The 123,843-nt window shown below is 30.6% G+C and overlaps 11 protein-coding genes and 2 long non-coding RNA genes across 24 annotated transcripts in view; 8 read left to right on the top strand and 5 right to left on the bottom strand.

Moving 5' to 3' along the window:
- LOC121203674 (pentatricopeptide repeat-containing protein At3g48810) overlaps positions 1-2,121 on the top strand; it is a 3,081-nt gene extending 960 nt beyond the window's left edge. Inside the window, exon 1 of the mRNA XM_041074110.1 lies at positions 1-2,121. This exon is cut by the window's left edge and continues 960 nt beyond it. Within this exon, the coding sequence (XP_040930044.1) occupies positions 1-1,650 (1,650 nt within the window). The 3' untranslated portion in view covers positions 1,651-2,121.
- Positions 2,122-5,112: 2,991 nt separating this feature from the next.
- LOC121203678 (F-box protein At5g49610) lies at positions 5,113-6,442 on the bottom strand. Its single transcript, XM_041074113.1, has one exon. The coding sequence runs from the start codon at positions 6,323-6,325 to the stop codon at positions 5,255-5,257; it is 1,071 nt and encodes a 356-aa protein (XP_040930047.1). The 5' UTR covers positions 6,326-6,442; the 3' UTR covers positions 5,113-5,254.
- A 2,209-nt stretch (positions 6,443-8,651) lies between these two features.
- On the bottom strand, positions 8,652-11,483 carry LOC121203682 (protein AGENET DOMAIN (AGD)-CONTAINING P1). The gene is made up of 4 exons (XM_041074119.1): positions 10,889-11,483; positions 9,708-10,190; positions 9,126-9,608; positions 8,652-8,986 (listed from the first exon to the last, which is right to left on the bottom strand). Exons 1-4 carry the CDS (start codon positions 11,321-11,323, stop codon positions 8,975-8,977), a joined length of 1,413 nt encoding a protein of 470 aa, XP_040930053.1. The 5' UTR covers positions 11,324-11,483; the 3' UTR covers positions 8,652-8,974.
- A 7,225-nt stretch (positions 11,484-18,708) lies between these two features.
- LOC107936106 (uncharacterized) lies at positions 18,709-19,484 on the top strand. Its single transcript, XR_001694323.2, has 2 exons — positions 18,709-18,928; positions 19,160-19,484. It is a non-coding gene; the product is annotated as an uncharacterized lncRNA (long non-coding RNA).
- Positions 19,485-38,754: 19,270 nt separating this feature from the next.
- On the top strand, positions 38,755-43,922 carry LOC121203686 (gibberellin 2-beta-dioxygenase 2). Its single transcript, XM_041074124.1, has 3 exons — positions 38,755-39,246; positions 41,909-42,251; positions 43,392-43,922. The coding sequence occupies exons 1-3, from the start codon at positions 38,867-38,869 to the stop codon at positions 43,629-43,631; spliced, it is 963 nt and encodes a 320-aa protein (XP_040930058.1). The 5' UTR covers positions 38,755-38,866; the 3' UTR covers positions 43,632-43,922.
- Positions 43,923-50,564: 6,642 nt separating this feature from the next.
- LOC121203689 (YTH domain-containing protein ECT3) lies at positions 50,565-54,604 on the bottom strand. 3 transcript variants are annotated; one of them, XM_041074131.1, is made up of 7 exons: positions 54,443-54,604; positions 53,425-53,575; positions 53,268-53,341; positions 52,714-53,166; positions 52,070-52,615; positions 51,735-51,947; positions 50,565-51,653 (listed from the first exon to the last, which is right to left on the bottom strand). In XM_041074131.1, exons 2-7 carry the CDS (start codon positions 53,510-53,512, stop codon positions 51,063-51,065), a joined length of 1,965 nt encoding a protein of 654 aa, XP_040930065.1. In that variant the 5' UTR covers positions 53,513-53,575; positions 54,443-54,604; the 3' UTR covers positions 50,565-51,062. The 3 variants fall into 3 exon arrangements, with proteins under 3 accessions (XP_040930065.1, XP_040930063.1, XP_040930067.1); XM_041074129.1 differs by having other exon boundaries at positions 54,476-54,583; XM_041074133.1 differs by lacking the exon at positions 54,443-54,604 and having other exon boundaries at positions 53,264-53,341; positions 53,425-53,581.
- Positions 54,605-56,592: 1,988 nt separating this feature from the next.
- On the bottom strand, positions 56,593-60,721 carry LOC121203697 (probable receptor-like protein kinase At5g18500). Of its 3 annotated transcripts, none has more exons than XM_041074140.1 (9): positions 60,399-60,721; positions 59,540-59,833; positions 58,788-59,445; positions 58,600-58,704; positions 58,340-58,462; positions 58,082-58,252; positions 57,818-57,947; positions 57,506-57,718; positions 56,593-57,333 (listed from the first exon to the last, which is right to left on the bottom strand). In XM_041074140.1, the coding sequence occupies exons 2-9, from the start codon at positions 59,553-59,555 to the stop codon at positions 57,268-57,270; spliced, it is 1,482 nt and encodes a 493-aa protein (XP_040930074.1). In that variant the 5' UTR covers positions 59,556-59,833; positions 60,399-60,721; the 3' UTR covers positions 56,593-57,267. The 3 variants fall into 3 exon arrangements, with proteins under 3 accessions (XP_040930074.1, XP_040930073.1, XP_040930071.1); XM_041074139.1 differs by having other exon boundaries at positions 58,788-59,451; XM_041074137.1 differs by having other exon boundaries at positions 58,788-59,451; positions 59,540-60,062.
- Positions 60,722-68,861: 8,140 nt separating this feature from the next.
- LOC121203703 (probable sugar phosphate/phosphate translocator At3g17430) lies at positions 68,862-74,069 on the top strand. 3 transcript variants are annotated; one of them, XR_005898716.1, is made up of 12 exons: positions 68,869-69,015; positions 69,277-69,353; positions 69,462-69,584; positions 69,813-69,920; positions 70,274-70,305; positions 70,405-70,455; positions 71,311-71,372; positions 71,462-71,723; positions 71,855-72,120; positions 72,216-72,310; positions 72,906-73,179; positions 73,873-74,069. XR_005898716.1 is itself a non-coding variant. In XM_041074149.1 (11 exons), the coding sequence occupies exons 3-11, from the start codon at positions 69,501-69,503 to the stop codon at positions 73,080-73,082; spliced, it is 1,137 nt and encodes a 378-aa protein (XP_040930083.1). In that variant the 5' UTR covers positions 68,862-69,015; positions 69,277-69,353; positions 69,462-69,500; the 3' UTR covers positions 73,083-73,394. The 3 variants fall into 3 exon arrangements, 2 of the variants coding, with proteins under 2 accessions (XP_040930083.1, XP_040930079.1); XM_041074149.1 differs by lacking the exon at positions 73,873-74,069 and having other exon boundaries at positions 68,862-69,015; positions 72,906-73,394; XM_041074145.1 differs by lacking the exon at positions 73,873-74,069 and having other exon boundaries at positions 68,875-69,180; positions 72,906-73,394.
- Positions 74,070-76,048: 1,979 nt separating this feature from the next.
- On the top strand, positions 76,049-80,059 carry LOC121203709 (pyruvate dehydrogenase (acetyl-transferring) kinase, mitochondrial). The gene is made up of 6 exons (XM_041074151.1): positions 76,049-76,626; positions 77,256-77,514; positions 77,671-77,851; positions 78,056-78,203; positions 78,382-78,595; positions 79,841-80,059. Exons 1-6 carry the CDS (start codon positions 76,378-76,380, stop codon positions 79,897-79,899), a joined length of 1,110 nt encoding a protein of 369 aa, XP_040930085.1. The 5' UTR covers positions 76,049-76,377; the 3' UTR covers positions 79,900-80,059.
- A 19,040-nt stretch (positions 80,060-99,099) lies between these two features.
- LOC107944279 (sodium/hydrogen exchanger 6) lies at positions 99,100-105,581 on the top strand. 3 transcript variants are annotated; one of them, XM_041074154.1, is made up of 23 exons: positions 99,101-99,295; positions 99,386-99,561; positions 99,655-99,706; positions 99,842-99,901; positions 99,995-100,019; positions 100,109-100,194; positions 100,300-100,411; positions 101,383-101,445; positions 101,548-101,567; positions 101,647-101,744; positions 102,087-102,115; positions 102,210-102,241; positions 102,340-102,387; positions 102,483-102,543; positions 102,623-102,720; positions 102,814-102,889; positions 102,999-103,018; positions 103,115-103,212; positions 103,288-103,397; positions 104,266-104,349; positions 104,683-104,780; positions 105,117-105,196; positions 105,267-105,581. In XM_041074154.1, exons 2-23 carry the CDS (start codon positions 99,393-99,395, stop codon positions 105,323-105,325), a joined length of 1,578 nt encoding a protein of 525 aa, XP_040930088.1. In that variant the 5' UTR covers positions 99,101-99,295; positions 99,386-99,392; the 3' UTR covers positions 105,326-105,581. The 3 variants fall into 3 exon arrangements, with proteins under 3 accessions (XP_040930091.1, XP_040930088.1, XP_040930094.1); XM_041074157.1 differs by having other exon boundaries at positions 99,100-99,561; XM_041074160.1 differs by lacking the exons at positions 100,109-100,194; positions 100,300-100,411 and having other exon boundaries at positions 99,102-99,295.
- Positions 105,582-107,809: 2,228 nt separating this feature from the next.
- LOC121203719 (uncharacterized) lies at positions 107,810-108,510 on the bottom strand. The gene is made up of 2 exons (XR_005898717.1): positions 108,206-108,510; positions 107,810-108,074 (listed from the first exon to the last, which is right to left on the bottom strand). It is a non-coding gene; the product is annotated as an uncharacterized lncRNA (long non-coding RNA).
- Positions 108,511-110,156: 1,646 nt separating this feature from the next.
- Positions 110,157-112,559, top strand: LOC121203720 (pentatricopeptide repeat-containing protein At3g24000, mitochondrial). Its single transcript, XM_041074165.1, has one exon. The coding sequence runs from the start codon at positions 110,488-110,490 to the stop codon at positions 112,462-112,464; it is 1,977 nt and encodes a 658-aa protein (XP_040930099.1). The 5' UTR covers positions 110,157-110,487; the 3' UTR covers positions 112,465-112,559.
- Positions 112,560-113,480: 921 nt separating this feature from the next.
- LOC121203721 (kinesin-like protein KIN-14Q) lies at positions 113,481-119,765 on the top strand. 4 transcript variants are annotated; one of them, XM_041074168.1, is made up of 18 exons: positions 113,481-113,736; positions 113,831-113,908; positions 114,023-114,091; positions 114,484-115,082; positions 115,171-115,339; positions 115,978-116,045; positions 116,134-116,344; positions 116,438-116,514; positions 116,587-116,686; positions 116,779-116,877; positions 116,964-117,140; positions 117,236-117,521; positions 117,607-117,768; positions 117,871-118,086; positions 118,185-118,222; positions 118,313-118,476; positions 118,556-118,681; positions 118,770-119,765. In XM_041074168.1, exons 1-18 carry the CDS (start codon positions 113,652-113,654, stop codon positions 119,565-119,567), a joined length of 3,522 nt encoding a protein of 1,173 aa, XP_040930102.1. In that variant the 5' UTR covers positions 113,481-113,651; the 3' UTR covers positions 119,568-119,765. The 4 variants fall into 4 exon arrangements, with proteins under 4 accessions (XP_040930102.1, XP_040930103.1, XP_040930105.1 ...); XM_041074169.1 differs by having other exon boundaries at positions 118,562-118,681; XM_041074171.1 differs by having other exon boundaries at positions 118,571-118,681.
- Positions 119,766-123,843: the final 4,078 nt, after the last annotated feature.

Below are 123,843 nucleotides of genomic sequence, written 5' to 3' on the forward strand. Positions count from 1 at the left end.
TTTGTGACTGTTATTGATTGTTATCATCAAAAGGGTTTAGGTGAACAAGCTTTGAAAATGTTTTATAGGGTTAAGGAATTCGGTTGTGAGCCGACTGTTAGGATTTATAATCGTGTTTTGGATGCATTGCTTAGTGAAAACCGGTTGTCGATGATCGGTCCGGTGTACGGTAATATGAAGAGAGACGGGTTGGTGCCAGATTTGCATACTTATAATATCCTTTTGAAAGCTTTGTGTATGAATGATAAGATAGATAGTGCTTGTATGTTGTTGGATGAAATGGCAAGCGTAGGGTATTCCCCGGATGCTATGAGCTATGCAACTATAGTTTCTTCGATGTGTAAACTCGGTAAAGTCGAAGAAGCTAGGGAGCTCGTGATGAGGTTTAGGTCGTATGTTAGTGTTTATAATGCATTGATTAGCGGGTATTGTGCGGAATATAAGCTTAAGGAAGCATTTGGTGTGTTGGAAGATATGTTGGTGGAAGGATTAGAACCCGATGTTAGATCGTATTCGATGATTATCAGTTCCCTTTCGAGTACGGGAAATATCGAGTTGTCGCTCGCGGTTTTTGCCAAGATGTTTGTGAGAGGGTGCAGCCCCAATATCTACACTTTTTCGTCTTTGATAAAGGGGTGTTTCATGGAAGGAAGGGTTCATGAAGCTTTTGACTTGTGGAACCGGATGGTTCGAGAGGGAATCGAAACGAATTTAGTTTTCTTTAACACGGTAATACACGGTCTCTGCTCAAACGGGAAGGTCAGCAAGGCTTTATCTGTTTCCTATCAGATGGAGGAAAGTGGCTGGTCTCCGAATGTAGTCTCGTATAGCTCTCTTATCAATGGATTTGCAAAGGTTGGTGATTTGATCGGTGCATCCGAAACATGGAATAGAATGATGTCTAACGGTTGTCACCCCAATGTCGTGGCATATACCAGCATGGTCGATGTTCTTTGCCGGCATAACATGTTCGACCGAGCTCATTTTCTTATCGAGAAGATGGTGTTGGAAAACTGTGCTCCGAACACGGTTACTTTCAATGCATTTATCAAAGGTTTATGTAGTAACGGCCAAGTTGATTGGGCAATAAAAGCACTAGAGGAAATGAGGCATTATGGTTGTGCACCTAACATCGTAACTTATAATGAGCTCTTAGATGGCCTCTTCAAAGCAAATAGACTAGAAGATGTGTTCGGGCTTATAAGGGAGATTGAAGAAAAAGGGTTCGAGTGGAATTTAGTCACTTACAACACCATTCTGTCCGGATTTTGTCATGCCGGTAAACTAGAGGAAGCTCTGCAACTTCTCGGGAAAATGCTGGCTCGAGGTATAAAACCCGATGCAATCACATATAACATAATAATCTTTACCTATTGTAGGCAGGGTAAGGTGAAGACCGCGGTCCGACTTTTGGATTGTGTTCGTGCTTCGGGCGATTGGCAACCCGACGTAGTCTCGTATACCAGTCTTATATGGGGTCTTTGTAATTGGGTTGGTATAGAAGAAGCCATCAGTTATCTTAATATGATGATAAACGAAGGGATATGTCCCAATGTTGCGACATGGCATGTTTTCGTCCAGTGTTTGTTTAACAGCTTAGGTCATTTGGGACCGATTCGAGTCTTGGATGATATTCTAGGTAACGGATGAGAACACGTTCAGCTGGGATTCTTTTCAGGCCAAGGTGGTAACAATGCAAAGGATACTCGTGCCAAGTGACTGAATGTACCTGTTGTCTACCATTGTGGGCATGTATGTTCATTGTGAACCACTAGAATTGTTCGTCCACCCGCTTCTGAATTATTTTGTCATGTCCCCAAGACAGAGTCCGTGCACTCGAACCGGCTCTGGCTCCGGCTTGTGAAAACCTTGTGAGAATCCAAAGCTTGCGAGTTTTTTCTCACCGGCTACAAGTGACACTACACCCGAAACTTTCCGGTTTCGTTTTCCTCCTCAACGTGGCTTTGCTTCTTTTTATTGCACTGCCTGGTTAGAGAAAAAATTGAGAACTGATCCGAACTGAACCATAGTGACTGAATGATTTTTGAAATATAAGTAAAAAATCTTGGTTATTTGTTGAATTTTATTTTTTTATTAATTTATAATTGATTTTATTTTTTTATGATGTAGGAATAAATGTTTTATATTTAAATTAGTGAATTTTTTTTTATATTTAAAATTCTATATAATTTTTTTTTCAAATATAGATAAATGTTATTGATTAATTTTTATTTATTTGAAAATTATTCCATGTTCGTTTATATAATCCTTTTAATATAAACTAGAAATTTAAGTGTATGCATGTGGAAGCAATAGATTTAAAACATAGATACGTATTTAAGAGTAATACATAATAATTAATGAAACCTATAGTTTTGAAACTAATCAATCATAATAACACATAAAATATATACGATATTAAAACAAAAAATTAGATTAAATTATGAGTATAACGGAATTTAAATATATATCAGATAAACAATATTAAATGCACTACAATTATTTATCATGGTTTTATCATCTATTACGAGTTGACTTGTGACACTAATTCAATAAAGAACATTATTAATATATATAATTGATGGAAATAATAAATTGTGTATATTAAAATAAAAAACGTATAAAATATAACAAAATAAAGCTTTGGTTGAGTGATAAGGTTGAGTGATAAATTTAATGTTTTATTAATCCAATTGGCACAAGTTTAAATCTCAACATATAAATACTTGGTTTTCTTTTTAATTACAGAAGAATATTTTCATAATTTTCTAACCGGGTTGGTACCCGGTTAACCCGTGACACCTACGCAGTCAGGGGTTTTATTAATAGTAAGTATAAATATACAATTGATGGAGATAATAAATTGTATATATTAAAAAATATATAAAATACATTAAAATGAAACTTTAGTTGAGTTGTAAATTTAAGGTTTTAATAATTTAATTGGTGCGGGTTCAAATCCCATCATTCATATATATTAATTGGTTTTTGTTAAAATAAAAAGACTAAAATAACCTCGAATAATATAACTTTATAATTTCGAAAAGGTATTTCCGTAATTTCTTGATATCCGATTATTTTGAGTTTAAATTATATTTTAACGGGTTCAAAAAATTTCTAGCTTTAGATTTCTTCAACCTACACTAGTTTGATTTATTATTATTCAAATCTTCCATGTAATCATCATCTTCAAGTATATTTTTAATGTTTTTTTTCCCAAATTTTATATTGTCCAAGTTTTTGACTTTGAGAATTAGCTACTTGTATTTTTTTTCAAAAAAAAAAATAATTTTATGCATTTATCGAGTCAGTTCAACTTTTTAGGTCGTATCGTAATACATAGTCTATAATAATGAATACTTTTATGTATTTATTGAGTCAATTAGTTTGAAATGATATATATAGATCGATTCATAAAGTATTTTATTTAGGGGTGCATGATTTGTTAAAATTAAATTAATTGATTAATTCAGTTAAAAATTAAAATCAAATTGGAATTACTTGAATTATATAAAATATTTTTTTCTATTGTTGAAAGTTATTATTTGAATAAGCTGGTTGAACTTCAACGCCATCTAATTCAAGCTGTTAGAGTAGACCCAACTTCAGAGAAGACCATAATTGTATTATAAATTTTCAAATGTTTTTTAAGAGGTTTAAAAAGCAATTTTACCATTTAGGAGGAGACAAGTCCCCTAATTTATACCTCATGGTTATGTAAAGGCTTAATACAACCTTTGATGCCTGAACTTGACACTTTTTCTTAATTTAGTATGTTAACTTTTTTTTGTTCCAATTTAATACTCAAACTTGACAATTTTTTCTAATTTGGTACCTAAACTTGACCTTTTTTCCTTAAGTTGGTACTTAAACTTTTTGGGGGTTCAATTTGGTACCTGAACTTGACTCTTTTCCCTAATTTGTACCTAATCTTTTTTTTCGATTTGGTACTTGTCAAATGTTTTGCAAATTACTCCAATATACTAACAATGTAATTTTTTTATGAAGTAGCAAAAATAATCAATGTATGACTCACATATGACAAATGATATGATTTTTTTTTGTAATTTATATGTTCAATTATTTTTAGTTTCGTTTATTTAATTAATTATTTTATTAATTTAAAATAATGAATTTCTTTTAATTTGGGTTTTAAAAAATATTTTTTTATTTAATATTAATTTCGTTAAGCATAGCTCAATACATATTCTTTAAACATGAATTTCCTCTAATACTAATAATATTTTTTTTTCATAACAAAAAAAAACACAGTTAGTGTTTTGCATAATTTGTATAACATTTATTAGGTACCAAATTAAACCTAAAAAAAAGCTTAGGTACCAAATTAGGAAGTTCAAGTATCAAATTGGGTCCAAAAAAAAGTTCAGTGCCAAATTAAGAAAAAATGTGAAGTATAAATACCTAATTGGGCCAAAAAAAAAGATACCAAATTAAAAAAAAATGTTAAGTTCAAGAACCAAACGTTGTATTAGCCTTATGCAAAAACTTACTAGGCATCATTTCATTTTTCAAGTTTTATGGATTGAAAAAACAACGTTTAGTAGGAGAGTTTTTTCCGACCCGATTTGACTTTAGTTTTAGTTAGAGCTGAAGCAATTATGATACAAAAATGCCTATAAATGATAAGACACACCAATGTCTAGTGAGACTCCTAACATTTAGTTCGAGAAAAATTTTCAACTTAGTCTCTAAATTTTTTTAGTTCATATTGGTCTCGAAACTGAATTTTTTCCAAATTGATCTCTGAAATTGAATTCCGTTAAGGTATGAAGTGGTTCTCTAATATTTTACTATATCATCACCTAAAAATTAAAGTATATATGTAAAATCTAAAAACAAAAAACAAAAATTATAAACAAAATTCAAGTGATAACAGGTACAGACTAATTGGTAAAAGGTGTCAAGTTTCGAAACTAATGTAGACTAAAAAAGTTCAAAGACCAAAATGAAAAATGTTATCAAGTTCAAGGACTAAATGTTATTTTATCCGAAAATAATAATATCTCTAGAATAGAATGTGAATGTTCATCTGTCCTGGCTTGAACCAAGATGATATGATTTCAATGAATACCACAATCAGGCAAAATGGACTAACATGAATAACTTGAGAGACCATAGATTTAGACCAAAAAGAATACAAATTTGATACAATAAAGCAAAGAATTAAAAGATTCACGATGTTTTCAAAATGGGTTTATTTACTTACAACTACCTTATCATCATATGTTGGCCTTCACGCACAAGGGAAAATCGAGGTTCGAAATGTGTGTGCCGAGAACCACAACGGAAGGGTAGCGTTGTTCTGCACCGAGTACATCTCTTTCCACGCCCGGCTCGTCCGATGATAGACCAAAACCTGCTTGTGCGTCGCCAAGAAGATGCATTCGCCGGTTTGAGCTATAGGGAAAATACCATGTACTAGTCCCTTAATGCACCCAAGACTCACCCTATCCGCCATATGCCAAAGCTCCCTCTCATAGTCTTTCATTACCCAAATCTTCATCCGTGTATCCGAAATCTCGATCAAAGACAAACATCCGTCGGATTCCAACAAGTAAACTCGGTTCCCCATCCCGTATCTAGTTTCATCCGGCACCGAAACTTTTCTCCAAACCTCGAAATTGAGATCAAGCACGAGTATGTACGAACCGCTACCAGTTAACCAATGAAGCGCGCTATTGACGTACACAACTTGGTTCCTATTCATATGTGTGAAGTTTTCTTCTTGGAAAGAAACAAATTTTCTCCACTTATTCGAATCCGAATCAAAAATCAAACACGCGAATGTCTTGTCCGGTCTATGACTTGACCCCGCACATTGATACCCCGCTAACACAACATCAAACTTACCCCGCGACGGATCACAGGCCAAACCGACAAGCGTGGCCTCACTGTCGGGGTAAAATCGGGTTAAATTCTGGTCCTTAATCTTAGGCAACACCTTAAACTCCCTAGTCATTGGATTACAAACATAATAAACACCCTTAACAGCAATGCTGGAACAACACAACAATCCATTACATGAAGCTCTAATGTTGACCTTGTCTCGTAAGAAATCCAATGAAAATTCGGACGCACCCCTCGAATTATCGACACAGATTAAGCTCGAAGTCGGCTTGGTCGAATCGTGGACCTCAACAAGGACCATAGGATTCTTATCAGACACCTGGTTGTAAAGTTTAATGAAATATTTGTCTGAGGGCAATCCATACCAAAGTTTACAAACAGTTTTGGTTTTAAAAAGGGGCTTTATAGGTAATCTAGCAAGGACTTCTATAATAACTTCATCAGGGAAAAAACTCATATCTTAAAAATTTTATAATTTAATCCAAGAAACCAAAAAAGAAGAAGAAAAAAGAAGATCTTTAAAATTTGCTTACCAGATGAATAAAAACTGCCATTTCAGAGATAAAGAGAAAGCTTTTATGGATTGAATGGAGGATTTGGTGAAGAGGAAACTAGCAGTTATAAGCAGGCCGTTCTACGATGGCACCTTTTTCTTTGGTTAAAATATGATGTTAGTCCCTGCACTTTGACAAAATTTGAGATTTAAAAAAGGGAAAATATAAATTTTGGTATCTGAACTTGGATTCAGGGTTTTTTTTTGTCCAGTTAGGTATTTAAACTTTTGAATAGTTCAATAACTTAAGAGAAAATTTTCGAATAGTTCAGTAATCATGTTGTAACTTTTTAAAGCTGAATGACTAAAATGTAAACTTACTAATAGTTTAGTAAAAACGAGTGTAGTTTACCCTTTTATTTTTCATTTTATTTTTGGTTAAAATATGTTGTTAGTCCCTATAGTTTGAAAAAATTCAAGATTTAGTGCCTGTACTTAAAAAGTTCCTCCTACTTTATTGAATTAAAAATCTCAATACAATCATTAAAATCATAAGTATTTTCTACAAAAAGTTGTTAATTTAGAATTTTGATTAGATTGTCCTCATATGATTGGTTAGAAAATAAACATGATAAGTTGACAAATTTCGACAAAAACTACCAAAAACGATAATGATTGAATTAGGATTTTTAAATTAAAAAATAAGAATATTGAATTTTTTACACTTTAAAGTATAAGAATTAAATCTTAAATTCTATACAAATAGAGGGACTAAAAGCAAATTTTAGCCTCTTCTTCTTTCAATTCTACGAAGTACAAAGGCATGCTATAGAATAAAAAGTCAATTAAACAAATTCAAGCCCGCGAATTAGACGATCGAATATGTGCCAATTAAAACACATGCAACATGCAGCATTTGAGCTTAATTTTATATATATATAATATTTTTCAACAATCTTGTTATATATTTCGATCATATTTACTATTTTTGATATAATATTTAGAATTAATTATAGTCCCTCCTTGACTCATAAATAGGAGAATAATGCGTTTTAACGCACTCAAACCCACATCCTCCTACATTAACAACAATATTCCTACCAATCGAGCTAAGACTCGATCGATTATAATATAATATTTTTTAACTTTGCGAACAGATTCAAATACCACACATAATTTTTTATTTTAATATGTGGTATTTTAACTTGTGAAAGAGGACTTTCAAAAAGAAATTGTCAATTTAAGTTAATTGAATCTCATCGTATGTTATTACTTTGAATTTTAATTCAGTAAATCAATTTTAAATTTGTCTTATTTCGATTTTAAGTTTATTTAATTTTTTTTAATTCACTAATAGAATTAAAAAGTAAAAAGTAAATTGTTAAGATCATGATCAATGTTTTCGAGATCAAATCAGTGATCAAACTTGTTAAGTCAATGTTTTAGTCCGAACAATCTAATTTTAATTAAATAAACTATTAAAAAAAAACTTAAAATTATTATAATATTAAAAAGAATATAAAATCCAATTCAATAGTTGACTCAATTAAAATTTTTAATCTAATTTAACCTATTCATGTGAATTCACAAATCAATTGATTTTGGATGACCTTTGTTAAGATAAGAATCCAAAATATAATAATCAGATAAACTTGAAAAGTCTGATGAGGCATTTCTAGATTCTAGTGTTTGAATTACAAATATATTAGTTTAGTCAAAGAAAAGGAAACGGTAGAATTTGTCATACACTTTTTTATGTGAAAAAATAGTATATAAAATATAGATGATTTTCTTTTTTCAGGATTTTTAACGATTTGATGATGTAATCAGTGTTTTTGAGATAAAATTAGATTGATCGATTCAATTGATTGAGATTAAAAATCGACTAGTATACTGGTCCAGATAAAAGAATTAAATCGATTAAAATGAAAACGGCTTGAAACTAAGAAAATTTGAAAACTGGGACAAAAATTAATAGTTAAACAAGTCAAATCGATTTAATATTTTTTATTTAATTATTGTTAGTCCAAAACTTGAACTAATTAAACTAATTGAATTAAGAACCAACGGTCTAACTAGTTCAATTATTAGAACCTTGTATGTAAGACTCTTTTATACCACATCATCAAAGTGATGACATGGCACAACCTTAGAGCATCACATCATCAAATTTATATATTTTTTAAGGGACCAAAATGAATTTAACTGTCAAGTTCAAGAGCTACAAATTATATTATCCCTCTTAACATATGCTTATGCCTATGATAAAAAACTTGAGGTCCCTTAAAAAAGATCATAAATTGGATCTTGTGTATAAAAAAAAACCATCAGAAGAATTCAACTCGACTCAACTCTAAATTTAATCGACTGAATGTTCTTATGACCTAAAATCTCATAAATCATGGTTACCATAGAAAGAGCTAAATCAAAGCCTTAGATTATAAACATATTTACATATACGTAGAGATATATATGCGTTCATCGCTATTTATATAAACAAGATTGAGTTATAACACCAGTGTGCAAACCGATGACAGCATACCAAAAGCATCGATACGGAGGTTCGGATGCAGCAGATGACTGATCCGCAACGGTTGCGAGTCTCTCAGTAGTTCAGATAGTATCCTGAAAAGGAAGAAAGTAAACAAGCATTAGTTTGTATTTGATTGTAAAGGGGCTGTATACCACGAGACATGAATACCGGTTTTGATGATTATGGCAGGCATTACAGACATGTTTTTTCGTAAATTCGAGATTTTCTTACCTTTGAAGGAACGATCCATTTTCCATTAATCCATTCTAGATGAAGCCTCAGATCATTGTGTTCGAATTCCATTACCTCGTTTGTGGTCTGAAAGTAGACTGCATATTTCCAGGTAGTAAGAACTTTAATGACTTGACCGATCCACCATCCGTCGTTATACCAAGCATCGACGTTTTCGAACAGTTTATAATGACGGGTGCATCGAGCATGTTGGGGACGGGGTCTTATATGTGAAGCATATGCTTCTTCCCTAAGATATGCACCCAGATCTTCGGTTTTCAAAGTCAGATATTCCACCAAATACTTATCATTGCCTAATGAGTCCACGATGATGGCGGAGTACCATGAGCCTTCGTAACCAGGTTCATCGCTTTTGACCTCTACCCTCATACCCTTCGGAAATTTCACCCAAAACCTTTTCTCATCGACATCCATCTTATGTAGTAACCTGTTAGAGTTCATTACGAGATGTCTTGAGTTTTCCTGCATGTCATAGCGCAACATATTCAATGCTTAATGGAAGAACAAAGCATAAAACATTGTGATCAATGGTTTATGCAACGGAAACACATCGAAAAATACCTCAGAAGCAATGATCCATTTTCCATTCTTCCAGTCCTGATGAATCCTCAACTTCGAGTGATCAAATTCTAATTCCTCATCCGGTAAGCTGAAATAGACGGCATACTTCGATCCATCGAGCACCCTGGAAATCACACCAATCCACCACCCGTCGTTATACCATGCGTCAACTACTTCACGTAGACAAAAACTTGCAACCGGCAAAAGTTCAGGAGGACACGGTCTGATATGTTGAGCTTTTGCTTCTGCCCTGAGAGGCACCCCGTCTTCTTTCCTCGAGGTCGAATATTCCACCAAGTACTTGTCGTTGCCACGATATTCGACAATGACAGCATTATACCATGAACCCTTAAAACCTTCTTCATCACTGGTGATTTCCACTTCATCACCCTTTTGAAACTCGGCATCTGCCTGTTTTTTTCGAAACACGATCTTCAGTTTCACATTTCTGGGTTTATCATCATTCTCATTAGATGAATTGGCCTGTGATTCAAGATTTTAAACTCAAGATTTTAAACAACAACATATTTTTGTAATGATCAAAAAAGGACTATGTATCAACAAGGAAAAGCTATCATATTCAATTCAAAATCGAATATATAAGTGCTCGTGTAAGATACATACTTGTACTCACACCTAAATCCGAGTAACATAATCGAACACAAATACACATATTTTGTAATGATAAAAAAAAGGACAATGCATCAACAAGAAAAAAGTTATCATATTCAAATCAACGATGAACACCTATGTTGCTCGGATTCTTCATGTTCGATACGAATTCCTACAAGGAAAACCTTGTGTCAAATGGATACCTGTACTCATATCCGAATCCGAGTAACATAACTAATGGAGTATTTAATTAAAGAAACAAAAAAACCCATCATTAGTCATTGCCCATATTTTGTAATGATCAAAAAAGGACTATGCATCAACAAGCTATGATATTCAATTCAACATCAAACCACACAACCAAATCCGTACTCACACCCGAATCCGAGTAACAGTCGAACACAAATACCCATTAGTTAATTGAATATTTGATTAAATAAAACAACATAAAACCCACCATTAATCATTGTACCAAAAATGAACTCATCAAAGTTAAAAAAGTAAAATTTTCAACATATAACAAATAAAGCACAGTGGAATCAGGTCACAATTTTTTATATAAAAAATACCAGTTCAGCCATTGATGGGACCCAAGACCCATCGTCCCATTCTCTATGAAGCCGCAAATTACACTGATGAATTTCACTTTTTTCTTCTACTTTTCCTTCATTCCCATTAAAACCCACAACGTATTTGGAATCCTTGAGCAAATCCCTAACGACACCTTGATGCCACCCGTTCTCCCAATAGGCTTCGACGTCGTCTCCGATTCTGAAGCGACGGTTGAGCTCCAGCGGAGGCGACGGTCGCACGTGGGTTAAGTCGACGTACCCCCTGACACATTTGGAACCGTCTTCGGCGTGGTACTCGACGAACACCATGTTTTTCCGCATTGCCGAAGGGGGTCGGAGCACGGTGGCTGCGTAATACGCTCCGTTTGGTCGTTTCACTTCAATTTGGTCGCCTTTGCTTAATGGGCCTTGGGATTGTCGTCTTATTTTCATTTTTTTATCAGTGTGTTTGTTTGTTTTTCTTTTTCTTTCGGATTTTCCAGAGAAAATTTTGAGATCAAACGAGTCGAGTGTGATGATGGAACTGATGAATGATCGGCTTAGCCTCGGTGCAGGAAAGAGCAATGGCGGGATGCTGTGTCAGTAACTTTATTCTCATGAATGCTCTTCGAACGGGTTTTATTTACGGAACTAGCCTTTTCCACTTTTAGGTTTAATTCCGGTTTTAGTCCCCTTAGTATACTGAAATTCATACTCAACTTAAATTTGGCAGCATTTTGATTTTGTTTACTTTTATAATGTTATTACCTAATCGAAATTGATAACACTTTTAATTGGTAACAATAAAGTAGAGGTATTCATAGACTGAGTCAGATCTAGCTCGATTTTAAAAAATTTCTTTAGCCTGGGCTTAATCTGACCTAACTTGCTTAATAACTCGAAGTCGAAAAAAAATTAAGATTTAATATATCATTTAGTTCTCGAGTTTGATGCTTTTTTAAATACGGTACATGTATTATTTTCTGGTTCAATTTGGTGTCTGTATTTGACAAAAGTTATATATTTTGGTACCCAAAAGTTAATTGTCAAAATTATAGTTTTAAATTTTTCATGATTTTGTTAATAAAATAAACTTAGTGTTAGTTGAAAATTTGTTTAATTTCGTGTTTAATTTATCAAATTCAATTCAATGAATGTGATCTCATTCGGTTTTTAGGGTTGATTTGATTAAGTTAATTGCTAATGTTATTAGCTAATTATGAATTTCCATCAAATCAACTCTAAAACATTGATTAAAAACTAAAAATTAGCAATGTAATTTCTGGGTACCAATATATAAAACTTTTTATCAAATACAAGTACCAAATTTGACAAAAAATAACACGGACATCAAATTAAAAAAAATAAATGTCAAACTCAATTACCAAATTATGTATTAAACCGAAAATTAATCCCAAACCTATTCTAAAATGGACTAGGTCAACCGCCCACTAGACCGTGATCCATGAACACCTCTATAATTGATTGCATTTCCAATTAGCACTAACTAAAAAAAACCAAAATTTTGTCAAATTGAAAGATAAGGACAAAGGACTAAGGACTAAATTTATCTCTTTACAGACCAATTCAGTCCCTGTACTATTAAAAAGAATTAAATAAGGTCAAATTCTTTAGCATAATTAATATTTTTTTAAGTTTTTATGGTTTTGTAAATGAAATCTTTTGTTTGGAATTGAATTGCAATTAAAAAATTAATTTTTAAGATATTGTTTATACCGTAAATACTAACTCTGTTATAAATTAATTTATTTGATTCTTTTTAATAGTATAAGAATTAAAATAATCCATTTAATAATATAGGAACTAATTTGATTCAGTACTATCAGACCTTTTAAGTAGTTTAACCTCTTTCAAAATGGATAATAGTGATGGGTTTTGAGTTTCTGTCCACTTGTAAAGTGGATAATGGCCCATTAATATGGTGTGCCTCGAATTACAATGAAATTTTTAAGATTTGTATTAAATTAATTTTTTTATTTGAAAATCTTAATTTAATGGTTAATTTTCTGGCTGATTTAAAATTTTGGTTAGGCTGTTTTCATATGACGTCATATATTATTGATACAATTAAGTCGACAAATTTTGCTAGAAACTATCATCAATGATAATGATTGGACTGAGATTTTTAAGTTGAAAAAGTAAGAGGATTAAATTTTTAACTTTTAAAATACAAAGACTAAATCTCAACTTTTATCGAAATATAAGGACTAAGAACATATTTTGACTTTTTTAAAATCCCAATTTCAGTAAGTAAGGGTGATAGGTATCTAGTTGCAGTTTTTGTAAACTATACCAAGGTCACTAAATTATAGTAAGTTTATATTTTTGTCATTCAATTTTAAGAACTTATAAGTCGATCATTGAATTATTTGAATGCTTTAGTTTAAATTGTTGAACTATTCGAACATTATCATTTAAGTCACTGGCCTGTTAACTTTGCACCCGACATGTAATATTGCAGTTAAGTCACTATTTATCATAGGGTAAATTACACATAAGGTTACTCAATTGTTATTAAGTTTACACTTCGATTACTTAATTTTAAAAAGTTAAAAATTGGTTACTGAATTATTTGAAAGTTATACAATGGGATTTTGGGACCTTTTTCACAACTGTCCAGCCTCCTTATTCGACGAAGAAACACATTAAACTAAAGTTTTTCCCTCCTCTTTCAACTTTGTGATTTAGTTTTCCTTGAAATGACTTAAAACTTCATTGATTTAAACCTAAAGCTTTAACAAAAAAGGTTTCTTATCTTCATTCACCATCATTGGATGGCCACCTCACTTCGATATGTTTCTCTTTTAAGTGAGACTTTCTCTTTGACTGTTTGGATTGAGCCTTTATCGTTCGAAACTCTTCAACTAACTCCTGATCAAATCTGATACATTTGACTCCTCTCTCTCTCTCTCTCTCTCTTCTTTTTTTCTTGATTTTTTTATCCCTTTAATTTTATAGGTATTTTTTTGGGCTTGCTGAAATAAGAGACTTTCATCCTATATATATATATATATATATGTGTGTGTGTGTATGTGTTTGCTTTGATTGTGGTTGTGGCAATATTTGATTGTTGATTCGATATAAGGGTGTGTGAATAGCTTGATTGTAGATTTTCTTGAGTTATGGTTTTGGTCGAAAAGGAAATGATGAGTGGGTTAAGTATAAAAGGTTGCTAAGTTGATTGGTTTAGAAGTGAGGCGTGGAATTGACAATGGCTTTGCTAGGGTTTAGAGCTTGAGTCATTGATAGTATTTGGATTATTAGGTTAGGGATAATGGCGCAAAGATTGAGTAACCAAAGGGTAAACTTGTACACACTAATAATTCAATGCCAAACTTGCAACTTTTACTAATAGTTGAGTGGCTTAGGGTGTAGCTTACCCCATGATGAATACTAACTTAATGAGCACATCAAATGTTTGTTATTAAGATAACAAGCCAATGACTTAAACGATAATGTTCAGATAGTTTAGTAACTAATTTGTAATATTTTGAAACTAAGTGACTAAAAGATAAACTTATTAATAGTTGAATGACTTTGGATGTAATTTACCTCTTTTTTGCATAATTAAGTTATTGTATGTTGACATTGCACTTTCAATGAAGGACATAAGTTCAAACCTTAAAAACAGCATTGAGAAATAACCATAAATCTTAAACATGAGTACTATAAAATGAACATAAATATTTAAGTGAGTTTTGTATCATTCACATCTCCCAAATTTATAATAATAATTAAAAAAAATTGTGAATTACAATTAAATATTTAAAAAAATGATAGGAAATTTTTACATGGAAACTGGAAGTAGGACCACCAATAGTAATCACTATTCTGCAAGAATCTTTGCAGAATTCTGTTACTCTCTTTTTTCCTCTCAAATGTGCCTCTCTAATACCCACACCACCTCCAAATTGGACTCACATGCACAAAGGAATGGAACTCAAAATTGAAATAAACACTTTAGGGACAAAATTTAATCAAATATTAAATATTAATATTAAATACAAAAAGAAAATTAAAAATTATTAAATTCTTTTCAAGTTATTTTAAATTAAAATTGAGTAGAAAATTTCAATAAAAAATTAGATTTTAGAGATAAAATTTAATCAAATAAATGTAAAGTGGTGAACTTTAATATTGAGTTAAAAGAATAGTAGTAAATTTACCTTTGATTTATAATCACAATGATAAATATTGATTAAAATGAAAAATAGTTTCAACTTCACTTAAAATAATAGATATGGTGATAAATAACATTTGTGGGGTTTTCGTCCAAATTTTATTCTAGTTTAAGTCCTACGATATATGGACCTATTTCAAATTTATTCTAGTCTAAGTTCAAATATTTTGTGATTACTAGTCTTTTCATTTGCGTGTTATAGGAATTTGATAGTGGTCAATATATTGATTGTAATTGTAATTCTATTTGTGCATTATATTGATTGATTCTTATTGTAGTAGGAATTTGAGGATTTTCATTTAGATTTAATTTTTTTCAAGATGAAAATGCTGATGTGGCATTAAACTATTGAAAAAGTGATACAAATGATGTGATGTCACAATTTCGTACAATCATTTCCCCAGAACCAAAACATTATGAACTCTATGAATGCACTAGAATTAAATTGATGAACCTTATAAATGTACTCAATAATAAGCAATTACATGAGCCATATGCTTAGCAGTTGCCACCCCAGTTGAACCTCTGCATCAATAACCTCATGGAATCATGTTATCGACCATGGTTCCAACAACTGCAAGATAGCACTACAGCAAGGTAATTTGTAGCTTGTTGTTGTAACGAAGTTGATTGTGGTTACTCCACGGTGTCACTATTACGTTTTATCATAAAAGTTGAGCCTTGACTAGATCAAGTCACCAAGAAAGGATCAAAGTCAGCACGAATACCTTGATACAACATACCAATTACGCTTGATCCGGTACCGACTACATCATATATTACACTTGATCCGGTATCGATCCTACCTTTATTTCCAACGGTGTGGATTTTAGGCCATCTAGGACATTATTGGTTTCCTGATTTGGTTAAAGTAGCCTTGTTGGTAAAGTCACTCTCCAATGAAAATTTATATGTGAGAAGTGGGGGATGACTCCAAGCATTTTAAGCGATAATATTCTTTGTCCGAACACACGGTTCCTTGATTCAACAATTCAGGGTCTCATGTTTCACATCAACTTCCCTAATATGATAAAGGCAATAGCCCCCCATTTGATGCTGGCTATTGCCAACAGCTTCATGCAAGTTCATTGGTATGTACGTTGTACCTACAATTTCAATGATTGATTCTCTTTATCTTGTTTTCCTTTTAATCACGTTTCGATTTTCGTGGTGAAAAAAAATTCAGATATCTTAATCTTACAATTAGATCTTGGGCTTTGATCGGCTCAATTTGAATCGGGTTAATTCTAATTTTTGAAAATTTTTTATTATTTCGAGTCAGATCGTTTTAAATTTGAATCCTTAAATTTAAAATTTGAATCGGCAAAGGTTACGTGAATTTTAATCCTTAAATTTGAAATTTGTGAAAAATTAATGATGAGATATTATGAGATTGTAACCTTCAAGTGATGATATGACATTATCTCAAAATATCACATTTTCAAATATTAATAAAATCCAAGCTCAGGAATTAAAATGGACTTAGTTACCAAGTGTAGGTATTAAAGTGGACTAAAAAAAGGTATATATATACCAATGTGAACTTAATTATCAAATTTAAGGACCAAAAATTATATTAACCCTATACTTGTTACAAAATATTTCCTAGGGGACTGTGATGCCAATGCCTCCATTGCTCGCATGCCCTCCACCCTCGAGGTTCTATCTATAAAGTTTTTTTATTGTTTTCCCTAAAAATGCTTTGTAAAATTAAAATATATATATATATATTATTTTTAACTTTAAATAAATTGATCTTGATTCAAACTCATATAAATGTAAAAATAAAAAAAATAAAGAAAATTTTCAACCGTTTTTAAATATAAAAAATACAGGTGTAGGAATTATTTATTTTATTTATCAATTTTTTATTATAGGAAAATAAGTGTTAAATATATATTCAAATTAAAAAAAGGTTAATAGACTAAAAAAGCCTTAAACTATTATACTTTGTTTAAACTAGCCCCTATTCTTTTTTTTTTTGTAATTAAATAAGCTCCTAACCTAAAATTTTTACCCATGAAAGCCATGATTTTACTATTAAAGTGAAATATTTTTAAAAAAATTAAACTAATTTGAATTTTATGAGAATAGTTTATTAGATAAAAATAAAATAATAATTGTTGAAAGTAAAACAGAATAATATTTTAAAATTTCTTGAAAGTGCTTATATAATAGCACACTGAACCACTCTTTTGAAAATTTTGATTACTCTTTTAAATTTTATGTTGATGTTAAAAGTGTATAGAATTTTTATTGCTTCAACAATAAATTAAGATAAAAGCTTGAAATTAAAAATAATTTTACTTTGATATTAAAATCAGTAGTTTTTATGGGTAAAAATCATAGGATAAGGGCTTTTTTTAAACTAAATAATAGTTTAATGACTTGTTTAAATAAAATGTAATAGTTTAAAGACCTTTTTAATATATTTACCTTTGAAAAAAGGTTGAAAGTAAAAATTATATTTAAAAAATTAAATAGGAAATAAAAGTTGTATAGGTAGCTACCTAAGTTGGATTTGTTCATTTACAAATGATATTTTCATATTCATTCATTAGGAGAAATTTATCTTAATAAGTACTTTTATTGTGTTAAAATTATGTATTTAGTCTTCATACTTTAATTTGATATAAATTAAAATGTAAGTCTTTTTTTTAAAGTCTGACTGTAGCTTTGAGCGACAATTCAACAATTCATATGGTAGACTAGTACTCATCAAGTAGAAGAACATATCTTAGCTCTAAGCTGGTATGATTATCAGTGGCGAAGCCAAGAGGGGCAGGCAGGCCTGGGGCCCTTTTGGTTAAATGGGAAAATTTTCTATTTAGCCCTTCCCGAAATATAAATCATTTAAATTAAGTATTTAAGCTCTTGGATAAATAAAATTTTTTATTTTTAGCCCCTCTAAATAATTAATAATATAATTTAAGCATTTTAACAAAAAAATTTTAACCTTGTTCCTTCCAAATTTTTTTATAATATTATCCCACCCCCAAATAAAATTTCTGACTTCTCCCTTATTGATGATTTGTGTTAGATATCGAAGAAGAAAGTTATTTGAATTTTGGTTTGCATATTCATGACATTCAAAGTTGTTTCATGAAGTGACACGGTATCAAGCTGTGACACGGTTTGGCCACACGGCCTCGGCCTTTCCACAATGTCAGGGGACACAGGCGTGTGACTCTTGTTTGCATAATTTTCCTATTTTTCTATTTTGTTTCAATTTGATACCTGATTGATACTGAATTGTTTTTTAAGCTTCCTTATGCTCAATATAAAACCGAAATAGATTGTATTACATGATGTACTTGATTATATTTGATATGATGATGATTAATTGAGATTTTGATAAATAATTTGTATGTAATTGTTTGGTATTTATTCGTAGCATCCTATTACTCAGGTTCAACAACCGGATCGGGTAAGGGGCGTTATATGAAAAAAAAAAGGTAAATTATAAAAGAGGATAGAAAGTTTATCCTTTCAATCGGAGCCAAAGGTGAAAACGGATAAGTCCACACAACAACAATTTTAAAATTAAGTGTCCAATAACTTAAATAAAAAATTTTAAATAATTTAGTGACAATTTTATAATTTTTAAAATTGAGGAATGATGGAGTCAACAGATCTCGGGCTTCCACGTAGTTGGTTCAGTGTGGCTGACTATGCAATATCTCTCCCTATAAAAAGCCTAACCCCATCTCTCAATTCTCCTCTTACAATCAAAATTTTCATTTTACTGTGATTCCAATTCTTCCTGGCCTCTCTGTCTCCATACAAAAACAAAATCATGGAGGAAAACGAAAAGAGAAAGCTTTCAAAGAAGAAACCAACCCACAATCTTCCACAAGGTATGGTAAAACAAAAAGTTTTCCGATCACATCGTTACTATTGCAACAACTTAAATTTTACTCTGTAATATTATCTTCCGATTTAATCAATTCAGGCTCAAGTTCGAGGATTTAAGATTTGGGATTTAAAATTTAAAATTTAAGATTTAGGGTTAGTTTAAATTAAAACCAAATAAATTACACTTTTTATTTTATTTCATCTAATTATTTTATATCTCTTTTTTTTTTCAGGTCATCTAGGGCTGATGCATGGCAAATCTTATATGAAAATGGCTTCTTCCTCATCATAATCTGGTGCTATCCTACCTGAGCTTTCCTTCGTTTCTTTTCTTTTTTCTTTTTACTTATTTAATTATATAAATAAATAAATAATATCTTCTTGACCTTGTAAGACCTTTTGTTGGGCATGTAAAAGGCATTCCAGTATTTGGTGTTATAGTAGTGGTTGGGTATTGTTCTACACCATTGCCACCCATCTCTTCTTCTCCTTCCTTGTCTATCCCTCCTGAGCTGAACTTTTTAACCTTTGTAATAACACTACTGCTGTTCTTTTTCATTTATTAAGAGTAAAAGCTTTCACTTTCTTATTTGGGTTGAGGCTATGAAAGCCACCATAAATTCAATTTTGTTACTCTATGTGCAGAGAGAATATATATATATATACACACACATACATATATGCTTTTGCAAGCACCGGTTTCGTTGTTTTATATGTTGTTGGGGGTGGAAAGTGAGAGAATAATTAAATAATAGGAATAATATTTGATTGTTAGTAAAAAAAATCGCGATAAATATCCTAATTATGATAAAAAATAATTTTATTTAAAAAAATTATAATTATTTTTTTCCCGAGTTAGGATTTATACTGGATTTAGGGTAGGGGAGAAAATCAAAAATATATTATTTTGAAATTATACATTTTTGTTGAAGTTAAAATATAATTTTATTAATATATAAGGATTAAGTCAAAAATTTATGATTATTGAAGGTAAATTATAATTTTATCATGTATTTAATTAAAAATTTATAAACTTTGAAGGCACAAAATTAAAAATTTTCATTTTAAAAAAACTAAGACCTACTAACTTGCATTCGTTTTTTATTTAGGGTTTAGGGTTTAAGGTTTAGGGTTTAGGGTTTATATCAAATATTTTATTGATATTTATTCATAAATCTTTCGATATTTTCTTATAATATTCTCTAAGATTGGTAGTGTGTAAGAGTTTCTTTGCTCCCTCGTGACTGGTATACTGTTAATTAATGAATGTACCCACATACATATAATTATGCATATAGTTAAAATGTGTTTTAAGTCCCTATATTTTTATATATTTAAATTTTAATTTTTTTTGTTGTTATTTTTAAAGTATTTTTTATTTTTTATATTTCAAAATTTAAATCCAATTTTTAATATTAGTGTAACATTTTAAAATAATAATTTGTTGAGGGTGGGTCGGCTTCTTCAAGAGAAATCTTCAAAATGGTGTTCGTTGAGCAGCAACTAAGCCTCCAACAACCGAAAGCATTGTCCTCGTGTCGGGATTTTATCTTTAGCTACCATAGAAAGTTGTGTACAATTCACGAAGAGGGAGCCTCTATTGATGGTACCTAGAAGACTCAAGAAATGTGTGAATAACAATGGAGATACCTGAACATAGGGCGACTCAAACCACTAACCTATATCTGCAACCATGGTACCACGACGACACTTGAAGACTTCTTCTAAAAAATCGATTTACCCTTAACAAAACCCGAATTTTATGAAAAAATTAACAGTATCAATAATTAAACTAATATTTTTAAATCCAAAAAATAAAGTGATTAAATTCCTTAAAATAAAAAGTAAATGGAGTAAATTTTAAATATGAAAAAAAGGGAATAGCCACTTAAAAGCATATTTTAACCATAATATTAAATATATCCACTACTTTTAATTATTGGAGTTGTTCTTTCTGTCTGTCCGTCTGAAAACAAAAACACTTTTGTTTGTATGTTCCAAAGAAAAAGCTGATCGATTACGCCACGAACGGTGGGAATTGTTCAATCAATTTCTTTTTCCTACACTCATCCTTTTTGTCGTTTGATGAATATTATGATGAATGCGGCAACTTTGGATCGATGTTTACTTTCAGTACAGTAGTTTAAATTTTTTATCTTATATTATAATATTTAATTTTATTCTTTTTATTATTTTTACACTAATTACAAGTAAATATATTGTCTATTAGAGGCGAATCTAGAACGGCTGGCAAAGGCCCCGATTCAAACTAAAATGGAAAATTACTATTTAGACCTTTAAATTTTTTAAAAAATTTAAATTTATAAAGATAAAATTGCACTTTGTCCCCCTAAAATTATAAAAATTTGATTTAATCCTTTAAAATTATAAAGATATAAACTATAAAAAAAATAAAATTTCATTTAGCCCCCTAAAATATTGTTCTAGCTTCGCCCCTGCCGTCCATCAAAAGAGGCCTTACAACTCCATCATTCATAAATAAATTACTTTATCTCTGTTCGACTTCAATTAAATTCAATTTTTAGTCAATACGAACGAAATTTTCACAATAATATATTTTTTTTCATTAGATCCGAATTCAAAATCTTATTTAAATAATATTGAGTTTCTTTCATCGGTAATTAATTTCATTAATTTTATAATTTCTTGTTTATATAACTGGATGATGTAAGTGAAAGAAATTGATTATTTGTGGTTTTACTCCTCATACCGTGTTGAAATGTGAGATTTAATCTTTTTAATATGATCTCTCTATTTTTATAGTATTTTATTGGTAATTAATTTCATTAAATTTATAATCTTGATGTAAGTAAAAGAAATAATTATGATTTCAATCCTCATACTATGTTGAAATTTGAAAATTAATCTCTTATGATACGGTCTCTTTACTTTATAGTATTAACAAGTTCGAATTGATAACGCTGTTAATTGTTATTAAAATGATGGCGTATTTTTTTAATTATTGTTCAATTATATAATTAGAATTACATGAAAATCTAATTAATAACTCACCCTGTTATCAATTTTTATATTATATAAACTTAAGAGTTCATGCCATTTCAATCACTATTTTCAAATAACTTTTTTAGGCAGTTTGGCTCCCATAGGCTTCACTTCAATTTTTTATAAAGAAAATAAAATGAAGGGTTAAAACAATAATTAGACCCTAAATCTGGACAAAAGTGAGAATTTCAAGGGCCAAAATAGGAATTAAGCCTATTGTCAAGGGGTAAACATAAACACATGAGATATTTTCTAAAGAAAATAGTCAAGAGACTAACGTAATGGACGGAATGAAAGTACAAAGGGTAAAATGACCAAAAAAATAGTAAAATGACCAAAGTGAGAACTTCACTACAGTACAGAGGTTAAAATAAGTATTAAGCTCAAAATCTAATAAAATCACATTCGACAGAAGATTGTCTTAAAATAGTCATGTAAATAGGATATACTGAATCATGACACACTCATGATTTAGGTGAAAAAAAATATACAAACTGAAATGATACAGTTAAGATAGTGAAGACTACAATGTTTTGGGTTCAAATTTCTTGATTCACGTTATTTGTATGTATTTTACTAGATTTGTCAAAATATAAAAAAAAAGACATAGATACTCTTAAAGGATATTTGTTACTTGATAAATAGAATGGGCCTTTAGTAATTTTACAACTAAGCTGGGACCTAGTTAATGTGTGACACCAACTTAGTCAAACACATTATAATGCTAAAGATGTACTTTTAAAATTTTATCAGAATATGAAAAAAGACATAAATACACTCAAAATAATATTTTTTATATAGTAAAAGGAATGGACTTTTGGTAATTTTACGATTAAGTTAGAACCCAATTAATAAAATACAGATATAGACAAAGGTGTTCTTTTATTTACTTATAAAAAACATAATGACAAATTTAGTCCCTAATATTTATCTATTTTGTTACTTTGTACTTAAATTTTTTTTATCACTTTGGTCTTTAACTTTTAAATTTTAGTCAATTTTCTTTGTTTTGGATTGAAAAGTTGGTTGAATAATTAAAACTTCAATGGCACCGATGTCGTAACCTTCATGCATTTTATGTGTACTTCATTATTGAAATGGATATTTTTTTAATATGAAATTTTTAAAATTTTTCTTTTTTTTTTAATTTTATGAAATATACATAGATTGCCAGGCAAAATGACTCGTCAATTTTGGTAAAATTTTCATGATCTAGCCAACTTTTCCAACTAAAAAAATAACTTATCTAAAATTTGAAGATTAAGAACTAAAATAATAATAATAAATTTATTGGAAGCAACATGAAAAAAAATAATTCTTAAAAGCTAAATTTATTATTATAAAAAACTCTATAATTAAGGCTTTTTATATCTTTAGACAACTAAAGAATTCCCAAAGTCAAATCAATTTCATATCTTTATCATTCTAAGTCGAGTTGAGATCAATTCCGAAATGAAATTTTAAGTTGAAGCTCATTTTCGAACTTGACTCATTTTACTATTTAAAAATTAAAAATATATATTTATATTAATATTTTTTTAATAATTTCTTCTTATAATGGCAAAAGTGTTATGTTGTTGTAAATATAAAAATTTGAGTTTAATCCTAAATAATCTCATTCTCCTTTTTCAATTATAAAAAATATTTATATATATATATATATTTTATAATTAAATTAAATTATTTCTTTAATATTTAAATTAAATATCAAACTGCACCGACTTGAGACATAAAACTTGTTACCTAAATTCGATTTAAATCTTATCAACCTTATTAAATCGGACAGATTGCCCAACCCATAGACAAGAGTAATAATGACGTTAGTTTTTAGAAAATAGAGTAAGGCTAAAGGGGTGGGGAATAGACAGAGAGGTGAGTTTGTTTATACTTTGTAGCTTATAATGATTGTGTCCACAAGTGGGGAATTAGAAATCTGGAACCCTTTATGAACTTGTCTTTGCCTTAGCCATTTACTTCTCTGTGTTTTTTTTTCTGGCAGTGAAATTAGTGGGGAAATTGTTTGTATGTATATAATATTCTCTACTGTCTTAAATTTCATGATTGAATCAGATTTCGAGTATCTTAAAATGCATTATCTTTTTATCTATGAGTTAAGGAGAAATTATGAGTAGTTCTAGATATTGTGTCAAAAAAAATAAATATAATCAAAATCTATAATGAGATTGTTAAAAAAAGATTTTAACATAATTTATTTTTTTATTTATATAATTATTATTAGTACCTCTAATTAATACAATTATTTTTTTTATTATTAAAGTGATTTTGGGAATTTTTTACAATAATCTTAAACATTCAAATGATAAATAAAATGGTACATCAAAAAATTTAGCAACTTTTTTCTTATTGATTTTTGAATTCTTAGTCTAGATTAGTATCGGAATTGAATTTTTTTTAAATTTAATCTCTGAATTTGGATTTTTTTTTTGGAGGTATGAAGAAGTGGTACAATTGTGGTTAAATATCACAATTGTGGCACATCATCACCTAAGTTTTTTAAAATAATATTTTTTTATATTTTTTATTTTTTATATAAAATTTTAAGTGATAAAATGGCATATTTTAAAGTATCACGTCACTACTCCTAAATGAAATTTCGGTTCAGGAATCAAATTGGAAAAAGTTGTTAAATTCCAAAGCTAATGTGGACCTAAAAAAGTTCAGAGATAAAATTGTGAAATTTTATCAAGTTCAGGGACTAAATGTTGTTTTACCCTCTCTTTTTAAAAAAAAAATTAAAATTATATCAACAATTCCAATCAAAATCAATCATTACAGAGGCTAAACTGAATAAAAATAAATCCAAAAAAAACGCTACACATTCACATAAGATGAAACTCAAATTTAACTACACAAGTATCGAAAACCGTAACATTACCATTGAGCAAATGTCTCATTCACCCCTCATCATTTCTTTTATATTTTATTTTCATGCTGTTTTGTGTTAAATATTCCCAACATTGGGTCCCTTTGTTTTTCAATCCTTTTACCATCTTTGTGAAACATAGTAACATGCCTCATTCATTACAAGGTTTTGTTCTTCCCGACAATTTAAATAAGTTAACCTTTTGGTTAAACTATTAAAAGAATCATTCGAAAGTTAATTTTTGTTAAATAAAGTTTTATACTCTTTTTAAAAAATATTCAAAATTCAGAATAAATAAGTAACAAAATAATATTTTTTAATAAACACAATATTCGACTCGTTTTTAATAAAAATTAAGCCTAAAATCCAAAATCAATATAATTTAAACTCGAATTAAAAGTTCAAAATTCGCAATATTCGTAATAATCTCGTCCAAAAATTCTACTCGCGCAGTCTTTGTTAAAATGGTCATAACTTGAGCTCTCGAACTCTAAATCAAGTGATTCAAAATGTGTTTTGATGATAAGAAATAGATCTTCAAACACTATGAAAACATCTCAACCCATAAATGCCTAAATCCAATCCAAAAAGTTGTTGCAAGTCGACTGATTTTTCAAACTTGAAAATTGGCAATTCGCTGAATGGAATTGAATAAATTTCACCCCATCCGTGCATGTATCAAAAACATTAAATTTAAAATTTATTTTGACAAAAAATGTGTATTCATTTAAAATATAGACTAAACTTAAGCTCTAATTGTCAAGGTTCAAATATGAGACTACCCACTATGTTATATATATATATTCTCTTATGTTATATATTACGTAATTTATATTTTATGAAACTTAAATATAAATATTAAAAGAAATATTTACTTACTAAATATTAAATAAAATATATTTTAATATATATATACATATATGTATGGGCTTAAATTAATTTGGATTGATCATTTATCTGAGTAGATAATAATAGTTTTGGGTAAAATTTAAAACTTATATTTCAAGCCATACCAAATTTAAACAACTTTATATCATTGTATAACATAATAGGTTTAATTTATAGCCTCTCAATTACTAAATGAAAACACTTAAACACGTTCGAACACAAGTTTTTTTTCGATATGTTTCAATAGCAACTCCAATAAAATTAAAACTCTACTACTATAAAGTCAATTTATAAAGAAATTAGAATGAATTGTGAAAGTTTCTTTTTCTTTTAAAATTTTTTAATAATTTTATTATAAGTTTCGATCATTTTTTTTACACAAAAATGATTAGAACTACTCATAACCCCTTCTTACGTACTCCTGTATTGACAACAATGTCCGTACTAATAGAACTAAAATTCAATTACCTTTTCTTGCAAGTTAATTTCTCTTGAACAGACAGAAAAAATAAATTATATATTTGGATAGGCCAGGGACATTTTGAATCTGGGCCGCCCAACAATCTAATATTATCAAAGTTTTGATGATGAAATTTTAATTAGTACTTTTTTTTAGATTAAAATAATCGATTAATAATATTATTTATAAAATTTATTTAAAATAATATTATTCAATATTTTAACATAATTAAACCAATTAATTTTGACTTAATTATATTATTTCATCGCTAAGATTTAATTTTTGAACCCATTCTTTGGTTTGAATTCTTCGTTTTTGTCTTTATTTTACGTCTATTTTATAGTGATATGTGTTGCCAAGGACTTCGATATAAAAGTATATTGTTAGCAACGTCTTAATTTTGTAATAAGAGTATTATGTTATAAGCATAAGAGTTTGGGTTCGATTCAAAATAAAATTATTCTCATTTCGGATCGTAAAAAAATAATTATGAAATATGTTTAAGTGATATGTAAATATTGATTCTAGAGTCATTTATAAATTATTAAATAATTTGAAATATTTGTTATGATTTTTTAATTAAATATGTTAAGGCAAAGGTTTTAAGGGTCAATGAAAAATCGTTTTACATTAATTAACATTTCATATTAAAAATATAATTTATTTAACGTATATAATGTCAATTCATAAGGTTTTATATTATTATCAACATCATTCCCGTCAACAATTAAAGTTCGTCTAGTTGATTCATCTAAAGGGTGTTTGATTGGCCGAATCTTATATTACGATTTATAGTCTTACATTTCGAAATGAAATCACAATGTTAGATTTTTAACATTTGGGCTATCCCGCAATCTCATATTCTTAAACAGCGTCAATATGCCATAAGATGGGATGTAATTTCATTATGGGCTTTTTTTTTAAGGTTATCTAAGATTCTTGAAAGAATGCGAAAGTTTCGACAAAATTACCTTTGTCTTCATACTACTTTGTGGTTTGTCGCATTTATTAATGATCTATTATTGATTTTTTTTTAATGTTGATTTAAAATATAACAACATATTTATTTCGATTGATAAACGACTAATTTAGTCCCTATCAAAATAGATAAGGGAATTTATTTTAGTATTGTTGGACAAATTCTAAAAAAAGAAAAACATTAAAGGATTTGGCACAATCAGGTACCTATAAAAATATTATAAAAAGAAACAGAAAAAGAAAATTTGGAAAATTCCATTTAAAAAGTAATTTTGAATCCGCATTTGAAAATCAAAGAAAAAGTTTGAGTTCAATAAGATTGTATTCCAGTGCCTTTGACAATAATTCCATTAATTTTTAATATGAATCGGAAACTTTAAATATGATTTTAATGACAATTAATCAAAAGCATTTTCCATGTAGTTTGGCATGACAAGTTCATTTCATCTCAATTTAATTGCTTATAGAAATGTCCTCTTAATTTTGCATTCAATCAAATTTTGGCAGGACAGTTTGGCATGACAGTCTTCTACAGAAAGTCTATATAAACCTTATCTCATGCAATGCAAAACAATCATCAATAAATCTATATAACTTAAAGGGATCAAATAAATACATAATGGGGGGAGAAATTAGGGGTGTTGATATTCTGTTTGGTGTTGGGGATCCTCGTTAGTCCCTCACATCAAGTTGTTACTATTGGAAAAATAGTAATTTATGGGAACTTTGAGGCATATTCTCAATTAGTAAATATGGAGAGATTAATCATAAAATTATGGTTTCATATTATAAGCCATGAGACCTTTACAATGATATATCATATGCTCAAAATGGTTGAGTGATGAATGAGAAATTGATGTTCAAAGTAAGCTACTTGGAAATATTTGTTGAGAAAAAGAACAGCTTAGATCCCACATTGGTTAAATACTAAGTGTGAAATGTGTATATATATAAGAGCCTTCTTAGAAGATAGTTAAATGACTAAGCTTGGAACCCTATCTTGCACGTAAAGTGGGTGCAAGTTTGAACTCAGGGTTGGGACACATTGTATGACGTGGGTGAAACAAAATTTTGGTAGGTATCCTACGGATATTTTAGCTCAACACTAAATTATTTTTTCCTCAACAGACATACAAAATCTGTTTTAAAAGGACATTTATCATATTTTATTTGATTCTAATTAATTTGATTTAATTTTAATCAAAATGATTTATTAGTTCCTTTAATGGCAAATTTTGTAGAAATTTTCAAAATTCCACTATACTGATATTCTCTCACACCGAATTTATTTTGCTCTCTATATTTTCCAACATCCTGGTGATAGAAAATGGCAACATTTGTTCGTTGATCGCTACAGAGGTGCTACTACTTTGATCATCATGTTGTATCTTGGGAGACATTCGACTAACGTTTCTTCAAGTACTGTAATAGCGGCTAAATCTGTCTTAAGAAAACTGTATTAAATAGGCCTCAACGTTTAGTAAATCTCTATTCTTCTTTTCAATTTCAACTTTTTGTTGCGGTTTTTATTAGTTTACGTATTTGACAATTTAAATAGAATAATTTATATTTTATTTTATAAATAAATATTTGTTTATATATATTTATATATTTGTTTGCTAACGTATTTTATCCAACAATTATAGCACTCATCCCGATTGGGTTAAAGTATACGTTTTGCTTTACTACCTGCGTCGCCAATGGATCCTCCCCTGAAGACTACATTCAACATTTTCTGATGTTGGAAGCATTGGTGGAGACTATCGAGGACACCCACCACACCAGTAACTCAACGTTCTGCACACTTGGATATGCCACCACCGTGTGTTCAAGGCTAAGCAGCCAAGTGAAGCCTGATAGTTTTTCTTTTTTCTTTTTATATTAATATTTGACAATAAGTAAATATGTATATGAACTCAACGATTTATTTTGTTTTTAGCTGCAAGGGAAATTGTAGGCTGTGTTAATACTTGCATAGAGAAATGCGCCATGAAGAATTGATAATCGTCGCCTATGAATAAAATATTAATAAAAGGCCTTGAATTACATTTAGTCTGAATGAAAAAAAAAACATAATTTGGCTGCTGCTGTGTTTTCAATTTAATATTTGCTCAAATAGTATAAAAAAAAGTAATAATACAACTACATCTCTGCCTTTTATATGTTTTTCTTTATACCAGGCCTACTTCTATTTATAATCTATCTCAATTCCAATCCTTAAAATAGAAAAAGAAATGCATTTAATCACGTTCAAATACCCGTCCTTCTAATTTTTCCAATAACAATAGTGCTAATTGAGCTAAGCCTTAATCGACATCTGTTTGTTTTTTTTGTTTTTTTTATAAGTATTTTCAGTCTTCTGTTAAAATTATTAACATGAACTAATCACCATTTAATAAAAGTTGATATAGTCGACAAAAAATTATAATAATGTAACATTTTATTTTAAAAAAATCACTTAATAATAATGTAACAATAAAAATAACATAAAAAATATTTATATATTTTTTTTTTTCTGAAAAGTATTCATGCAAACTCATACCCATAGTGCTAAGACAGAGTCAGTTTATAAATAACATTGAATTCTCTAGGAAAATGAACTTTTTTATATATTTTAAATTTTGATGTTGGGCTAAATAGCGAAGTTGAATTTGCTTAATTTTTTTTTCTTTTATTGAATTAATATGATAAAATCAATGTGTAATAAAAATAAAATTTCCTGAGTTATCAATTTAAGACTAAAACTTTTTGAATTTAAAAAACAAAAAATTCCATAATAAGGGCAGTTTAGTAAAAATTATTTTTAAATAATCTTACGTTTCGTTGACCAAACACATCAATCTTTATATTCTTGACAAATAAACCAAATAAGATAATCTAATATCCTACTCATAATTTTATTATGAAACGTAATCTAAGATTTGATGAATTAATTAAACAATTTGTTAATTAACCAAAATCATTCTCTCTGGGTCTTTTGAGACGTCTGAAAGGTCTCTTTCGCGTATCATTGTCGAGGTGGGTCAATGGTAATAAATAGACATATTAAGTGGGGTTTAAATATTCTTTTTTTTTAATTTGAATGAAAATTAGATAATTCATGTGGCAATAAAATAGTCCATTCCCATGGCGATAAAATAGTCAATTCTTAACTCATAAATAGGATAATAAGGTGTTTTAGCGTACTCAAACTCACGTCTTTCTGCATAGACAACAATGCTCATATCAATTGAGCTCAAAATATTTTAATACTTATATATATATATAATACTAATAAAAGTGCATTACAAAATAAAAATAAAAATATTATTTTGAGTTGGTGTCACAAATCAATTAGAAACCAATCGAGCACGTGAAATGTAAAAAATAAAAATATTATTTTTCAACCACAAAACTTACACAAAATATTATATTAACATAATTGTGAAAAATAATATACCAAGTCTCCATTTAGTAACCAAAAAATAGATGTAATTTTAGTTTTATTTTTTATTTGGAAAATAAAAATGGAAAGCACAAAAGAAAATATTATTGGTTGACAAATTTTTTTAAAATATTTTTTATAAAAATGAAAATAAAAATACTTGAAAATTAAAAAAAAAACTTGTTTTCATTATTTGGAAGATAGCGTTTCTATTATTAATTTCTTGTATTAAATCTCATGTGATGGTTTGATTCTTAAGATGTTCATTATTTCAGATGTGGTTTGAATAATCGTATTTATTGATCGGGCTTTGTCCTGTTCTTATATTTCATAAAAAAATATTTTTTTATTTGCCATATTTTTATTTTTATTTAGTTTCAACATCCACCCATATTAATTTCTAGAGGTTTCATTGAGAAACTGACTTTGAAAATTCATCTCAGCTAACATCAAATGATAATAACAGATAGCAAGTTTTTTTTCAATTATTAGTTTACAATAAATAAAATTCTTATACTATAAATATACAACAACTCTAAAACAATAACTATTTTATGTTATATGACTTTACTTAGCAATATTATTTGTTTAATTTTAGAAACAAAACAATTACATCAATTATTCTTTTCCTAAATTATTACTGTCTTAAAAGGGTTGGTGAGTAGAGCTGTGTGTATGGCGGAACAGGCTCGTCCAAAAAGTTAGAGGGTTTGGGTAAAAATATAAACTCGAAAAAATAGGCTTGGGCAAAAAATAAGGCTTGTTTAGAAAATAGATCGTGTCTCGGGTAAGACCTTTTTAGCCCGAGTCCAAATTTGCAAAAAGAAAAAGATTTGTTGTTTTCTCACTGTTTTGTTGTCATTTTTCTATTATGTTGCTACTATTTTGTTATTATTATTTGGATATTGTATAACTCTTATTTTATTGTTAAATTTGTTACTATTTCAAAGGCATTTACTTGTTAAGTTGAACCAATCTTAGTGTTATTTAAGTATAAAGATTTTTTTTTAAATTTATTTTCAATTTGTTGAGAAACTTTAGTTTAATGTTTTTAGTATTTATACATATTTTTAAAAAGTATTAAAAAATAATATAAAAAAATTTTAAGCTTATTTTTCAAGTTGAGCCTATCAAACGAGTCTAAAATTTTATAAATGTGTGGCCCGACCCACGAACAGATTTATTGGTAAGTGCCTTATTTTCTTTTTCCTTTGTTTATTACAATAATATTTTCGATCTCACATTTGAAAACATATTAAATTTAGGGTGGGTTTAGATGAGCGGTGACGGTAAGATTAGATATTGTAACAATACTGTAGCGTGAGACAAAAAATAAGCTAAACGTATCCCACCATCCATCTAAACTCACCCTTAAACAAGTAGCTCAACTTTTGAACAAGTCTTTAAGTAGTAATTTATAATTTTAAATTATAAAACTCTTCAAAGTAGATGGCTGTATAATGTGTTTATTTTTCTTGATTAAGACTATATGAAAAAATAAAATAATAATAATTGTTTGCTATTTTCAATATGAATGAAAAAGAGAGATTATCTATTTTGTTGACTTCCCTAATTTATTATTAATTAGTGTTATATAATCCCTAACCTATCATTTTCTTTTATCAATATTTCACACAATTCTTTCTATTTGCCATTTGAAATTCTTATTATTTTCATTTATTCAATTCAATCCACTGCAATAATAGTATATATATATATATATATTCTTTATCTAAGGCATTCATTGAAAGGGATTTCCTTTTCCTTCTTTCAATTTTTATGCATTGATTTGAAAAATGATAGGAACTTACCAACTAGATTATTTATAGGTTCAGTGGTCTGTTCAGTTCGACATATTTAATTTAATCTGGGATGAGTCTAGATAAAGATTTTATGACTTTTAGATATGTTTAAATCAACTTTGGTTTAAAATAAATAATTTTAAAATATTGTTTTAAGATATTAATATAAAATTATATTTTTAAAGTTCATAAATTTATTTTTTTTAAATTTTAGACACTAAACCTATTAGATTGAGCTTGAAATTTTTTTAAAAAAATTCAAGCCGTGGTTCGATTTGTCCATGGACAGCTCTATTACCAAAAGAAAACATGCTTATTCATTTTATGCCAAATTGAATAACAAAAATAGAAAGAAAAGAAAGAAATTTTGAATTGTGATGTTCTTAATTTCCTTCACCGGCATTGTCGGTAAAGGTTAAGATTCTGGGTAATTGTGTATTCATATTTGAGACCTACTATGCACAATTATCATATGTGAGTTTTAGTCTAAAAACAACTCAAAATACATTAAAAGGAAAGGTTAACAAGTCGTTCAATATCAAAAGCAATGGAGGCAAAGATATTACTAGGCGGTAAGTAGATCTATCCATGAATCGAGTTCACACGCAAATTTGACCTAACCTACTCTGGTTTGATGGTTTATTTTATCATTCATAAATTATAAAAAATATTAAAAATTTATCTTGTGTATTCAAGGGCGTAGTTAGGGGGGCTAGCAAAGGCCCTGACCCCCTAAAATAGAAAAACTTCCATTTAGGCCCCTTTAAATTTTATAAAAAAAATTAATTATTAAAGGTAAAATTGCACTTTGGCCCTTCCTAAAAATGATAAAAAAATTGATTTAATCCTTTAAAAAATTTAAAATGGTGAAATTGAATTTTTACTATCATAAAAATACACAATTTAATTTCGATCCCCTTGAAAAAAAATTCTGACTTCGCCCCTGTGAATATTACTATTTCTATATTTTATAATTAAATCTAAATAATAAGAAAATCATATATCATGGGTTTTAGGGATAAATTTTAAAATTATATATGAACTTTGATTTGGTCCAATTATACACATGAAACTCTGATTGTGGTTCAAATATATATATATGAAACTTCAATTTCAATTAAATCATACACATTTAAAGAAATAAACACATCAATTTATTTTTATATTATGGATAAATATAATTATTTGTGTATGTAATAAATAAATATAAAATAATGTTATATCGATAATTCTATTAATAATTTATGAGAATTAAATAAAATCAAAATTTCGTGTATAAAATTACATAAAATCAAAATTCATTTAGCTCTAATGGTGGGTTAAACCTAAGTGGTGATGCATTCCAAAATATGTCTCCTCTTTTTGGGCCGTGGTCTATATTTCTTAACAAGGCTCTTCCTTTTTTTTTCAAAACAGTTTCTCTCTTCTTCTTTTTTTCTAATATTTAATTTTTTTTATCGAGTAAGTTTTATATGGGTATTGTTGTCAATACAAGAAAACGTATGTTCGGATACGCTGAAGCGCGTTATCCTCCAATTTATGAGTTAAGGAGGGACTATGAGTAATTCTAAGCATTGTGTCAAAAAAACATACATGATGAGAACTTATAATAAAATTATTTAAAAATATATTATTTTTTAATTGTGATTTTTTAAAAATAAATTATGGGATAAATTAAATGATATAATAAGGTTTGATTCTTATCATTTTCTTCTTCTTTTTTAAGTCATCCACCTAAAAATGAAATAATTATTTCATAATAATAACAATAATGATAATGCAATAATTGAGGAAAAAGTAGTACAAGGTTGAAATTGTGACATTTAAGACTATAAATATAGTATTTATTACAAGGGTACTAATTGTTATGGTGGCATGTTTCTTTCAAGTTTGAATTCTAAGGTTAAAATCATTGTATTTAATAATAAATGCGGATTGTCGGTGGAGTCTTAACTCGATTATTATATATTGTTGTCAATATAGAAGGATGTAGATTCGACTACGCTAAAAAGTATTATCCTCCTATTTATAGGTTGGAGAGGGATTATAGATAGTTCTAGGTATTATTTTATGCATTATTAAAAAAAATCATGAGAGAAATTATAATGGCGTCACGTTTCTTTTCATTTCAGTATCAATAATAAGTAATTATTTAATACACGAAAAATTTTAAATTCAATAAATAAATTGAGGTTATGATAAATGCTTTGATTTATTTATATATTTAATTTTCCATTGAATAATTATCTATTTTTTTAAAGGCAATGGATAAATATGCAATGAAGAAAATATGGAAAATGGGTTGGACCATTGGATTGCTATAAAAGAATATACTTAATTGGGCTTCAAATGGGCCACCACTGCCATGTGGCACTCTAACCATCTCTAAATAATTATAATTATAATTAAACTTTAATATATAATTTAGTATATGAGTTTAACATTTTCTTTAATGTGATATTTGTGTTGTTTTTTAGTTCAATTTAATACATGTATCTGATAAAAGTTATATATTTCGGTACCCAAAGATGATATAATGTTAACATTTTAGTTCTTGATTCAGGTTTAATGGGTGATTTGATGAAATTTAATTGCAAATATTTTTAAGTTTAAAATTTTCATGTTGTTGTTAATAGAATAAAATTAGTTTTAATTGTAAATTTGTTTAATTTTGCATTTAATTCGTCAAATATAGTCTGATTGATGTGATTTAATAGAAGTTAATATTATTAGCTAATTATTATTTTTTATCAAATAAACTCTAAAATCTGAACTAAGCACTAAAAGATTAACACAATTGTCTTCGAGTGCCAACATAAATAACTTTTGTTAGATACAAGTACAAGATTGAGAAAAAAAAATAACACAGATACCATATTGAAAAAAAAATGTCGATCTCAGGTACTATATATGAAAATACATGATAAAGCAAAAAATAGGACCGATTCAAGTTGTAATCTAAAAACAAGATAAAACAAAAGATTAAATGCAAAATGAAGATTAGGGTTAATTAAATTAAAAAAGATTGAGATAAGAGAGAAATGAACAGAAAAGAGACGTAAGATTGTTTATCCTTAAAATAAGTTGTTTCACAAAAGACAACCAGTTAAAAAAACAGAAAACGACCCTTCAAAGCTGATCCTTGACAAATCGAGAGTTGAAGAATTTCCACCAAATATTTCGAAAGAAACAATGTTGAAGTTTTTTTCTTAAAAAACACAAAACAAGAGTTCTCGAAGTAAAAAAAAGAAAAAAGAAAAAAAAAATCCTAGAGCGTTTTCATAAACAAAATGAATTCTCGAAAGCCTTTTGACATTCATTTTTACACCAACACATTGAGTTGAGCTTTCAAATGCTTAGATTTGGATCGAGTTATGAGACCTTATGACAAACTGATCCCATTACGTCCAAGAATAGCTTTTGATTCTCGTATCAATACACTTATACTATCTTATAAAAATGTTACATTTAAAATTTGATTTTTTTTTGTTTAGAATAAGGTGAAATATTTAAAAATTAATAATAAAATGTATAATATAATTTTTTCATAATTTAAAATTATAATTATTAAATGATATATTTATCTTTTGTAACTAAGATTAAAAAATACATCAAACAATTTTTATAACTAAAATTCAACATTTAAATTTTCAATGCTTATTTTTTCAACACTTAATTTTTTTAATTTATTAAATTCCATAAAAATAAATTCAATCTAAAAAAGCTAAAAATAATAAATAAAAAGTGTTAAAAATAACATTGAAATTAAGTCAAAATAAGATAAAAGAGAGGGGTAAAGAAAAGTCAATTGGGGAGAGTTATTTCAGTCAACGTTTTTCTCAATCAGGCATTAGCTACTTGTGCTTCACTTCACACCAAAATCCAAAATAAATTTGAGAAATTATTATTATTTTTTATATTTCATTATGTAATACACATAAGTCTACGTTGTTGGCCCTGGGTCCTTTGCCTCCACATATCTTTTATTTTACTTCTTCTTAATTTTATCTTTTTTAACAAGTGAGTTGCATTTCGAACTTTTTGAGTCGGATCAAACAAGATTCGAATCACAAAACTTTAATACTTTTCTAAGCACTTATGATTATTTTTAACCATAAGAAAAAAAAAACGTAGATATTTATATATTTTAATAAAATTATTCGAATAATTGATGGTAAATTTTTTAATACCACAAACGAGATAAAAAAATAGCCATATGTCATATTTATTTTTTTATTGTTTTTCAAAATATTGTTGTTAAATTAAAAAAAAGACCCTACCACTAATTTATTAAATAATTATATTTTTAATATATATTTTAAGTTTTCACTTACAATGTGCAAATTTTAGTATTAAATAAACTCAGTATAAAAATAAATTTTAGTATTAAATAAACTCAGTATAAAAAAAGCTAGTATTGGTAAATAAAGAATGCTTATAATTAGGGGTGGATCTAAAGGCCCACGCAAGGGCCCAGCCTTTTTAAAATAAATTTTTTAAATTTTAAATTAATAATAGTAAAATTATACTTTGACTTCTTAAAATGATAAAAATTTGATCTAATCCTCTAAAAATTATAAATATATAAGTTATAAAAATAAAAAATTTACATTTTTACTATCATAAAAATATATAATGTAATTTCGTCCTCTAGAAATTTTTTTAACTTCACCCCTACCCCTCTTAAGTCATACTTTTCATCATTGAAAATTTTGTCCACTTAATTTAATAATATTATTTTTCAAAATATAAAATTCACGTCTAAAATATTATTTTTTTATTATAAAAGTTAATATAAAAGATTTTTCAGCCATAATGGACGTGACAAATTATACCAAAATTAAATTAAATAAAGGTTTTTTTAATAAAAGTCAATAGGTGAGATTAATAAAGTCAACAGTTTTATTTTCCTTAAACAGGTTTTTGCTACTTGTACTTCACTCCACCCAAAACCCTTGAATTTCCCTAATCATCTGGAAAATGAACTTTATTTTATTTTATGTATTATTTATTTATTTATTTAATATAAATAAGTCTATGCTGTCCCAATGAATTTGAATAAATCATTGAAGTATATACCAAAAAGATATGATTTAATTTATTATATTTTAAAAAATTATGTATTCGACCTCGTAGCTTTAACTTATTAGTAAAGTTACGGTTTTAGCTTAAATTTTGTTACAGTAAAGTTGAGATCAAGAGAGGCTTGGAAGAGTCACAATCCCCTAAAATGAAATTATTAAAAAGATGAAATACTATTTTAACTCTCATAAAATTATACAGTTTAGTTTCAATTGTTAAAAAGAATATTTGATTTTGTGCCTAACTAAAAAAAAAGGTTGAATTGTGAGATTATGGGATATGAGAGATATTTGGGCGAATGTTCATTCTTTGATGTTGAATTGTGGGGAACTCTTGATGGATTGACCCTCATCCAAGATAGGCAATAGGTTGGAGTGATGATTCAAACTGATAGCTCGAAGGTAGTTAAAACCATTAAGGAATCTTCTTTGACGAGTTTAATCTCTACCCTTATTAGACGTATTCATCATCTTCTGGCAAATACAAGATTTTGGGTCATGAGAGACTCTCCTAAAGACTTTAATAAAATTGTTGACTGCTTGGCCAAAATGACTTTTGGAACAAACCAGGGTCTGAAGATATTTGAGGATATTTCAAGGGAGGTGCTAGTACTTTCTTCTACCGTTTAAACAAGTGACAGTCTTATTCAGAGAATACTTATGTAATTAATTTAAGGTTCAAATTTTATTATTGTCGTCCATTTGTAAGAAAAGAATATAAATTTATTTATTTATCAAATTCAAAATTAATGAAAGCAGAAATTTTTAAAATAAATATTTGTTGCCACTTCATTAAGAAAATAAATAAATTTATTGTTCCATTCACGTATTCTAGATTTTTTATTTAAGTAATAAAATAAAAAATTAATTATCAAAATAATATATGTGTGAAACAAAAAATGAATAGTATTTTTTTTCACCGAATTCAGCTGTAAAGAAGGTTTTTCAGAATTGAACGGATGGTTGAGTAATTTAAGATTACTGATTTATCACTTCAATTAAATAAATTAATAAAAAAAAGCTGTTTCATTTAGGTTGTAGTCCAGTTCTATCGGTTCTCAAATCAATCTCGGTTCGATATTTCAATGGATTCCTAATCTAACCGATCCAGTTACGTCATATGGCGGTTTAGAGTTGATTCATTTCTTGCCATTTTGAGAAATAATTATCTTTATTCGTATTATTTAAATAAAAAAATAACCCATTCTATGAGATTCTATTTAATCTTTTTATAAATATCGTAGACTCCGTCACGCATCTATAAAACACACGCCCTTTTGCACTTCCTCTTCGTCTTACTTCTCTCCGCTTCCATCCTTTCTTGTTGCAGACCCTTCTTTTTTTCCATTATATATATTTCGAAAATTTCCATTTTTTTAATAAAAAATACTTAACAGTCATGGTAGTGGCTCCACCAAACCCGGCTCGATCCGGAAAACCAGAACCGATCGAGTTACCGGTGATAAACCTTTCAGCCGATAGATCAGAGGTGTCAAAGCTCATCGTAAAAGCCTGCGAACAGTACGGGTTCTTCAAGGCGGTCCACCACGGTGTCTCCGACGATGTTATCGCCGCAATGGAAGAAGAAGGTCTTGGCTTTTTTACGAAGCCGGTTTGCGAAAAGCAAAGGGCTGGACCGGCCGGTCCTTTCGGGTATGGCATTAAGAGCATTGGTGTCAATGGTGATAGTGGAGAAGTTGAATATCTTCTTCTTCATACCAACCCTTCTTCCATTTCTCAGTTATCCCACACCATCTCCGATGACCCCAAAAAGTTCAGGTACTTCATATTATTATTATCATCATCAGACATGTTTTTTTTTTTCCTTACATACTTTAATTCTTGCATGTTTAGTGGTTATTTGCCATTTTCGTGAATGGTCGGCCAAATGATGGATCATTAATATGAATCAATCACTTATATTTGAGATATGTTTAAATACTATAATTTAATTAGTTGAAGAATTTATGAATAATTTAAGGTTTTTTTTATAGACGATAAAATTAAATACTGTAACAATATTATAATATATGGTAACAAAAAGAAAACTAAACTTACTGTACCGAAAATAAACGCTCGGTTTTTGCTATATATTATAAAAATATATGATTATAAAGATATTTTTTTTATACATTGTTTATAATTTATGTATTAAGAAGTAATATATTGTTGTTTTTGTATGAGGTTGGGCCTTGGTCTTGTAATCTAGGGTATTTTGCCAGCATGTTTTACTATTTTTTTAAAAAAATTATTTATTAAGTGATTTTTTTTTTAAAAAAAAGAGGAAATCCATGAACGTGAGCTTTTAGATGAGTTGTAATGTATCATTTTGATATCCCACATCGCATTAAACTCTTCAATATTCCCATAGCTTTAAATGGCAATCATTACCATATTTTGGCTCATGTTATGCCCTTTTCAAAACTCCCCTCAAATAAATTACTTCCCTCTTGAAAATGGTAATAAATAAAAAATTGGGACCTGACTGGTTTTGATAGGTTTTTAGGATGTTTTTGGATGGATTAATTACTGTAATTGTGAAGTAAAAAAAATTTATTACACCCCTGTAATCATTCATATAAAGGGATATTTAGAAAAAAATCTATTGTGTGTCGAGATAATTATCGAAATATCTTTATACGCATTAAGTTAAAATATAAAATATTAATATTTATTTTAGTATAATTATCTCTAGAAAACAATTAATAATGTTATTTAAAAATAATAAATAATAAAAATTAAGGCATGTTTATTTGGTATATAGGCTTGTTGTAATATATATTCTGCTGCTATTTTCATGCACTGCAATGCTCGGTTGCTCCTTTTTACTTTTCTTGAATTGTTTTTTTTTTGTGTTTATTGGACTAACTACAAAATTAACCCTTAAATCAAATCAATTTTATCATTTAAGTACCTATAATTTTTTAGTAAAATTTTACTAAAAAATGCATGATTTTCAGTAAAAAAATGGGCCACGGATAATGTTTTTATTGATTGTATCGTGGTTTGGGATAAAATAAGATTAATTAATAGTTTAAGTAGGTATTTAAGTGAAAAAATGATATAATTTAAGGGTCAATATTTTAATTAAACCATCTTGATTTAGCCATGAAAAAACAATTAATTCAGACAATTTTGTTTGATGAATAAAAAGAAATGAAAATCAGGAAAACACGTGAGGTTTTTAATTAAATCCGCTCCAATAACTCAAAGTTCAGAGGGACTAATTGTGGTTTTAGTTCTTCTAAAATGCGAAATTTATTTATTTTTATTTCTTATGTTTTTAGCAATTTAACGATAGTATATATATTTTGAAAGACATTTCGACAATAATAAATAAATATGGACTTATTGAGAAGTCATTCAGTTGAGAATATAGTTTTGTGTAGTTTTAAACTCTCTTACACGGGATGTCTTGTCAGAGAGACACATCCCTGTGTTTGGTTAAGTTGTCAGTTTTAATTCCACGCGCCCATGTAGTCGCGTGAAAACACAATAGCAAAATCTAATAGGGGCTGGCTGGAGGGGGAAAGTACCATTGGAAATCAAAATGACAAGTCAGAGAATCAGATATAAAGGAAGGTCTGATCAAATCAAAGGGTTTTCAATGGAAGCTTTTTATTTTATTTATTTGGCCAATATTTATTTAATTTTTATTAATAAAAAACCCACATAAAAGCAGAGAAAATTACACATAAATAGTAAAACTTTCGTAATAAAGAACTTATTTAAAAAATTAAAAAATTTTAAAAAATTAAGTTCAACCGATTTAACTGCTCAAATTATAAAAATAAAACAACTATAGTAAATTGACCAATCTGATTCAATTGAAATTAAGACAAGATAAAATTATAATTTTTTTAAATTTAATTTCTCTTTTGATGGATGAATGGTAATTATGGTGCTGTAAAACCTCACAATTATAATAATTAATTTCATCGTTACTGTTAATTTTAACTTTATTAGAAATAAATGTACCGCCTGTTTAAAAATATTTTCAAAAAAGATAAGATTTTATATCAAAACATCTTAAAATATTTTTTTTAAAAATTCAAAAATATATTTTCTTTTATTTTAAATAAGAGAGGTCAAAGCCTTGACAGTCTTTTCAGATCCATTCATGGTATTTAAAAGAATATTTTGACCATAATAATAATACTATTTTATTATTTGTTAATTTATGTCAAAATATTTTACCCATTTAATTTTTGTAGAAACAGCTTTTGATCAACATGAAAGATCTGATAAATTGAATTAGTTGCTTTTTTTTTGAATTTTTTATAATTTATTTAATTAAATGATATTTAAAAAATTAAATCAATCGAATTAAGAATTAAGAATCGATATTGTGATAGATCCAAATAATGGTTCAAATTTAAAAATATTGCCTTAAATTGTTTTCTAACAATGTTTTTATTTTTTTGTGTGTGTGTGGTGACAGCTCCGCCGTGAGCGGCTACATAGAAGCCGTTAAGCGATTAGCATGTGAAATCTTGGATCTGATGGCAGAAGGATTAGGGGTCCATGATCCATCACTGTTAAGCAACATGATCAGGGACGTCGAAAGCGACTCCATGTTCAGGCTCAATCACTATCCACCTTCCTCATACCGCGCCACCACCACCACCGAAATAGGGTTCGGGGAACACACCGACCCTCAGATGCTGACCATCCTCAGATCAAACGACGTGGGTGGCCTGCAGATTTGTGTAGCCGGTGGGACCTGGGTCCCCGTCACCCCTGACCCTACTGCCTTTTGCATCAACGTAGGTGATGTTTTACAGGTTGGTCCCTCTTCCCTCTCTTTCATAACAATTTGACCCCTAAAAGAATAATAATAAAGGGTGAATTTTGATTGATGGAAACTGGTACATGCATTGGGGAATCCACTGCAGCTTTGGATTGTAAGACCCCACGTATCAGTTTCTATCCAATTGAACATAAAAAGGGGTTTCTGGTTTGATGGGCTGTATTGCCAGTTATAGTTCCTTGCAGAGCAACTATAGATGGATATTTAATAGTCTCAAAGATATCACGAAGCTGTTTAAAACCGGATCCACGGTCAACTTGCTCAAGTCATCGGTTTATTCATCTAATCGAATTGATTAAACAAATCATTAAAGATAACAAGAAATATTTAAAACTGGTTTAATTATATTTTTAGTTCAATTAAATCAGTTTGTACCGGTTTCGAGCACAGTTGATCAAAAACTTTTCTCTAGATGATATTTTAATTGATTTTCGATCTAACCAAATCTAATCCGATTTAGATAATATTACTAAATGAAACTTTAAAAAGAGTTCGAACATTCCTTTACTATACAAAAAGAAAATAAAGGGATTATAAAAATGGCAATTTTTTTTCGGAGAATCATGTCATCATATTTTAATAGAATATAAGTTTAAGAACTAAATTGAAAAAATATTAAGTTTCGAGATTATTGTGGATAAAAAAAATTCAAGAATGGAGGTGAAAATAATTACCAATCTTTAGAACTAAATTATGATTTCATCCCAGGAATTTATTATTGTAATAATAATTAAATTTAAAAAACTTATTTGTTCTCTTCGAGGTTTTTCTTAGATTTAATATATTCAGAGATATTTAAATTTGGTAATTTAAACTTGGAAATTCGATTAATACTGTTGAAATATATTGACGTGACATTGATAATTAATAATATGGTGACACAATCTTATATTCTAACATGCGACTAAAATAATTTGTTTTTAATTTGTTTATAATTTTTATTTTTTTGCCATATATCACTGTGATATTGATTATCAATGTCAAGTCAGTATATTTTAAGGATAGTAATATGTTAACTTACTATTTTCATATATAATTAGGTTAAAAAAATTTTAAATAAATGTAGCTTCGTATATATTAGCGTGTGTTTTTTTTTTTTGGTTTTTTATTGAAGGCAATGACAAATGGGAGGTTCATGAGCGTAAGGCACAGAGCATTGACCAATGGGTACAAGTATAGAATGTCAATGGCATATTTTGGGGCGCCACCACCCCATGCATGGCTCAGTGTTCCACCAGAACTGGTCACACCCCATAGGCCATTGCTGTATAGGCCATTCACTTGGGCTGAGTACAAGAAAGTTTCTTATTCTCTTCGCCTTGGTGATAGCCGCGTTCAACTTCTTCTCAAATGAAAAATAAAATACGGCTTAGGTTTAAGTCGCACTAATCGTGTTAAAAATTTGTCCTCTTCGTATAATTCATCAACCAATGTTATCTTATGCTGCAATTTTGGCTTTAACCCTTGCAATTGTTTTTTAATTTAGAGGCAGGAAAAAGATGTTGTATTATTCTGTACTTTGTTGTTACTCGTTACGGTTTATGAGGGAGGGGGATATTCAAATAGAAAAAAAGTCTAGGTATAATTATGGTTATAGTCCCTGTACTTTTTCATATATTTAAAATTTAATTGCTTTATTTTTTTATTCTTTTTATCGAATGAATGATTGAATTATTAAATAATTTCTCTTAAATTGGAGTGTGTGATAACTTTAAAATAAAAATGTTATTGTTCTAGTACTTGATGTGACATGAGTTGAAGGTGTAAAAATTTTATGGAAGTTTTTATAAGAGTAAAATTGTATTTTATTCCTTTTACTTGAAAAATAAGAAAATTAATTTTTATACGTTAGATTAAAGAGCAAATTAGTTGTTTGTATTAAAAATTTTATTAGTTTTTTCTGTTAAATGCTAGCGTGGTTAACGAAATAATTAAACAATTACATGTGGTGTATCACGTGTATCTCATGTTGACGTATAATGGCCAATTTTTAATAGTAGAGATTAATGAAAATTTTAACAAAAAAAGATTAATTTGTTATTTGATTTAACGTGTAAAAACTAACTTACCTATTCTTTTTAGTAGAGGGAAAAATTGCATTTTAACTCCCAGTACAAGGATTTCTACAGTACTTTTACCAATTGAAAAGTTAATCAAGCAAATATAAATTTTGAATATAGAGTTGTAAAGTTTTTATTCATTGTAAGTTTTTTTTTAGTATTTAAAAAAAAACATAATGAAAGATCGTAAGTGAATTGAGAATGTGGGTATTTTTTTATTTTAAAATGTCACATAATTCAATTTAACAAAAATTTTATTATCTCAACTTCGACTATAAAGAAGATTAAATTTCTAAAAGTAAAAATAAAAAAAAGGAACAAAGTTGCCATACTTTTAGCTTAGCTAATGGTCCATAGTAGGGGCCAACAAGGAAGAGAAAAAGGCTATGGATATAGAGATGAGACCAGTGGTGAGTGCCTCTTCAGTGACCTTAACATTGGGGAATCAACCCGACACCATATTTTTTCCCCATAGTGATTGGTGAATAGGACAGTTTGAGTGGACCAATGATGGAGGGTATGCCCTGCAATTAACTAAGAATGTTGTTTTATTACATTCTTTTCTTGAGTTTTAAGAAAGGTTTTGTAGTCTCTCACAAGGGATTTGATGTCTTTCACCAGGTCGGTGAAAAAGAACATGGAGGAATCTAAGTATAATGTTAGAGGAACATTTGGAATTACGTTAATCTTTATTCATATGAGGCTGTTACAATGGGATTGGATCAGTTTGTTGGATTGAAAAATAGTCGTTTAGTTGGTTTAATCGTATAAAAAAATTGAAGATTATTGAATAAGTATAAAATCAGTTAAATTAAGTAAAAAATATAGGTCGTGTTTGGTAATTGCTTGATAGTTACAGTTGCTAATTTGATCAACTAATTTTATTAACTGTTTATCTAAAGGTGTTTGGTAAAACTTATTTGATAACTGAAAGTTGATATGGGTAAAATGACAAATAATGACATGTCAAAATTTGTGTAAAACTAGTCCCTATACTTTTATTTTTTTGAATAATTTAATTTTTCCAAGTGAGGCAAACTTGCAGACTGATTTTAAGAAATGAAAAATATAAAAAAAACTACTTTAAAAGAAATAAAGAAGGGAGTAAGACTGGAGGAGAAGCAAAAAAGAATGAAAAATAAAGAAAAAAATAAAGTTAAAAGAATATAAAAAAAATTGCTCAAAACGAAAAAAAAATGAGGACTGATTGTACAAATTAACTTAAAATTTATTTTGAAATGATGGTTTAACCTGCTACGCCAGCTTATCGTTATACCGTTAAGGGTAATTAACAACTCAGTGACTAAAGTGTTACAACTCAATAACGTAAGTGCAAACAAAAGTGACTATTTTGATAGTTTATCCTATCAATTTAGATATTTAATTTTAAATTTATAAATTATAAAATGAATGTTGATATTTCTATTATCATTTACCTTTGCTTTCTTCCCTTATTTTTCTATGAATTTTTATAAAAATTTTAGAATTTTTAATTTTAAATTGATTGAATAAAAAATCAATTGTCTCACCAATTTAATCGTTGATTCAATTATTAAAACATTGATTTTAACTCACTTTATTTTTAGCTTTTCAATGCATCAAAAACGATGTTGATTGGATACTTGAATGAAATTTGGGCAATTTCAAGGGTAAATCTTGTTTAAATTATAATGAAATTAAAAACAGTGATGATAGTAAGAATAGTTACGGTAACATTGATATTAGATACTTTAGTAGTGAAATTAAAATTAATGAATGAATTTTTTTTTAGATTTAAATATATCGGTAGAGATGAAGTTAAAATACAAAATGACTATTAAAGTCGTTGATAATATAATAAATAAAATTATAGGGTGTGAATGACCAAACTGTAGGGGATAACTTGATTTAGCAACGAATAAGTAAAATAATAAATAAATTAAAAAGATCGAATACATATTTTACATGGAAAAATAATTAAAAAGATAAAAAATCACAAGTAAAAATAATTTCAATATAACGGCAAAAACGAAGAGTACAAAATATTTATATACTAAACCTTAAAACCCGAAATAAGAACCGTCCTCCATGAAAATAAAATTATCTAGTAACTTATAAAAACTAATAACTAAATGTATAACTGGTTATTTTTTCTAGAATGGAAAACTAAAAAACAATGTTTAATAGCGAGAAAAAAAACTGAAAAATACTAGGCATACCTCCACACAAACATTGTATTTGATGCTCTCGTGTACTATCATCCTCGCAATACCTCCACACAAACATTGTATTTGATGCTCTCGTGTACATCATCCTCGCTATATGATTTTATATAGCTACATCTCAACGACAATGAAAAAGCTACCAAGCAATCCCGGCATGTTGAAGAGAACTGTCCCTTCATCTAGTCAGCAGGTTTCTTTTGGTTCTGATATAACTAATGCAAGAAACATGAATGAAAATGTAGATCAAATCGCAGTTGAAGCCAACAACGATGCGATCTACTTTAAAGATTGGCTTGCTCACTATAAATCCAAAGCAGGAAGAGTCTAAGCCCTCCGTAGATGCTGATGCTGTTGAGACAGTAACAGTAGGATCTATGGCAGTGAAAGTCAATGGATTTACTGAATCATCTGGCTACTTAACATTTGGTACTATTCCTCATAATCCCAAGACCCTACAGCCCGAAGGAGGTACTGCCGAAAAGGGTAGTAATTGTGGTTAGGCTGATGACTAACTGGGGGCTTCTTTTTTTTCGGCTGGAACATACTGCAACCTGGTAGTTATTCGGAGTCTTGACTGTTGTAAAACTGACTGTATCATCATACTCATTGTTACAGGATGGTTAAACGAAATACTTGGTTCAGGTCAGATTTTTGCTGTTTTTCACCCCACCCCCTCGTTCTTCACTCTTTGACTTACAAGCTGGTTTCCAAGTCCATGGACAAATATACTGACAGACAGACAAGACTACTTTTTTAGTTTTGTTTTGTTTTGTTTTTTTTGTTTTGAGAGGGGTGGGAGGTGCTTTTCCATTTGCTTTGATGGGAAAGCAGTGTAATCTTTGTTGCTTTTGCACTTCAATATTGAACATGAAAGAAAAAAAATCTGTTTGGTTTTTTGCAAGATATTGCATTTCCAGTGTTCCCTGTTGGAATCAAATGTACAATGTCTTTTTTTTTTCTTTTAAAAAAATGAAATCAGAGATCTTAGTTGATTTTGGGAGCCTCCCTTTATTTTCTTGGACGATGATGATTCTTACAGGTGTTATAGTGATTGTGATATTATTTTACGAGGCAAATTTGTTTCTTAATTAGTACTTGTGTTTCAATATATGTTGTGATTGTTTGTTAGTTTCTTTATTTTACTAATATATATATGTATATGTATGTATATATATGCTTCAGTTTCATGCTGTAAGTAGCCTATGTAAGCATGCTTGTAAAGGTAGACACCTTCTATAGCTACTTCAACCTGTGGGATGAGTAGTAAAATGTTTGATGTCTACTAAGCAATGTTTCAAGCTCGGATCTTACTAGTGGAAATGGAGAAAAATAAAAGTTTGAAAATTTCTGTTTTCATTTAGGGATCCAACTTGGTTATCGGATATCAGAAACTATAGGATCTCATGCCATATTCTAGGAAAAAATTCTGAATCTAAAATTTATCAATGATTGTTCTACTAGATCCATATCTCTGTGCATCTGCTTGATAAAATAGATCATCCTTTACTATCACATTGGACAAGCATACCTAGAATCAATATCCTAGAAATTATTGAGAGGCTAATATGGAAACAAGACCTTTAAATGCTGCAATACACAAAATGGTACCTCACTTTGTTTGGACCTTGGATTTGCTTCTCCCACTGTTTCTGCTGATGCTGTCTACAATGCCCCAGACTAGACCAAACAGGCTTGAATGCAAGCAGATGTTAGAGGATGCCTATGAACGCCATCGTACTGCTTCCACGGAAGGTGTTTCTTTCATTATTCGAGTATTTCAAGACTGCCCTTGAAAACTACAATTTTGATTCTGAACTTCGAACCAAGGTTTGATTTTTATTTGAACCCTTGATGTAGTATGTGAATTATGTTGAATTATTGATTGTGCATGTTCTGTAATAGCAATAGGAAAATGGGATATGCTTTTTCAGGTAGAAGGAACAAGTTTTTCTGTACATATGCCATAGAGGCAATTTGTTGAGATTACTGCAAAAGGTCCATTCAAATATGGGAAATATCCAGACAGCTTTATGAATTTTATGTAGAATATAATTAAATTATTTGTTAATTTTTTATGAAAAAAATTATTTTTAATTTTTAAACATTTCACTTTATTTTAAATAAAATAAAATTTTAAATCTAATTTTTTTTATAAGATAATATAATATTTAGTAGAAAATATTCCTGACTAAGTAATAAATAATTTAAAAAAAGGGGTAATCACGTATGTATTATTTCATTGACAGTTTGAATCTAACGTTTTAAGAAAACGTTCATAAAATTTTTCAAGTTGTCCACGTAATAAATGTACATATTTATAGTTTGATCCACTCGATTTCCAAATGTGATAAAAGCAATTGAATGGTAACCAATTTCACAAAGTAAACAATGTCAAAACTACAGCTACTAATGCAAATTAAAATAAAGCTATGAATCTTCTGCTCAATGAAAGTCACCGAGAACCATACCTTCTGGTGGCAAGTCTCATGTAACCGGACCCGATTCACCGTCACCAGTTAGTAACTGCGACATTAGTCACAAAGGCAAGTTAACCACACAACATAGCACATGAACTAACTGCATTTTTTAGTAACTTGAAAACTGTAACTCTGGCCGGAATCTAAGCACGCCTGCACGAGCGATTCTTTGCCTGAATGTCTGAGCCATCTCAAGAGTTCGATTCCAGATCAAATCTCCAGGGATTGGCTCTAGTTTCTTTGTAGATAAGACTTACTCTGCCTCTTTCGCGGCTGTGGCTCAATACCATGACATATATATCATTTGACCTATACAATGAGCGAGTCTCGAGTCACCTTCAGAGTCTCCACCGGGCTGAACAACTGTAGAAATTATCTGAAACATGGTGTTCATATGCAGTTCAGGGATCACAGACAAAGCCCCGAAGACCTTCCACCGACACCACTACTACGCCCTTGTTTTTGCCGACGACCACATGCATAACGGTTAGTCAAAGGCATCGAGTGAATGCATAAAGCATAAACAAAAGATACAACATTTCGATTTTACAACATGGAACATCCACAGCTTCAAGCTGTCTGGATATTTCCCATATTTGAATGGACCTTTTGCAGTAATGTCAACAAATGTGCCTCAATGGCATCTGTACGGAACTTGTTCCTTTTACCTGAAAAAGCATATCCCATCTTCCTATTGCTATTACAGAACATGCACAATCAATAATTCAACATAATTCACATACTACATCAAGGGTTCAAATAAAAAATAAAAATCAAACTTTGTATCGAAGTTCAGAATCGAAATTGTAGTTTTCGAGGGCAGTTTGGAAATACTTGAAGAATGAAAGAAATACCTTCCGTGGAAGCAGTACGATGGCGTTCATAGGCATCCTCGAACAGTGGGAGAAGCAAATCCAAGGTCCAAACAAAGTGAGCTACCATTTTGTGTATTGCAGCATTTAAAGGTCTTGTATCCATTTTAGCCTCTCAATAGTTTCTAGGATATTGATTCTAGGTATGCTTGTCCAATATGATAGTAAAGGATGATCTATTTTATCAAGCAGATGCATAGAGATATATGGATCTAGTAGAACAATCATTGAAAAATTTTGGATTTATAATTTTTTCCTAGAATATGGCATGAGATCCTATAGTTTCCGATATCTGATAACCAAGTTGGATCCCTAAATGAAAACAGAACCAACGTTTACTTTTCTCCATTTCCACCAGTAAGATCCGAACTTGAAACATCGCTTAATAGCCACCAAACATTTTATTACTCATCCAGAAGGTTGAAGCTGCCATATATAAGGTGCCTACCGTTACAAGCATGCTTACATAGGCTACTTGCAGCATGAAACTGAAGCATATATATAAATACATACATACATATAATAGCAAAATAAAGAAAATAACAAACAATCACAACATATATTGAAACACAAATACTAATTAAGAAACAAATTTACCCTGCAAGAATATCACAATCACCATAACCCCTGTAAGAATCATCATCGTCCAAGCAAATAAAAGGAGGCTCCCAGAATCAACTAAGATCTCTGATTTCATTTTTTAAAAAGAAAAGAAAGAGACATTATACATTTGATTCCAACAGGGAACACTGGAAATACAATATCTTGCAAAAAACCAAACAGATTTTTTTTCTTTCACGTTCAATATTGAAGTGCAAAAACAACAAAGATTACACTGTTTTCCCACCAAAGCAAATTGAAAAGCACCTCTTACTCCTCACAAAACAAAAAAAAGAAAAACAAAACAAAACTAAAAAAACAGTCTTGTCTGTCTGTCTGTCAGTATATTTATCCATGGATTTGGAATCCAGCTTGTAAGTCAAAAGAGTGAGGAACGAATGGGTGGGGTGAAAAACAGCAAAAAGCTGACCTGAACCAAGTATTTCGTTTAACCATCCTGTAACAATGAGTATGCTGATACACTCAGTTTTACAACAGTCAAGAATGCACATAACTACCGGGTTGCAGTTATTCCAGCCGAAAAAAAAATAAGCCCCCAGTTAATCATCAGCCTAACCACGATTACTACCCTTTTTAGCAGTACCTCCTTCGGGCTGTAAGGTCTTGGGATTATGAGGAAGAGTACCAAATGTTAGGTAACCAGATGATTCAGTAAATCCATTGACTTTCACTGGCATAGATCCTACTGTTACCGTCTCAACAGCATCAGCATCTACAGAGGGTTTAGACTCGTCCTGCTTTGAATTTATAGTGAGCAAGCCAATCTTTAAAGTAGAAGCATCATTGTTGGCCACAACTGAGATTTGATCTACGTTATCATTCATGTTTCTTGCATTAATTATATCAGAACCAAAAGAAACCTGTTGACTAGAAGAAGGAACAGTTCTCTTCAGCATGTCAAGATCGCTTTGCTTGGTAGCTTTCTCATTGTCATTCAGATGTAGCTCAAACTTTAGCTTAGAGGCAGTATCCAATGTCGATGCTTGGACTGGGCTCTGAAAGCTTCTAATTAGTAGCCTGGCCTTCTCTTCTTGCATGATTGGCTGACGATTTTCATAGTACATAAAGTCATCAAGTAAAGAAGTCTTCATCGTATGATTTTTGAATACCTTCATCATCTCCACACCTTGCTTGAACATTATCTGGAGTTGAGAAGACATTTTATAAGACAAAATAATATGCAGATTTTATCAAGATTATATATAATCCTGGAATAAACATACCTCTTGCGTATCCCTGCTATTAGTCACAGGCTTGTTTTCATTATTCTCTACTATGATGTGTCTAAAGTGGCTATTTGGAACATCTTTAATAATGTGCCACTTGACAGGGAAGCTTCCGCTCCACTTATCTTGCTGCCAAAAATCCATATCCTTTTGGAAGTCAACCGAGCCAATCATCTCCGCAACACCGCAGAATTGTCCACTGGCATTAACCTGTGCATACAAAATACCACATTGCAGTGGTTAATGAATATCAGAAATCACAGACCACTTCCATTTAATAAAAATCTTAGAAGTCTAAAGTCCCTTAATACTGAGACAGGTATAGAACTCACAGAAAAGAAAAGGAAGATTGGACAGCCCCTAGGTTTCCCTGCAGCTATTCTCTGTGCATCTTCAAAAGCACTATCCAGCTTCTTGTTGCCATGGGGTGTGGATGACCAAACATTGTATTTCATGCTCTTGTGTACATCATCCTCGCTATATGATTTTATTACAAAGAACTTCGCATCAACATAGTCAATTGGAAAATCATCCTTGTTATATTGGTCGGTATAGATAACGATGTTCCCTTCGGCATCAGAATTTCCTGCTTTAGTTGTGTAGGCTTTAACCATGAATTGATTTTTCAATCTGTTGGTTCTGGGGCCTCGATTCTGTTCTCCCAATGTATCTGGGTAACCATGCGTATCATTCAAAACCCTTCCAACAGAGATATTTGGTCGAAGCTTATCCAGTGCACCGCGTCCAGGAGCACTTGATCCGTAGTCAGAAAAGGTATTACCAGCAGGAAGATCCATTTTTAATTGATTATGGTGAGATGGAAGTTTCCCACCAGGAATGTTGCCAATTGACTGAATGGACCCAGAAGCAACTCTACCCTACAAAGATGATCACTAGATAAGAAACTTCAAACATGATCAAAATTCAAGAAAGTCTAATTCAATATAAGTTCAAATCAGAAACTATGCAAATGAACCTGTTGAGTGCGTGCTGCAGCTGGACTGGAACTATCAGTAAAATTCCCACGGTTTGCAGAATGTTTACTTTGTCCATCCGATACCCTAGTCAAGGAATCTGTCTGATTTGGAGCAGACTTTGAAGAGTTCCTAGAAAAGGCTGCAGATGCTGAAGCAAGGTTATGTCTAACTCCCCTTCCATCAGGTCTACTAGCGATTGATGCACGAGTATCAAGCAAAAATTCTGTAGAATTGTTTGGAATTCCATCTGGTTGAATGACAACAGGAAAATAAGCGGTTGGTGTTACAGGGTTTGAATAAGGGGGAAAGGTGTAATATTGTTGTGCCCCAACAAATGGGCTATCACCCATCACAGCACTAGATATGTAAGGATTGTATGGGTTGTATGGAGACTGTGCATATCCATAGCTAGGTGTGTAATATACATAAGGCAAAGCTTCAGTTTTGGCACCCTGAAAAAGAGAATAAGGGGCATTAAGTAAATCTTAAAATGATAAATCCTTAAGAAGCAATTTGCTATCAACTATAGAGTTAGAACGATAAGTTTACACACTGTAAATTGGACATCTGCACCATCTGCACTAAAAATGTTCTGGTGTTCGTCCCATTCAACGGGTGATTCAAAACCTGTCCAAATGCAATCGACACTATAAGCCAGAGATTCAAGAAGTATCATCTACGTACAATACGCTTTAAGGCATTTAAATTACCAGTAAAATAGTATCCAATGTTGGCAGCAGTAGGGTAGTACATTGATCCCTGATCAATGACAAACTCAGGGGCTCCTTCCTGGTACATAGCTTCTTCTAGTTAAAAAATTGTAGACTTTTTTACTATGCCGGTTCAGCAGAGAACTTGAATCTGAAATTCAATAAACCAAGTGTCATTGATAATACACATCTACAGGAATAACAAGAATACATAGAGAAGTCCAAGCAAACCACCAAACAAGATTTTTCAACTGCCATAAATACTGAGATAATATACCAGGTTTGTTTCCTAATTCGATGGAAGCATAATACACAAAAAGTAGATTCATTTTACTAGTCAAACAAGAGAAAGAAACAATGCACAACCCTATTGTTTATTGATGAATCTTAAGTGAAGGGCGTGAACATGATATAATAATACAAAGGGGTTTTCTATAAACAAATCACATGGTCAAGAAAGAAGCTTTTCATTTTTGGTGGTCAAACCAACACCACCCTAGAAATCCCTGGGTTAAGAAGAAAACAAAAAAGAAGAGAAAAAGAAAAGAAAACAGTAATGAAAACACAAGGAAAAAGAAAGAAGCAATTTTACACACCCCTAAAGCATATTCCATAAAGCTAATAGATTTAGAACCAGAGAGGGGGAAAAAAGGGAACAAAAGGAAAAGAGGGCAAAATGCGTCAAAAATCAGCAACCTTAGAAATCCCCTCATTAAAATTCTGAAATTAGTTGAAGCAATTTCAAGAAACAAAATCTACAAAACACTCAAAGAATCAAGTTACACGCATCGAAAATAATCAAAAGCAAACTCAAAGAAATACCAAAAACCCAACTTCAAGAACGAAAAAAAATCTCAGATTTTTTTCAAGTCTTCAGACCCTTACAGATACACAAATCAAATCAATATCAACTCAAATGAAAAGACCCCCCAAAAAAACCTATCTTCCAAATCAATCTTTAAACAGAAAATCTCAAGATTTTCAGGCCTTGAAACAGAGCAAGAACATGGAAATTTACCGTAAAAAATCAAAGAATTAAGCCATGGTTGACCTGGAAAGTTGCTCCAGCGAAAATTCCCGCAAATTGGAGAGAGAAAAAGGGGGTTTTCTGCAACATTTTTTTCTTCGAAGAGTGCCCTAACCCTATAATATAAAAATAGGGAAAATTAAAAAATGAGGGAGGGTAATGGTAAAAGGAGATTGTAAAAAAGGGCGGTTTTTTGCCGTGCGGGTTAAAATTGAAAAAAGGATAATATCAAATTTAATCCTTAAAATGTTGTAAATTATTTAATTTAATACCTATGTGTTATAATGCTATTAGTTAATTCATTAATTTAATTAGATTTTTTTGAGCACATATGGTATCATATACTTCCTTAAGAAATTTGGATTAGTACGAATTTAAATTAAAGGTTTATATGTTAAAAAGTCCTTAAGAAATTGCAAAAAATCAATTAAGCCCTTATATTAAATTCTCACAGTACGAATTTAAATTAAAGGTTTATATGTTAAAAAATCCTTAAGAAATTGTAAAAAGATCAATTAAGCCCTTATATTAAATTCTCACCTAATTAAGCCCATATCATTAATAAAAAAATCAATTAACTCCCTTCGTTAACACCCTTCGTTAACGGTTTTCATCATTGACCACGCTAATCATTAAAAAAATTAACAGATATGACAACTTTTGATTTAATCTAATATTTTTCTATAAAAATTATTAAAAATCATACAAATTATAAAAATATTATTAAAATTTATATAACTTATAATAATTAATAATTATAAAAATATAAAAATAATAAAACATATTTAAAATTTTATAGAAACGTACCAAAATTCTTTAAAACCTATAAAAATATTAATAATATTAAAATTGATATAAACTTATAAAAAATTTATAAATATATTTACTGGATTGAATCAATCAGTTGGACCAATCAAAAAGGGTATTAGTTTGAAGAAAATCATTAGATTAGTTGATTTGGAAGCCGCGTGGTTGAATCAATTTTTTTAATATTTTATTGAATTAAATTGGATGGACATAGACCTGATTGATTTGACCATTGGTTTGATCTTAAAAATTTTGGTCAAAATATTTTATATTGACATATGGTAATAGTTGGATAATAAAATTTTATAAATTAATAAAAACAAAATCAAATTTAAGTATTTTTTTGTATAATTAAGCTAGTGGCCAAGTCGATCAAGCCACTAGTTTGCCAGTTCGATTGGTTAGTTAGTTTAATTAAATAAAACATTATAAAAAACCAGTTCAACTGCCCAGCTCCTGGGTCAATTAATCTAATGGCTTTCTCTAAACTGGTACCTTTGTCAATTCCGGTCTAACCGATCAGACCGATTGATTCGGTCATATTCAAGTTTTTATGAATTTTTTTTATAATTTTTATAAGTTTATATAATTTTAATGTTTTTATTATTTTTTAATAATTTAATGATTTTTTATTAATTCTATAATTTGTTTATAATTTATTAGATTTTTAATAATATTTATAAGTTTATATTAATTGATTTTTTTCCCATTTCCTTAAGGTTTTTTTGACATATTAATCTAAATTAAATAGCTTTGATATATTATTTTACAAAATTAACTATAAATACTCGTGGATATTAAAATAAATTTTATATTTTTACTATTTTATTTTTTAAAATTTAAAATAAGTTATTTGTGCAGTTGAGATCGAGTTTGATTTTAGAAAATCTTTTTAGATCGAATAGTAGTTCAATGTGATCCACTTTTAGATCGAGTAATAGTTGGCCCAAAAATCGGTATGGATTAGTTAAATTAGGCTAAAAAACTTATTGAACCATTTTTTAGCTATTTTTATTTTTTTAAAAGATTTTTAATGATTAATTTAACCGAATCATCAATAGTCTAACAAATTAGACCAAATAATCAACTGAACAGGAAGTGTGGTGAATCATACTATGGTTTTGTAGTAATATTTGGTGTTTCCCTATCCACTTTTGTGGGTGATATTAATAGAAAGCAATGGAGATAAGAGTGTAAAGCAATGCTCCGCAAACTTACTCAAGTTAGATTCGAAAAAAATTCAGACTTATTTAGATAATTATCAAATTATACTCGAGTTATTAATTTAGATGAATTCGAACATCATAATACTTAATTAAAACAACTTAAGAATCTAATCAAAATCTTCATTTTAATATATTATATTATTACATTACATTTTACTCTTAATACATAGAATGAGTTTAATCAAGCTCGAATTTGAGCCTGAGCATAAAATTCGATAACTAGCTTAATCAAGCTTAAACTTAAATTGCTTGATTAAATCCCGAGCCAAACTCAAACATAAAAATTGACATTTGATCGAATTTAAGTTGAATATGGAGCCTTGAATTTCTGAGTCAAGCTCGAGCTTGCTCCCAAAGAAAGTTATAGCCGAAAGTTTTCACAATGAAACACCAATTCTTTTTTCTCAAGACTGTTCTACGGTAGGTGACCGAATGTTTTCCTCGCAAAAATGGTTCAAACTTCTTCAGCCTCCTTTGAGCACTACTCGTCGGCTAATTATCGGCTTCACATTAGAGATGCAAACATAGCTTACACACCTATGTTCTATCAGGAATTGGTCGGAGTAACAAAATATTCATCAAAGTGAACTAAGGACAAAAACCAAACCGAATTAACGAAAATATAGATTACCACACAATCAATACAGAACTGTACAGAAAATCTACGGCAACGGTGTCTCGTGATGATGTTATTTCCGGACACAAACAAATGTTACCTACAATCTGCAAATCAATTCTGAAAAAATATTCCTCCATCTCTCAACTACAGGCCATTCCAAGGTATCAAGCTACAGTTGAATCCGGATCAGCATCTGAATTAACAACCAGATTCTTTTGGCGTCTTCTATCCTGAAATTTAACTTGGGATTGTCAAGCTACAGTTGCACCCAAAACTGGAAATTCTCCTACTGGACGATTTATCTAAAAGCAACAAATTACCATCTTCTACCCAGTTTTTATTAATAAAAGATGAGTTGATTGTGATTAACGGGTTATCGTATGTAAAGTATCAGAATCGAACCTCTCGAGGCACCGGATACTCCTCTGATTCAAGCATGCGAGCAACCTGGCTCATTTTTGGTCTTTTATCAGCATCGGTATCAACACATCTCAATGCAGCCAACAAAGCTCGTTTGAGAGCACTAGTTTGCGGTCTAGTCTCAATGTTAGGGTCTACTACTTCCTCGAAGCGTCTGAGTTGAACCATCATCTTTAGCCACTCAACCATATTTACCTGATAAATAACCGTTCAACGGATATAATGATTGAAACATCTCATAAATGTAAAAGCCTTTATAAAATATATGTCGATGAAGAAATGCTGTTCCTGTACCTCTGGCTGAGGGCGACCATAATCTACCGGGTACCTTCCGGTAATTGCTTCTAAGAGCACAACACCAAAGCTATAAACATCACTCTTCTCGTTTAGGAGACCAGAGTTGGCATATTCTGGGGCAACATAACTGGAAAAAGAAAAGACTGCATTAGCTGATGATTCTTTGCTTCTTAACGATACAACTAAGAACAGGAATGATTAAACTAGTGAAAGTTGAAACAGTCAAGGCAGATGATTGCGAAGGAATGCCATTGTTCTTACCCGAAGGTACCCATAACTCTAGTTGCAATATGACTTTTCCCATCGCCTAGCAATTTGGCCAGACCAAAATCAGATATCTTAGCATCAAAGTTCTCATCAATCAATATATTACTTGATTTTATGTCTCTATGTACAACTTTCGGTTCAATAGCCTCATGCAAATAAGCCAACCTGCAACATTTAGTTTTCGAGTGGCAAATGAGATTTAAAGCGAATGTAAGCATTAACCAGCTAAGATTTAGTTAAAGGCAGACTTACGCCTTGGCAGTACCGAGAAGAATCTTTATACGAGCATCCCAAGTAATATATCCCTTGTGACACATATCACCTCGGAGCCATTGCTCCAAATTCCCATTATTGACGTATTCATAGACCAACATCCTGGATTTCGTAGCATAAAATTTACAAAGAATCATTAAAGAACTATTTCCTTAGTATGCAACCCAGATTACTATGAAGACATGGGCAGCCCCCTCAGCTATGAAAATCTTAAGGGAGTACATAAAACTACATGGTACCTTTGAGTTCCCTCGATGCAGTATCCAAGAAGTCGAACTAAGTTCTTATGCCGCACGTGGCCTATGGCTTCAACTTCCACCCTGAAATCCTTGTCAGCTTGTCCCCTAAAAATAACATAGAATCAGTATTGGATAACCTGACAAGTTACAGATTAATTTTACCATAGAAAAGCTTCGCTGCAACATACGGATTGTTAAGGAGCTTTTTGACGGCAACCGTAGTTCCATTAATCAGATTGCCTCTATAAACAACTCCATACCCACCATCACCGATAATATTATCCTTTGAAAACTGGTTAGTTGCAAGTTGTAGGTCTCTTAGAGTCAACCAATGACCCCACCCAAGGTGCGAAAATTCGGGCAGGCCAAACAAAGGTGAAGGATCAGTCAAAGGATGTGAAGTAGGTCTGTATGTGGAAACCGCACCAGTGCCTTCCTGTTCTCCTAGTTGAGGCCCTTTAACATCTTTCTCTAAATGATTAAAAGAATTCAATTGGCCACGATTATCTTCATTATCTACATTAAATCGAATCTTTTCCGAACCTCTGTCGCCAAGTTTATCATTAAGCGCATCCAGGCCACCGTTGGTTGCTGAAAATTGATCAACACTTATCTCTTTAATTACCTCTAAAATATAAGATTCTTGCCTTATAGGAAGAATGTCATTAGCCCTTCGGGATTTGTTTCGAAAACTAAGCCATAAAGATACGCCGAGGATAACTAAAAAAATCACTGCCAAGCAAATAACAATAAGCACCCACAACTGCAGACCAATGTATGTCCTCGACAAGGTTCTGTTCAGATCAGACGCCATTCTAACACCGAGAGACCTTAAAACAACACAATCTGCATCTAACAACGAAAAACATCAAAATATTGCATTTATTCATCGTAATGAAAGAAAAACAACCAAGTTTTAGGGTTAAAAAAAAGACTAAACCCAATAAAGTAATCATATGCCAATATTGCACACTGTTTAGGGTTAAAAGATCCTCAACAAGACCGGTATTGTCCCTGGTCACTAGCTCAAGCGGTAGAATTCTCCACCATGAATGACCTATATGCCATAAGACATGGGGTCGAGTCCAACCTACACAAACTCTTCAGTTTCCATGGTTTCGCCTGTTGAAGCATTCCAAGATACTCTCATTCTATGAACCCACAAGGGCTTTCAGTGGAGTCAGGAGACAAAAACCCGTGAACAGTTCCCGACTTGTGTGATATACTCCTCTTCCTATGAACATATAGGGCTAAATCCATTAAAGGTATCATATACCAATATTGCTCATTGTTTCGGGTTAAAAACCCTCAACAAGACCGGTATTGTCCCCGGTCGCTAGCTCAAGCAGTAGAATCCTCCACCATGAATGACCTATATGTCATAAGTCATGGGGTCGAGCCAACCCTACACCAACTCCTCAGTACCCTACACAATACCTATCTTGTCCGATATTGTCCTCTTCCTGTGAACACGTAGTGCTCTCAGTAGACACATTAAACAAGCTTAATAAGAAAATCTGACCTTGAACCAGAATCAAGTTTTCTCCAAAACAAAAGAACCCAATGATCATACAGCCATGGATAAACAAAAAAGAAAAGCAAAGAAACCCTTAACTTTTTTCTTTTCAAATGATAAACTAATATGAAAATCAAATTTCCAACATATACTCTTTACATTTAACAAATCATCCCACATACAGAACCAGATACCGAATTCCAGGCATCATTCAACAGAATCAATCAATATTAAATGCCAATAAACCCAATTCAAAAAAGGAGCAAAATCTAACACAACAAACCTCGTTGAGCAATGGGTTTGTGGCAAAGTTCACGAATCTGGGTGCTTTACAAAGAAGAAAGGCTTAAACCCCATGGGAAGTACATTAAAAAGGCTAGAAAAAAATACAGGGCGCTGCTGTATTTTCAGAAATGGGTTTTGGGGGTATTGAATGATAAAAAGGAATATCCCAATATAAGGGGAATTTGATTAGAGGTAGGCGACGAAGAAAGACATTGAAACTGGAATTGAAGCTGCTTAAAAACAACAATAAGAATAGGTAGCTTTTTCTCTCTTTTGCTGTTTCTTTCTTCAATTTTATATATGTATATATAGAGAGAAATATTTCTATTTCTTTGTTGGTCTCGAAAGCGACATAGTATCTGAAATTTAACACAGAGTAGTTATATAAATTAACAATTAAAAAAAAAACTGTAGTTTTTTATCAGTCAAATAAAAACTTGAACTTTTGAAATAAAGAAGAAGAACAACGAGTAAGATATTTTAGTAATTAATTTTAGGTTAAAATATGCATTAAGTCCTTATTTTTTTGAAAATGTAAAATTTAGATCCTATATTTTTGTTTTTAAGAATTTAGTCATTCTATTTTTTAAATTTTTAAAATTTAAGTCCAATTGCTGACACAGTTTTTTTGCATGGCTATTAAGTGAGTTTTTTTATTTTAAAATATCACATCAACAAAATTAACAAAAACATTTTAATAGTGTTAATAGTTAGATCTAAATTTTATAAATTAAAAAAATAAAAGGACTAAATTCTTATAAATAAAAGTACTTAGATTAAATTTTAAATTTTCAAAAATAAATTATAACCTTTGAAGGGACGAGAATTATCTAAGTATTTGATAAGAACTCTTATCACTCTTTTAAATAAGTGTTCGCTGTTAGTAATAACTTTAAAAAGTTATGAAATAATCATTAAATTATTTAAAAAAATTTATTTAAATAATTAGGCTGTTAAAATTGTTATTGCATGGCCTTCTTTGTTTGCATCGTCTATATCAATCGAAATTTTATTTTATTTCACAAAATTGCAAACTAAAGTTTAAACAACTTTTATCTTTAATATTTGACACTAATTGTCAGATTGACTTCGATATAAAATATATACTACTCATCGATGAGTACTGATCCACCATATATATTATCAAATTATCGTTTTGAGCTTATTAATCTAACTTTTTAAAAGAAAACTTAATAACTAAATGACTTAAATAAATATTTTCGAATAATTTAATAATCTAAACAAAACTTTAGAATAATTCTATCATCATTTTATTATTTTTTTAATTAATAACAAATATGTTAATTTATTAACAGTTTAATGTGTGGTGCCCCACAAGAAAGATGTTGAAACAAGACAAGAAATCGAAGGTACATTATTAATGAGCTGTCTTACGTCTTAACAAACAACAAATTTTTGTGTTCAAAATCATAAATAAGTAGTCTAATGTCGATGAATCTTACGAGTTTATTTTTGGTGAAAAAAATCAACATTTTACCTACTTACCTAGCTTTACTTTATTAAATGTTTTGAACCGTGACGTTATCTATTTAAGTTTAAAGATTTGCTTCAAGTTTGTGTAAAAATATTAAATTTAAAAAGTGGACCTAAACAAAATAGGTTTGTTTAAAATATGAGTTGGGTTCGAGTTTGAACACTCAAGACCTAAACTTGACTCGACTTACTTTTAAGTTTATAATATCTAATATTATGTTATCTTTATATATTATATAATTTATAACACATTAAAAAAATAAACTTATACTAAATATATAACACTGCTCTAATGTAAACTTATATTAAATATTAAATTTAAATAATATAAATATTTAAAAAAAAATAAAAATAATACAGGCGGGCTTAATATAGACTTGAGTTAATCTTTTACAAATATAAGTGAGTTTAAGCAAAATTTTAGACTCGTATTTCGGCTCAAGCCAGAATCTAGTAAACATAAAATATATTAATATTATGTTTCGAACTAACTTGTCCTAGTTCATGAACATCTCTAACTACGACACGATTCACGTGAAACTATCGAAACCATATTAAAAAAATTCTAAATTATATTCCATCCACACTCACTCCACTAATATCTACATAAAATAAACTCCAATCAAATAAGTAAATAATAAAAATTTAAATGCCTGAAATTTTGTGGAATGAAAAAAATCAAATTTGAGGAAAATAATAAAATCAAAATATTTTGTGTCGGTGCGGTTTTACCATAAATAAATTAAATTATATGTTTTTTTTTACTTAAAAAATAGAAATCAAAATTCAGATGTTGTTGTTTTTTATTTTTATTTTTTTAAGTTATAATATTAATGGATTCATGCCCCCAAGATTTGTACCACATATATGTAATGGGACCCAAAGTTGGCATTAGGTCAAATACACAAGACCAAATCAGAAATGGTCTACTATAATAGTCACCTAATGATATCCACCCATATTTATTTGACATTAAATTTAAAAGGATATAATTATATTTTTATTGGTACGAAAATGATAAATTTATATATAAAAAGTTGATTAAGTTTTGGTTCGACTAGTATTAGTATTGTTGCTAATGTAGAAATGCGTGAATTTGAGTGCACTGAAGTATATTAGCCTCCTATTTATGGATTGAAAAACGACTATAGATAATTCTAGATATTATGTTAAAAAAAGAAGTTCAAGCCATGTTATGTAGGACATCCTAATAGCCAAGGGCGAATACAATGGGCAAGCAGGGGTCATACCTCCCAAAAAATGAAAAACTACAATTCTAGCTCTTTATAAATGATCAAAGTGGTGGTAATGAAAGTAATAGTTGATGTACCCCTCAACAGAAGGTAACGGAGGCACCCCTACTCCATGAGCCATTCAAGGCTAACATGGTGACAAGATCTTCTATCGAGGAGTCAATCAACTCGCAAGCGAAAAACAAACTTCACCTCAACATAAATATTAACTCTATTGAAATTTAAAATATAATCCATCAAATTCTTTTACCTTATAAAAGCCCATCAAATACAAATTTATAAATGGGAGAATAATACGTTTTAGTGCACTTAAATCTATATCCTCTTACATTATCCATAATGCCCATACTAATCGAGTCTTTTGATCCCACTGGAAAGCAAGTTGAAATGCCGCACTCTCCAAACATGCATGATATGCATATTATATTTAAATAATATTCCTATTTTTGGTGTTATTTTCTTGTGGAACACTTCCTTTTGTTTTCTTGTGGAACACTTCCTTTTGATTTTTCTTTAAGGAATATTTCCTATATTTTACATCATATAAATATAAATATACATAATTTCAGATTAGTTAGCCGCCAAGAATGTTTATTTTTTAGCCAATTCCTAACAAATTGCATGATAATTAATTAGGTCCCCATTCCCACTAACATTAAGCTAATTTAATATGACAATAAATCAATAAGCTGATTTGGAAGTTGAATGTGGACACCATTTGATCACATTTTGGGGTTCTTTTAATGTTAAATAGAGAGATGTCTTAGATTCTTTTAATGAATCATGAGATGGGTAATCAGTTTTTTTTTTTTTTGAAAGGGCATATTTATTACTGTATTAACGTAAATTTATATAACTTTTAAAGGGTTAAATTATGAAATTTTTATTTTTAAAGGGATCAAATATGAATTTTAAATTTTAAGAGGATCAAAATGAAATTTCACCCTTAGATAGACATAAATTTTTGGTGTTTTTTAAAAGGGATTAAGGAAGTAATTTTTCATTTCGGGCCTACCCCTTAATGTCGTCCTTTGATTATATTAAATATGTCCAGGCGTTGGGCGATCCGTTTGATTCGGTAGGGTCGGCTCATGTTGGACGAAGCTTGAGAAAAGATTTTTAACACCATTGGCTCTATCCAGCAAAAATTAATATTAAATAATTTCAATTATATATGTATTTAAATCTAAATATAAAATATATTAATAGTAATATGTTATATGTGTCAGTTGAGTCTTGGCTCGATTGACATGAATATTGTTGACAATATAGGAGGATGTGAGTTCGAGTGCGTTAAAATATATTATCCTCCTATTTGTGGGTTGAGAAGGAATTATAAATAGTTCTAGGTATTTTGTTAAAAAAAATATATATAATCAGAATTTATAATAAAATTGTTTAAAAAAATATTATATTATATATTTTTAATACTTTATTTAGCGGTAGAGTTAGAAAAAAAATTTGGGGGGACAGAATTAAGTTGTATATTTTTACAATAGTAAAAATATAATTTCATCATTTTTATAACCTATATTTTTATAAATTTTAAAGGGTTATATCAAAATATTATCATATTTTAGGAGGAAAGTTCAATTTTACCATTAATAATTTAAAATTTTATAAATTATAAAAAATTTAAATTAAAATTTTGCCATTTTAGAAAGAGCATGATAGATCTCTAATGAGCTCCGCCATTGACTTCATTAATTTTTTAAGTAACAAAAAAATCTCGAATCAAATTTAAATTTAAATTTTTTTGTAAATTGAGTCAAATCAATCAACCAACACCTTTAAATAAATATCAAAAGAGAAATGCTTTTGGTATACATGCATGGGAAAGTGACACTTCACCGACTTAAGGCTGAAATCTTGAATCTAAACTACAAAAACATGCGGATACCATTCACTGCATTAAGAAATAGGGTTTATTTATAAATTGCCCCTCGATGATACTCCAATTCTTAGATTAGTTCTTCAATTAGTTTTTTGTTAGGAGTGGTAAATAAACTATTAATTTTATTTTTAATAAAATTTTAATACTTTAATTTTTAATGAAATAAAGAAATAATATTTTGAAAACAAAATTAAAATTAACTTAATATATTTCAAGCGATAAGTAATTATCTATTTAATTATCATATTCTAATATTTTTTGGTAAAAAAATTATATTAAAGTCTTTTTTTTACAGAAATTATATTAAAGTCTTATTTGATAAAATATGGGAAAAATCAATGAACTAAAAATTAATATTTTCATTATTTAATTTTTTTTTAAATATGTTTGATAACCCATGATGAAATTTATTAGATAGAATTTTTCCTCGAAAAAGTACGGGAAATGATAAGTATATAGGGACCTACTTATCACTTAATAGTTAATAAACAAATGTTGAAAAATTTCAATGATTTATCAAACACACCTTAATGTCGAAAAATTAAGTATTTAAATTATAAAATATGTTTAGTATATTTCTTAAAATTGAGTACGGAATATGATTAAATTACTTGATAAATGTAACTTTTAAAATTTGAAAGGTAAAGTATTTAAACTTAAAGTAAATAAAATAAAATAAAAAGAACCGAAAATGACAGCATGTGACAATCTTGATTTAATCTTTCATTTTTCTAATAAAAAAATATTTTTTAAAAATAATGACATCTTATAATAAATTCTAATAAATTCTAAAAAAAATTTATTTGTTGCTTCCTCATTTTGGAAATTAAATATTTAAAATCAAAATAAACATGTGACAATTAAACCAACAATTAAATAATAAGAATAGTCCTCGAATTGTTGGGGTTATTTTCATGTTACAACAAATGTTGTCGACATTCCACAGATAAAATAACAATTGCGGAATCCTCTCGTTTTCTATTTCCAGATCTTTCAGTCCAGTATAGTAGTATGGACCTTGATAAGTTTAAAATGATTTGCTAAGTAACTTTTGTACGGTTAAATATTATAAAAATAAAATTTTATAATCCAACTATTGCAAATGTTAGCACGTGTCATTAGAAATATTTTAACAACTATTTTTATTATTCAACTGTTGGTCTGATACCACATGTTCATTCTCATATTTTGTGACCTCTTATTTTATTCTTGTATTTTGTGACCTATTTTTTCATTTTCATACTTCTACTTGCAGATTTCCATTTTTTTTAATGGATTTACCTCAAGGACAACAAGTTGATAAGTTTTTATTTGGTTTAATATAATATTTGGTATGTAAATTTGGTTTTAATATCTAATTTGGTATCTGTATTTTGTCCGAATTTGATATTTGAGTTTGACTTTAATGTTTAATTCGATACTTAGATCAAATGTTTAACACTTTTGATTTAGTAAAAAACTGGTACTTAATTGGAAAAAAAATTCAAGTATCAAATTGAAAAATTTTATGTACCAAAATGGACATTGAAGTCAAACCCGAATACCAAATAGTATATTAATCATTTTTTATTTAAAAAATATATTATTTTCTTTTTTTTATCTATTTTTCTCTTTACTCATTTTTAAGTATCATACATGTAAAGATGTTCACGACTCATTCAGGGCAAATTTGGGTTAGACTTAAGTATGATGTCAATACATTTTATGTTTGTACATATTCGATTCAACTCCAAAAGCCTAAAATTTTACCCTAATTTATTCATATTTTTAAACGGAACATGTGTATAGCTCGCTAATATTAAGCTTTTAAAATTATATTATTTTTAATTTACTATTTTAGCTTTTTATTAAAAATTTGAATATAAACAATTTAACATATTTTTAATATTTGAATATATATTCTTATTATTCTTTAAATATAAATATTGGTGCGCACATTTGTATTATGTATATAATATGAATTATAATGTTTTTTATATTAAAAATAATTTTATCAAATAAATTATCTTTAATATTATATATTATTATTTGATATAATATAATAGTATGATTCAATAAATTAAATTTATATGGCTTTTCACGTACAAATTTTATAAAAATCCTTCTAATATTTGTAGGGTTAACTGTACTAAACATTCTTAAACTATTGTGCATATTTTATACTGGTTTATAAATTTTAAAATTTTATAATCAAGTCCTCAAAGTTAGGGGAATGTGACATGTTAAGTTGGTTAGTTTGGTCAATTTTTATTCTCAAATTGATTTTATTGACCAACACGCTACTAGAACCAAACTGGTCGACCTTCATGGTCTTAATCGACTTAACATTGATCGGTCTGGTTGTTTAAGAAATTTATTTAAAATGATTAAAAAATACTTATTATATATTATACATATTAAAATTATTATTTATTACATGTTATAAATATATTTAAAATAATTTAAAACAATTTATATTAAATCGATATTTTAATAATTGATATGTTGAAAAAAATATGAATATCATATATATAATGAGAATAATTACATGTTGTTATTTACTATCATAAAAAGGTTAATAATATCTGTAGATACTCTAGTAATTAATTTCTAATTGATGATAGGCTGATTAAAAATTAATATTAATGTGCAAAAGCTATATATTAAGGTTATGGTCCTTAAATTACAAATAAATATCTTTTTCTGACATCCCATATTCAGAAAAGAGAGCCTCATTTTTTAAAATACTTGTTTGTTCATTTAGAATTTTAAAATCATGAGTTTTCAAAATCTCGAGATATTAATAGATTTAGGTATGCTTCGCATTTAATTTTGTTCTTAATTTAATTTTGATGATTTGACGTTACGGACCTGATTTATGGTTTTAGGTTTTATATAAGATTTTTTTATTCTAACATGATAATCAACGAGGAAAACCAACGTAATTGAGACATTAACTAAATTAACAAAAAATTTGAATTACTTAAAATTGACTTAACCGATTAAATAATAATTATTATAAAATATTATTTTAAATTAATTATTATATAATTAATATTAAAATTAAAATTTATCATTTTAAATTAAATATAATTTAATTAAATTTAATTAATATCCAAAGTAATTAATTACATTAGAAATTTAATGCGAGGATGATAGATATCGAAGATGATAGATTTAAAAAAAGGATGAAGATAAATTCTACTACAAGATAGACACAAGAAACATTTATTTATAACTTAATCACATTATTATTTAATACATTTATAAAATCATTAATTTATTTACATCAAATTACATAAATTAAGTAATTAGACTAAATTTCAAATTTTGTAAAAGTACGAGGAGTAGTAACGAATTTTAACCAAAAAATTAAGAGAGCTTTCTTGCCTTTCTATGTTAGATCTAGATGTGTTGGGCCTTTTTTCCTTACTATGTTAGATCTTGAGATCTTCATGACCCGATTGGTCCTCCCGACCCAATTTATTTTAATTTTTTAAAATTAAAAATGTAAAAATATAGTAATATTTATATAGATTTATTATTATTTAAATAATGAAATATGCTATTTAGGTACGTCAAGCCCGAGCATGAAAATTCTTTTTTAGAAGCTTGTCTCAACCCAACCTTTTAAAGATGCTCCACGTAAGATTTAAACCCTCCTTTTAACCTCTAAGTTAAAGATTCGTCTACTTATATTTCAAGGACTCAACTGCAAAACATTTCTAAACTCAAGGACCAAATTAAAATTCAATCCATAATTTAACCACATCCAATGAAATTAACCCAATATATGTAACTAAGCATTATTTTAAAGTGTATATTTTAGTATTAAGATAATAGTCACACAGTAAACCGTAATACTGCAATGGAATAGAAATTTACTAATAAAAATCGTACTCTCTCTGTGTTTTGCCAAAAGGGTTATCTCCGTCTCCATCTGAATCTCTGATCTGCCAAAATTTTCCCCAGATTTGCAGTCGGTTCATCTTCCTGTAATTATCTCTTCTCATTTTTTCCCTTAATTTTTAATAATCGTAATTAATATACGTATATTTCTACGTAATTAAACAAGTGATTAATTCATCGGAACCGGATCTCTGCCTCTCGTTCCCCCATTTTGATTTCCTTTTTTTTTCTGTTTTTTTTCGTTAAATTAGGTGAGCTTTCTTTCTCAATTTTATGATCTATCTACATTTTTTGTTTAATTGATTATGAAGTTTTTGCTATTTTTAACGAAGATTTGTCCTTTTCAGGTGTAATAATCAGTGCGTAAGACGTTTTCAAAAGAAGATAATTGAAGTGTTTTCTCATCAGGGAAGCAAGTTTACTGGTAAGAACTATTTCTATTTCTGGTTTCCCGTCGGAGAAGAGGAAAAATGTTTTATTTTTGTTGTTTTTGTTATTTATTTATTTATTTGTATTATTTTGTGGTTAATAGCATTCTGCGTTCGGATATTTGGTTCAAAGGAAAGGAAAAATGATAAACAAGGCGCATGTATTGACGTATTTCTATCTATTGATCTACATTTTGCTTTCTTCCGGCGTTATATTGTATAACAAGGTAACTGACTTTATTGTTTTCCACTGTATGTAAATTTTACTGTATCGTGTTGCTCTTTTCTGCCTTTACATTATCATGCAGCAAAATTACATAACCAATCAAGTTTTATTGATCTATTACTTGTAATAGTTAGGTTTAGATTTGGGTTGCGACTAAAGCAAGCAATGATTTTTCTGTTTCATTTTGACAAGGAAATTATGCAATTCATTTTATCTTTTAATTTTGCAGTGGGTTCTGTCTCCCAAATACTTCAATTTTCCTTTTCCTATAACGTTGACAATGATTCACATGGCATTCTCCGGAATCGTTGCGTTTTTTCTTATCCGTGTTTTCAAGGTATGAGTGACATGCAACTAAATTCAATTGCTAGCTATTGTAAGGAATGTCTTCATGCTAAACTGGTGAATGCAAAACAACTTACTCCCATCTCACCATTATATGCAAATAGCTCTAGGAATGCCAAGTTTGCCACTAGAAATTTGTTTTTGATTACATTATCCTCGGTTCAATAAGTTAGTGGTCTCTTTATGACCTGAAACTAAAGATGCCATTGGTTTTTTTGCTGTGTATTTTACCTACTGAAGCAAAATATAAATTTGAGAGCACTATCATTATGTTTCTATGCAAGCTTCATTTTCCATTATTTTGCTTAGCTTTGACGATTTCCTCTCCTCAATGTCACCATGCAGGTTGTAGCTCCTGTCAAAATGACGTTTGAAATGTAAGTGCTTTTCTTCCGAAGTTGCTATTATTAATCTGAATTATTGCATAGCTATGAGATCCATCTTCTCTCCCCTAACAAATTTTCTCGGTGTTGCAGATATGCAACATGTGTAATACCTATAAGTGCCTTCTTTGCTTCAAGTCTTTGGTAAGCCCTTAACTGTGCTATTGACTTAACTTCCTGTTTTGTGTGTGATGTAATGTTATACTCATTAAGATGGTATTATTTGTGCCGTGTAATAAGTCCTTTCTGTAGGCAACAAGTACAAACATACTACTTGAAAACCCCACTGAGTGCTGAGCATTACTTTATAACTTGTTGCTAATTATTGATCATGCAGTAGATAGTTTGTATCACAGTGAATCCCCTTTCTGGGTGTTTCAGACTGTTTTTTGTTTCAAGTACAGTATTTTTCCTCAATGGATCTGTCTGCTTTGCTCTCCTAGTGGTTGTTAAGGAGTTACTGCACCCAAGTAGTTAGTTTGACTTGACTTTGTTGAAGTACAGAATAAAATTTGAATCCAATACACCGAGATGATTACTTTTAAGTTGAAATCAACTTTAGATGCAATATCAGTACCTACAAGAAGTATCATTCCATCTTTTATTTTACCTTAATGAGCTAAGCTTTAAGTGATTTTAGTGGAGCGGTCAAGATGCATCTTGTAACCATCCTTCTCGGCATAATGAAGTTTGAATTACAGCCATTTGCCTTGATTCCTGTTTCCTTCTCTTAGTGTTTGACCATGAAATTGGCTCTAGTGGTACTAATTTGCTTTTTTTTTTTTTTGCTACTTGCTTTAATGAAATTTAAATCATTAAGTGCACTTATGCTATTGAGTTTCCACAACGTTTCTACTATATGCTGCAGATTGTTTATGATATAGCGCTTGTTACCTACTGGCTTAACAGAATTTTTACAGCTATGTTCTATATTTCTCCCCTTTTGTCGATAGTGTTTTGCATATTCTAAGAATTATTTATTTTCTGTTTTCAATACAGGTTTGGTAACACTGCCTATTTGCATATATCTGTGGCTTTTATCCAGATGCTCAAAGCTCTAAGTATGTGGAAACAAATTGCACTATTTAGTTACATCAAATGAAATCCCTCTCTAATCTAATGACTGGCCATTTGCATTTTGATGTTACAGTGCCAGTGGCAACATTTTTCATGGGTGTAATGTGTGGCACTGATAAACCAAGGTGCGATGTGTTCTTAAACATGGTGCTGGTCAGCGTTGGAGTTGTCGTTTCCTCATATGGGGAAATTCATTTTAATATAGTTGGCACAGTTTATCAGGTCACGGGCATCCTAGCTGAAGCTTTGAGGCTGGTCTTAACTCAAGTCCTACTGCAAAAGAAGGGCTTGACTCTAAATCCAATCACCAGCTTATACTACATCGCACCCTGCAGGTACACTTCCTTATATATAACCTCTACTGTTAGATGCATGTGCAGGGCATTGCTCACATGGCATTTCATTGTACACAAGATAGCAATGATCATCGTGTGATCTATATTTTTTCCTTTTTCCTTGGTGGCAGTTTTGTGTTTCTTTTTGTGCCTTGGTGTTTACTGGAGAAGCCTGGGATGGAAGTTTCACAGATACAATTCAATTTCTGGATCTTTTTCTCCAATGCTCTTTGTGCTTTAGCTCTGAACTTGTCTATATTCTTAGTAATTGGAAGAACTGGAGCTGTCACCATTAGGGTTGCTGGTGTCCTAAAAGACTGGATACTGATTGCCCTTTCCACTGTTGTTTTTCCAGAGTCTACAATAACAGGGCTCAATATAATTGGTTATGCAATCGGTACTTCTCTACTTTGTATTATGACATTGCTTATTTTCTCTTATGTATTTGAGAAGTTTATTGTGGTGCAAACTCATTTTGTTCTCTCCCTCCAGCTCTTTGCGGTGTTGTCATGTACAACTACATAAAGGTTAAGGATGGTCGTACACCTCAGCTTCCTTCAGATAGTATTCCTGAGAGATTAACAAAGGTCAGTCTTCTCAAATCTCAATAGTCAATAACATCATTATCATGTCGTAATGTTTAATTACTTGACTTTTGTCCCTGAAAACCTACTATGATCATACTAGCAAATAAACTTGCAACGTGCATATTGGGGATAAATATCAAAACTATACATGAACTTTAATTGATTCAATGCGTACTGTGATACATGAACTTTTTGATTTTATGCAATTGCATACATTAATTTTGATTTCAGTTAAATTTTCACAAACCATTAATACAATAACCAGTGTGGCATGATTTTAAGTGTACTTTTGTGCATATATAAACAATTATATTTGACCAAGATGTGAATAGCTAGAATAATTTGGCTTTTTCTAAATGTGTACAATTGAATCAATGTCAAAGTTCTATTCATACAATTAAATAGAAATAAAAGTTTCATATGTATAATTGTACCAACTCAAAATTTTTTTTATTTAATTATATCACACATCAAATCAAAATTCACATGTAAATTTGAGATTTAACCCCATATATCGTGATGGTGTCAAGTTCTAAAATACTACATAAATGTGTGGCGTTGCACATTTAAGATCTCTTTTCTCTTGTTAATATAGGATTGGAAGTTGGAGAAAAAGTCATCTGACATATTCACCCCGAATACCAACAATGATGCCAACGGAGGAAGCAATTTCAACGGCTCTGAATTGAATGATGAAGAAGCACCTCTAGTTTCATCAAGAATATCGCTTTTAGGGCGCCAGCTCAGCAACTCTAGCACTCAACGTGTATAGAGACTAGAGAACCATACTATTTGGACGACAAAGGAATTGCAGAAAGAAGCCAATTCACATGAGCCCTAGCCTTCTAAGTTGAAAGGAAGGGAAAGAGGTAATTCTTTTGGAAGGGGATTTGATTGATTGATGTTTCACACTTAAAAAATCATAGAGCAAATGTTATTGTAATTACTTTTGATTTGATTTTTGTATGCATGCATAGCATGCAAAGATTATCGCAAGCTCCTAGACTGCGTAATTTGGGTGATTAACTTATGAGACGGGACGAGCTTTACCGTAAGTAATATAGCCAGCTTAGTTGCACTCTTATTTGGATAGGCTTGCATTGCATTGCATTCTTTAACCTCTACTTGCTCATACTCACTGATATCGAACCATTTTTGGATTCGTAAATGTTGCTGTATTTTTATTATTATGTTCATTAAGTTGATAGTAAATACTTGATCGTGCCCCTTGTTTTTCTTAGCTTTTTGTCTTTTAATTTCTTTAAAAATCTTAAAAGTATGCCACTCCTTGTTTGAATTGGATTGGCTTAGATTGGTTGGATCGAGAACCGGTCAGGGTATCAGTTTAGAGAAAGGTATTAGACTAGTTGGCCCTGTAATCGGTATGGACTAGTTGAATTAGATTAAAATCAGTTGAACTAGACGGTTGAATTGAAGTTCTTTTTTTTTTCTTTTTTATTTATATTTTAATTTTATGATTTTTTAGTGATTTATTTAATTAAACTGAATGGATTGGTTAATCAGTTTGACCATTAATTTGGTTCTGAAAATCTTGATTGAAGGTTCCATTGACAAGAAAAAGGGAGATTGTGAATGGAATGGTGGTTCGTTTGTCCAACTGAGAAGAGCTCGCATAGTTGATCATGTCCATAAATCTATGTTCTTACATATGAGCAAAGTTATAAATATTGGATTCTATTAGCCGATTGATCCGTGGTTTAATCAGTAGAACTGAAAGTTGTTTAGTATGATTCTATCATATGAGTTAAATTTGAACATTAGAGAACAGAAACTAATAAAGGGGAAAAAAAACCAAAAATTGAGAACTGTAAAATTTGAATAAAGAAAATCATATTTTTGTTTTTTTTTTCAAAATGAAATTTTCATTATATTTTGATTCTTTTTCGTAAGTTTTATACTTGATTCAAGAGAACTGAAAAACAAAACTTTATCCGATTTATTCAATCAATTCAACATGATATGGAAGTTTAATAACAATGTTAGGAAGCTCTTATTGTTAATAGTAATTTGTTAAGTACAAATAATGAAATTGTATGATCTTCGAATCAACAATTATGGGCTAAGTTGGGTCTAAACAAAAATTAAGGCTCGTTTGTTAAGTTTAGATAAAAATGTTAAAAATTTTGGCTTGACGCCCATAATAATTTTTTTATATTATATTATTTTTTACATAACTTTAAATATATATAATACATTAAAAATATTAAAATATAATATTAAGATAGATGCAACTCAACAAGAAAATGTATTTAAAATAATGACTTATACAATATTCAAACAATAACAACAAAATAGTAACAATATAATAATAAAATTGTAGCAAAATACGGAGAAGACAATAAGAACATATAATTAAAATAACAAAAAAAACAGATATTTTTTTTGATATTTAAGGAATTTGGGCCGGGCTAAGTTCAAATAATAAATGTCTTACTTGAGGCATGACTTATTTTTTAAACGAGTCTTATTTTTTCTCCAAATTCATTTTTCAAATGGACATTCGAGTTGACTAACTTGACTTAAACAAGTCTAATCAACACGATCAAAATTCAATTTCGTATCAAGATGATTTACCCATAATATCCTTAACACTATATTGCAAACACGGGTAGATTAAACTCGGAAAAGAACTTACGTGTAACAAACTCGAATCTAAAATTTCAAGTTTTAGAACCTCAACCTAATTGAGATGATGTTGATTTTGTCTAAAATTGTATATACGCAATAAAAAAAATGTATATATACACGTGTTGGCCATAAACCGGGTCAAAATCTGGCCCATTGACTGCTTTGATTTCTTTACGGGTCAGATAGATATATCTTTTAATCGAAAATGTAAACAAAATCAACGCCACATCTTTTTCTTTTTGGACCACCATTCATCATTCACGTAAAATCCACATCAACAAAACTTATCCTAATAAATAAATGCTATAAATGATTGAAGGGGAATCTTAAACCAAATAAACAATGACTATAATTTTCGAATTATTATAATTAATTTTTCTACCGCCTGAGGTCCAATTTTTTTTACAAAAATTGTTCACCTAATTTTGTCCCTTTTGAATTATTATAATAAATAATTTATTAAAATAAGAAAATATTAAAATTATATTTAAAAATTTAATTAATATCGGCAATGAACTCATTTGATTGTAGACTTTACAAATAAAATTTAAAAGATTCTTATTTAAAAGAAATTATTTTATGAATTTTTTTCATTATATCATTTATGGTTATTTTCTAATTATTTAAGAGAAATTATTTCTTTTTATTCAAATCTCGAACTCCAAACTATTAACTTTGAACCTTTCAAGTTTGGGGTTTAGGATTTCAATTCATGGCTTGAGTTTATGTTCAGGTTTAAGGTTTGGGACTTAGAGTTCGGAGTTTAAGATAAAATATTATCAAAATTATGAATTAATGACATGAAAAAATTAATTAAATATTATTAAATAATTGAAAAAAATCATGAATATACTATGAGAAAGGTCTATCAAGAATTCCTCCGGGTAGTGCAAAAAATAATAAAAAACTCTTGAGATTATCCATAAATTGCTTGTGAATTTTTTAGATCTTTTGACATAGTAAACTATATTTAAAATAGAAAAAATATTACCGGGTTGACCCAAATATGTGTAATTCTTATCCAATACCCGAAAACCAAAATTCATTGAACAAAGTAGCTTATATATTGCTTATTAAATTTTATAATTCGGATATAAAAGGATAGGGACCAATCACATAATTCTACCCTTTTTTTATTGTTGCACTTACAATACGATTTATCCAATTAAAATCGATTTTTAAAATCATTCGATTTTTCGTTTCTACTTTTTGGGTTTTTTGCCGTTTTCCATCATCATCATCATCGTCATCAACCTCCAATCGTCCATCTCTATGTTAGTGTCATATTTTCCTTACAACAAAGTTATTGGAATTGCATGTTGCTCGCCGCCTGGGCGGCCTGGCTGAAGAAGGGTCTTAGCTGAATTGTACAAACAGTGAAGGGGGAGGGAAGTTTGTTTCTTTTACAAGGAACGGTGATGGCGGCTAAGAAGGCGAGTGAATCTTTCTCCAAGACCTTAATTGAGGAAGTTCACAAATGGGGTTGCATGAAACAGACAGGGGTGAGCTTGAGGTACATGATGGAGTTTGGGTCTAAGCCTACTCAACGAAACTTGTTGATTTCGGGTCAGTTTCTCCATAAGGAGCTTCCTATTAGAATTGCCCGAAGAGCAATTGAGCTTGAGAGCCTCCCTTATGGTCTTTCCGAGAAGCCTGCTGTTTTGAAGGTTCCTTCTTTCTTTTATGCTTTGTTGATGGGTTTGCTGCTATTTTCTGTAGCCCACACCAACTGTTTGATTTTTTATGCCATGGGTTTTTTGTCTGTTGTTTTTGCCAAAATGGGTATTTATATCACAACTTCAACTTGACTGTTTTCTTTTTCTCCTTTGCATACGTGATTCTGCATACTGGATCTTTTACATTTAATTAAATAATTGGTAATTAATTCATTTTTATTGTACAAGGAGATTCTTGCCTTGTGATTTTCAAGTTATTTGTTGCCCTTGACATAGGTTGCTTGCTTTTTTATGCTGTCTGTTGACCTTTTAGAGCCTCTAATGGAATCATGGAGAAATTCTTTGTACCCTGAATTAGCTTTTGAGGCCATGGTTTATTTACAATGATATGTTGCTTAAAACATTATCTAGTGCAGTTGACGGGCTGTCATCTCACAATTTGATTTCATATTTGAAGCATATTCTTGCTGCAGAACCTATCCTTTTTAACATTGTTGATCCTTGCATTATGTGGGAGTTCTTTATTTTGAATCTAAAGATTGGTTTACAAGATGATGGATCAAGTGTTGAATTTTGATGATATAGAGTAATAACTCTTATCTGTTTTAACTTGTTCTTAGGTGAGGGACTGGTATTTGGATTCCTTTCGTGACTTAAGATCTTTTCCCGAGATCAAGGATACCAATGATGAGAGGGAATTTACACAAATGATTAAGGCTATCAAGGTGAGACACAACAATGTGGTCCCTATGATGGCTTTGGGGGTTCAACAGTTGAAGAAAGGCATGGATCCAAAGATCATTTATGAGGATCTTGATGAGATTCATCAGTTTCTAGATAGATTTTACATGTCAAGAATTGGAATCCGTATGCTTATTGGTTCGTTTCATTTTCTTTTTCTTTACCATGATGATAATCTACTGTTTTATTCTGCAACACCTGCTGGCTACTATTTTTTTAATATTTTCATTTGTTACAGCTTCTTGAAGCTGGTGTTTAAACACCGTCTACATGTTTAAATTTTGGTGAAAGCAGGGCAGCATGTGGAGCTGCATAACCCTAATCCTCCTCTGCATTGTGTGGGCTATATACACACAAAAATGTCTCCGGTGGAGGTGGCTCAAAATGCTAGTGAGGATGCTCGCTGTATTTGTTTGCGGGAGTATGGTAGTGCTCCTGAAGTTAATATCTATGGTGATCCCAAATTTACATTCCCGTAAGTTGGTTTAATCTCACCTTCGTCAAGTTTGCTATATTTAGTTTCACCTAGATTTTTCATCTCTTTCATTTTCAATACGCTTTCAATTATTGGATTCTCCAAAGCAAATCTGGTTCTTTAGTTTAGTCATAAATCCAGTAATCAAAAATCATTTGATTTCCGTCCTATGTTACTATGTATCATGTGTTTTCTTGATAACAGGTATGTTCCAACACACTTGCATCTTATGGTATTTGAGTTGGTCAAAAACTCCTTGCGTGCTGTCCAAGAGCGTTATATGGATTCGGATAGAGTTGCGCCACCTATTCGAATAATAGTTGCTGACGGAATTGAGGATGTAACCATAAAGGTAGTTTATCATGCTTTGTTATCCATAGAACTTTGAGCAACTAATTCCTTTTTTTATCTTTTTTTTTTTTTTTTTGCAAAGAGCATGGGGATTTAAAGTTTTTAATGTATACGATCAAACATACACTATGTTTTCACTCATTGTCTAACAATATAACTTCCTTTAACTGGCTATGTAGGTCTCTGATGAGGGGGGTGGCATACCAAGAAGCGGTCTTCCCAAGATTTTCACATACCTATACAGCACTGCCAGAAACCCATTGGACGAGCACTCAGATCTGGGAACAGCTGATACAGTAACCATGGCTGGATATGGTTATGGGCTACCAATAAGCCGCTTGTATGCTCGATATTTTGGAGGAGATCTTCAAATTATCTCCATGGAAGGATATGGTGAGTGCAGTTTGCTATGGTTTGACCACTTAAACTCTTGCAAAATTAAGGTCAAGTTCTGAGGTATTGACAGTTGATCTGTTTTCCTTGTAAGCATTTGGTTGGCAACACATGCGTGTTTACATGTGTGTGCATGTATTCTTGCCCATATATAGTTTTTGGTATCATCATATAACATGAGCTCACTCTAGAAAGATTTCCCTTGCCATCAAGGCATAACTGTATCGAAGCCAATCTGAGTGCTTTTTCCATGTGAAAAGCAGTATAGTGACCTTGATGATATAGACTTGCAAAAATGCAATTATAAAATAGGGAGCCATGCCACTAAGGCCTTGGCTCTGTTTGCAAGTCTTGAGGTCTTCGCCTTTGAGTGCCCAAGTTCGAGTCCCACCCTCCTGAAAATTATGTGTGGGTTGGTTAGTTAGTTTAATTGAATTTTTAGTTAGTTAGTTTGAATTGAGTTTAGTAATTCAATTCAGTACTTGTAATGGATGATTCTTATTGGAACTGTTGATAGGATTGTTTGAGGGTCCTAGTTTTGTTCATGTTGGAAATAGGTAATTACCTCATAACTAATAGTTAATGAAGCATTTTACCCTCTCTTAACTCTTGAAATTTGAGATTTTCTCAGTAAATAGTAAGATAAAGTCTGCATTTTTAATGATGGCAAGTTTTGTAAATATCAAAATCCTCAAAAGTTTCATAAAACGCCACAATCTAGACTCGATCTATATAGTTTGTTGCCCGTTAGACTATATCATATGTACCAAATATAAAAAACTCAAAGTTGGTAGCATAGAAAATGACAGGTAATAAGGCATAATGAAACAAACAGTTTGTTGCAGAAGAACCAATCTTCTTCTAAATCACTGTACTTAGACTGTAGGGTTTTGTTGCGACTGTGGGGTTGCAATTATCATGGTACAGTTTCTGAGACACATGTTTGTGGTTGTTCTCAAAAACTGATATAGCTTAGTAGTTTCATGTTTCGTAATACTTGTGTAGTTCCTGTTGTTATGTTGGGTTATCCCGAACTCCCGATATCAACTGTTTCTTATTATTGATAGCAAGAGATGACATTGTGCGATCGAGCTGCATTAACATGGCTTGTATCTTGAAATGCTTTATTTTTCACCTTCCCGAGTGCTTGTATTACTGGCTTTCTTAAGATTTATTCACTCATTGTGTTTTCTCCGTCTAAATTAACCCATTAGAAACTTATCTAACTGTTTTTTTTTCTTGCAGGGACTGATGCATATCTTCATTTGTCTCGTTTGGGAGATTCACAAGAACCCTTGCCATGATTTCATGAAATAAGTTCATGGCAAAATTAGGGTTTTACGGAAATTGTGATGCATTTCTATGGATTGTGTAATTTCCAATAAATTGGTATTTGGCTCATACTACATTTCATGTTCTAACATCAATTGTTGCAAATGGAAAAGTACCCTCCTTTACTGCTTTTATGAACTGCCAATTCTCTTTTAACTTTTTTAACATTTTCTTGCGCACCAAACATACCAGAGAAGCTTGCAGGCATGTCTGCACTATCGGGATGAGAATGGGGCGGGTAATCTTCTGTTTGCCCCCCAGCATACCCTGATTCCACTTTTATTTATTACACTCACTCAAGCTTACTTTGTTTCGAATTTTATTTGATATTTTCGTACTTTCTCTTTCTGAATTCAAATTGACTTGAACTCATTTCGTCGTCTCGAACTTTATTTGATATTTTTGTATTCTGGCTTCCGATTCTGATCCTAAAATAATTTCCTTGATCTTATGTCAAAGTTTTAAATAATATTTTACATTATATTGGTTTTTTTTATAGAAGGAAACCAAATATACATTCTAACTTTTTATAAAATTAATAAATATTGATAAGATGAATTCAAAATATTTATAAAATTAAAATATACATTATAGAATCAATAAATTATAATTGAATTCACAAAAATAATTATAAAGAAGTAAATATATTAAAGATTCTAATAAAGAATATAAATATACATTTAATCAACTATAATATAAAATTAAATCAATATAAAATATAAGGAACAAAAATTTAAAAACCGAATAAAATCTATAATTCCAGTCCAACCTAAATACTTAAAGGATTCAGAAATCATGATTGCTGCTAAGCCCGATTCGCAGCAAAACAGGCATGGCATGAAAGTGAAAATTCTACTGCAATTTAGATTACATCGTTTAACGTACCCCAAAGATAACAAAATACCCAATCTTCTGTTTATTCGTTATTTCAATAAAAAAAATATTTATTGATGTTTTTATACTAAGAGTTAAATTATATTTTTTATTTAAAAAATAAGTAAATTAATTGTTATACGTTAAATAAAAAAGTAATTAAACTTTTTCAGTTAATTTTTTTTATCAATTTTTATTATTAAAAATTAATGTAATTGACAAAATAACTAAATAGTTACACATAGCGTGCCTAGCATACTTCATTTCGATGTGCATAAACCAGTTTCTAATAGTAGAAATAAATGAAATTTTTAATAAAAATATCAGTTTACTCTTTAATCTAACATATATAGACTAATTTACTTATTTTTTTAGTAGGGTAAGCAAAATATTATCAGATTTCCAATATAAGGGCCTTCACCATACATTTACCCTGTTTTAACCTTTGTTAAGAAGATAAAAAATCTATTTAATTATGTCTTGGATTATAGCACCTCAATATTGCAGGTGAAAAATTTTATGTACAACGTATAGTTATAAAAAAAGAGAGGATAAATATGGTTTGATTGAAATGATAAAAATATGTTTTAAAATCTATGTTTTTTCATGTTCAAATCCCATTTTTTTTTTGTACTTTTTTAAAATTTATTTATTAGGTTAATATTTAATATACTGATAATATATATTTTTTAACTTTAGATTAAATAAATTTTAAAATTTAAATTAAATGTTTTTAAAATATTTTGTTTTAAATTTAATTATAAAATATAATAATATTAATATAAAATAATATATTTTTAATATTTTATTAATTTTTAAATTGAGATATAAGTCTTTGCATGAACTGAACTGGTTCGAGAATTTATTTAACTTCAAACCTCAACCCGATCCAACTCAACTTAAGGACAAGTGATAGGCTCCACATGTTCATCCAATCTTTTCTAAATCATGAATGGAATAAAACTACAGTGCCTTTTTGTTTTATTTTTTCTATGCATGTCAGGTTCAATTAACCTTAAAGCAGCTTTCGTAAACTCACCGGCAAACAAGATTTAATAAATAAATAAATAATCATGCTGTTATAGTTAACACCACTGAGTTCGTACCTACGTACGTACCTACATAATTACATATATACTATACTAATTTAAAATTACATATAAACATAATCGGTATATTATAATCGGAATTTTTTAGACTCTACGAGTAACGTCTTATAAAATTATAAAAAAAATATTAAAAATAAACATTTAAAAAGAAATATTATCAGGGTATTTGTAGAGTGTGCCTCGCATTTCAGATAAAACAGATGATGATGTTATGATGAGGAAGAGCTGATGCCTTGAGAAGAAGAACCCTACGTCCCGATGATGCGATGCATGGCGTCCCAACGTGGCGACATGTTTCCCACTTAACTAGGTTTTTTTTCCCTAGTTAAACTATGTTATTTTTTCCCAATCTAACTTTGATTGTTCTAGGGATATTTTTGTTATATTTTAGCATGGAATTCAGCCTATAAATAGGGCCTTTTAGCAACCCTAGATAGTTTAGAATAACAACAAAAAAATTAAGAAAAAGTTTGTGGGAATTTAAGAGAAAACTTTGTATTCCGAATTCGGGGTTTGTTTGTTTATCCATCTTGTACTCCTCTTTCGGTTTTTTACTTTTTAGTGAAGTTTTTCTTTACTTTTTAGAAGAGTGTTTTCACGTAATTATTTATATCTAATTTTCTCGAACTTTATTCATATCCGTTGCTTAATTCAAATTCGACCCAATAATACTAAATATTAACCTTTAAATATATTATTTCAAAAATTTATAATTAAATGTGGATCCCTAAGTAATTTTTTGAAACCCCCCATTAATATATATATAAAAAGGGGCTGATGTTAAAGGCAAGATTATCCAGTTATGTGGGAGGCAAATGGTATAAATACAGTGCAATAATAGATACTAATAATTGGTAAAATTATAAAAAAAAAGAAGAAGTTAATCTGAAACACAACAGTGCATGCATCCTTGCTTCCTTATGTTAAAAATATTTATTTAATTTTCCCATTAATTTATCATTAAATCATTGTGGTGTGTGTGTTTACATTTAATTAAACAAATAAATTAATCATTGGGTGACTGTGGACTGCCAGTGCTTTCACATGTCTTTTTTTTTATTATTATTATAATAAAATTAACTGTTGGAAGTTATCCACTCCACCCCCCAAAGATTCCCTTTGTTACTTTCAACCACTACATCATTTACTATAAATATTTGTTCTTTTTTTTTAAAAAAATTAATTAATTAATTTTCATATTGATCTTATTTTACTTGTTTATGTTTTTCATATATACATGTGAACTTTGATGTCTATGTTCAATGAAAAAGCTTTTGAGATTTAAAAAAAAGAAGTTAAATGTGATGAAAAATGACATGGGAAAATAGTTTTTATTTAAGAAAAAAGTATAATTAATTAAGAATTGAAAATGATTCAGACTAAAATTTACACATAAATAATATTTTTTATCGAGAAAATCTTGAATTTGACAATGTGATATATTAGATTTCGTGTCGGATTCAGGTAAAAATTATCCCACCTTATCTCTGATACATTTATTAAAATACTTTTATATTAATTTTTATATTTTATATTTTAATTTTATGATAACTTATAACCTATATTTTAAATTTATAAATATTGTTTTAATATATTTCATTATAATTTCTTACTTTCATGAGATTTTATAAGTTAGGGGTTATTTTTTTTCTATTATGATTGTAATAATTAATTTGCAATCCAAAATTAAAATTTTAAAAATTAATAAATATCAATATAAATATAAAATTATATAATAATTCCTTAAGTATCAATATATTGTATAGTTTATATATATGGTTAGTAAATACATTTTTATATACTACAATATAATATCATATTATGGTTTACAATATTAATAGTTATATAAATGGAATAAAATATGTGTATAGTTTTTATTTTAGTTACTTTTTAGAATTAATTTTTTTGGTTAGTATAAAACATTTTATTATATATCTCTATTTTTTTCATTTAATTTTATCAATCGGTTTTGTATTACATTACTCGCAACATCAAATAATTGAGTTTTAGTTCGAGTAGTATGAGTATTGTTGTTAATGTAGGAGGACGTGAGCTTGTACGTTGAAGTGCATTATCCTCCTATTTATGGGTTGGGAAGAGACTATGGGTAGTTTTAGGCATTATATCAAAAACAACAGATATGATCAGAACCTATAATAAAATTATTAATATATATATAAATTAAAATATTGTATACTATAATATACATTTATTTTTATATGCATCAACTATAATATATTATAGTCATGATAAAACCATGAGGCTTTCAAAACAAAATGGGTCATACTTTACACCACTTAGCATAATCAAGATGAAAGTTACAAGGAGTTGGCTAAATCTTTGGAGAAATTTTTTTGAAGTATTGTTTATTTAGATTTAATGGACCTATTAATATGTTTAAATTTGTCCTTAATCAAGGTTTTGTCTCTCGACTTTATGGATTGCTTGGGTACTTGAGGGTTGAAGCTGTCTGAAGAGGCGACATGTTCAATAGAGTGGGAGTGTCTCGTTGAATCAGACCGTGTGTGGTGTATGGCTACTTACTAAGGAAATGTGAGCATTAGCACTTTGTAGGATTTGAATCCATGCCCTTATATGGTAGGGGCAGAGACGAGAGTGGGAGAGGCAGTAGAGACGAGAGTGGGAGAGGCAAAGGCTCTACCCTCCAAAAATTGGAAAATTATGTTTTAGCATCTATAAAGTTTGAAGATAATGCATGGTAAAATTATAGTTTAGCTCTAGAAAATGATGAAATTTTGATCTGGTCCTCCTAAAAACTATAAAGATATATACTGGTACAATGGTGAAATTACATTTTGATTTGGCATCTATGCTACCTCATTGTTGGTCACAAGTGCCCTATATGCTATAAAACACGAGTTCAAACCTTACTAACCTGTTGAAGGGTTCATTGATTCTAGACGAACGGCACTTTAAAGACTTCTCCCAAAAAGATCGACCTCCTTTAATGAAACTAGTTGTGATTAGTAAAGGTGACAATTCTCAAGTCTAGTTGATGAACAATGGTCTTGTGATTAGAGTAATCACTAATTGAATTAGTATGTCAAGCGAAGTGCTACATAATGAGAACCGCACAGTGAAAGTCACTTTTAGAATCTCAACACCTATAATGTGATTTTAGTATTTTGGGTTTGACGAGTGACGATGCCATGCACAACAAGAGAGAAGTAAAGAGGAGAGGGTGGTGGATACTATGGGGGCCAGTTCATCTAGTAATTAGGACAAAGAACCGGGGGTTATTGAGAGTGGAAAGGAAGGGAGTGTTAAGGCTGGGAGCTAGAAGTATATTAGCAAAGTATAGACTTAGTATTCTTGGAGAGTCGATCCCCTCTTTATTGTTCCCGGAGGTATTTATAGGTAGGGATCCCGTGTAAGATGGTATTAACATGTTGGACTTACCATCTAACCACTATTACAGGATGCGTGGGGAGATGTCTTTGATGGGATGAGGATGTCTAAGACATGACAGATCCTGTCATTCATCCCAACCTGATGGGACAAAGCAGATGACCTTACATGATGTTTGATGACCAATAACTTCATGTTCCTGATAAAGCTCAGGTATCTAGATAGTGAATGGTATATGCTTGTCCGGATGGTCATCTTAGAAGGGAAAGCTCATGGGTAACTTTTTGGTTTGTTAATGACAAGCTTACTATTCAAGCGTCTTTTCAGATTTGTCACGTGACTCGATTGGGATGAGAGTATAACAATGAGGATTAAGGGTGAAGCCATTTTTTTTTCAATTTAAAACAATAAAACTTTTGTCTACCTCTCTTCTTTCAAAAATATAAAAATTTTAAAAAATAAATTTGTAACACTCAAATCTCGTATTAAAAAACTCTTAAAATCAAATATAATATATTAAACAAATAATTTCTTAATATAAGTCACATATAATATAAAATATACTTTATAATGATTATACAATGATAAATTTAACATGTACTGCAGCCTATTTTAAATGCTTTGAACAATACTGCATGGATATGCTTAAAACTTTTCTTAAAAAATATTAAATCCTTCCCACAGAAATATAACGCACCTACCGGTGTGTACCCATTTTGTTCCATGTCCCAAAAACCATAAAAAAAAATCACTTCTCTTGAGAATTTCCTCCATTAAATTTAAAGTTGAATCGGAATAAATTTTAAAAGAAGAGATAAAAGTTTTTTTTTTTAATATTATTTTTTCATTTATAAGAATTTGATTAAAATTTTATTTAAAAGATATCAAATGTTTTACTGTCTGAACTAATAAATGTAGAGTTTGATTTCTTTTGGTAGTGAGAGAGTGATATTAATGCAATGTTGTTTGAATTTAATTAGGCGGTTTTATTGAATTGATTAGACCAAAAACCGATCTAGGTATTGGTTTAATTAAAGAAATTAGATCGATTGATCGACGAATTGAGTTAATATATAGTTGAATTGACAGTTGAACCAGTTTTCTCTATTTGTTAATATTTTTATTTTTTATGAACTTTTAATGTTTTTTATAGTCAAACCAGGTAAATCAAGAAATAATGATTTGATCGGTTCGATCATCGATCTAATTTTGAAAACCTTGTATTAATGAATAAAACAGGGTATGCATGATATTAATATAATGTTGTCTGAATTGAATTGGGCTAGTCGGTCGAACTAATTGGACAAAGAATCGGCTATAATATCGGTCCAATTAGAAAGATTAAATCAATTGACGTATGAATTGAGTTAAAAAATCAATTGAACCTATAATCGAACTAATTAATTTTTTAATAACCTTTTAATCAAATCAGATAAATAAAAATCTATGATTCAACCGGTTCTAACCATGGGTCGGTTGTAAAAACATTGATATTAATGAAAGAAACAGGGCATGCATGATGCTAAGGCGAAGGGGAAGGGGGGCGGTCGCTTTTAGACGCAAGTGACAGAGAGCATTGAAAAAAGTAAAGGCATTCACGTGTAAGGGTTGTGCTCGGGAGCGTGCACCATGTGCTTCGGTGCAGTCGACCAAAACGAAGAACCTTTCTTTCCCATAACACACAAACTAAATAATTAAATAAAAAAGCTTGGTCTACCTTATCTCACGGATCTTGCTTCTCTTTCCACACATCACCTTGCCTTCCTTCCTTATACCCCTATATATATTTATGTATATATAATGCCTTTAAGAGTTGACCAAATTAACAAGAGCCAATAGAGAGAAGAAGAAAAAAAGAAAATGCAGTCATTTTGCAGATAGCCAAAAGCAAAGCAAAGCAAAACCCATCATTAATCTACAGCAAAACCACCATCAGTCATCTACTACAGTTAAGAAAGGAGGAGGAGGAATTGATGGCTTCTTGGAAGAAAACCATCGCTACGCCTTTCAGAAAAGCCTGCACTTTCTTCAACCAGCAACCAAGGGATAAGAAGTCCCAAACAGGTATATATTTCTCTCTTCCCCTTCTCTCTCTTTCTCTATAATTTCTCTTTTAAAGGGATTAATTTGAATTTTTTATCATTTTATGAGAGTTAAAAGTGTAATTTTACTATTATATTATGTATCCTTTTCTTGATAAATAGATTGTTGGATTTAACAATATAATTATAGGTCGATTGAGTCTTAATTCGATTGCTATTGATATTGGAAAAAGATTATGGGTAATTTTAGGTATTTAAAAATAAACAAATATGATAAAAATTTATGAGATTAATGTTCAAAAACAATTACTTAATGTTGTATTCAAGAACAAATCCGAGAATTTGTTGTTGGGAGGGCCAAAATAAAATTACAAACTTTTAGAGGTAAAGTGAAGTATTGAAAATTAGAAGGGACTAAAGTTACAATTATCTCATTTAACTAAGTGCTTGGAGATATATCGTATTAAAACTTACTCGAGCATGAAATATGATTATTATTGAATACTTAAAATATGCATAAAATAAAGTAAATTCAATATCAACAATCAATCGTAAAAATTCGATCCAATTCAATATCAACAATCAATCGTAAAAATTCGATCCAATCGAGAATTGACCGGTCGAGAAAAGCTAGTAAGAAACCAAAACTCAAAAATGTAACTAGTTTAACTTTTCAATTCGATTTTCTCGACTATAGTCAAATACAATCTTTTTAATTAGTTAAACTAATTAATCGATTTAACTCTCGATTTGATTTTTCTTACTTATGAAATAAAATTTCTTTTTTATGGGTGCAGAGCATGAAAAGCATGTGATGGATCTGCATGGGGAAGTGATGGCATGTGCATACGAAGATGTCCAAGTCATGTGGTCCATTCTTGACAAGTCCAAGTCCATGGCTTGTAACATCAAGCCTTAGGATTCCCTTTTTACCCTTTCTCTTTTTTTTTCTTAAATTTAAATTTTCTTTATTTTATTTTGCATGTGATGTAGATAAAGCTACAAAATCGATTGCAAATTTGGGGGAAATTAGGAGATTGGGGAAAGAAGGGCATTATTGTAATTTTTGATGGAGAGAATTCAAATGTTTATTTTTATAGGGAATCCCCTTGAGGATATGAAAAATCCACGGCGAGATTTTTAATGAAATTTCTCTATTTATTTTAAATTTTTTTTATTTTTTATTTTTATGTTTTCTTTTAAGATAAATATTAAAATTATACACGAATTTTAATTTATGCGTGTAATGTTATATATAAAATTTGATTTTATGAAATTTTATACATAAAATTTTGATTTGATTTAATTTTCACAAATCACTACTAACATTATTAAATTAACACCATTTATGTTAATATATTACATAAAAAAATAAGTATATTAATCCGATTTAAATACCTACCATCGAATAAAAATCACAGTTTTGTGTATACAAATGAACCATAATTCAAGTTTTAATGTGTATAATTGCACTAAATTAAAATTCATTTATCATATTACACAATAAATCATAGTTTATGTACAATTTTGATATATATATTTTTAAATAAACGTAACAATGAAATGGAATCAATATTTTAATAATTTATATAATTAAATAATGTTATGTGATTACACAAATTATTTTTTTTAAATAACAATTTGTGAATTAATAATATTTTATGTGATTACACAATCATTAAAAATATTATATAATTCATGAAGTTAAATAATATTTTGTGTAACTGGATCTCAGGTAAACCTCCTCTAAAGATTATAATAATTAAGATAAAAATATTATGGAGCTTTTATATTAGGGGTCGGATTATATTTTGTCCTATTTAATTAAAAAAGAAGAAGAGCATATTAGTTTTTATACGTTAGATCAAAGAGCAAATTGTTCATTCTTTTAAAAATTTCATTTATTTCCACTATTAAAAACTAGTCATTGTATATCAATACAGGTACACGTGGTGTGCCATGTGTAACTACCTGGTTATTTCATCAATTATACCGGTTTTCAACAGTAGAAATAAAAAATTATATGTATAGGGATAAATATGCATAAACTTTAATCTAATATACAGGGATAAATATAAAATTTATATGTAAACTTTGGTCCAATATGCAATTTGATACATAAATTTTGATTTGATGTGATTATACAATTGAAACTTGAATTACGGTTCATATGTATACACAGGATTTTGATTTTGATTCAATTGTATACATTCAAAGAAATACATACATTTATTTTCAAATTTGATTAATATAATTATTTGTGTATGCAATATATCAAAATAAAATGGTTCTAATTGTATAATGTTGTTAAAGATTTGTGAGAATTGAATTAAATTAAAATTGCATGTATAGAATCACACTAAATCAAAGTTTATGTATAGTTTTTATATTTATCCCTCATTAAACTCATCATTATCGAGAGCAAAAAAAAAATCAAATATATCTATGTATACTATTATAATATACTCAATTGAGTTAATGTTTCGCATCAATTAGATCCCAATTTAGTTATGGAATTATCGAAAGCACATTCTTTTTCACAAATTATTATAATTTACTATCTCAAATTTACCGTTTCAATCTAAATCAAATTTAACTTTTTTTTTATCAAATATTTTATAAAATTGTTAATAACATTTCTACCATGACGTGTCATAATATGCATTGGCGGATATAAGAGGTAGGTGAGGGTCGCTGTCCCCCTAATTTTTTAGAAATTTACATAACACTTCTTTTAAGATAAGTTTTATTACATTAAACTCCCTAAAATTTTAAATTATGCTCTCTAAACCCTTAAAAAAAATTAAATATATAATCGACAATACTAATATAAATTTGTTTCTGTAAATCGTATTTTTAAATCCTGCACCGATAATATGTTATTTTATCTCATCTAAAATTTTAGATTCGTAAGATTTAGTGAGATCATATCATAATCTATAGTCAACTTCTTTTTTTTTTAAATATCTTCAACTTGCATCTCATCGAATCAAAATCTGGGTGCTAAAGGAAATCTAATAAAAAACATGATTAGTAGGATTTGATAGGAAAATTTTATAGCAATTTTCTAAATTTAAAGTGATAATATCAACATTAACTCACATGAGAGATACATAGATAAGATCAACGGTAATTCACATGTTTGGAAATTAAGAATGTATAATGATGAATTTAGTCTTTAATATTTGTATCTTTTATTAATTTGGACCATTTTTCAATTAAATTTGGTTATAAATTTTTCAAAAATAGTCAAATTGTTTTTTTCTTTTTAACGAAAATATTGACTAAAATATTAAAATTTTAACGATGTTGGACTGGCAACCACGCGACAGTCTATGTGTACTTCATACTGACACAATATCATTTGTTATATATGCCATTTTAATAAATAATTTAAAACTTATAAAATATTCAAAAAATAAAATAAAATTAATTTTAATATATATATATATAAATAGTTCATAAAAATTAAAAAAAAAAGTATGAAGTACATATGAATTTTCATGCAGGCTACCATATTTAAAAATTTAATATTTTAATTAGTATTTTTGTTAAAACAACAACAAAGCAAGATTGATGGTCAAATTTGACTCATTTTAAAAGATAGAGGGCTAAATTTAACTAAAAATAATAAGTGTCAAATTGACAAAAGATATAAACATTAAAGGCTTACTTTTTTCATTATGTCAATAAGAATACAAAATATTAAAAAAATTAGTACGAATGCCAAGTTTTAAGTGTCTCTCAAGAAATATCGATTGAGCCTTAATTTGAGTGGTGTGGACATTATTATTAATATAAGAGGGCATGAGTTTAACTGCGTTGAATAGCATTATCAACTTGTCTAAATTTGTCCCCTTTTAACAATCTTTAGCAAAATGATCATGACTTATCTTTCCCATTAGACCACGGATTGCGAAGTGGGAAGCACCAGGAGGAACGGAGCCAAAGATTAAGACAGACGTGTGTTGGCAGATGGACGAGCATATAAGGTGGCTTATGACGTCGTTGTTTGAGACACAAATGGACTTGTGCGAGAGGGTTGTGTGCCTACCGACTATTGAGAGCTTTCGATGCGCTCTCGGTCGAGGCACATGTTGTCATCAGTGCACTCAAACTGGCGCAGCAGCTTTGGTAGCTTCACCATCGAGATGGATTGTTTTGCTTTTGTTTCTAAATTAAATGGTTGACCTTTCTATGTATGACTGAATCATTGAGAATGCCCTTGGCGTTTGTTTGGTTGCCTTTAAATATGATTGTGAACGTGGGTTTTGTGCCTTAACAAAATTTTAGGCCTGATTGATAGATTTAGCTTAAAAATTAAGTTTAAATTTTTGTTAAAATTTGGTCTGAATAAAAATGTTAAGATTAAAACGTGATTTGTTCATGTTAATTTTTTACATAAAAAATTTAAAAATATATAGTACATACAAACACTAAAAACATTTAAATAAATAATTCCTAACAAATTTAAAATAAATTTAAAAAAGTTTTTATACTTAAATAACACTAAAATATGTGCAACTTAAAGAGCAAATGCTCTAAACTAGTAGCAAAATTAACAATAAAACAAGAGTTATACAATATTCAAACAATAACAACAAAATAGTAGCAATATAATAATGAAATGACAATAAAGTAGTGGGAAAATAATAACAAAATAGTGGCAAAACAACAGTTCTTTTTTTTTTCAAATTTAGGTCAAGCTCGACTCATTTTCTAAACGAGCCTTATTTTTTTTACTTAAACCCGTTTTTCAGGTCTATATTTTTACTCAAATCCTCTTATTTTTCAGGTAGACCTTAGTTCGAGCCACATGGACTAGGTGCAACACATAGGCTTGCTCAATGATCCTCACAAGAGAATATTAATTGTATTATTGATTTGGTTTATTTGGAGATCTTTCGCCCCATTGTGTTAGATGACACGTTGAATGTTTAATAAATTGTACCCAACATGCTTATTTTATATATATAAAAAAGTAAACTTATATGTATAAATTGTGTTCGAGGAATGAACTCAAGATTTGATGTCAACTATTTCTTCATTCCAATATAAAAATTTTGTCATTAAACGGATTGAGTAAACTTTTTAATGATAAATCTAACCTCACATATGCCGTTAGGTTAAAAGGTTGTTAATATCAATAAATACATAAAAGTTAAGCAAACTTATATTAAAAGAAAATCAAATTTTGTGAGTCGATTAAACAAGTAAAATTTTAAATGATTTGTGTTTAAGTTATCATTTGAAACCCATCTCGGGTTTAATTTACTTTTATAAATTAGTGTATTACGGTTTTAGATGATATCGAAATTTAAATATTTTGATTATTATCCATATCAAAAGTGTGGTAAATGTGAATGTTAACACTTGGATATCTATTATCCAAAATGGTTTTAATTTTACATATTTACTGTTTAATTGCATCCAAGTTCAAACCCATTTTATTATTCTAAATAGTAAATTTGAATTGGGACATCTGAATTTGTTATCTATTTATTGATTTTCTATTTTTTAAAATTATTTAATAGATTTAGATATCCGAATAATGCAATTAATATAATTTTAAATTCAAATATTAAAAGAACATAGGTATAATCAATTCTGTATAAATCAGACCGAATTGATTCGAGGTAGAAATGTTCATGGGCTAGAGCTAGTTGTGTTTTGGTCAAGTCTAACTAAAATCTTAGGCCTATTTGATAAGCCTAGGTCCGATTCAAAAATTGGTCTAAAATTTTGCTTAAACCCAATACAGATAAAAATGTTAAAACTTGGACTTGACAAAACCTGCGCGTATTAAATTTTGTATATTATTATATATATTTTAAAAAATAATACATAAAAAATACTAAAATAAATGTTTTCAAATAAATTAAAAAAAAGGAGTTTTATGTTATGAAATATTTATGTGGATGCCATTATTAACCCCATAAGTTATAAAACTCTTCCTATACCCCATAAGTTATGAGACTTTTCCTATACCCCATTAATATGGGAGATAAAAGGTCATGACCCTTTACATGCCCTATAATAATTAGAGAGTTACTTTTAACCCTTATATATATGGGGCTCATGTACTCATGAAAAATAATATATAAAAAGAAGATACACTCTCTCTTCTACATTCTCTCTACACTCTTTCTTCTATCACATTTTAGTTTATTTATTTTTTATTATTTCATAACACGTTATCAGCACGAGTCTCTAATACAAGAAATCAAGGCCAACAAATTTTTCCTTAAAGATTGCCGAAGGACGCTTAGGTGAAGTAAGGGTAACAAGTTGATCTATTTCATTTGCATATGTGTTATTTCATTTGCATATTAACATGCTTTATTTTACATTATTGACTTGTATATTTTGTCTTATAGTTTTATAATGTCAAATCTTACAAAACTCGAATTTGTGGCTCTGGACATCACTGGAAATAACTATTTATCATGGGTACTAGATGCTGAAATTCACTTAGATGCAAAGGGTCTTGGTGAGACTATTAAGGAGGGAAATGAAGAAAGTACACAAGATAAGGCCAAGGCCATGATTTTCCTTCGCCATCACCTCCATGAAGGTCTAAAGACCGAATATTTGACTGTTACAAACCCTCAAATTCTTTGGGCCAATCTAAAGGAAATATATGACCACCAGAAAACTTGATTTTGCCTAAAGCTCGTTATGAGTGGCTGAATTTAAGATTGCAAGACTTTAAGTCTGTTAGTGATTATAACTCGGCCATGTTCAGAATCACTTCATAATTGAATTTATGTGGAGAGAAGATTACTGATGCAGAAATGTTAGAAAAAACATACTCAACTTTCCATGCAAATAATGTTGTCCTGCAGACACAATATCGTGAAAAAGGCTTCCAGAAATATTCTGAATTAATTTCTTGTCTCCTAGTGGCGGAGCAAAACAATGAGCTGCTAATGAAAAACCATGAATTACGCCCAACTGGATCTACTCCATTTCCTGAAGCGAATGTGAGTTTACACAATGGGCAAGAATTAAAAGAAACACACCATGCAAATAGTAGTGTGCGTGGCCGTGGTCGTGGCCGAGGGCGTGGTCGCAGACATAGATATGGATATGGTTGAGGTGGTCGTTTTAAAAATTCACATTCCTACCAGAAGTGGGATCGGAAAAATGGTAACAGGGAAGAGAAAGAAAAAGGTGAAAATGTGACTAATGTATGTTATCGTTGTGGAGGAAAACAACATTGGTCTCGTGTGTGTCGCACGCAAAAGCATCTAGTTGATCTTTATCAGCAGTCCATAAAACAGAAGGGAAAGAAAGTAGAAACCAATCTTGTGTATAAAAATGGCGAATGTGATTTTGATGATGGTAATGCAACCCATTTAGAAGTGGCTGATTTTCTTTCTACCCCTGAAGGAAATTATTAAGGCCACAAATTTCGATAAATAATAAAACAAACCTCTACTATTCTATGTTTCATTTAACAACTTTAATAATGATGTTATGACCTTTACTAGTGCTATGTTTTATGTGATAATTTTGTTTTATAGACCTTTTAGTAATTTGAACTTTGAATACCTGTTTTCACCATTATGTGTGACATTTTGTGGTTATTTTTTTTCTTTGAAGAACATTATCTCGCAAAGGCAATCAGCTATGAATGGTGAAAATATATGTCTAGCAGACAGTGCAACTACTCACACCATATTGAAAGACAAGAGATATTTTTCTCATTTAATAATGAAAGAATAAAGTTTGAGCACTATATCTGGTAGTACAACTATTATAGAAGGCTCCGAAAGAGCAATTATTTTATTACCAAGGGGAACAAAAATTGAAATTATTAATGCATTATACTCCCCTAAGTCTCAAAGAAATTTATTGAGTTTTAAAGATATTCGCCAAAATGGATATCATATTGAGACTTTAAACGAAGGAAATTGTGAATTCCTTTAAATTACAAGTATTGCTCAAGGCAATAAACAAATTGTTGAGAAATTGCCTGCATTCTTTACTGGTTTGTACTACACAAAGATCATTTCTATAGAAACAAATGCTATAGTAAACCAGAAGTTTACTAATGACTTTGTTCTTTGGAATGACCGGTTAGGCCATCCCGGTTCAATAATGATGCGAAAAATAATTGAAAATCCATGTGGACATTCATTGAAGAGCCAGCAGATTCTTCAAAACATTACATGTACTGCATGTTCACTGGGGAAATTAATAATCCGACCATCACCAGCTAAGATAAATAACGAACCACTTACTTTTCTTGAGCGAATTCAAGGGGATATATGTGGGCCTATACATCCCCCATGTGGACCATTTAGGTACTTTATGGTTTTAATCGATGCATCGAGTAGATGGTCTCATGTATCTTTGTTATCAACTCGCAACCTGGCGTTTACGAGATTGCTTGCTCAATTGATTCGATTACGAGCCCATTTCCCAGATTTTCCTATTAAGACCATCCGTCTTGATAATGCTGGTGAATTTACTTCTCAGTCTTTTAATAACTATTGCATGTCCATTGGAATAAGTGTTGAACATCCTGTAGCTCATGTTCACACACAAAATGGTCTAGCAGAATCTTTAATAAAACGACTTCAATTGATAGCAAGGCCATTACTTATTAAGTCAAAACTCCCAATCATTGTTTGGGGGCATGCAATTTTACATGCAGCTGCATTAATTCACATCAGGCCAACAAGTTATCATAAAGTCTCCCCCTTACAAATAGTTCATGGTCAGGAACCAAATATTTCCCGTCTAAGAACATTTGGATGTGCCGTATATGTTCCAATTGCTCCACCACATAGAACTAAGATGGGACCTCAAAGAAGGTTGGGTATATATGTTGGATTTGAATCCCTATCCATAATTAAATATCTAGAACCATCTACAGGGAATCTATTTACGGCTCGTTTTACAGATTGTCATTTTGACGAGTCAATTTTTTCAACATTAGGGGGAGAAATCAAACAGCTGGATAAGAAAATTAGTTGGAAAGAGTTGTCATTAGCTCACCTTGATCCTCGAACTAAGCAATGTGATTTAGAAGTTCAAAAGATTATTCATTTACAAAGTTTAGCTAATGAATTGCCAGACGCATTTTCTGACCCAAAGAAAGTGACTAAGTCACATATACCAGCTGTGAATGCTCCAATAAAACTTGATGTCCCAGAAGGACAAAATCTAGTTGCTACTGAGTCTAATACACGCCTGAAGCGTGGTAGACCAATTGGTTCCAAAGATAAGAATCCTCGTAAAAAGAAAGGAGCAAAGATTAATGATGGCAAAATCAAAGAAAAAATTATTATACCGGGATCTCCTGAAGAGACTATAGACATGACTGGAAGAATAGTTTGAGAAGAAAATCAGGTACCTGACAATGAAGAGATCTCTATTGATTATGTCATTTCCGGTATAAAATGGAACCGAAATCAAATCGACGTCAATAATATTTTTGCATGCAATGTAGCACTAGATGTTATAAATAATAAAGAGGATTATGAACCAAAATCGATTGAGGAATGTAAACAAAGAGATGATTGGCCAAAATGGAAAGAAACAATTGAAAATGAATTGAAATCGCTAGCGAAAAAAGAAGTGTTTGGACCTGTAGTCCGTATACCTACAGGTGTGAAACCAGTGGGATACAAATGGGTTTTTGTGCATAAAAGAAATGAAAAGAGTGAAATTGTAAGGTATAAAGCACGTTTAGTTGCACAAAGATTCTCACAAAGACCTGGAATTGATTATGAGGAGACATATTCTCCTGTGGTGGATGCAACTACATTTAGTTTTTTGATAAGTCTGGCTATAAGAGAAGGGCTTGATTTACGCCTAATGGATGTAGTAACAGCTTATTTCTATGGCCCACTGGATACTAACATTTATATGAAACTCCCTGAAGGATTTAAACTGCCTGAAGCAGTAAGTTCATGTTCTAGAGAACATTATTCGATCAAATTGCACAAATCCTTTTATGGATTGAAATAAATCGGACGCATGTGGTATAATTGCCTAAGCGAGTATTTGTTGAAAGAATGATACAAGAATGATCCAATTTGCCCATGCATTTTCATTAAGAAGTTTGGATCTGGATATGTAATTATTGCAGTATATGTTGATGATTTGAATATCATTAGAACTCCTGAAGAGATCCAAAAGACTGTTGAGTGCTTGAAGAAAGAATTTGAAATGAAAGACCTTAGAAGAACGAAATTTTGTTTGGGGTTACAAATTGAGCACCTAAAAGAAGGAATCTTTGTGCATCAATCAACGTATATTGAAAAGGTGCTAAAGAGATTTTATATGGATAAGGCACATCCAATAACTACCCCGATGGTTGTAAGATCACTTGATCCAAGTAAAGACCCTTTCCGTCCTCGGGAAGATAGTGAAGATTTTCTTGGTCCTGAAGTGTCATACCTCAGTGCAATTGGGGCATTAATGTATCTTGCTAGCCATACCCGACCTGATATATCTTTTTCTGTAAATTTGCTAGCAAGATTTAACTCATGCCCAACTCGGAGACATTGGACTGGAGTAAAACAGATATTTCGTTATCTCCAAGGCACAAAGAATATGGGTCTATTTTTCCCTAATAAATCCAAGACAGAGTTGATTGGTTTTGCAGATGCAGAATTTATGTCAGACCCTCATAATGGAAAATCACAAACTGGATATGTTTTTACATATGGAGGTACTGCAATCTCTTGGCGCTCAATGAAGCAAACAATTACAGCAACCTCGTCTAATCATGCAGAAATCTTAGCAATCCATGAAGCAAGTCGTGAATGTGTATGGCTAAGATCTATGATCCAGCATATAAGGAATAATTGTGGTTTATCATCTGGAAAGGAAGCTACAACTATCTTGTTTGAGGACAACACAGCATGCATTGATCAGCTCGATAGTGGATACATCAAAGGTGACAGAACAAAACACATTGCACCAAAATTCTTCTTCACTCATGACCTCCAGAAGATTAAGGAGATAAAAGTTAAGCAGATCAGTTCAAGTGAGAATTTAACAGATTTATTCACTAAGGCGCTTCCTATATCAGTGTTTCAGAAGCTTGTTTACTACATTGGAATGCGTCACCTTCGAGATCTCAAGTGATGTAACCATTAGGGGGAGTTAATACGCGCTGTACTCTTTTTCCCTTAACCTTGGTTTTATCCCACTGGGTTTTCCAGGTAAGGTTTTAATGAGGCAGCATATCAAGCGTATAATTATATACTATTTTTCCTTCACTAAGTTTTTGTCCTACTGAGTTTTTCTTAGTAAGGTTTTAACGAGGCATAATTAGATAATGAACATCCAAGGGGGAGTGTTATGAAATATTTATGTGGATGTGATTATCAACCCCATAAGTTATAAAACTCTTCTTATACCTCATAAGTTATGAGACTTTTCCTATACCTCATTAATATGGGAGATAAAAGGTCACGACCCTTTACATGCCCTATAATAATTAGAGAGTTACTTTTAACCCCTATATATATAGGGCTCATGTACTCATGAAAAATAATATATAAAAAGAAGATACACTCTCTCTTCTACATTCTCTCTACACTCTTTCTTCTATCACATTTTAGTTTATTCTTTCTTTATTATTTCACAACATTTTATTTGTTTTTTTCGTTGAAGTTTATTTTTCGAACATATATCTTTAAACGCTATTAATTTTCAGATCGACCCAATTCATGAAGAGATATAATCGGTTCAAAAATAAGGTTAGATGATTTAATATGTGAATCACTTGAAATTGGGTTAAAATATGATTTTTTTTTAAATTTTAATAGGAATAATTATGTTAGCGGCTCGACCACTGGTCGAACTACAAAACCTTGGCTGTGATCTTCTTTGGTAACGTGATCGGAGATAATTTGAATTTAGAGCTTAAAATGAAAATTGAATATATGGAATAGAGAAAATCGCAACCGGTAACTAGAAGAAAAACGAAAAGGCATTATCGGAAAATCGGGGTGAGCGACAACGTAGTAGGAGGCTGTAGGTGGTCATTGATTCACTGATCCGCCGTGAGAGTCTTATTTTTCTTTCTTTTATTTTTAAAGCGAAAGCATGGGAATTTCACCGGCGGAAAGCGGAAGTCCCGAAAAGGAGCAGCAAGCCGCTGGAGTGGGGATTCTCCTTCAAATTATGATGCTCGTCCTTTCATTCGTCCTCGGCCATGTCCTTCGCCGTCACAAGTTCTACTATCTCCCTGAGGCCAGCGCTTCTTTGCTTATCGGTTAGTCAATTTGGATAATTTCCTTCTTCATTTATCTTTATATATCTTGACGCTTTAGTTTCCTTCGTCACGTAATGATCGTCTATCTACCAGGTTTAATTGTTGGTGGACTTGCTAACATCTCCAACACTGAAACAAGCATCAGGTCCTTCATTTCTTTCCCCATTATTGTTATTATATATATATATTGTTTTGTTTATTCTTTGTTTTCCATTTCGATCTTGTTTGATATAAAATTGGCAAACCGTGAATTTCATCGTATCTTATTCCTTTTTGGCAGGGCGTGGTTCAATTTCCATGAGGAATTCTTCTTCCTATTTCTCTTACCTCCAATAATCTTATATCCTTAAAACCTATGATTGCTAGTTTCTATTTATCACTCTAGGATACCTCATTGATTGTGTTTCTTAACTACTTTTCCTGTTTCGGGCACTCAATCAGGTTTCAGCTTATCAGCTGTAAGTAGTAGTATTATGCATTACACTCTTCGAGTTTTGCATTGTTGCTCTCTCTGTTAATTGTCACCTCGTTTTGCCCCCTTTTGCAGAAACCCTTTTTCTCTAACTTTGGAGCCATTGTCACATTTGCTATTTTAGGGACTTTTATAGCTTCAGTTGTTACAGGAGTTTTAGTGTGAGTACTCAAAAAAAAAAAAAAAAAAAAAAGAAGCCAAAAACAAACCAGTCTGTCTTTTTTTTTCCCTTCACTGCCTTGTATAATCTAGCTGCATATGTACAGCTATATTGGTGGTCGCATGTACCTCATGTACGGACTTCCTTTTGTTGAATGCCTAATGTTTGGTGCTCTTATATCAGCAACCGACCCTGTTACTGTTCTTTCCATATTTCAGGTCAGGTTTTTATGCTACCATCCTGGCTATTTATTGTGGGAGGGTGAGATTAAATGAAAACATAGCTATACTATGATACATGTCGTACAACTAGTCAAATATGAAAATTTGTGAAGGTCTATTGTATTGCAATAATTTCTATGATCAGAAACAATAATAATATTCACATAAAATTGTGCTTCTTCCATGCTGCTGCCAAGACACATATGTACTTCTTTGAAGTATCATTATACCTTTTGTTTCTGTATTCTTAATTTAGAAAAGTGATTTAAGTGAGATTAACTTAGGCTCCATTTGGTTTCTTCTTTTGCTTCTTTCGTTTTGCCATTTGAATTTGCTTCCCGAAAAGTATATAAAAGGCAAAAAATAAATAGAGAAAGCAAAACAAATTACGGTTATTAGTGAACAAATAAGTAATATGCAACACCATATCTAACATAATTGTTTTGTCAAGAATAATCATGCATTTTATTCCCTGAAAAAATTTAAAAACTTATTCTTCAATTATCAAAAGTATTAGTATTTTCTATAGTGTTGGATTCGGCCTTTTCTCTCTTTTTCTTCTAAAAGCAAAAACGAAACTGGATCCTAATAATATATATAACAGTGAAGCAACTTTTTTTTTTCAGTTGCTAACATGTGGACCTTACCTTCCAAAGGAAAAGTCTTAGATATACTCTCTTTCCCTTAAATATCTTGCTCTGTAATTGCTTAGCTACTTAAGTTTTGCAAATACTTATGGTGACCTAAACCTTCTATTGCTAATTATTCTTTGAAGGTCTTTTGTTGTTTCCTTTTACTAATCCATCGCTTAACTGGACTTTCATTAATTTTAATGAAATGTCAGTTTGTAGTTATAATGGTACAGAGATTTCTGAGTGTCTATGTTGTAGTGTCTAAGCGGTAAAAGTAACAAACCATCCCATTTCAACTTTTGACCTTGTATCCATGTATGATGATCTTAATTGCAGGAACTTGGCACTGATACGAACCTTTATGCTTTGGTGTTTGGAGAATCTGTTTTAAATGATGCTGTAAGTTTTTTTAGCATGCTATTGATGGTTTCTTGTTTCTCGTATTTAACATCTTACATGTGCATGGACGTTATTTACTGGGTGAATTGGTTCTTTATGTAGATGGCAATATCTTTGTACAGGTATGTGAAGTACTTGTTGTCCTCTGTGATTTGATTGTTTAGTTTCGTTTTTGAGTTAAAGCGTTGTTTGCCTATGCAGGACAATGTCCATTGTAAGAAAGCATGCATCATCTGCGCAAAACTTCTTTATGGTGATTTTTAGGTTTCTCGAGACCTTTGTTGGCTCTATGTCTGCAGGTTCGTCTTAACCTTTGGTCTTACTGAGTGAATTTCTCTTATATTATAATCTACTACTAATTAATCTTTTTAATTGGAAAAAGAAAAGGAACATTGTTTTCTTATGCTTCATCATGCAAGTGAATACATGGTAATTGTCTGTTTTTTGCCTTCCTGCAATCTGACTTAGTTATTGATTTTCTTTGGGTCCAAAATAGGACAAATTGAAAAAGAAAAGAAAATTCAATCTAAATTTTGCAGTGCAGTTATTTTCTATTAACTTATGATTAAAATTCTACCCATTACATACTTGTGTGTCCTTTTAATCACAATCACGAAGATGTTTTCCTTGTTGCTCTGCAGGTGTTGGAGTTGGATTTGTTTCTGCTCTAATATCCTTTCTGATTGACTTTATATTAATATACCATGTTTGATTCTATAAATTACAAGCTATTACTTTTACCTTCAAACCTTAACTCCAAGAACCTCTTTAAGTATGCTGGATTAGATGTTGACAAGTAAGTACTGCATTTGCATCTTTTGGTTCCTTCATCAAACTTCTTAGCATAAAAACTTCTGAAAATCCCTGACACATCTTTTGCCATGCTCTTCTCAGTCTTCAAAACTTGGAGTGCTGTCTTTTTGTTCTTTTTCCTTATTTCTCGTAAGCAATTTTATGGCCCCGTATATTCTTTGTTTTCCTACCTTTTATATTTAATGGATTCATGGCACAGTTATGAAAACACCTTGCCTTTCTAGGTACATGCTTGCGGAAGGACTTGGCCTCTCTGGTATCGTGTCAATATTGTTCACAGCAATTGTAAGTGAACTTGTTATGCTGATTGAGTAGTAGAACATTGCATGCTGATGCAGCATGATGAACTTTTTCTTTGTTTTAGGTGATGAAGCACTACAGTTACTCAAATTTGTCAGAAAATTCTCAGCAATTTGTATCTGATTTTTTTCACTTAATCTCATCACTGGCTGAGACTTTTACGTAAGAGTCATCTTTATGTGATATGACCCGATTTATCTTCGTCCATGTGATACCTTCCCATTTTGACTATTGATTCTTTTTTCAATGTTCCAGATTTATTTATATGGGTTTTGATATTGCCATGGAAAAGCACAGCTGGTCGCATTTGGGGTTTATCTTTTTCTCAATTGTATCCTTGTTAATTATTATTATTATTACAACTTCTGAACTTAGGTTTAGTGGCTGTATTGAATTTCAGCGTCATTGTTATTCCTTTACTTTCTTCATAATCACGTCAGATATTTATTGTAGTTGCCAGGTAAATGAGATTTATTGGTCTTTCAGTTTTTAAATCATATATTATTGAGGGACCATGAGTAGAATAATTAATGCAGTTGTGTAATTGAATCTTTAGGGCAGCCAATGTCTTTTCTTGTGCATATCTGGTCAATTTGGTTCGTCCTGTCCATAGGCAAATACCTTTAAAACACCAAAAAGCACTTTGGTACAGTGGTAAGAAAAATCATACTTACATCATAGTTGATTTTATACCTTCCCAAAATACTAAATTATTATTAAATTGGTTAGGACTTCGAGGAGCAATGGCTTTTGCCCTTGCTCTGCAATCTGTTCATGATCTTCCAGAAGGACGTGGTCAGATTATATTCACTGCAACAACTGCCATAGTTGTTTTGTCGGTATGATTGAAGAACCTTTAAATTAACAAACTATTGTACTGGGAAATAATTTCCAATTTTATCTTTTGTAAGTCCTAAAATTTGCTTATCCATTCCACGCTCATTGCTTAGATCTGAGGGCAGTAGTTATTTACAAGTCACTGTTTCATTTCTTTCGAAAATATTCAACTACCTGCTGGAGAGAACTTGAAAGTATAATTTCTCTTTTTCCTCTTCCTCCCATTATTTGGGGAGAAAATTGACATTTCCTAAGCAAAATAAGGAACTGAATTAGTTTAGTACACCAATTATTCTACCTTCAGCAATCAGCATGCACCTGAACAATGAAGTGGTGGCAGAGTCTTTATTGCTTTAAACTGCGAAAAGAGTAGTTGATGTGATTGGTTTCTACTTCCTTTACTCGTGGTTTTATTCTAGTAAAATGTGGTGTCAAATTATGCTACTTTTGGCGCACTCTGATGGTTCACTAAAAAATTCAGTATCGTCTTTGCAATATAATCTTCATCCTCCGGAGTGGATAACCTACAAAAGACTGTTGGAGTTAAAATTTTATAAATTTTGCTAATATAATCATCTCGTAGTACTTATGGAAATATTTCAGTTTTATTCTGTTATTACCTATTAGTGTGTTTAGACTAGCCATTATCTTGGTTTGGTAGTTTATAATGGTTCGTTACCATGTTGAAAGGTATGTTCCTATTTGGAACTACTGTTAATCTAAGGTGAGATCTTGCATGGCCAGTGTAATGCGCATAGCTGAATCATCTGGATATACTCGTTTGAAGAGTTCTAAATGCTCCACAGTTTGAATGTTGTAATTGATACTTATCCTTCCAGTAACTGTTTATATTTTCCCGAAATGTCACAGGTTTTGTTAATTGGAGGTTCAACAGGTACGATGCTAGAAGCTCTGCATGTTGTTGGAGATGGCCACGACAGTCACTTAGGTGAAGTAAGTTTCAATCGTTTCTAGCAATGTCGCATAAACTTTTTATATGCCGACTTACCAAGTTATGTTTTCAACACAAAAAGTTAAATTTAATCCAATGCTTACTTTGCTATTTGAACTGTTCAAATTGATTTAAATTTAATCCAATGCTTACTTTGCTATTTGAACTGTTCAAATTGATGATAACCAAGTAAAGATGTTGAAATAGGAAATTGCTGCTGCCATCATGCGGGTGGTTGTGTTTTGTTGTGAATTAATATATATATATAAGAGAAAATCCGGTGTAAACACGAGTAATTTTATTTTCGGTAGTACTGATCAATGACTTCATTGCAGAGCTTTGATGTTAATAATGGATATGTTGCTCCATCTTTTAAGGAAGATGGAACATCCGGAAACGGAATAAAGATGAAACTGAAAGAATTCCACAAAAGGTAACATGTAGATTTTTTATTTTTTATTTACTTTCAGTAATATATGGATTATGCTCTAATTTACAAAAAATTAAGAAGTTAGTCCCTCTACTTTACAAAAACTAAGTTACTCTAATTGTTAATAAACACATGAGTTTAAAATGTTGATTTTTTGCATATAAAGTACTGAACTGTTGAATTTAAGGACAACTGGACTAACGAGTTCTGACAGATTAAACTAGAATCACTAAGTTCTCAGTTTTTGTAAAGGGATGAAAATTCAAAGTTAGACCATGAAGTAATCATCTAATTTCTTTCATTTATTGAATTAAAAAAACACCATTTATGGTCTTGCAGAACATCATCGTTCACTGCATTAGATAGGAATTACCTCACTCCATTTTTCACTAGCCAGAATGAAGATGATGAGGGAGGAGGTAAAATTAGCTTAAATTCTTTTTATTTTATGTTATTTACGTCTTTGCTTTAATCACTTTTCTTTTTCAGAAGCTTTATTAGATGAGCGGATTTCGAGTTCTAAAAGGGGAGGGTTTCTTGGCCAATAGATAAGTGTCCTCAAATGCTCTGCTACAAAGGAAACTAACTTCTGGTACATAGAGATGAAATTTTCAATGCATTTTGGGTGTGGGGGAAACTTTGAGTTACTCACATTATCATTCCTTATTAATCTGCCAAGTTATATTAAAATTTTGAGTTCATAGGAAGAATGCATAAATTTAATGTTTGTTGAGATTTACTTTATTGTTTAAAATTATTAATTTTTATAATAAGTTTATATCTAAGAAGATAATTTTAGCCCCATTCTGATACTTTGATACTAGTTCTAGTTTTGATCATTTTCGTCTTCAAACTTTAATTTTTATAATCTTCTTAAAATTTTGAGTTCATAGGAGAGAATGCATAAATTTTGAGTTATTTTAAAACTTATTATAGACAATTTTGTCTAATGTTAAAGTTTAAAATTTTGAGTTCATAAGTTTATAACTAAGAAGATAAATTTAGCCTCATTATACTTTGATTTTAATTCTAGTTTTGATCATTTTTGTAGACTAAATTGATTTTTTTTGACAAAAAGTTGATTGAATTATTAAAGTTTTATCAGCATTGATGTGATTATTTACGAGATAGTATATATCTATTTCATTGTTGGCATAAATAGTTCTTTAAAAATTTTATGAATTTTATGAATTTTTTTTTAACTTCTATGAATTACTTGCTATTAAAATTTTAACGTTCTCACGACAGAATAATAGTTTTTATGTGTACGTTAGGTATATATATTACTGTAATTAACAGGGAAAAACATACAATGAAAATATTGATAAAATGATATAGCATTTCTCAATTTTCCATCTTGAGAATACTCGATAAATTTGATGAAATCAACAATTACTCTTACTTTATAGAAAATTTAGACCAAGGGACTAAGGGTAAGATGTTCATTTTATCAAAAGTAATTAGTTTTTGAAACTTTGTTTTTGTTAATTGAATTTATCATTTGAACGGAAAAAAAATAGGTTAAAATATCATAAAAGCCCCTACAATAGGTGTCGGATTGTATTTTGACTTTTACTCTACAAATGGATAAATTAATTTCTATATATTAGATCAAAAAACAAATTGGTCATTCTTGTTAAAAGTTTTATCCATTTCTACTTTTAAAAGCTAATATGAGTAGCAAAACAATAAAATAGTGACACATGACATATTTTGATATAGATGGACCAATTTTTATCTGTAGATGGATGAAACTTTTAACAGAAATTTACTCTTTAACCTAAAGTACAAGGACTGATTTACCCATTTTTTGAATAAGGATTAGAATGCCAACCGGTTCTATCTTTTCTATGATGGGTCTTATTCTTGTGGGGATTTTTGGTAATGTCTGTGATGATTATAAACTAAAATAGTATTTGTGTAATGTTTGGTACCAAGTTACCGTGGTAAATACATGATACTAGTTAGTCACTCCAAAAAAAAGTGTCAAGTTACAAAAAATCAAAAATGAAAATGTAACGAAAATAATAGTCAAACCATATAGCTAGACTTGAGAATGTGACGGATCGGAAGTTCTGCTTAAAAAGTTAGAGAGTTTGAACAAAAATATAAGTTCTAATATGAGTTTGAGTAAAAAAATTAAGGCCATTTTTTCTGTTTAGGCCCAGCCCAAATTTGTAAAAAAAATTGTTGTTTTTCATTATTTTGCTGCCATTTTATTATTATGTTACTACTGTTTTATTGATATTGTTTGGATATTATATAACTCTTGTTTTATTGTTAATTTTATTATTTTAGAGACATTTGCTTGTTAAGGTGTATCTATCTTAATGTTATTTAATTATAAAGACTTTTTTTAAAATTTATTTTCAATTTGTTGGAAAATATTTATTTTAATGTTTTTAGTGTTTTTGATGTATTATATTTTAAGAATTTTCTTTTATATTAAATTTTTTAATATGGGCGGGCTAGGCTCAAGTTTAGCTTTCTTATCCGGGCCGAACTTGGACAAAATTTTTTGCCCACTTTTTTGGTTAAATAGTGCCCGAGCTTATAAAACGAGCCAATGGGGACCTACTTGCCAAATTCAATGACCAAAAGTTACATAATCCCACTTTTTTTATGCCCATTAACATAATAGGCTTAAATGAATAACGATTTTCAAGTTCAATGATCAAAGTGAATAAATTTTTTTTAAAGGTGTATGTAGACCTATTTGCCAAGTTTAGAAACAAAAACTTACGTTATCCAAAAAAAAAACAAAAAAGAAGATGATTATAATTTATTTTAATATATATTATTTATTATAGTTATATTTGTAAACTTTTATCTTTTACTTTTTTTTATAGTGCAAGGGTAGAATGTGATGCATAAAAAATATATATATACTATTTCTGATTATAATTTGAGGATTAAATTAATAGAATTTATAAATATTGACGGTTAAATTTATTAGAATGATTTAGACTTAAGATCACATTGATTGTAAGACTCGAATTTTTCCTGGGCCATATGGAAACCAAAATCATGAATAAAACAAAAAAATTAAATAGTCCATTAAATAAGTCCAATTACACCAGGCCCAAAAAAATAAATCCAAAGCCCAAAACTTTATAATGGCCCAATACCCGATTACACAAGCCCAATGGCCCAAATCTTTTTTCAGAAACAGCAAACCCTAGGCTACCCTTTTGCGCCGCAGCTCCCACGAACATTCAGCGCCACTCCACCACGCACGTTCACCCCAACTCGCGTGCTGCACGCCTCACGCCCGTTCCTCCTCCACGTCTTCACGACCTGCGACTTGAGCAAGGAAATAGTAAGAAACTGTTGTATATTCGGGCTATAAAAGCCACGAATATTCATTGTTTTTTTTTTTTACGGATTGAATACAAAATACACACAAAAAAAGATCAATAGAAAGCAACCAAAATACTTCAAAGGTGGTTGTCCCTCCCTGTTTTGCTGCCATCTTATTAAGCCCTGTTTATATTTCTTTTAACTTTTTAAAATTTTCCTGAAATTTATGCGCTGTTTTAATTTAACCCATACTTACACGCGGTGTTTTGGGGTTTGGGATATTTCCAATTTTAATCCTCGAACATTTGTGCACATTTTATTTCGGCCCACAATTCTGTTTAAATGATTTGTTTTGTTTATAAATTTTCCCTTTGATTTTGTTTTTCTTCCAATTCAATTTTAGTTATTCATTTTTAAAAAAAAAATTATTTTAACATATTATTTTGAATTTTTTTTTGATTTCACACTGTTTTTTATTTTATTTTTCATGTGCATATTTTTTTTTATTTCAAACACTTTCATATATTATTTACTTAGATTGACATATATATATTACTTTGTATATTACTTACTTTAACCTTTTATATATATTATTTATTTTGAAATTTCATTTATGCATTATTATTACACATATTATCTATTTTTGTTTTTATTTTTGAAACACTTCAAACTTTCATGTAAATTATTTACTTTATAATATTTATTTTAAAATTCATTTGTATATTACAATTTAATATTTTTTTATTTTTTTATTTTTTTATTTTTTTAAAATTCTTATATCTATTACCAGTTTTAAAATTTTTGTATAGTTTGTATGGTAATGTTTCTAAATTTTCTTCCTTTCCTATTATTCATTTTATTTTATTTTAAAACTTGTTATATTTTATTTGTGTAATTTGCTCGGAATTTCTTTTAAATTGGCTTCTAATTCACTAGCCTTCGGTTATTAATGTTGGTATTTATGTAGTATGTGATATGTTGCCATTGCATATATCCTAATTTGTTCCTTTTTATTTCCTTATTATTGTTGATTATTCATGTAATATTATTGTCACATGTTTTATTTCATGCTCCATACTATGCTTGTATGATTATTATTATATCAAATTTTAAATTCCAAATTTTCTCCCAACATCGATTGCTTTTTTTTACCCTTAAGTAAACCAAACGAATATATTTTGAGCCGGTTTTATAATTGCTTATTTGGAAACTTCTCAAAGCAAGCCAATGTTTTGTGTTTGGAAATTCGAGAAATCGTGCCTTAACGTGCTGAGTTTCGATTTACCGTTTAACTAAATAACCGAATACCCTTTTAAAATTTCAATACGTAAGATTTGGCAACCATGAGGTGATTTTGATTTTGAGGGGTATCCTAACGTGCTGGATGTGATATTTTATTCCTTGGGAACAAAGGAATCTTAATGTCCAATTCAAGTTATTCAAATGTTTTAAAAGAAATCGTATTTCAAAATACCTTTTAAATTTTAGACATAAGGACATTGTTTAATCAATTTGGTACCAATTCTAGGCGTAATGAGGGGGCTAATCATTCCTCGTACGTAACCGACTCCCGAACTCGTTTTTTCAAATTTCGTAGGCCAAAATTGATATTTTAATGAAATATTTTATTAGGTGATCCGATCACACCTAAACAAAAAGATTGGTGGCGAATCCAAACTTTTATTTTAAAATTTTGATTCCCGTTTTTCAAAAAATAGTTTCGACATTGATAAAATGTGTAAGTATTGAGGACTAAACATGTTATTATACGAGTTAAAGAAATGCCACATCATAATTTCTGTTAAATGGTTAACTGAGAATGACTAAAATAGAAATGATCTAAATCGTGAGTGATAAAAATAGAAATGATCTAAAATATTAGTGACTAAATTAAATATTTTCATAGTTAGGGTACCAAAATAAAAACGCACTAATAGTTAGTGACTAATTCTATAGTTTATCCCTTTTTTTTAAATGGAATAACAATCCAATTCGGCTTGACCCGATCCATGAAAAACTGTCATAAAAAATCTGACCCATACAACCACAAACTATATAATCCAACCCAATCACCCCAGCCCAAACCCTCTCTCTTCTCTCTGTTTTTTTCGTTTCTCTTTTTCGCTCGCAAAGCTTCCTTTTTCAGAGGAAACAGCGCCGCCAATCGCCGCCGTGCTTTCAGATTCCGGCTATCCGGAATAGAAATATGGGTTTTAAGAAATTAAGTAATATTTTTTCAGTTTCTGTTCAGAGGTCACAGTGACGTTGCCCTCACGGTCTTTCAGGTCCTTATCCATTCTTTCTTGTTTGGGGTTTAGGGTTTGTAAATCTCCAATACGATCGTTAGGTTGACAAGATTTGGGTATCTGGGGTAACCTTGAATTGTTTGTTTTCTCTTCAAGGGAAGGTGATGAGCTTCATAGTAAGCAATTTCAAATGTAAGGGCATCACCTTCTTCTCTCTACTTCATGTTGCTCACTATTCTTCCCGTTTTAGCACCGCCGCAGTTGCATCCATTGAACCAAAAATACCACCGGATTTTTCATCTTGCATCGTTCAAGATAAGGATCTTCTTCTTAAGAGCTTGAATCCTTCGGGGACTGGGCTTCACGTTCTGGACCTCGTCGATGAGGGTTCTTTAGAACCCCACCCAACGCTCTACCATCTTTTGCTGAAAAAATGTACCTTTTTGAGAAAGCCCAAGCTTGGGAAAATTGTCCATGCACACATTTCGAACTCCCATTTCCGAGGCGATGTTGTTATCCTCAATACACTTTTGAATATGTATGCTAAGTGTGGTTGTTTGGATGACGCTCGCAATTTGTTCGACGAAATGTCTCTGAAAGATATGGTCACCTGGACTACATTGATCACTGCCTATTCTCAGCATGATCGTCCTTTGGATGCTCTGCTTTTGTTCCCTCAAATGCTCTCCCTTGGTTTCTTTCCCAATGAGTTCACCTTGTCTAGCCTTTTAAAGGCTTCGGCTGCACTCCCTGATACACCCCAAATCTACTTCCATGGTGCTCAACTTCATGGTTTCAGTTTCAAGTGTGGTTTCCACTCCAATGTTTATGTGGGCAGTTCCCTTTTGGACATGTATGCTCGCTGTGGTTGCATGGATGAGGCCCACTTCGTCTTTGATGTGCTTCCTTCGAAAAACGAGGTCTCATGGAATGCATTGATTGCTGGCCATGCTAGGAAAGGCCAACTTAATCGTGCACTTAGTCTCTTCTTGAAAATGCTTAGACAAGATTTTCAGCCCACTCATTTCACCTTCTCCAGCATTTTTGGTGCCTGTGCGTCCACGGGGTCTTTAGAACAAGGCAAATGGGTGCACGCCCATGTGATCAAATCCGGTGGAGAGATTATTGCTTTTATGGGCAACACACTCCTCCACATGTATGCTAAATCTGGTAGCATCCAAGATGCTAAAATGATCTTCGATAGGTTGGTAAAGCGTGATTTGGTGTCTTGGAACTCCATGCTCACAGCATATGCCCAGCACGGGCTTGGCAAGGAAGCGGTGCAATGCTTTCAAAAGATGCTAAATATCGGACTTGTCCCTAATGATATAACGTTCCTCTGCCTTCTCACTGCTTGCAGTCGTGCTGCGCTTTTGGAGGAAGGGAAATACTATTTCAAGTCGATGAAGAGGTATAACATCGAACCGGGGATTTCACATTATGTTACCATTGTTGATCTTCTTGGTCGAGCCGGTCTTCTTAATGAAGCTCTGAGGTTTATAAACGAAATGCCAATCCAATCCACTGCAGCTGTGTGGGGAGCCTTGCTTGGTGCATGTAGGATGCATAAGAATGTAGAAATGGGCAGTTTTGCTGCGGAACGGGTTTTTGAGCTCGATCCTCATGATTCGGGACCCCATGTCTTGCTTTCCAATATCTATGCCTCCGGCAATAGGTGGAGAGACGCTGCTAAAGTGAGAAAACTGATGAAAGAGACTGGGGTGAAGAAGGAGCCTGCTTGTAGTTGGGTAGAAATTCAAAACACAGTCCATATGTTTGTGGCAAGCGATGATTCCCACCCGCAAATGGGGGCAATCTATAAGAAGTGGGAGGAGATCAGTGCAAGGATCAAGGAAATTGGATATGTTCCTGACACGAGCCACGTGTTGTTCTATATGGATGAACAAGAGAGGGAAGTGAAGTTGCAGTACCATAGTGAGAAGCTTGCATTGGCATTTGCACTCCTCAACTCGCCTCATGGATCCACAATTCGTATCAAGAAGAACATCAGGGTTTGTGGTGACTGTCATTCAGCATTTAAATTTGTGTCCAAAGTTGTTGGACGGGAAATCATTGTAAGAGATACCAACCGGTTCCATCATTTCTATGATGGGTCTTGTTCTTGTGGGGATTTTTGGTAATAGTTGTGAAGAATTCCATTAGCCAAAGGCTGAAATCATATAAAACTTGTATGATGTAAAGTCTTCTGTCATTAATGTGGAACCAATGTTATTTAGACTCTTAGAAATTGCAGATATGAATATATTTAACTAAATTAGGGTTTTAAAGATTAAAAGATTGCATGAAAAGGGTTAATTAAGTTTAAACTCGAAATTTGATGTCAATAAAAATTTAAGCAATTAGTGATTAGCAATTAGTGATTAGTTGATAGGTTAGGCTTCACTGAGATTCACTTATGGGTTAAATAGATTGAATTTGGACAAAGATTTTTATGTATGACTCGAATTCAATTTACATAATAAAATATTTTTGAACTACGTGATTGATCCACAAATCAATTTAAAAACATATTTGGATAGTTAATTACTTTTTTGAAGAAAAGACTTAAATACCACTAAATTTTCTTTTAAATTTTCTTTTAAAAAATTGATGATAAAGTATATCAGAAAAAGACAACAAATACATAACAATTAGATGCTTTTTTTTTAAGCGATAAATCTCAAAATTATGCGTATATTTAGATTTTGTACAATTTTATATATAAAATTTTAATTTTATTTAATTTTCATAAATTATTAATACAATTATTGATATAACATAATTTTATATTTATATATTGCATACACATATAATTATATTTATCTAATATAAAAATAAATCGATGTATTTATTTCTTTAGATGTGCATGATTGATTTAAAATTAAAGTTTCATATATACATTTGAACTACAATCAAAGTTTCATGTATATAATTACATCAAATTAAAATTTGTGTATCAAATTACACATTGAATCAAAGTTTATGTATCATTTTGAGATTTATCTGTTTTTAAAATAAATAAATTAAAAAAAAAGAGCGTGTAGGAGAAAAATAATCATGAAAAATTTAAACAGTGAACTACGGCACGTGTGCAACACGTGACACGCTGTCCGCTATAGTGATTCAAATTTGAAAAAAAAAAAAAAATCCCCAACGGTAACGCAAAATTCTTTCCCCCTTTAGCTTTAAACGAGAAACCTAAAAGAAAAATCTCTTTCATTTTTCTCTAATAATTAACATCATTGTTTCAACTTTCAATTCAAAAGCACAGATTTCCCTTTCTCATTTCAAATCATTGATCCCCTTCTTTTTATTTTTATGTTTACTAATGGAAGATTCCAACAATTTTCATCATCTTCGGACTGACCCTCTTCTTCTTACTGACGTTTCTTGGCAACAAAACACCTCTTTTTGTAAGAATTTCGATCATCAAATCAAATCCCATAAATTTCCCACTTCATTTTAGTTGTTTATTTATTTTTATTTTTTTTACTTCTTCTTTGGCAGATACTGATGCAGCTATGGCATCTCGCTCAGAGAACCCTTCATTATCTGATTTAGTTTCTTCTCCTCAACAAGATTCTGGTGATTTACTCTTCTTTTTTGATTAATTTTTGGAAATGAAAAATTGGGTTTGAATTCGATTTTTTATTTATTTATTTTGTATTGATCTAAATTATCTTGGGTTGTTTTTTTTAGCTGATGTAGTTGATCCTCGGCAATCCCAGACCCCAAATGTAATTAGTACGCCTATTAGAGAATTTGATGGTAAAAACCCTTTGTTTAGAAATGAATTCAAGTGCCATATGAGTCCGTAGAATACTACCACTTTTCTGGGTCGCACTGCGCCGGCACCATGTCCATAAACCGGTACCCTTTTTGAATGCTCTCTAGCTCCTCAATAGATTCAAATCCAGGTCCTTTTCGCAATCATGATACCGTTTGATCTAAGCTAGACCAGATATCCTGGTTGTGAAAAGGACAGTAATGTATTCAAAGCCGGAGAGCTGCACATTAAAGTGACAAAGCTTAAGGGGTCAGTGGATGCCTACAATACCGGCTTGTGCTCACGAAAGTGGTAGTACCTTACCTGTTGCTGTTGGTGAGTCATGACAGCTAGCGTTTTAAGGATGTAATTTTTAATAAGAATTTGGTTTCAGGCCGATCTATGCTGGGATTTTCTCTAACATCACCAGACCTTGTTATATGCGCTGGATCACCTGATATTCCGTCAAAAGCCTATGGAGACTCCCCTGAATTCTTGGAGAAACATAGGTGTTCAATTGAGGTTTCTTTAGAGAATGGCATTGAGGGATCTGATAATAGTAAAGCTAAGCAGAAATCCCCCACTGTAAAGTTCTCCACAGTGTGCGAAACATTCCACAAAGAACTGTCCCCCGAATCTTCCTTTGAGCTACTGCCATTAACAGAAACTGCAGACTATTCACAACATAAGCATGAAGACTATCCTGCTATAAGCATTAATGCAGGGTGTTTAAATGGAGCAGTGGAGTTGGATGGTGTAATTTATTCAAACGACGATTGCTTTGTGGGTGGTGATGTTATAATTGCTGATAGAATTGTTGGAGATGGAGGGGGAAATTCATTATACAACACAGCTCGACTCGGTGACTTCTCGTACAACTTTTTGACATTAGAGTGTGATTTTTATGCTATTGATCTGCATTTTGCAGAAATAGTTTTCACTACTGGTCCTCCTGGAATTAGAGTATTTGATGTGTTTGTACAAGAAGAGAAGGTAAGAAAATCGGATTCAATGGTTTCTATATTACATTATACTAAATGAGTGAGTGTTAATTTGATAAAGTTGATTGAACATGTTGTAGGTTGTGAACAGTCTAGACATATATGGCCAGGTAGGCGCAAATAAGCCTCTGGTTATTTCTAACATTAGAACTTTCGTTGATAGCGGTGGGGGCTTGCTCATTAGATTTGAAGGATTAATGGGGAGTCCAATTGTATGTGGCATCACTGTAAGGAAAGATTCCCTTGAAAGTAAGTTTATAGTTTGGCAACGTATCTCTGTTCTCTCTGCTTATTTATTTTTCCTTAGTACTTGAAATGTAGACATATTCTATCATGTATTATGACTTCATTTTCCCCAATGTACCCGTGTCTGACACATACTGGGACATAGGTATCAGCGCATGATCCTCCAAGTATATGGAAAATTTAGAGAAAAAAGTATTCATACCCATGTTGGGCATCTGGTCTTCAACAGAATTTTCACTTAGTTTGTCTACTCCTTTTGGCGACCCACTACTGTTCTAGGCAAACTAGTTGTCCTTTTGTTTGTATCTGGGGTAAGCCCGCCAGCAGCTCTTTTAAGCTCTGTCCCTATGGTTTGCTCATCTCTTGGTACAGCGAGATAGTCTATGAAGGAGAAAAACTTTCTAGTAAAGAAGAAAATGAATTAAGGAATAAGATAAGAGATGAATGGATGAAAAGAGGAAGAGGAGCATATACCTGAATCTATGTAACATTGGGCATGGCTATTTAAGGTTCTCAGGGGGAAAATCTCTTATTACAAGCTAGAAGGGTTTGAAACATTATTTATATGATATAATTTCCTGAAAAGCATTTATTTATTGTTAAGAATAAGATATAACTTGCTGCATGAATTTGTGCAACAGGTTTTAAAGAAGCTGGATCAGAGGAAATCATGGGAATGGACAAGATGGAAGGTCATGAGTCACCAAGAGTAAGGAAACTTCCTATAGTTTTTTCAGTGTTTGAATAGAACAGCTCAAAATTGGGAGTTGAGATCATTACAATATGATCACTTGCAGGATATTAGTGACTGTGAGATAGAAGTGAAGTATCAAATTCTTCAAATGGACTATGAGCTCCAAAAGAAGGAATTAGCGGAGATGAGGAGTGCCTTGGAGGGGCTTAAGAGGGAGAACAAGCTCAAGACTAAAGAGTGTCAAGAAGCTTGCAAATCTTTACAGGAACTCCAAAATGAGCTTATGCGCAAATCAATGCATGTTGGTTCATTGGGTAAAGAATTTCTTTCTCTTTTTTTCCTTTTGATAAGCTGTAAATACCTTATAGTTGTAATACGGAATGAAATGATGTTGCTTTTATGTATAGCCTTTGCGATTGAGGGACAAGTGAAGGAGAAGAGCAGATGGTTCTCATCATTGAGGGACATGACAAGAAAATTAAAGGTAAAAATTGGAACTCAATGATGCATAAATAAAATGAAACATACCAAAATTTCATGATGTTCCAATTTGCAGATAATGAAAATGGAACACATCAAACTATCAGAGGAGGTATCACATTATAAGAATTGTATCATGGATATCAATGATTTTGGGACTAAAATTCAGTCAAGAAGTAAGTTAGCAACACAACTTACAAGCAAATGTACTCAAACTTTCAGTTATATTTTCTTCCCTCTTATACAATCTTGTTTATCTTTCCAAAAGTAAACCAGCAAGCAGATTTGCATGAAGATCTCAAGACTAAATATCTCAAAGGGGCCAAAGAAAGGAAAGAACTGTACAACAAGGTTCTAGAACTGAAAGGTTAATCAAGTTGGTTATTCAATATTTAAAGTATTTGAAATAGGTTGGAAACTTGGAGCATAAACTGAATTTTCGGTTTCTTGCAGGGAACATAAGAGTCTTTTGTCGGTGTAGGCCTCTAAATTCTGAAGAAATAGCAGCGGGAGCTTCACTGGCTATTGACTTTGAATCTGTGAAAGATGGTGAACTCACTGTGATATCAAATGGTGCTCCCAAGAAAACCTTTAGGTTTGATGCTGTTTTTGGCCCTCAAGCTGAGCAAGGTAATGCCATGACTCATAGCTGTTTTGGACATAAAGCAAAATCAATATCAACGAAATTCTTATTTATATATGTCTACTCTTTTTGCTTTATTCAGCCGATGTTTTTCAAGACACAGCTCCATTTGCTACCTCAGTTCTAGATGGCTACAATGTCTGCATTTTCGCTTATGGCCAGACAGGGACTGGAAAAACTTTTACAATGGAAGGTACAAAAGAAGCCCGTGGAGTTAATTTTAGGACTCTAGAGGAATTGTTTCACGTAATCAATGAGCGACAGAAGTTATATCGATATGAGATATCTGTCAGTGCATTAGAAGTCTACAATGAACAGATTAGAGACTTACTCGTGTCAGGCTCGCAGCAAAGCACAATGGCAAAAAGGTATGCAATTTGTTTAAGCCATTCATGTTGTTTACAATGTAAGAATGTGGCTAATATCCTTTTACATTGATGTTGTTCATTGTAGACTTGAAATAAGGCAGGTGGGTGAAGGAATGCATCATGTACCAGGGCTAGTCGAAGCTCATGTAAACAACATGAATGAGGTGTGGGAAGTTCTACAGACTGGCAGTAACGCAAGGGCTGTTGGCTCAACCAACGCTAATGAGCATAGCAGCAGATCCCACTGGTCCGTCGATCAAATTCTATTTTAAATTAATTCAGTTCTCATTGCACAAAAATGTCTTTAAATGAAGCTGAAATTAGAGCATAATGATCTCTCTTGATGCAGTATACATTGTGTGATGGTTAAGGGAGAGAATTTGTTGAATGGGGAATGCACTAAAAGCAAGTTATGGTTGGTAGACCTAGCGGGAAGCGAACGAGTAGCAAAAACCGACGTGCTCGGAGAAAGACTCAAGGAAACTCAAAATATCAATAGATCTTTGTCTGCACTTGGTGATGTCATATCTGCTCTTGCTACCAAAAGCTCCCATATTCCTTTCAGGTTATAGAAACGCAGAGATGAGTACTGTTTAACTATTAAGTTCGTAGAAATCAGCGCTATTTCCTAGGTTTAAACTCGACTTCACTTTAATCATGCAGGAATTCAAAGCTTACGCATTTGCTTCAAGACTCTTTAGGTACATTTTCTATCTTTATTCCCTCTGGTGAACTTACTCTGATATAAATGATTAAAAAAAAAACAATGACAAGGTTTGCGTTCATTGTAGGAGGAGATTCAAAAACTCTCATGTTTGTACAAATCAGTCCAAACGAGAATGACCTTGGTGAGACCCTATGCTCTCTGAACTTTGCAAGCAGAGTTAGAGGGATAGAGTTGGGTCAGGCAAAGAAGCAAATGGACACCTCGGAACTTCTGAGATGGAAACAGATGGTACAACTAACGACTTATTGGCAATATATTTTGTCATTTTGATGTTACTAATGACATTTTTTTTCCTGTACTTGGAATGGTTGAGAAATCAAAGCAAGACATGAAGATCAAAGATCTGCAAATCAGGAAGATGGAGGAAACAATTCATGGATTAGACTTGAAGATGAAGGATAAAGACCTAAAAAACAAGAACCTGCAAGAAAAGGTATTTGATTATCTAACAATATCGAAAAATATTCAATTTGTACCTAATAGATCTCTTTTCATGGTCCTCATTAATCTCATTTTTCCAGGTGAAAGAACTGGAGTCACAGCTACTCATTGAGAGGAAACTGGCACGTCAGCATGTCGATACAAGGATTGCTGAACAGCAGCAGAAACAGCAGAACGAGGATGTTAGACCACCTCTGGCAACACGACTTTTGGGTGCTAACAAGAGTTCAAATGAAGTTAAAAATGGTACATTGATGAAAGAGCAAGTAAACCTTACTCGTCCACTTACGGAGAATAGCTTCAGGCCTTCTATGCCTCTTTCTGTAACAGATGGCTCCCTCAAGCACATTGATCCAGTAGAAAAAGAAAACAATCCTGAGGTTGCTGAACAACTGCAACTTCCCACGAGAACAGGAAGAGCCTCAATGTGCCCGACGATACGTAGAATGCCAGCATCCTCAGCTCCAAGGCGCAACTCATTAATACCATTGCCAAGTACGCCTAGCTCAGCGCAGCTTGCACCACCATTTCACCCATTACCATCACAACCAGATATAATAGAAGAGATAGACGAGTTCATACCGGAACAAACAGTATGCAACAGTCCTAAAGGAACGAAAAGTGGGGGTAAGAAGCTGAGCAGCATATTGAGACGAAGCCTACAAAAGAAAGTTCAACTAAAGTCACCAATGCAGCAACATTTGAGAAGAGGTCTAAATGTGGGGATGGAGAGGGTTAGAGTTTCGATCGGAAGTCGAGGGCGGATGGCCAGTAGAGTACTGGTAGGCAATGGTAGAAAAGGAGGCAAGGAAATTCAGCAGAAACAAAACCAAAAGGAAAAGGAGAGAGCGTGGAATATTGGGAGGACTGCAATCTAACAGCTTTTTAAGATTCATTCCTATTTATTGTTATCCAATGTACAGTTGAATATGTATTCCTTTGTTGCCTTATGCAACAGCTTAAAAAAAAAAACACAAAACAAAAGTGTGCAGAGATCTCTTCCTAGATGATGCTAATCATCTGTGTTTGGATTCTTGTGATTGCTAATAGTAAATGGATTGTTTAAAATTATGTGATCCTGAGGTCTTGATAATCTTCACAAAGGAATACCTGAAAGTTGAAATCTTTTTTTTTTAATCAAAAACATGAGAAATGTACCATTTGGTACTTGCGTTCAGCTAATTTGATACTCAGACCAAATGACATTATGTGGTTTAGTGGAAGTTTAACATGCGTGTTTTAGTAAAAAAAAGCATAGGTAACTTAATTAAAACATAAAAATTCACAAGTACCAATTTGAACATTAAAGTCAAACTTAAGTACTTAACTAGGAAAAAAGGACTATCAAATTAAAAAAAATAAATTCATTACCAAAATGAATATTGAAGTCAAACTCAAATATCAAATAGAGATACAAAAACAAAACCTCAAGTATCAAATAATATATTAACTCAATTCTTTATTATTCATGAATAAGCAAACTGGGAGTATTTAGCTATGAAATAAGGACTTTAAACTTTAAAAGGGAAAAATCATTTCGTACAATACAATTTTAAATTTTTTATTATTATAATCGTCTGAAACACTCATTTGTGATCAATATGCTTATAATATAGTTTTTATAACTTAAATTACTTGTATAAAAACTAGTTTCTTAATGTTAAATCATGTATGATGTTTGGAAAGTCATAGGATAATTGGATTCTGTGTAATTATCGATGTAATTATTCCAACTCTCATCCACCTTAAGAATTAAAAAATGCAATTGTAGTGCTCCAATTACACCCAATTCAATGGAACCCATTTTAATTTAGTCGGTATAAAAAATAGAAAAAAATTAAATCGGTATAAAATCGGTTGAACCGATAAAAATACCAATTGGATCAAGTAAAAACCTAATTAAAAACCATTTAAACCGGTTTAAAATTTTTAAATATTTAATTTAATTTTTATAATTTATATATGGATTTTTATATTTCTATTATCGTGTTTTGTGTTTATTAAATTTAGAATGTGATGGATAACTATTAAATTTTTTAGTATAGTTAAGAAAAAAAAACAAAAATTAGATATAAAAATAAATGAAAAAAACGAAAATTAGATATAAAAATAAATGGAACATTGCTATACCAAACCATCTCGGCTAGAGGAACTCAACATCGTCAAGGTCAATTATTACCATTTTTATTAATAATGGGTTTGGATGAGCTGTACGTTGACGGTGGTAAAAATAACTACTATAGCGTGAGAAAAAAGTAAGCTAAATGCGTCAAATCGCACTACACTGTCCATCCAAACCCACACTAAAAAGGATTCAGTAGATTCTAATGTATTTTCACGCGAGCAATAATCAAATCACATTAAAATCTATCTAGTCACATCCGATAAAGTCTCTCAATATGCTATTGTTGACTCTACAAAATAAGACCAAATCTCATCTAATCATACCGTAGTAGAATACTCCAACGCTCTACCAATAGCTTTCCATGTCTTACGTGATAAGTCATTTATCTAAAAAAGATTCACGCCTAGTGCCTCTATATAAACTAGACCGTTCCACGGGCCGGAGTGGGCCCTAATAAAATTCTAGGCTCATTTGATATGCTCAGGCTTGACTCAACTTGAAAATTGGGTCTAAATTTTTGCCTAAGTTTGGCCCATATAATTTTTTATTTTAATTTTTATATAAAAATTAAAAAAATATAATACATCAAAAACAATAAAAATATTAAAATAAATATTTCTCAATAAATTGAAAATAAATTAAAAAAAGTTTTTTTAAACATTAATATTGTAACACCCCTTACCCAATACCGTTGCCGGAGTCGAGCATGAGGCGTTACTTGACTTAACTTAAAAGTTCGGGGCATAAAAATTTACTTTCAAATTTAATTTCATCATGCATAATAAAGCTGTCCACCTGTACAGCAGTCACTAAAATAATTATAATTAAAGCTACGAAACTCGAAATTTATATCCGTAAATTTTCCCTGAAACTAGACTCATATATCTATTCACCATAAATTTTTCAGAATTTTTTCTTTATCCAATTAGTACAGTTTATTAGTTGAAGTCTCCCCTGTTTCACTAATCGACTATCCTGACCACTCATCACTAAAATTTAATTATCTCTTATTAAAGGCTTCATATGGTGATTAAACTTATTTCTACTGAAAATAGACTCATTAAGGAATCTATACATATAAATTATAACTCATAATTCCTTCTGTACAATTTTTAATGAATTTCTAAAGTCAGAACAGGGGACTTCAAAAACATTCTTGCCCTGTTTCACTAAAATTCAAATATATAAAAGTATATAATTCTTTTGCTTACTCAACTTCTTTTATATGAAAGTAGACTCTTTCAGATTTAATTTCATATCTCACTCAACTTCTAATTCTATTTCCACTATTTTTGGTGATTTTTAAAAGTTACATCAATGCTGCTGTCCAAGAACTGCTCCATTGCAATTTTTTAAAAAAATTCAATATAACCCATTTATAATTGTCTAACCTTCCCTGCAAATTTCAAATCACAACCAATTCCAGTATTTCATCTACTTCATTTAAATACTAATTAAGTTCAACCAATCAACCATTTCAAACTAAAAACATGTATATATGTCGATATCTAACGCAACCATAACATTCAAATTTACTTTTACTTCAATTCCCTATACATGCCATATAAATCCAAAAAGTTGCTTAACATAAACTACCGGAGTATATCTGGATAGTGTGATTCTTGATGTAGATCCGATCCTCCGAATGTATAAATACGTTAATCTACAAAAACAATAAACACACACATGTAAGCTTATAGAAAAGCTTAGTAAGTTCATAGGCATAAAACATAAATCTTACCAAACACTTGTACACTTATACAATATACACCATTACTAAATTTACCTGTCAACCACAATCTTTGGTGAGTTCCTCGGTATAAACTCACTACTACTTATTCTTTTACCATAATTCCTTTGGGCCCATTTGTCACTTACCATCCTTGATCAAAATTAAGGAACGGTTACGGAAAATTGAGTACTTCACTTTCACTTTGACATATGACCTCTTATCACTTGTCCTTGATCAGATAAGTGTAGCTAGGCTACCACTTATCACTTTGCCACTTGATCAGATAAGTGTAGCTGAAGCTACCACTTATCACTTTATCACTTGATCAGATAAGTGTAGCCACTTATCACTTTGTCTCTTGATCAGATAAGTGTAACCACTTATCACTTTGTTTCTTGATCAGATAAGTGTAGCCACTTATCACTTTGTTCTTGATCAGAAGTACTCAAATCCGGTGTTCCACTTAATTTTATCATTTATTCGATTTTCACATTTTTATTTTATTCTCATTTCAACAATAAATACATTTCATCATACATTGTATAATTCATGAAATTAACATTTAATCATTAAATTTCAGCCATATGAACTTACCTGGATCGATTTGCAGAATTTGTAAAAGTTCAGGGACTAATCGGCTACTTTTTCTTTTCCTCGACTTGTTTCGGGTTCTCGATCTAAAATGAAAATTTATTCATTCATCAGCATTTAATTCAATTCTAATTCATTTCACAATTTATGCCCTTTAATTTTCGAAATTACACTTTTACCTCAAACTTTACAATTTTTACAATTTGATCCCTACTCAATTAACCCCTCAATTGATCTAATTTTTCTCAATTAACACCTTTCCAACTATTTTAGACTACTACATAGCCTTTCATACTCAAAACCGCAACACCAAACCTTAATTCCCAACTTTTTCACAATTAGGTCCCTAAAATCAATTTCTATCAAAATTACTTAATAAAATCATCATATAACAAAATTAAAGCTTCAATTCCATGTTTATTCATCATAAAAATCCAACACTCATCAATGGTAACTTTCAAAATCAGCCATGGAATCAAAAACTAATGAAATAATTAGTTGGACCTAATTGTAAAAGTATCAAAATCACAAAAATTAGAAGAAATAATCAAGAATTAAAGTTACGTGATTCAAAAATATGAAAAACCAGCTTATTCCAGACCTCCTATGGCGTTTTTGCTGATAAATTGTGAAGAGATCTCTAGATTTTTCACTTTTGTCTTTGTTTTAAATGTTTAATTTGTTAAGTTTCCAATTTTGCCCCTGT

This window comes from Gossypium hirsutum, chromosome A01, assembly GCF_007990345.1.
Source record: "Gossypium hirsutum isolate 1008001.06 chromosome A01, Gossypium_hirsutum_v2.1, whole genome shotgun sequence".
In the NCBI taxonomy this organism is placed as follows: Eukaryota; Viridiplantae; Streptophyta; class Magnoliopsida; order Malvales; family Malvaceae; genus Gossypium; species Gossypium hirsutum.

Coding starts and splice junctions, on each gene's coding strand:
- LOC121203678 (XM_041074113.1), bottom strand. CDS start 6,325: ATGAGTTTTTTCCCTGATGAAGTTATTATAGAAGTCCTTGCTAGATTA.
- LOC121203682 (XM_041074119.1), bottom strand. CDS start 11,323: ATGAAAATAAGACGACAATCCCAAGGCCCATTAAGCAAAGGCGACCAA. Junction 10,191..10,888: donor TCCCATCAATGGCTGAACTG/GTATTTTTTATA, acceptor CTTGAATCACAG/GCCAATTCATCTAATGAGAA. Junction 9,609..9,707: donor AATGGATCATTGCTTCTGAG/GTATTTTTCGAT, acceptor TATGACATGCAG/GAAAACTCAAGACATCTCGT.
- LOC121203686 (XM_041074124.1), top strand. CDS start 38,867: ATGGTAGTGGCTCCACCAAACCCGGCTCGATCCGGAAAACCAGAACCG. Junction 39,247..41,908: donor GATGACCCCAAAAAGTTCAG/GTACTTCATATT, acceptor GTGTGGTGACAG/CTCCGCCGTGAGCGGCTACA. Junction 42,252..43,391: donor ACGTAGGTGATGTTTTACAG/GTTGGTCCCTCT, acceptor TTTTTATTGAAG/GCAATGACAAATGGGAGGTT.
- LOC121203689 (XM_041074131.1), bottom strand. CDS start 53,512: ATGTACCAGGAAGGAGCCCCTGAGTTTGTCATTGATCAGGGATCAATG. Junction 53,342..53,424: donor CATTGGATACTATTTTACTG/GTAATTTAAATG, acceptor GCATTTGGACAG/GTTTTGAATCACCCGTTGAA. Junction 53,167..53,267: donor GTGCAGATGTCCAATTTACA/GTGTGTAAACTT, acceptor TCTCTTTTTCAG/GGTGCCAAAACTGAAGCTTT.
- LOC121203697 (XM_041074139.1), bottom strand. Junction 57,948..58,081: donor AGAGTTATGGGTACCTTCGG/GTAAGAACAATG, acceptor TTCTTTTTCCAG/TTATGTTGCCCCAGAATATG. Junction 57,719..57,817: donor ATGGTCGCCCTCAGCCAGAG/GTACAGGAACAG, acceptor GTTATTTATCAG/GTAAATATGGTTGAGTGGCT.
- LOC121203703 (XM_041074149.1), top strand. CDS start 69,501: ATGATAAACAAGGCGCATGTATTGACGTATTTCTATCTATTGATCTAC. Junction 70,456..71,310: donor TTCTTTGCTTCAAGTCTTTG/GTAAGCCCTTAA, acceptor TTTTCAATACAG/GTTTGGTAACACTGCCTATT. Junction 71,724..71,854: donor TACTACATCGCACCCTGCAG/GTACACTTCCTT, acceptor CCTTGGTGGCAG/TTTTGTGTTTCTTTTTGTGC.
- LOC121203709 (XM_041074151.1), top strand. CDS start 76,378: ATGGCGGCTAAGAAGGCGAGTGAATCTTTCTCCAAGACCTTAATTGAG. Junction 77,852..78,055: donor GATCCCAAATTTACATTCCC/GTAAGTTGGTTT, acceptor TCTTGATAACAG/GTATGTTCCAACACACTTGC. Junction 78,204..78,381: donor TTGAGGATGTAACCATAAAG/GTAGTTTATCAT, acceptor CTGGCTATGTAG/GTCTCTGATGAGGGGGGTGG.
- LOC107944279 (XM_041074157.1), top strand. CDS start 99,393: ATGGGAATTTCACCGGCGGAAAGCGGAAGTCCCGAAAAGGAGCAGCAA. Junction 100,412..101,382: donor CTGTTCTTTCCATATTTCAG/GTCAGGTTTTTA, acceptor TCTTAATTGCAG/GAACTTGGCACTGATACGAA. Junction 102,721..102,813: donor TCACTGGCTGAGACTTTTAC/GTAAGAGTCATC, acceptor TCAATGTTCCAG/ATTTATTTATATGGGTTTTG.
- LOC121203720 (XM_041074165.1), top strand. CDS start 110,488: ATGAGCTTCATAGTAAGCAATTTCAAATGTAAGGGCATCACCTTCTTC.
- LOC121203721 (XM_041074168.1), top strand. CDS start 113,652: ATGGAAGATTCCAACAATTTTCATCATCTTCGGACTGACCCTCTTCTT. Junction 116,345..116,437: donor AATGCATGTTGGTTCATTGG/GTAAAGAATTTC, acceptor TTTTATGTATAG/CCTTTGCGATTGAGGGACAA. Junction 118,223..118,312: donor TTTGCTTCAAGACTCTTTAG/GTACATTTTCTA, acceptor CGTTCATTGTAG/GAGGAGATTCAAAAACTCTC.